The sequence below is a fragment of the Squalius cephalus genome, assembly GCF_949319135.1.
Source record: "Squalius cephalus genome assembly, chromosome: 11".
Lineage (NCBI taxonomy): Eukaryota > Metazoa > Chordata > Actinopteri > Cypriniformes > Leuciscidae > Squalius > Squalius cephalus.
Genome location: NC_137132.1, coordinates 30,871,907 through 31,016,085, shown reverse-complemented (window position 1 = coordinate 31,016,085; position 144,179 = coordinate 30,871,907). Strand labels below are relative to the sequence as shown.

The following is a 144,179-nucleotide window of genomic DNA, read 5'->3' as shown; positions in this document are numbered from 1 at the left end:
TTTAGTTCCGCTCAAAACAAATTATTTTAAAGTGAAGCTGAAACAGAAACCGTTTCAGTTATAATTTATAGTTTATATATAGTATATAGTATAGTACATAAATATTGTATATATAGTATAATGTATAAATATAATATAATAAATAGAAAGTTATAATTACCTGAAATATCGGTGGTTCCTAAAAAATTTCATTTCCACTTCCATGGCTTTAGAAAGAGGGATTTTGTTATTGATGTCACTCTGACCACGGCATCGCACAATAATGTAGCCCTTGCTGAGAGGAATGACTTTGCCTTGGACAATGTTCAAAACATCACTCTCTGCTCCTCTGTCAATAAGGTCTGGTTTTGTGAGAATTGCTATGCCATGAATTCAACAAAAAAAAGTTAAAAGTTAGGAAAAGCATGAATCATAATGCTACAGGTTGGTCTGAAGAAATATACGAAAAGTTGGCAAACCAAGAGTTCTGTATCCATCTGGGTCTACATCTTGTGCCATTCTCAGTGCTTCTGTTGTCGCTATGTCAACATTGCAGGGCACAACAACTAAAATGATGGTTTCACTTTTGTCAATGTATTTCAGAATCAAGTTTTTGATCTAAAAATAAAAGATAAAATGTCCTTTGGTTAAGAAGGTGATAATCTTTAAGTCACCATGAAACACCACAGGACCCATTATACTTCCATTGCCAATAAATACATAAGTAAATAAATAAATAAGTAAATAAATAAATAAATTCAACAACTTTGAATAATGTGTACAGATGCATTAATGTATATTATGAATGATGATAATGTATTAAAGTATTTTTCTCTCTCTCTGCTTGAGTTCATGTTGTCTAAGTTTCATCTGTTGGCTACAAATAGACTACTTAGGGCGTGAAAAACAAGTTGCGATGTATATTTTTTGCAGGTGCAGGTTGACAGCCTGTTTACACAAATGTTCATAATATTGACATACTTTCAAACAGCCATTTATATTTGTGTTTTAAGACTATTCACTCACCTGATCGCCAATATCATCAGGTTGACCATGTACAGGTACACGGGTTATACCAGGTAGATCGATCAGAGTGAGGTCACACACATCAGGAGATGAAATTTCCAAAGAGATGAGTTCATCACATATTCCAACTGTATTTCCAGCAAGCTTGTTTTGAGCTGTCAAATATACATACATAAGTTTGCAGCAGATTCAAACAAGACTAGTTTGGGATTTTCAAGTGGTACAGACCTTATTCAGAGCAGCGCCATGACAGGAATGAAAGTGAGGCTGTGAGGGATAGACTTGCCATGTTTCCAATGGCATCCGCTGTAAAAAAGCTGTATAAAGCTCTTAGATTACTTACAATTTTCCACAGCTTATATTGTCGGGAGTTTTTTGTCAACTGAAATTTCTTGGAAAGATGTGTTTCCAGTGTTTCATGAGTAGAATAATCCAAAAACACATTAAATAACAGTACAGCCCATTGAAGAGATGCATGTCTGTCCCTCACAGCCTCGCTTTCATTCCCGATAAAAATCAAAGATGGCGCTACTGTGAATATAGGTGAATTTGACCCTGGAAATCCATCACAGGACACCAGGGTTGTGCAGAATTCACAGCTGAATGGAGAAGCTCTTTTCAATTACAATTGACTTTCTGAATTTGAATTGAGGAAGCAAACATTCTGAGTTTTGCTCAACTGTGTTAAACACAGATGGAATATAGGCTAGTCCTTTTTCGAAGATGACATTCATCAGGGCATCATTACAACTGATGCTGGTTATGATCTGTAAGGGTTTCTGTTCATACTGACCTTCTCTGACAAGGTTATCCACCATTAATGGGTCATGAAAGGTCTCATTGTAACCACTGTAGGAAATGGTCCCTGACCACGGTCCTTTTTTTAACTTCCGTAATTTCAACTGAAGAGGACAGCGAGTGACTATACCTTAAAAAAAAAAAAAAAGAAAGCACAAAGTTTCTCAAGGATCTCAAGGTATGTGGGCCCCAAGTTTTCAAATCTCATTTATTTCCCCACATTGCAACAAAATGCTCCTCCCTCTTCTCCTTATATGATATTGAGTGCACTCACTGCACTACGCATATGTTATAATAGACGTTTCTCGGATGTGCCAATAATGCGGAAGATTAACAGAGGGGAAATTTTTAGTGAAGATTTACAGTGAAGATTTCGATTGTAGGACAAGTATGGCCAACTTTTATTATAATAATACATTTATTTTATATAGCTCCTTTAAAAGTTTTTTCGGCACTCTTCATACAAAACACAACGATAACCGGTGACGCAAATGCCAGAAGTATTCATACGGTATTCAAACGGAATGTCCAAAGATTTCGAATGCAAAGATACATCACAATATATACCAGTCTCCATTACCGTTTACTATCAGCGTAAATGTCTTCTCATCTCTTTCATTTTTGTTTGAATCAAATGTGTAAAATATATCATATTCCTATTATTGAAATCATGTCTAAATTATACTCTGCTACAGCGGGAAAGTTAAGAGATCATGGGACTAATCAGATAACATGCCATTCATGGTGAGAAGAAGAGCGTCTCGGTTACATATGGTGACCCTCGTTTCCTGAAGGAGGGAACAGAGATGTACGTTGTGACCGACGGATAGGAATCTCGCTAGACAGGCCAATCTACTTAGAGTGAAACTAAAACGAGCCAATGCACATTGGCGTGCAATCATTTGCATCAGCTGTTCAGCCACGCAGCGTGGGTATATAATGAGCAGTAGGTGCGATTGCACTTCAGTTTTTTGCTGAGGAGCCGAGCCGATGAGCTGGCTGCCCCGACGGGTCGCAGCAGATGTGGCGTCTCCGTTCCCTCCTTCAGGGAACGAGGGTTACCATATGTAATCGAGACGTTCCCTTATCAGTCGGTCACTCTCGACGTACGCCGTGACCAACGGATAGGAATCCCTACCAAAGCGCCACAGCTGCTTCACCCCATCCAGCGCCCTGAGCAAGCCTCTACACCTTCTTGCCTGGAAAGACGATAGGAGAGGAGCGTGCCCTTTCTATGGGAAGGAGAACGATGCGGAAGCCACATTCTTCCCCGAAGGAGTTATGTGGGGATATACATATGGACTAACCCAAAGGTGGCAACGCAGTGCTGAAGTACCAACTAGTCTCTCCCTATGGAGGATCCCTCTACCACTATACAGATATGGCATTGTCGGGAAAATTTGTTTCGCGTTCCTACCCCAAAGCAACAAAATAAAATAAAATTCTTTATCAAAATTTATAAGGAAAGACAAGTACTTTGTCTGTCCTTCGGATGAGACGTTAAACCGAGGACCTGACTCTCTGTGGTCATTAAAAAAATCCCAGGATGTCCTTCGAAAAGAGTAGGGGTGTAACCCCGGCATCCTGGCCAAATTTGCCCCTTGGCCCCTGTCCATCATGGCCTCCTAATCATCCCCATATACTGATTGGCTTCATCACTGTCTCCTCTCCACCAATAAGCTGGTGTGTGGTGGGCGTTCTGGCGCAATATGGCTGCCGTCGCATCATCCAAGTGGATGCTGCACATTGGTGGTGGTTGAGGAGATTCCCCCATCTATGTAAAGCGCTTTGAGGTCTCAGAAAAAGCGCTATATAAATGTAACGAATTATTATTAATTATTATGTTGTTGAAATATTTTGAATAGCCGCCAGGACGGCTCTGCCGATGCTCTCGGCTAACGCTGATTCGTTGGACATTTTGAACGACAGTAACGACAAAATGTTGCTGTTATTTTCAGCGTGAGATGCTTTACAAACGGTGCCCCATATATACATGCAGCATATATTCTTTGGCTTTGTGGGCATTATTTTCCGACTCCGGTTCGAACCGAACTCCCCTACTGAGAGTTTCTGACATTTTCATTGCGTGAGATTGTCCTGTCACTTGAGCATGCATGAGCTCTTGAAGCTCTGCTCTCTTCTTTAAAGAGGCCGGGAGCACCAGCTCATTTGCAATTAAAGGGACCAAAAAGTGTCCATTTTAACATGCTATAAAAATGATCTGTGGGGTATGTTGAGCTACAACTTCACATACACACTCTCGGGACATCAGATACTTATTTTACATCTTGTAAAAAGGGGCATAATAGGTCCCCTTTAATTATATTTAAAATAATAATTATGAATGTAATTTTCTCCAATCCTCCCAAGTGCCCTTTTTTTGGTTTGTGCCACTGTCCTGCATAATTTATATGCACGACCCTGATTAAAATTATAATTATGTATTTTAACAACACAGAAAGGTCAGAGGAAATAAAAAAAGTTAATTCAGTTTAACTGTTTTCAATACACATTGTAATGCTTCATTAAAAAAAAGAAAAACGGAAACTGTGCAAACTGACAGAAAATATGCAATTTTCATTGTTTCAAATAAACTGTTAGAAAATTTTAAAACCAACATAAAGCCTGTGTTTTGTCTCAGGCAGTTTTCAATAAAATCTTTAAAACATAATTGCTGTTGTCTCCTTTAAGTGAAATTGCTTGTTTAATTTTTTATGCTTGTTTTTATTTTTATATATAATTTTTATAAATAAAATAACATTTTAAATAAATGTAACAAATTACTATTATTATTAATATTAGGGTTAGGGTTATTAGGGTTAGGGTTAGGGTTAGGGCTTTAATATTGATATTTAATATGATCAATTTTAGGTAATATTAAAGCTCATTTAATAACTCATTTAATAGCTCATTTACTAACCCTAATATTAAAGCTCATTAATATTAAATTATATTTAATATTAATGAGCTTTAATATTATTAATATTAAAGCTCATTGGACACAACCATCAGCTACATTAACAAATGTAAATTAGTTTAATTTTAATAGATGGGGACATGGCAATAACATATTGCACCACTGCAATACATAATTCCAGTCATTCTCATTTAGTTGCAAGGAGCTGAAGTAATTTCAGAGTCTTACCACTTCCTCGAGGTAAAGCCACCCCAGAGAGAGCCTCCAAAACAGAACTCTTTCCAGAACTCTGATCTCCCACCACTGCAATGGATGGCAGATCTATATCCTTATCAATGGCAATCATCCTCAGAGAGTCAATCAACTCAATCAAAGGCTGAACAGACTCAATGAAATGACTGTGGAATGCTCCGGGAGCTTGTGAGTCTGAAAATGAGCTTTATAATAAAAACATCAAACAGAGATACTATTTAGATCTTGTTTAGATGATCAATTCGATTATTTAAATTGTTTTTTTCTGTGCTTTAATTTTTCAAACCAACAAATGCCACCACCACATCTGTTGTATTGTGTTTAACAGCATTCTGTGGTAGAAATGACTTGATGAAAATTACATTTTCATAAGACTAATTTTAAAGTTGTCACATTTTAATACAATTTATACACAAAATTACATATTTTCATGTTTAATTTGCAACAAAGAACAGTCAAATATAATGAAGCTGAATACTGTACCTCCCTTCATCTTGGGAATCATAGTCTTTAAATTTGTCTGGGTGATCCATAGTTTGTCTGAAAATGAATTAAGAATTCTAAGCTGAAATAATTAGAAAGAATGATTAGGTGTCTTCAATAAGCCAACATAACATGTCAAGTCTTGGCAAACGCCATGTTCAATGCAGTACTTTCACTTAACCCAAAAAGAAATGTAAAAGAAAGAAACTGTTGTCTCCTTACCTTACGCTTGCGTTGTGTGTAATAACAGTTTAACATCTGAAAGGTATATGAGGGTTGTGTTTCATACTGTTATTTATCAACAGAATGAACACCAATAAATCTAAAGTTGTAAGGAACTGGATATGACTCATGACTTGGCTGAATTGTCATAGATATTATCTGTAGACACAGACAGGTTCAATTAGAACTCATTAAAAGATAAATTCTTAGTTTCGTTTGCCCTTATCATGTTTATCAAGGCAGTTGCTATGGCTATCAATAAAACAGTAAAGATAATTTTCAGTTTTGTTTTGCTTTCTTTTGTAATTTTGGTAACACTTTAAAATACTGTTCCTTCATTAATGAATAACTACACAGGAACAAATGAGTAATGCACAATTTTTTATTTTTATTTTTATTTTACTTTATTTTTTTATTATAAAGATCTTGCACATTTGACAATATACATTGGAGGCAAACTTTTCTGACATTTATCTGCGAAAGACACACTTGCATAATAACTCAAAAACAGGAATAAAGTGTGACTTATGCTTATTAATTATGCACTTTTCCAAACATAACATTTGGTCTGAAAAAAAAAGATTAGTATTTTGTATTGCCTCACATACATGTTGACCTTTTTGTGATTGCATGTCGACAAAAACACAATTAAAAAATAAAACTAAAAAAACTATAGACAAATGGTATAAGTGGATAAAATCTCTTATAGTGCTTAATTTACACAAAACCACAAACAAACTACAACACAAACTACAGTTTGTTTCAATCCTCTCTCTCCTGTTGTCCACTCCCTTCCCAACCCTGTGTCGTCTGCCCTCGCTGCTCAGACCTCAGACAAGATCCAGTCTTAATGCTCTTATATACTCAATCCACTTAGACCATAGACCAATACATTTCTCCTTTTCTAATCTTAAGGTCATAGTGAGTCTCTCCATTATATAAATTTGGTATATAGTGTTGTACCATTCCTCAGTGCCCGGTAGGTCTGGTTGAAGCCATTTTCTTGTCAGGGCCTTCCTGGCTGACAATAACAGAATCGTAAACAGGTTCTTATCTGCAGTTGAAGTCAGATTCTGGGGGTTCCAGACCTAGGTACATGTGTAAGAAATCAAAAGGGATATTAGTTTGGAAAATATTCTCTAAGCATCTGTACCTCTTGCCAAAAGTGTACAGCCTTTGGGCAGGCCCAAAATATATGATAATAATAGCGTCGCTGACGCCACACAATCTCCAGCACCCTGTTCCTATGTTTTGGTGAGCTTTCTGAACAGGGGTAATAAAAAATCTCTATGTTTTTCCATACGAATTATCTCCAAGTCATTCTCATCTATTGCTGTGCCTATTTCCTTTTCCCATTTCTTTTTGACTTATTGCGTGTTTATTGGTTTGCTTTCTTGGAGACCTTGGTACAGCCTTGTTATGATTTTTGTAATGGTATTCACAATATAAGCTAACCGGAATATATTCAGAATGATGCCGTCCCTTCTGTCTGGGCTTCCCCTTGTAATTTCCTCATATCTATTTCTCATTTGCAGATACCGACAGAAGTCTTGATTTACCAGACCATGTTTCACCTTGAGAGTTTGAAAGTCTTTTAGTTGTCCATTATGTGTAAATGTAAAGTAAGAGGTGAGGCCTTTCTCTGCCCACTCATGGAATCTTTTATCATGTCTATTGGGTACAAATTCCGTGTCATAGGCACACCATCTTAACATCGCCACTGCCTTGGTTAGTTTATTATTTTTACAAACTTGATGCCAGATCTTAAAAGTTAGTTTTATCCACAGATTATCTTTATCTGTTAGGTGAGCGAGTAGTCTCTTATCTGCTACCATGGCTTGTATTGGAGGGCCATTAGTGGTAGCCTCCTCTATGTCTTTCCATCTTGCTGTAAAAGTTGGGTTGCATACTGTAGGCATACTAGGGGTCTTAACTGGGCAGCTTAATAATAATCTCTTAGACATGGCAGTGCCAGGCCTCCTTTATCTTTTGTGAGTTGTAACATGTTGTATTTTATCCTTGGGTTTTTCCCCTGCCATTTAAAGCGAGAAATTACTGTATCCCATTCAGCAAATTGTTGTTTAGTAACTTCAATAGGGAGGGTTTGTTGAAGGCACAAGAGGTGTGGCAAAACACTAATCTTTACTGATTCAAGTCTGTTTATTAGCCCTAGAGAAGGGATAAGACTCCATCTTGATAGATCAGACTTAATTTTTTTATTTAATGGCCCATAGTTAAGTTTGAATAGTGCTGTAGTGTCTCTACATAAAATTACCCCAAGATATTTAATCGAATTCTGGCCCCATTTAAGATTATATATTTTTTTGTAGTTCTCTAGGAGGTTCAAAGTTAAAGGTCAAAACCTGGGTTTTTTGAATATTTAATTTATGTCCTGAGAATAACCCAAATTCTCCAAGTGTGGACATCAGCCTCTGTAACGATTCCTTTGGCTGGCCTAAATAAATCAAGATATCATTGGCAAATAGAGATAGTTTTTGGTCCCCTCCTTGCATATTTATTCCTTTAATGAGATCATCTTGTCTTATATACTGGGCGAGTGGTTCTATAAACAGAGCAAATAAGGTTGGGGAGAGAGGGCACCCTTGTCTACAGGATCTTTTTAATGTAAATGGTTTTGACAAGCTGCCATTATTTTTATTCTAGCTGTTGGCATATTGTAAATTGATTGGGTCGCCTTGATAATGGTTTCATGAAAACCAAACTTAGTTAAAACTTGATAAATAAATGACCAACTGAAACTGTGAGTCAAAAGCTTTCTCTGCGTCCAATCCTATCAACATTGCTTCTTTGTTAAAGGAGTCATAACCTAGTCTTAATTTGGATACCTACTGCTGTATTATAGTCTTTCATGCCCTTCTAAAAAATAAAAGTGGAAAAATAAATAAAAACAGAGCTCCTAAAACCTTTATTTCTGAAGGCATTATTGTCTCGCGAGATCTGATGCGATGTTTTGGCTGTCGTGGACGTAGAGTCCATTCCCCGTTTTTACCTTGAAGCTAACGTTACATACTACAGGGATCTTCGCCGTGACGTCACGACGCGGTTAGGTGAGCTCTGGTTGGCAAAAGAAAAATAATGGCCGCTTGCTGCGCAGCGCAAACACAGAAGAAAAATGGTTGTATCGTGCTGTGTGATCGGCAGGATTGGGTACTGTACTGTGTGTATCATCTGTGTACATACCCTTATATATTAAGGGCAAATTCTTGTATTTTCATACATTTTTACGTATGTCAACCAATGTTATACAGGGCCTGAAGTTAACTTTTTTGACCACCAGCCACTGTGACTTTTTACCATACAGTTTTTTTTTTTTGGCCTCATAAAAGGTGAAAAGAGGAATTTCACAAACATTTGTTCTTTAACTTGTAAGAATACACATTTAAGTGCTGTCAAGTTATTAACGAGATCCATACAAGTAATAATAACTCTTACAGATAGACCTAGTGCAGCTCGTAACGTTATGTAAACAAATCAAACGCGGCTGTGTTGATGGATGGGCAGCTGTTAGTTACAGCGTTCAGGAACCGTTAAGCAGAACTAAATTAATATTGTTATTAGGCCTACTGGTAAAGTTACCGGGTAGGCTACCGGACATTTTCTCACCGGTTCCCAACTCCCAACATCTGTGCAACTGTCATTGTACTGTAGCCTATGTCAGCGTTGCATTATCTCATCTCACCAACAGTTTAATAACGTTACTTAACTCACACATTCAAACTCAGTCAGAGAAGGGCCTCATCTTTCTCTCCGATCACATATACGTTCCGAAACACTCAAACTGCGCTGCTTTCACAGATGCTTGTTTACTCCAGTAATGTGCCGCCACATTTTTAGCTGTAAATCCAACGAATTTGCTGACTTCGTTTAAATGTCAAAGAACAACAAAAAATTCTCACTCAGGTGATAAGGATCAGGCAGAGAACATGAACCCTGGTTATAAAAGCTTAATTATATCTCTTTTTAGCTTCTTCGGACAAAGAATTAACATTATGCTGACAAAACACAGGTAGACTGCTGCGACATGCGACATGTTTTGGTTCTTTCTGCCAACCAGTTCGCGCCCACGCCCATATCGTGACGTCACTTTTGACTCCGGCGAACATCCCTATAGCCGCATTAGTAGTTAGCTGCTGTTTGTTACACACAGTAGAGCAATAAAAACAGTCTTACCGTTTCAATTTCAGGCAAGTCCCGGATGGTTGGAATGGCACCTTTTTTCAAACGGAGCTTCGTGGCCAACTTCGCCTGATATTGGCCCAAATTTGTGAATGATTCCGGCGTAAAATGTTTAGCGCAGACACCGAACAATAAGCCAGTTGAAAGTGTTGCTGGGACAGCGTCATTAAAAATGAATTTTATCCACTGGTCCCTGATAGTTTGGTCCGTTTTTGGTATAGAAAACACATTCGCATGTTGTTTCTGGCAGTCAACCACAGAGCAACTCACGTGTGTGTCACCGGGTGAAAACCTGGCAAATCCAAAAAGATTCCTCATTGGTTCTAATTCTGGCTCTGTTGAGTGTTGGCCATAACGAGCGCCAGCTGAATCAAATCAGCTGTGCTTCATTGAAGCATGTGCTCAGGAAAAGGAGCATAAAAACGGAGTGTTTGAGCAGTGTGGGAGATGGGCAGGCAGCAGTGTGTGTTCTGACAGCGGCGGTGAAATAAAAAGGCTGAAGGTTTAATGTTGGATCGGAGTTCTACTGTGAGATTCCCCGAGGCATGCTCATTTGGTGAGTTTTCTGAAGAAACCACGAACAGCAACGCGATGAAGTAAGTGAGAAGATTATACAGAAGGAAAACAAAAAAGGAGAGTGACTGGCAGAAGTGAGAGAGGAAACCACTGCAGGAAAAGTTAAGTGCACTCTTCATTTGATTACCCGTTGAGAAGACCACATTTGAAGATTGACCATCACCAGTGTGCAACTAACCTTTGTTTGCGGGCAGTGTGTGCGATTTTGTTGACAGAACGAAGCGTAGTAACGGGGACAGCTGGGAGGATCGCTGATGTGTTCATGCCGATCTTCTGAAAACATTATTCCTCGAGTCATCCACCCTACAGAGAGAAGAGAAACGAGTCGATTAATCACTGTGGAGATGAAGTGAGTTTTTGCAGTGTCTGAAAGAGTGAAGTGTACACGTGTGAAGATTTACAAGAGTGATTTATGCACAAGTGTGGTGAGATCAAACGACTGCGATTCCTCTGAAACTTTGATGGATGAATATTGACTTATGACTGTGAAGATTTCTTCAAATTGATCTGTCTAAAGCTGTGTCCAGGTTCCCACTCGAGTGTACGGTGTGGAGGGAAAGAGCTCAACGCACCCCGAGTACCACACTCCACGAGCACTGTCTCTCACGTCCACGAAAGTCCAGTCTCACGAACTCTCCTAACGACGCCGCTCTGCTGCGCACGGAACGAGAGCAAAGGCGGGTAAATTACCACAGTCCTGTCTCACTTGTTATTACCTGAGCACCGTCACTGTCTGTCCCTCCGAAGAGGTGAGGAAGTTGCTGTCATTCGATCGGCTGTTCCACGAACACGTCCACAAGCCGAGTCTGAGCACCGTCACTCTCTGTCCCTCAGAAGAGGTGAGGAAGTTGCTGTCATTCGATCGGCTGTTCCACGAACACGTCCACAAGCCGAGTCTGAGCACCGTCACTGTCTGTCCCTCCGAAGAGAAGAGGTGAGGAAGCTGCTGTCATTCGATCGGCTGTTCTACGAACACGTCCACAAGCCGAGTCTGAGCACCGTCACTCTCTGTCCCTCAGAAGAGGTGAGGAAGTTGCTGTCATTCGATCGGCTGTTCTACGAACACGTCCACAAGCCGAGTCTGAGCACCGTCACTCTCTGTCCCTCAGAAGAGGTGAGGAAGCTGCTGTCATTCGATCGGCTGTTCCACGAACACGTCCACAAGCCGAGTCTGAGCACCGTCACTCTCTGTCCCTCAGAAGAGGTGAGGAAGTTGCTGTCATTCGATCGGCTGTTCTACGAACACGTCCACAAGCCGAGTCTGAGCACCGTCACTCTCTGTCCCTCAGAAGAGGTGAGGAAGCTGCTGTCATTCGATCGGCTGTTCCACGAACACGTCCACAAGCCGAGTCTGAGCACCGTCACTCTCTGTCCCTCAGAAGAGGTGAGGAAGTTGCTGTCATTCGATCGGCTGTTCCACGAACACGTCCACAAGCCGAGTCTGAGCACCGTCACTCTCTGTCCCTCAGAAGAGGTGAGGAAGTTGCTGTCATTCGATCGGCTGTTCTACGAACACGTCCACAAGCCGAGTCTGAGCACCGTCACTCTCTGTCCCTCAGAAGAGGTGAGGAAGCTGCTGTCATTCGATCGGCTGTTCCACGAACACGTCCACAAGCCGAGTCTGAGCACCGTCACTCTCTGTCCCTCAGAAGAGGTGAGGAAGTTGCTGTCATTCGATCGGCTGTTCCACGAACACGTCCACAAGCCGAGTCTGAGCACCGTCACTCTCTGTCCCTCAGAAGAGGTGAGGAAGTTGCTGTCATTCGATCGGCTGTTCCACGAACACGTCCACAAGCCGAGTCTGAGCACCGTCACTGTCTGTCCCTCCGAAGAGAAGAGGTGAGGAAGCTGCTGTCATTCGATCGGCTGTTCTACGAACACGTCCACAAGCCGAGTCTGAGCACCGTCACTCTCTGTCCCTCAGAAGAGGTGAGGAAGCTGCTGTCATTCGATCGGCTGTTCCATGAACACGTCCACAAGCCGAGTCTGAGCACCGTCACTGGCTGTCCCTCAGAAGAGAAGAGGTGAGGAAGCTGCTGTCATTCGATCGGCTGTTCCACGAACACGTCCACAAGCCGAGTCTGAGCACCGTCACTGTCTGTCCCTCCGAAGAGAAGAGGTGAGGAAGTTGCTGTCATTCGATCGGCTGTTCTACGAACACGTCCACAAGCCGAGTCTGAGCACCGTCACTCTCTGTCCCTCAGAAGAGGTGAGGAAGCTGCTGTCATTCGATCGGCTGTTCCATGAACACGTCCACAAGTCGAGTCTGAGCACCGTCACTGTCTGTCCCTCAGAAGAGTAGAGGTGAGGAAGCTGCTGTCATTCGATCGGCTGTTCTACGAACACGTCCACAAGCCGAGTCTGAGCACCGTCACTGTCTGTCCCTCAGAAGAGGTGAGGAAGCTGCTGTCATTCGATCGGCTGTTCCATGAACACGTCCACAAGCCGAGTCTGAGCACCGTCACTGGCTGTCCCTCCGAAGAGGTGAGGAAGTTGCTGTCATTCGATCGGCTGCCCTAAGAACATCTTCACGAGCCGAATACTTACCTGCTCTGTCTGTGGGGGAAAGCTGAAGGCGAGAAGAAGCCTCTGTCCGTCCTATAAGCACATTCTGACGAGTCGGAGAAACGAGAAGAAATTACTGTCTGTCCCACAAGCACTTTTCTGACGAGTCAAAAAGACGAGAAGAAGCCATTGTCCCACCTACGAGCCAGAGAGAAGAGGAATATCCTCTTCCCAAACCAGGTTCCAGCCCCGAACATTCGCAGCACTGTTTTTATTGTTTTAAATTAATAAAAAGAAAAACTTACCTTCCAAAGTCATTCTGTTGTCCGCCTCTGGTGTCTGCTCCTCCGGAGTGTGGTAATTGTCCCTCGGCCCTAACATCGGTTACATGTGCACTCGGTTTCTCCATCTTTCGCGACTGAACTGAATATGAGGGGGAGAGGGGAAGGGCGGGCTTCCTGCTGCGGTGTCCATATATGGTATATCCTGCCCCGTCTTGACGTCAAGACGGGGCTGAAATCAGAATCTCTCCCCCTTTGAGGGCCCAGTCACAGACTGCTCATAGCCTTGAAGATAGTTGTTCTCTAAACATCTTATAATATTTGGATGTGAAGCCGTCTGTGCCTGGGCTCTTATGAGCTTTTAGCCTACTTATTGCTGCGTTAATTTCGTTATCTGTAATTTCCTTTAATAGATTGCTGTTTTCTTGCAGTCACTTTTGGCAGGTTCACTGAGTCCAAGAATTTTTTCACCAGATTATCATTATCCAACTTTGGCTGGGAGTATAGGTCTTTATAATAAGTTTCAAGGCTCTGTTGTATTTCTTCCACCTCATGGTGTATTCGGATGTTTAATCTTGTAAACTGTGCTGTCAGCTACCCCCTACCTCATAATATCCTTGCTGTAAAAATAACAACTTTTTCTGAGTTTCTTCAGTATAAATTGTCAATTTCTTTTGTAATCTTTTTATTTCCAATTTCTTGTCTAAAGAGCTTTTGTGCTGCCTTTGTAACTCCTTAAGATTGGTCTGTAACTTTTCAAGTTTCTCTTTTCTTTCTTTTTTTTTTTTTTTTTTTTTTTTTTTAACAGGGCGGTGTAGGCAGTTACTTTCCCCCTTATTACTGCTTTATATGCATCCCACAAAATGGATGGAGTAATTGTTTCTTCTCCATTGTTGTTTTTTATTAAAATATAAAATCAATTTCAGTTCTTAGCTGTTCTTTAATTTGAGGTTTATTTAATATACTTGAATTGAGTCTCCAGATTGTTGATTTAGGTTTATTATTAGTGTAGATGGATAAATGTACAGGAGAGTGGTCCGATAAATCAATTGTGCCAATGTTGCATGTTTTAATTATGTGTCTGTCTTTACTAAAGGTAAAAAAGTAATCTATTCTAGAGTACGTGGAGTGGGGTGCAGAATAATGTGTGTAGTCTCGACCAGAGGGGTAGAAGTCTCTCCAGATATCCAATAATTCCAGTTTCGGTCATGATACATTTCGGGCATTTTTTTTCCTCACCTTCAGGAATGGAGTAGATCCTTATGTTATTTTGCCTCGAGCGTCCTTCTTGGTCAGTTAGTTGCGTCTCGAGTCTGGACTAAATTTTAAACAGCTCTGTCCTAATATCTTCCGCCGATTGCACTCGCTCGTCAGTGTCGAGTATACGGCTTTCCACATCCATGAGTCTTGCATTGGGAGTGTTTATTTCCCCTTTTATTCCCTGAATTTGTTGGGTATTATCTTTTCTAAAGTCTTTCATTTCCATGAGAATCGCTCCTAGGTCAATGTTGCAATGTTGTTAAAGATATCAAAATGAACGTAAAACAGTCAAGATCCAAATGATTTCAGTTGATCTCTAATTATATGATGAAACGAGTTCTAGTAGCTGTGCAGGTCTATTAACTTCAGTATGAAAACAGGCTTTGTCCATGTTAATGAAGTATATGGAAAACGTCATATACATACATCTAAACACAAGGCATAAATGCACAAGTAGGCCTACAAATAAATAGTTTTTACAGAGAAAAAAAAAAAGTTTTTGTCAATAGTTAGCTAAGAGTTTTTTTTTGCCCCCCATCTGGATATCACATGACCTTTGACCACAGTGGTTGTGTCTGCTGAAAGTAAAGCTCAAAAGCAGAAGTTCAGAGCAGTGCAATCCACTTGAAGAAACAACTTCTATTAATCTCACATCTACTTCAGCAGACTGAATATGTCTTACGGCAATATGAACATTCCCAGGAGAGATGGCATGGACAGAGAAGATGAAGAAGAGATGAATATCTATGCTAATGTGGATCCTATAAACGGTTCTGATGTCATGACAGAAACAGAGAACTCCCAAAGACCTCAACACACAGGTACAGAGATTAAATTCATTATAACACACACATTTGCGTAATACGAGCAATTAGCGTTGATCTTCATATCTGTGGTGTTCAGGAAGTGATACTGTGAGGAACAGAAGCTCCAGAGCAGCTCTGGTGTGTTTGGCTCTGCTGTGTGTTCTTCTGCTGACTGCGGTCATAGTGCTGTGTGTCCACATCAAGACAAAGATCTCCAACCTCACAGAAGAGAGAGATGAGCTACTTACCAGGAACATGCAATTGACAAAAGAGAGAGATGGATTATCATCAAGTAACCTTGACCTGATTAAACACAGAGACCAGTTAAATAAGGAGAAAAATGAACTGTCAAAAAGTCTCTGTGTAAAGGGTAAACAAAGTATATTAAAAACTAAACTTGGTTGTTTTTACAGGATTTTACAGGATACATTCAGAGCTGCCAACTCTCACGCATTCACCGTGAGACTCGCGCGATTGACACTTCTCACACGTTCTCATGCCACACATCTATTTTCTCACGCAGAGAAATATCACAAAGCAAAGACAATATTAACCAACTGCAGAACCGCAGAACCATACGTCATAGCAGTGTGAGAATGACAGCGCCAGCCTAACAGTCTGATGTCGGATGGGCGGGGTAAAAGCATCTAAGGGGTGGAGATGGGTAGGTTTAGGGGTGGGTTTAGGGATCAGGGGGTGGAGATGGGTAGGTTTAGGGGTGAGTTTAGGGGTCAGGGGGTGGAGATGGGTAGGTTTAGGTATGGTATATGTAAGGTGGATATGTATGGTATGCGGTTCCGGCATCAGACTGTTAGGCTGGCGCTGTCGTCCTCACACTACTATGACGTATGGTTCTGCGGTTCTGCAGTGAGACCTATCTCAGCAAAGAGGACATGGAGACCTAGACAGACAAGACAGAGCAGTTACTTATGATATATATATATATAAAAAAAAAAAAACTCAGCTCTCAGATTCTGTCAATTTTATTACGAAATTCAAACAATAAATACCGTTTTGGCGCTTGTAAATGTGACGTGACAGATACCTAGCGGCACGAGAACCAGTCATCTCTACTAGCTAATAGTAAATAAACACAAACACTGTTGAAAGATACAGTACAACTTACCGAAATGTATATTCCTCATACATAATATCGATCAATCAGTGTTTTTCATCCGCGGAAAGGGGTCAATAAAACAGCTGGAGAACAATTATGTCACATAACATTTAACTCAGGAAAGCCATTTAATGACCATAATATGGGCTATAGCCACTGATCATTAGATATAGATCAGTGGCTATAGCACGTTAGTTGGCTAGAAAAAAAAAAAGAGTTATAGAGAGTATTTTGCTAAATATGTGTACTATATTACATATTTATTATATTTTTGCTTGACATATTTTATTTTACTTTTACTAAAATTGTTATTGTAATAAAAAAACACATTATATTTAATTTGAGTTACTTTTAGTCTTAAATAATACTAGGCTACCATCTGATAGGGCTCTTTGTATGTTTACAGCATTAGGTGAGTTTTTTTTTTTTTTTCTTGCGAAAAATTAATGCCTATCTTGTGTACCTAATATTTATCCAAATGAGTCAATATTAAACCAAATCACAAGAATTTAATTTAATTGAAATCGTGAAATTTGTGTCAAGCAATAATAATAAAAAAACATAGCTTACCATAAATTGTACCATGTAAACATTGTAACTTTGTCACTAGAGCTAATAAAATTCAGGTTAGTTACTCAAATGTTTTGACAATCACAATACACTTATGACAATGACCCCCCTTATTTAAGTGAAACCGGTTAAAATGGTTGTGTTTACAGAAAGATGGATTTACTATGAATCCAGTCTTTACTTCATTTCCTCTGAGAACAAGAGCTGGACTGAGAGCAGAAGATACTGTACAGAGAGAGGAGCCGATCTGATCATCATAAACAACAGAGAAGAACAAGTGAGTAAACTCATTTTCTGACTGCATGACAGTTTATAGGACGAAAATTGTTAATTCTCTTTAAGATCTAAATGTGTTATTGTTTCACTTTCTCAGGGTTTTGTTAAGAAAATATCTGCTAATGTTAACGTCTGGACTGGTCTGACTGACAGTGATGTGGAGGGCACATGGAAATGGGTGGATGGCAGCACACTGACCTCTGGGTGAGACATCACTGAATTCAGCTGATTACTGTCTAATAAATGATTCTCACAGTCAGTATCATATCACACAGAAAGCAAATGCTGATCTTTAATTTCAGGCTCTGGGCGTCAGAAGAGCCAGATAGTCACGATGGAATTGATGAAGATTGTGCTCTAAATCATGAGCCAGGATTGGCTGATTTTCCATGTAATGATGTTTTTCAGTGGATCTGTGAGGATGCCATTTTAAAATAAGTCAATCCATAAACTGCAGGTTTAGGTTAAAAAAAACATAAAGGTGTTTCCTAGTTCAGTATGTCAGTCCATTCAACTGATGATGAAAGAAATGTGGAACATGGGTGTTTCTTCAACTTCATCCACTTTTTTTAATTGAAACTATTTTATTAAGTCTTTTTGTTATATGAAGGTCACATTAAAACATGGCAACTTTTTGAAATGCCCTTTAATGATCTTTAATGATGAAAATATGAACAAACATCAAAAATGTTATTACATCTTTTTAATCTGAGTGAAATACAATAAACAAAAAAAAGTTATTTAAATATTTACAATTTGAAACTTTATTGTATGCAAATATTTTTGTATTATTTTATTTAGTTTTTATTTATTTTTTTTGCATTAATTAAAACACCCCTCAGTTTCATAACTTCCCCCAGATGAACAATTTCAATGGCGTCATATCCGCGTTACCCTCGGTTTCCGCTCATACTGCGTGGAGTCCTGGACAAATGCGGAAGTTGTAGTTGTAGCATCTATCCATAGATCTATGGCGTCTATCAAGCAACAAACGTTAGCTTGTTTCGTGCACTCTCACGGAGGAGCGGAAGCATAAAGGGGGAGCGACGACAGTGAAGAGAGAGAGAGGACAGGCCTGAACTTGTGTTGTGTTTTGTTTTATTGTGACAGCAATAAAATTATTATTGTCGTCCGTGAGGGGCTGCTGTCTTTTACTTTCGTTTTGTATTTGTTTTATCTTTATCATTAAAATGTGTCATGAATGTTCGCCGGTTCCCGCCTCCTTCTTCCAATAACATCTGAACTTCGTTACATATAGCATGTGTTATACATAAAGATTAATCAGTATTTTGGCAAATGATGTGGGTATGTTCGAATGTACTTTTACAACAATTGTTTAGAACACGTAAAACTGCGCAGCGTTATCACAACAATGAATTCAACAAATACAGTAACATCTATGATAACCAATTTAGTATTAAACCTTACTTTTCTTGTGGTTAATTCATTTTAATGAAATAAAAGCATGTCATTGAACGCAACATTTATAAAAATAGAACTTTCCATGAACCTCATCCATGAACATGATTTTTCGATTCCCGTCTGACTGATTTACATCCACGGTGGAGTTGAAAACGACAGTTCCCATCATTCCGCGCTCCTTCACATCGTCATCAAGCTACGCCGTTGATGTTGTTTGGAATGTAGCGCCCTCTAGCAGCAGAAAATCTTGCATATTGTACCTTTAACTGATTAAAATAAATTATGTGATCTCTCATAAGATGAAGACATATCAGTATCTTAATGTACAGTAGCTTCTTTAGGTCTGTTCAACATGTAAATGCTTATTGTATCAACACAGTATAAAACGTTGTTGCTGAGTTGACTTCACTAAAGCTCACAAAATTATGTAGTTCATTTACACTTTTAGGCTGATAATATCAGTTGTAATAAGCCTTTCATTCTTTGAAAAATATAAAAAAAATGTTTTTGAAAAATAGAAAACAATGGAAATTACTTTCTTCCAACTTTTATTAATATGGAGAGAGAGAGAGAGAGAGAGAGAGAGAGAGAGAAATTAAAATAATTTATATTGTTATTGCTATTTCGCTTCTAGTTGCCATTTAAAGTCAGTCATGTGTCATGTGGTCTCAAATAAGGAAAGACAGCAAAAGTTGTTTTCATTGCAGAAATCTTTTCAGTAAAAAAAATATGTATTTGTACCTAAGTGCATTTTTGTGTTGTGTTGTCCATATATTTGATTAATAAAGACAAAGCATGTTTTCATAATGTAGTTGATAAACTATGACCTGGAATAATCTGGATTTGAATTCTGACTGTTGTATGTTCTGACAGAGAGTTTGAAATTTTTACTATATCTTAGTTCTCAGATATATGCATAAAATTCTGTTTATGAGTGAGTGTTAAGCCTGGGTTAATTAAGAGGAACATGTGACGGTTTCCCTGTTGTTCTGTGTTTTACTGTGTGCTGCATTGCTTGTACAGGGAGGTAACTTGGTGGGAATTTAAAATGGATTTAGCCTGATCGGCAGTAGATTCAATCTGGCTTGCTATTGTAAGGGTGGATTTCCTGCAGGGGTTCAGGCTGCAGGACTGCCTAATGACTAAAGAAACGTTATCAGCAAGATGGTAGAAAACTGTACATTTCTTGTCTATAACCACCCACTATTACTTTTACCAACGATGGAAATAAGCGCTTAATATTACGATAGCTTAATATGTGGGAGAGCGTTGCTGTAGAGCAGTGTTTCCCAACCGGGGTGCCGTCTGATGAGAGCAGGAGTGTCGTGTTTTTTTTGTTTTTTTTGTGTGTGAATAACAATTCGCGTGTGACGACGATGTGTGTGTAGTGCAAAATAATATGGACAGATTTGTTAAAAGAAAAGCTCCAGATGCTTCTGTACTGTCTACTTCCTCATGCAGCAGTCCAGAGCAGGCCGCTGAAAGCAGCAGTAAGAAGAAGAAAAGACAGTATATCGACAATTACTTGTCATATGGCTTTATCTTTATCGGAGATCCATCATGTCCTCTTCTTCTGTGTCTGGTATGTGGGGAAAAATTGTCGAATGAATCAATGGTTCCTAGCAAACTGAAACGGCATCTGACAAAAAATCACCCATCTCTAGTGAGCAAGGACGCAGAATATTTTATTCGACTGAAAATGCAACATGAAAAACAAGAGGGAATTATGATGAAGAGTACAAAAGTGTCTGAAAAAGCTTTAAACGCAAGCTATCTTGTGGCTGAAATAGTAGCTACATCGAAAAAAAACCACACAATCGCTGAGACTGTAATCTTACCAGCAAAGCCATTGTTAATACCATGCTAGGCCCACAAGCAGCGAAAGAAATATCAAAGGTTCCCCTGTCAAACAATACAATTAGCAGGCCAATAAATGACATGTCTTTAGACACTGAAAGTGTGGTTTTGGAAAAAATCAGATCAAGCGGCAAATTTTCCTTGCAGTCGACTGACATTAGTGGGCACGCACAGCTCCTGGCAAATGTTCGATTCGTTGATGGCGACAGCATTAGAGAAACTTTCTTATTTTGTAAATCAATGCCAGACAAAACAACGGGAGAAGAAATATATCGTGTGACAACAGAGTATTTGTGTACTGATGGGGACGCTTCCATGACGGGGAGTACGAAGGGCTTCATTAGCAGATCGCAAAACCCACATGTGAAAACCACTCACTGCTTTTTACATAGGGAGGCACTGGTAGCAAAGACGCTCCCGAAGGAACTCTCTGATGTACTGGACAGAGCAGTAGATATAGTTAATTTCATCAAGGCACACCCACTGAAGAGGCGTCTATTTTCGATTTTATGCGAGGAAATGGGAGCGGAACATCAGAGCTTGTTATTACATACGGCCGTTCGATGGCTATCACGCGGCAAGGTTTTGTCACGACTCTACGAACTGAGGGAAGATTTAAAAACGTTCCTCAATCAGGAGAATTCGGGATATGCAGAGTTAATTGCAGACATGGAATGGTGTTCAAAACTTGCATATCTCGCCGATGTTTTTAAGCATCTCAATGACCTGAACACACAAATGCAAGGCAAAGATGAAAATATTCTCACTTCTAACGGCAAATTGCTAGGCTTCAGGTCCAAAGTCGCCCTCTGGCGTTCTTTTGTTGAAAAGGGCCAACTTGATATGTTTCCCTTGTGCAATGCACACTCAAACAGCAAACTCCCTGGGCTTATCACCCAGCATCTGAAAGTCCTAGAGGAGAGATTCAATTTTTATTTTCCAGCTGAGACCTATGCTGAGTTTGACTGGGTCCTTGATCCTTGGAGTTCATCAGGACTGGAAAGTTCAAAAGGCATGCCACTGCAAGTACAAGAAGAATCGCTGACCTAAGAGAAGATCGCAGTTTAACCCCCTGAGGTCGACAATCGCGCCGGCGCGATAGGCTCGCTTTTTTTTTTAAATCAGTTCAAAAGAAATTAATTTTGCTCTGTTGACTTTGATATTACAAACAAGTTTCATACATCAATCGATTCTGTTAAATGTGTATTATTTTTGTGTATACTCACAATAAAAACAAAGTGTTGTGCTTTTTGCCAAATAAAGAAAAATAAACACAAAGCGAGTTCTGCCTTCTCTCTGTCAGTGAAGTCCATTCTGAAACGCGTCCGAAAATGAACAATAACTCAGCAAATACTCAGTCAAACAGGCATACAGACACACAGGCATGAAGCTTGAATTCTCTTCTTTTAAATGAAGTAATTTATATAAAAAACAAATATTCTCAGTTCATGTAATCTGTAAGAAAAGAGCGAGATGTCAGTCGTTCTCATCTCATCTAATTATTTTTTATGTGACCCCGCCCACGGAGAGCGCGCGCTATTCAAAAGCAAATGACTGAGGCAATCCACGCAAACCTGTGAACGCCCCCATATCAGCTCGAGAAAACACAAGTTTAATCAGATCATTGTAGCCTACTTGTTTACACCGTCTCGCAGCGCTGTGAGGAATAATAATAATGGAAAATGTACCTCAGAAGTGCGGGTATTTCGAGGAGCAAGGATCCGACTGAGCTGAGGAATACTGTAGTAAGTTTTCTGTGTGTGAATGAATGATGATGTTTTAGCAAACTGTATTGCTATACTGAGATGAGTAAAAATCGACTGAAAAATGTTGAAATAAAATGTAGGCTATTTGTATAAGCAACGTATTAAACTGCAAATTAACATTTATATGCCCTAATATTTCATAAAAACAATGTTACAGTCAGGCGAAATATGAAAGACAACATTTTGTTGACTAGATTTGGGTACAGTTTTTACTGTAGAATATACTGCCACGTCAAATAAGCTTTTGTTTAGCAATTTCTGCTCATATGTTATATATGAATAAAGTCATCAACTAAGATGTTAGCTGTTCCAATGTTGGCTATATTCAAACTAATGAATACATATGATAAAATGTAGGCCTATAATATTTTTTTTACAAAGAAAGAGTACACTTGAAATATTGTTGAAATTGTAATTATTGTTGTAATTGTAACCTTTTTAATAAAATAGCAAAACATATTTCCAAGATAGATGTAAGCAAAATCTTAAATGGTCAATATAAGTCTTCTTCTAAATATATCTTTTGTCCTTGCATTCATTCTTGGCTCAGTCAGTGTCACACCTGAATGAATGGCTCATTATGCAGAGTGGGTGGAACATTGTATTCTCAGGTGTAAACCACTCCTCGTTCACGCCCCCCTCGCATATTGGCTTTCCAAGCAAAACCTGTCTTACACAATGTAAATCAATGTATTGTTTTTTGTGAACGATAAAGCAAGACTATTTTCACATAATTTTGAAGCCAGAACTCGAAACGACAACATCCATTAGTCAAAAGTCTTGTGGACACATATTTAGTATGAGTTTTGTGGCCCAAGGGCCCCAAAAACACCATAGACCCCAGAGGGTTAAAAATGAAATTTCAAGACATGACTTTGGACAGTTTTTGGATAATGGTGGAGAAAGAATATCCAGCTGTTGCAAATAGTGCCATTGAAGTTCTGATGCCCTTTTCCACAACCTATTTCAATTCAATTCAATTCAAATTTATTTTAGTCTAGATGGAAATAGGGGTCCACACGCACCCCCCGGCTTTTTTTATGCCACCTGATTTTTTTAAATCTTTAAAGTGTCTATTTTCAGAATCTGCCAGGTACCAAGCTGAAATAATGTCCCAAAGGCTTCATTTTTAACCCTTTGCTGCACCCGACCGGAACCCGAAAAATCTAAAAATTATATAGAAAGTGGCATAACATTTAAAGTAAACAACATACAGAGACAAATGAACACATTTTACCATACAATTCTGACCCCAGAAATTTAATGGAATGGTTATTTTTGACATTTGAAAACATATTGACCCTATTTCTGGACAAAAATAGCAAAAAATGGCCAAAAATGTGTAGAGGATCAACTATATTTTCATTTTCTCAAGCGCATAGGGTGATTTTCTTTTCACAAACTGTTATTTCTTTATCATTCAAGTGTCTATTTTAAAATCAAATTGGGTACCAAGCTGAAATAATGTCCAAAGTGCTTTATTTTTAACCCTTTGCACCAAACCCGAAAAATCTAATGTGATATAAAGTGCCATAACTTCTGATGTAAACAACTCACATAGACAAATGGACACATTTTTCCATACAATTCTGACCCAGGGAAATTGTTATTTGTTATATTTTACAACATCTTGACCATCTATGGTCAAAAACAGCAAAAAAAAGCTAATTTGACACCATTTTTATTATACTAATAGCAGCCTGAAATGGGGTTTATTTTAACCTTATACTGCACCTATCCTGAACCTGAAGAAATTGAAAATAGCTTTACTTTTGAAGTAAACAAAACAAAGCAAATTAACTTAAAAAGTTTGGGAATGTTGGGGCTTTGCAGTTGGCAGTTGGTGGCCGTTGGTTGGTACCTGCAGATCGCCATCTCCCACTGCTCTCTCTTTTGGAACAATTTCAGTACGTATTTGAAACTATAATTAAGATATACCTTTGTAGTCATAACTAAGTCATAAGTCATTTTTCAACAAAATGATCATTTTTCATAATCACAGGCTTTCGGAAAGCGAGAAGCTATCATATCTACACAGTATCCAAGATATGAGACTCTGTGAAGCAGCCAGTTCACCATACCGCATGATGGATATTTGTGAACAGATTCCATTAACATTAGAGGACTTGCCTTTGGATACAATTGGCTATCACCAATACTGCTATAAAAGCTTTACAGGGAAAATAGATTGTTTACAAGTGCCAAAGGCTTCTACATCTGAAGAATCATCATTGAAAAAGGACTCTCTGCGCCATGTCAAATCTCTGTCAATTCAATCTGAAGGATAGCCTGGAAATCCAGACCTAAATCTAAAAGATTAATGGTCTGGTGTCGACTAATGAAAATCGCCCAGCTCGAGGGGCGGCACCAAGCGTGCATTTGAAAATCTCACTGCACGCAATTGGATAACACTACGACCAATCACAACAATAAACCCCAGCTTCCAGCGGAGCTAACTGGTAGATTATACTTTTACCGTATCCGGTCGGCAAAACAGCAAAAACTTCCTTCTTGCAAAGGAACGATTCGAGCGCCGTTTTCTGTTCCTCTTTTAGATAAAAAGCCAAGTCTAACTCGGTTATTGTAGCGGCCAAAGCCATTTCAAACAACTGGTATTTATTCACAGCCATCTTGCAATGTTTACTAATGACTTTACTAATGTCATCTGTTTAGCTCGCCTCTGGCCCGCCTATATCAGATAACCCGATGTGATTGGTGCAGCTCAGATCGAGGGGCATATTTAATGAGCATCATTACGCGACACCAGAGTAACTCGCTGAGCAAATTCAACTTGTGGTCTCGTGAGAACTCTGGATTACCAGGGTATCTGAAGGAGCTCCAAGAAGGTGTTCCTTCTTGTTTCCCAATCAGTGCATTTTCTGTGACAAAGCAAAATCCAAGTTCAAGGGCAAGACTGAAGAGCTTACAAAGTTTCAGAGTTGGAACCAGCCTGGAAAGTTATTGAACCTAGGGCACAGGAATTAAAGAAATAGGCTCTTTATCGCAAGGTGTAGGACAAGGACCTTTTTGCAATGGAAGCTAAGTATCATCTATCATGCAGAAACAACTTCAACACAGAGTACCAAACCCATGAGCGTGGAAGGGAGAGAGCAGAAAAGGCAGCAGACAACATTGACAGCTTGCAGGCCCAGAAGATAGCAGCACATAACAAGTCGTATTGTGTTAAAGGATTACATTCTTAGGAATGTGATTGAATGCAAAGAGGTTGTCCAGCTAAGACCCATGTGCAACTTGTACATGAAGACATTGGAAAATAACGGTCATTGGAATCGAGAACGGTCACTTCGTATTGCATAGCTAATACGCAGTGGGAAACTCCTTTCCTCGAGAATATTGAAGCTAATAATTTAAAACGCAGTGCAGCTGCACAGCGAACACAGCAGAGCGTCTAGCTCGCCCATTGGCTGTGCTGCGGCAACTGCACAACCTATGACTAAGCACCTCTGACGTGTTGGGCGCCAAGTCATCTGATTGGGTCGCACGTCAGAGCGCGCCTAAATGGGCGTGGCCTTAGTCTATAAAGGAAGCCCATTCTGGCGAAATAGCAGGTTTAAATCGACTGAAGTGACAAATCCCGACAGATTGTAATAGTGCGGCAGGCTACGCAATACTCGTTCCCTTACTCTCAGGGAACCGAGGTTATGTTAGTAACCGAGTACGTTCCCTTTCGAGAACAGTCACTTCGTATTACGTAGCTAATACGCAGTGGGGACGCAATGTAAAATGCCGCACTATTAGCAAGTGGCTGCATACAACTGGATCCTAGGGAAGCACCCCGAGGCTCACAGAAACAAGCCATAACAAACCCCAACATAGTGACAGTAACCAGTCGTGAGTCGGGTTTCATGAATAAGGGGCTGGAGTATAAGAGCCGGGCTCACTCCGAACATAAGTCCCAGGACAATTGTGCTAATGGACAGTAATAGGTAGACTAATAAGATCGGACCGTAGCTGGAGTACTGACGATGCAGCGGCCATGAGACCGAGAAGCCTCTGAAACTTCCTGAGTGGCATGCACGCACCTACCCTGAAGGACCCCTTATAGAGAGAGCGCACTCTGGTGTGAGCCGCGCTCTCATCATTGTAGAGTCGATAACTGTGCCCAGAAAGATTACGTTCTGACTGGGTAACAGTTTGCTCTTGGAAAAATTGACCCTGAGCCCCAGGCATTCCAAATAGCTGAGGAGCATAGATCTATCAGTCAATAATTCGGTCTTCGACTGACACATAATGAGCCAATTGTCGAGATAGTTCAGCACGCGCACTCCGTTGCCTCAGGGGAGAAAGTCCATGGCCTGTGATGGGGCGTTATCTGAATGTGAAAGTAAGCGTCTTTCAGATCCACCGTAAAAAAAAAAAATCCCCCGGGCGAACCTGCGCAAGGATTTGTTTGGTAGTTATCATTCTGAACAGTCATCTCATGAGAGCTTTGTTCAGATGTCTCAGATCTAGAATGGGGCGAGTGCCACCGTCCTTTTTTGGTACAAGGAAGTAACGGCTGTAAAAGCCTGACCGGCTCAGCGCGGGGGGGACTAATTATATCGCCCTTTTTTCTAGCAGATTTTGCACTTAGGTGAGAAGCACGTGAGCCACGCCGCTTCTCACCGAGGTCTCGATGACCGCCTGAAACCATGGGGGTCTGCGAGGGAATTGGAGCGAGTAACCTCGCTTTATAATGTACTAAACTCATTTCGACACTCCAGGGATGGCTTGTGAACCGCTCTGGATCTCCAGCCAACAGCAGCAGGCGGGCATAGATGGGCGGCAGCTGCTTCTTCGAGCGGAGGCAGCTTCTCATAACCTTTTTCTGCTGCGCCGTCAACAGAGGAGAGCGTGGCGGAAGTAAAAGCGCTCGTGCGTGCTGAGTACGACATATGCCATGATTTCGTGAGTTCGTCGTGGACCGCAGGCGAGCAGCGACAGAAGAGAAGCGGCTTCGAGGTGAGTTGAAGGCGCTGTCTACTGTATGCAAGGCTTGCTCTAGCTGTTATTGCTTGTTTCGACGGCGAAAGCTTCAGAGGAGGTCAGAGACGTGAAGAGTCGCTGAAGGGGATAAAATCTGCTATTTGGCTAGAATGGGCTTCCTTTCTAGACTAAGGCCACACCCATTTAGGCGCGCTCTGATGTGCGACCCAATCAGATGACTTGGCGCCCAACACGTCAGAGGCGCTTGGTCATAGGTTGTGCAGTTGCCGCAGCACAGCCAATGGGCGAGCTAGACGCTCTGCTGTGTACGCTGTGCAGCTGCACTGCGTTTTAAATTATTAACTTCAATATTCTCGAGGAAAGGAGAATATTATAATATGTTCTCGATTCCAATGACCGTTATTTTCCAATGTCTTCATGTACAAGTTGCACATGGGTCTTAGCTGGACAACATCTTTGCATTCAATCACATTTCTAAGAATGTAATCCTTTAACACAATACTACTTGTTATGTGCTGCTATCTTTTGGGCCTGCAGGCTGTCAATGTTGTCTGTTGCCTTTTCTGCTCTCTCCCTTCCACGCTCATGGGTTTGGTACTCTGTGTTGAAGTTGTTTCTGCATGATAGATGATACTTAGCTTCCATTGCAAAAAGGTCCTTGTCCTACACCTTGCGATAAAGAGCCTATTTCTTTAATTCCTGTGCCCTAGGTTCAATAACTTTCCAGGCTGGTTCCTTGTGTTTCCAACTCTGAAACTTTGTAAGCTCTTCAGTCTTGCCCTTGAACTTGGATTTTGCTTTGTCACAGAAAATGCACTGATTGGGAAACAAGAAGGAACACCTTCTTGGAGCTCCTTCAGATACCCTGGTAATCCAGAGTTCTCACGAGAGCACAAGTTGAATTTGCTCAGCGATTTACTCTGGTGTCGAGTAATGATGCTCATTAAATATGCCCCTCGATCTGAGCTGCACCAATCACATCGGGTTATCTGATATAGGCGGGCCAGAGGCGAGCTAAACAGATGACATTAGTAAAGTCATTAGTAAACATTGCAAGATGGCTATGGATGAATACCAGTTGTTTGAAATGGCTTTGGCCGCTACAATGAACGAGTTAGACTTGGCTTTTTATCTAAAAGAGGAACAGAAAACGGCGCTCGAATCGTTCCTTTGCAAGAAGGAAGTTTTTGCTGTTTTGCCGACCGGATATGGTAATAATCTACCAGTTAGCTCCGCTGGTAGCTGGGGTTTATTGTTGTGATTTGTAGTGTTATCCAATTGCGTGCAGTGAGATTTTCAAATGCACGCTTGGTGCCGCCCCTCGAGCTGGGCGATTTTCATTAGTCGACACCAGACCATTAATCTTTTAGATTTAGGTCTGGATTTCCAGGCTATCCTTCAGATTGAATTGACAGAGATTTGACATGGCGCAGAGAGTCCTTTTTCAATGATGATTCTCCAGATGTAGAAGCCTTTGGCACTTGTAAACAATCTATTTTCCCTGTAAAGCTTTTATAGCAGTATTGGTGATAGCCAATTGTATCCAAAGGCAAGTCCTCTAATGTTAATGGAATCTGTTCACAAATATCCATCATGCGGTATGGTGAACTGGCTGCTTCACAGAGTCTCATATCTCGGATACTGTGTAGATATGATAGCTTCTCGCTTTCCGAAAGCCTGTGATTATGGTAAAAACTGTTGAAAAATGACTTATGACTTAGTTATGACTACAAAGGTATATCTTAATTATAGTTTCAAATACGTACTGAAATTGTTCCAAAAGAGAGAGCAGTGGGAGATGGCGATCTGCAGGTACCAAACAAAGGCCACCAACTGCCAACTGCAAAGCACCAACATTCCCAAACTTTTTAAGTTAATTTGCTTTGTTTTGTTTACTTCAAAAGTAAAGCTATTTTCAATTTCTTCAGGTTCAGGATAGGAGCAGTAAAAGGTTAAAATAAACCCCATTTCAGGCTGCTATTAGTATAATAAAAATGGTGTCAAATTAGCTTTAGCATAGATGGTCAAGATATTGTAAAATATAACAAATAACAATTTCCCTGGGTCAGAATTGTATGGAAAAATGTGTCCATTTGTCTATGTGAGTTGTTTACATCAGAAGTTATGGCACTTTATATCACATTAGATTTTTCGGGTTTGGTGCAAAGGGTTAAAAATAAAGCATTTTGGACATTATAGCAGCTTGGTACCCAATTTAATTTTAAAATAGACACTTGAATGATAAAGAAATAACAGTTTGTGAAAAGAAAATCACCCTATGCGCTTGAGAAAATGAAAATATAGTTGATCCTCTACACATTTTTGGCCATTTTTTGCTATTTTTGTCAAAAATAACCATTCCATTAAATTCCTGGGGTCAGAATTGTATGGGAAAATGTGTTCATTTGTCTCTGTATGTTGTTTACTTCAAATGTTATGCCACTTTCTATATAATTTTTTGATTTTTCGGGTTCCGGTCGGGTGCAGCAAAGGGTTAAAAATGAAGCCTTTGGGACATTATTTCAGCTTGGTACCTGGCAGATTCTGAAAATAGACACTTTAAAGATTTTTAAAAATCAGGTGGCATAAAAAAAGAAAGCCGGGGGGTGCGTGTGGACCCCTATTTCCATCTAGACTATTTGTATAGCGCTTTTCACAATACAAATTGTTTCAAAGCAGCTTTACAGAAAGTGCATTTCAGAAATGTACATAGAAAAATACAGTTAGTTAATCATGTATTAATTTAGGGAATAACATATCGCCAGCAATGAGTCGTCTCTTCACAGGCGTCGAGTCGTCTCTTCACGGGTGTTGGGGCATCTGAAGTTTCCATGAGAGGCTGGATACAAACTGGAGCTGACGAACTGTATTTACCTCGGTACTAGTGTCCCGAGATAACAACAGAAAAGCAGATGGGAAATAATTAGCATAGCTGCTGTTCATAATATTAATGCATTCGATCTGATTCAACTGTAGTATAAAAGGCAAGTAAAGTATTATGTGAATGCTTGGCTAAAGAGATGCGTCTTTAAAGGTGGTATCAGTGATTTCAGGCCCAAAAATATTTTATCACATTCATCTAATCTTTCCTAACGATCCGCTAGCTGCCCGCCCCATAAGCATGCCGTCAAAAAACCGCGTCTCTGTAGGCAGCCTAGGCTCTGAGATCTGCACACAAAAACAAATGGTTTAGCCAAACACTCAAAACCAAAACAAATAGTGTTCCAACAAATCACCGACAGGGGGAGGGTATTGTGAGGTTTTGTGCTCGTGCACGGCTGCACGCGAAGTCAGAGCTGAAGAAAAAGCTGGCTCAAAACCTCACAACACCCTCCCCCTGTTGGTGATTGGTTGGAACACTATTTGTTTTGGTTTTGAGTGTTTGGCTAAACCATTTGTTTTTGTGTGCAGATCTCAGAGCCTAGGCTGCCTACAGAGACGCGGTTTTTTGACGGCATGCTTATGGGGCGGGCAGCTAGCGGATCGTTAGGAAAGATTAGATGAATGTGATAAAATATTTTTGGGCCTGAAATCACTGATACCACCTTTAATCTAGTTTTAAACTGGGACAGCGAGTCTGAGCCTCGAACAATATCAGGAAGACCATTCCAGAGTTTAGGAGCTAAATGTGAAAACGCCCTACCTCCTTTAGTGGACTTAGATATCCTAGGAATGACCAGAAGCCTCGAATTTAGTGATCTTAAAGAGCATGATGGATTGTAGGGAGATAGAAGTTCCGTTAAATACCCAGGAGCTAAACCATTTAGGGCTTTAGTAGCAATTTAGGATTTAGTAGTAATGCTTTGTAATTGATACGGAACTTAATAGGTAACCAGTGTAGAGATGATAGAATTGGTGTTATATGATCATATTTTCTTGACCTAGTAAGAACTCTAGCGGCTGCATTTTGGACTAACTGTAGCTTGTTTATTGAGGATGCAGGACAACCAGCTAATAAAGCATTACAGTAATCTAGTCTCGAGGTCATGAATGCATGAACTAACTTTTCTGCATCAAAAACAGATAGCATGTTACGTAGCTTAGCAATGTTTCTAAGGTGGAAAAAGGCTGTTCTTGTAACATATGAAATATGATTTTCGAAAGACAAGTTGCGGTCTAGTATAACACCCAGATCTTTTACTGTAGTGGATAAAGTAACAGGACATCCTTCTAAATTAAAGTTGTATTGTAAGAGGTTTTGTGGGCAGTTTTTTGGACCAATAAGTAATACCTCCGTTTTATCAATCTGAATTTAATAGCAGAAAATTACACGTCATCCAGTATTTTATATCTTTAACACACTGTCAATTTAGATATTTTAGTGTTTTCATCTGGTCGTGATGAAATATTTAATTGAGTGTCATCAACATAACAGTGGTAATTAATTCTTACCAAGTGGCAGCATATATATTGAGAATAGCAGAGGGCCTAACACAGATCCTTGCGGCACTCCATAGTTTAATGACGTTATCTTCGTTAAAACCAGCTTAATGCCTGTCCATGAACACCAGTGTAGTTTTGTAGTCGATTTAATAGTATTTTGTGATCTATAGTGTCGAACGCAGCGCTAAGATCGAGTAAAACTAGTACTGAGATACAGCCTTGGTCAGAAGCTAGAAGTAAATCATTTGTAATTTTAACGAGCGCAGTTTCTGTGCTATGATGCGGCCTGAATCCTGACTGAAATTTTTCATAGATATCATTTTCTTGCAAGAAAGAGCACAATTGAGCGGACACAACTTTTTCTAGTATTTTAGACATAAATGGAAGATTTGAAATGGGTCTGTAATTTGCTAGGTTATTATGATCTAATTGTGGTTTCTTAATGAGAGGTTTTATAACTGCAAACTTGAATATTCTTGGAACATGACCTAAAGATAAAGACGAGTTAATAATATTGAGAAGAGGCTCTTCCACTACAGGTAACACTTCTTTCAGTAGTTTAGTGGGTATTGGATCTAATAAACATGTTGTTGGTTTCGATGCAATGATAAGTTTATTTAGCTCTTCCTGTCCTATAGTTGTAAAGCGGTGTAATTGTTCTTGAGGGGCGATAATTGAGGCTGAATCATAAGACACCATTAAAGATTGTACATTTACAATTGTGTTTCTGATGCTTTCTATTTTCTCAGTGAAGAAATTCATAAAATCATTACTACTACACTGTAACGGGATATTTTGCTCAGGTGATGTCTGTTTATTTGTTAGTCTAGCCACGGTGTTAAATAAAAACCTTGGATTATTTTGGTTATTTTCTATTAGTTTGCGGAGGTGCTCAGCCCTGGCTGCTTTTTAAATTAGTTTGTTTACATTTACGCTCTAAATTACGAGTTTCTCTCGATAACATGTGTAGCACTGTTGTACCATGGTGCTTTAGTTTTCTCTCTAACCTTTTTTAATCTAATTGGTGCAACAATGTCTAATGTACTAGAGAAAATGGTGCTCATAGTGCTAGTCATTTCCTCTAGTTCATTTGTTTGTTTGGGTTCACTGAGCAGCTGAGATAGATCAGGTAAGCTATTTGAGAATCTATCTATAGTGGTTGGAAGGATTGTTCTGCCTGGTCAATAACGTGGCGCAACATGACAAATTTCAGCAGTACGTAGTATGCAAGTTACCATGTAATGATCAGTGACATCATCACTTTGCGGTATAATATCTATATCGGTTGGATTGGTTCCATGTGATATAATTAAATCTAGTGTATGATTAAGACGATGAGTGGGACCAGTGACGTTTTGCTTGACCCCAAAGGAGTTTAATAAATCTGTAAACGCAGCCCCTAACGCATCATTTGTGTTATCTACGTGCATGTTAAAATCTCCAAAAATTAATGCTTTATCGACATTGACCAATAGATCTGAGAGAAAGTCTGCAAACTCTTTTAGGAAATCATCATAGGGCCCTGGAGGTCTATATACAGTAGCCAAGGCTAGAGATAATATGGATTTCTTTCTTACATCTAAGAGCGTAATATTTAGCACAGGTACTTCAAACGAATTAAACCTGTGACCTGTTTTCTGAGTAACATTAAGAATATCTCTATAGATTGTTGCAACACCGCCGCCACGACCAATCGGACGGGGCTCATGCTTATAACAGTATCCTGGTGGAGTAGACTCATTAAGACCGAAATAATCATTTGGTTTAAGCCAGGTTTCAGTAAGGCATAGGGATGGGACCGTATGAAAATTTAATATCACGATTATAGTGACCAAAATTATCGCGATTATCAATATTATCACGGTTTTGTTAAAAAGAGATGAAAGTGTTCAAAAAGAGTTGATGCTCACACTGAAGACATTTCAACAAGTTTTATATTTGAAAATCAACAAACAACAAATAAAACAAGCAGCTCTATGCACTTTTTAAAGCATTTCCTTCCTTATAATGAGGGTCGTCAATAGCAACGCATTATAACACGCGCACATCCATTGTAACGGCCTCCTAGTGTTAAAGGGGTGATGAACTGAGAAATCAAAATTTCCTTGAGCTTTTGACATATAAGAGATCATCATACTATAATAATATCCTGTAAGTTTCAGAACTGAAAACTTCCTTGTTAGTCCAATAAAAGCTTTTATAGACATCAGGCTCAGCAAACGACTCGTTTTTCAAAGTGGGGAACTATGACGTCAAAGAGGATAAAACACCGCCTCCACAAAAGAAGATCAACGCCTACTTCAACACGGCCTGTTTAGCCCCGCCCACCAATTCGCCCAAACATGCTAAATAACATAGGACGACATGATGATTGCTAAACCGGATCGAGCTACTACAAGCAATAAACATGCTGTTTACTAAATATTGTGCAGTGCCTGTTTGTGGAAGAAGACAGTCTGCATAAGCTTCCTTCGGATTCCAGCATGGTTAAACTTTATTAAATCAATCAATCACAATTTCCCGACACGGATCTGCCAGCAACATGTAAGTAACCATGTGTATTCTAATGCCTGATCTGCGATCAGTGGTTTCTGTGTAATTATTCAAGTTCAGATATTTCTCTTAAAATCGTTCAATACTGTTTATGCATCAGTGACTAAACGATCAACTTAACATAATTTCTCGTAGTATTATGAAAAAATCTTCTTTAAACTGTTATTAAATTATATACAGAAAGCGATCAAAGAACGATCCCTTCCCATTCGCCCAAGCTGTCAATCAAACAGCACAGCGCGAGCCGCGAGAGCTTATCTGTACACTTACTAAACTCGTGATGAAATAATGACACTGTTACACTACACAACGAAGCTCTTACTGTGTATTCACATCGTGTTTACATTGTGATTTGGTGTAAGCATTTGTGAGAGTGCAAAAATTGCGTTGCAATGATAAGATCTTTATTCACGCGATCAACAGACTGTCTGTCATCTGCTCAGTGCTCATCATGCTGCAACCTTTCATGTGATGGAATAAATTTAAATATAATGCTTTAAACGATACTTTTCAGGATTTGTTAATCTCGATAGCTGTAATAGTAAAAACGTAGTAAAAGTTTTCGAGAGAGTCGTAATACTAGCTATTTCCAACGCATTCTCATCCCCAAATCGTCACTTTCAAACATTCTTCAATATCCGACGCACAAAGCACCCTTTAGCGTCCATATGAGCCGCTTCGGTTATGGGTAGGTTTAGGTCTGTGGTAGGGTTATGCGTCTCATATGGGCGCTAAAGGGTGCTTTGTGCGTCAGATATTGAAGAAATTTTGAAAGCGTCAGTATATGACGACTTGGGATGAGAACGGGCTGCTATTTCATATGCAAGCATGTCAGCCAATCACAGCAGTGGGCGTTTGGACTGCAGTCTCACAGCAGACACGCCCCTTAAAACTGAGCGTTCAAATCTGAAGCTGAAATCAGGCTTGGAAAAATGGCTTTTATTTATAAATTATGACAATTTTTGATGTAAAAATCATACTAACATTATAAGGGCACCACAGGAAACATTATAAAATAATAAAACAATCCAGTTCATGACCCCTTTAAGTAGTGTTCATGACATGAATGTTGATGTGCCTTTAAGATAACTTCTTCTATGGCGTACGTTATTGTATCCATGCTGTTTTTATGTGAGCGCGCACGCACAGTGAGAGTGAGATTGATCACGCAAAGAGGAAGATGACCGCTCTACTGCTGACCGTTGTTTTATTATAATGTGTTTACTTCCACTTTGATTTGTAGCGTGTTTTAGAGTGTTTTCTTTTCCCTTTTAACATTCGCTCTTCGACATGTATGTGAAGAGTGTGCTTAACTGAGAGAAAACATCTATAAAAGTCTCGTGGAACTACCAGTTCATTTGCACTGTCATGTATTCTTCATCTGGGCAGACTTCAAACTCTCTGACAGACGTTACAACATGTATCACAACGGACGTGCTCTCTCGTTTCATTCAAATGCAACTTGCCGTCTTGCGTCTCCGTTTTTAATTGTATCGAAAATTATATCAGAGTTGATTTATTGTTTACAGAGATTGATAATATTGTTGTGATCATTTTGTCTGAACGATTGTTTTGTACGCTGTACATAATGTATTTAAATAGGTAAGATTTAAAACATTAATCTCAATTCAATGTCCCCGTAATTATGTGGTAAAAAAAAATCGGTGTAATAAGTGTATAATGAATATAAATTATTATCCCTTAAATGTCACTCTTAAGTCTTGTTTGAACTTGTTCGTTCGTCTTTGGCTCAAAGCCACTTGCTGCGAACTTTTCTTTGCGGAAGCTTCACGTTTATTTCAAGTGATTGATATAAAATAGTAAAACTTAAAACAACATTTTATGCCCAATTATTTCCCAGATGTAGTTTTGGTATTGAGGTCAAAGTTAACTTGCCTTGCGTTCGCTATACAACAGTGGGTGATGGTCACACAAGACGACTCGGCAGATCTGAAGTTTCCCCCTATTGCAGCGACTTTTTCTTGTGCATGTTCTGCTGACAGGTAGACCATCCTTGATTAAGTTTCCCTCAGGACTTTTGTTAAAGCCAAAATATGACCACACCTCAGAACTGGTTCTTTTAAAAGGCTAAAAAAATCTCCCGAGCACGGTCACTGCCTTCCGCAATTCCTTATTGAATAAAAAAAAATAACGCTGCGCCTGCGTCAGACTGTTGCTGGCTGAACAGAATCTAAAATCGTGATAATCAAACACGGTTTTAATGATAATTAAATTTTAAACGATATTACTAACCGTCAGTACATTTTATCGTGGTTTATAGTGAAACCGGTAATCGTCCCATCCCTAGTAAGGCAAAGTAGCCTACATCGAAACTATTATCTGTGACCATTTCATTTACAATAACCGCCTTAGATGTGAGCGATCTAATGTTTAGAAGACCTAGCTTTAGAAATTGTTTTAGAAAACTAATATTGAGATTTTCTGGTTTAATCACAATTAGATTTTTCCTAGATCCTACAGTAGATTTAATATTTGACCATTTGAACGAGGAATAGACACAGTTTCTATATAATGTTCTACATTGGTACTTATATCAATTAAGTTGGGACAGCAAAGACTGTGATTTGGACTTTGACTTACTAGTCATATGGTGTGTAACGTCTTGGAGATGTTGTCGGACAGAAGAGCCGCTCCGATTCTGCTGGGTTGAAGGCCATCAGCACGGAAGAGCCTAGGTCGCTCCCAGAACAGATTCCAATTATTTACAAAGAGCAGTTTCTGTTCATTACACCATGACATTAGCCATTCATTTAGAGCAAATAATCTACTGAACTTTTCATGTCCTAGTCGGTACGTGGGAAGCGGTCCAGACACGATGATCGTTGTTTCAGGCGATGTGCTGCGTACAGTCTCGATCAGGCTCCTGTAGTCCTTCTTCAGAACCTCCGTCTGCCGCAGCCTGATGTCGTTCGTTCCCACGTGCAGCACAACAGCTCCGACGCGCTCGTCACCGTTTAGGATCTTGGGAACCTGCGCAGCTACATCGAGAAAATGAGCACCAGGAAAACAGTGAGTGCGAACCTTACCTTTACCTGAGGTAGCGTGGACATGCCGGACGATGGAACTGCCGATGATCACAGCGTCGCATTCCGTCTTGCATGGAGGGGAGAAGCGGTTCTGGGTGGAGATCTCGAAGGCCGGGAGGGGTGGAGAGGTCCTTGCTCTGGTCCTGGCTCGCGTCTTCCGCTGTGGAATCACCCAGGGTCCATGGTGTTGTGTCGGTGCCGGAGTGAATGAAACCAGGGATGATCGCATCCTGGGTGCTCGGGTCCTGTGCAGAGAAACACAAGGAGTAGACAAGGTCGGAGTCAAAAAATTACTAACCACTGACTTGTGAGCATCTGCGCATGATGTTTCAAGTGCTGATCGCGATCAAGCATCTCGGCTTGCCTCTCTAGTAGTTCTCGGATCTGCTTCTCCACGGACTCAAGCTCTAACTGCACCGAATGCAGCTCGTACGTGTCCTCACCTGCACTCAAAGGTAACGTTAGACACACATCCGATATATTCGCCATTATAGCAGATTGCTATTGAAAGGATTTAATGACAATATGTGACCCTGCCTGTGAAAACCCAGCTAAAGGGGGGAAACTTTTCTAAGGGTGCTATGACAGAAAAAAGGTTGGGAAACACTGCTATAGAGTGACAATATTGTATTGCAATTAGTAGCACTTCAAAGTCAATACCAAATTAAAACTAGTTAGCACATCATTTGCTATTGAAAGGATTTAATGACAATATGTGACCCTGCCTGTGAAAACCCAGCTAAAGTCATTTTTTTGTGATTCAATGTTTTCTACATAAAATCATCCTACACAATGTAAAGAACATTCTGTGAAAATATAACATTGATATCTTTAATATTGACTGAGTAAGGCCACGTCAAAGATTTGCTAAAATTCGGCCTCAGAAAATCATATTGCGACTTTAGCCGTGGTTTCACAGGCGGGGTCGCATATGGTTATGGTTACACTTAAAATAGTTACAAAATAGATGTATGAGATGATAAAAACTTATACCATTACTTGTACCCAGCATATATAAAATGTTACCTTAGAGGTAGGGAGAGAGAGAGAAAGAGTGTAGAGAGTAAGAGACAAAGAAAAGAGAAAAGAGAAAGAGCCAGCGCAAAGAAGAGCCAGATAATAACAAAGACAGAGCAACTGTTAAAATCTTCTTTTATCCCTTCCTTGACCATGTGACCGAAACCCAAATGTGAGACTTTCAAACTGACCAATCAGATAATTACAACTTCCCCCATCATACTAAAGGTGTGACGATTAGAAGACACCCATGCTGCATCTCAGTTTGCCTACTTATACTATGCCCTAAAAGTATGTACTCTTTTTGTGAAGAAAAAGTAGATCCTTTTGAGTGTGTAGTAAAAAAGTAGACAAGCTTTGGGACATACTATCGCGTCATACAATTACGTCTTTAACTGTTGCTCTCTGTTGCATTCTGTCACAGTAAACTGACCTGTCAATCATCTTGTCACAGTTAAAATTCTCCACATTTCATTTCATTTAATTTCTCCTCATATTAATGCATTATTAATGATGCATTTAAAAGCTAATGGCCAAACGGATCTTTATAAAAGTCCACATTGTTATGAAATTTTATCCTAATTTTCAAATATGAACTATAACACGGGTAACATTAAATAATTTTTTTTTTTTATCAGGTTAAACTTTGATAAGTCACTCAAACCTTTATTCTAAACCTCTCACCGTCGCGCATATCCACCATGTTTTGTAGTTTTTTAACACTTTTTACTCGTGTTTGTAGTTCCTGGGTTGTGGGCAATATTAGTTGTTTTAGTGAGCGTGGATCCACACTTCGAAAATCCACCAGAAACAGTAGATCATCCGGTGACTTCTGGCATACTCTTTTCAACATACTATGCATTGAAACACAATTATTTTAATCTCACATTCTGTTTAGGATGGATAGTATGGACATTGAGACGCAGGGCCAATGTCCAGATATCTTGGCCTACAGGTCTCGAGCCCTATCAGCACCTCTTTTTCTTTAGGAATTCCAAATGGTCCTTGGGGTAAGAAAGAGGGGACTTCAAATATCTTTGATTATTTTCAATCTTACACTATGGTAACAGCTCTGTTCAGTGTAAGATCAGTTTCTAGTTAAAGTCTCTCACATATTCATAGGGTAATCACATTCTCTACTCAGACCGCCAGTGTTGGGTGTAAGTAATTACTTAGCAATTAGTTACAGTAATTTAATTACTTTTCCCTCGAAAAAGTCAAATAAGGGATTACTCTTAATTTTTCTGTTATTTAATTACAGTTACTTCTGATGTAATTGAGCTAAATACTGTGTATAGACCAATCCGATCTCACGGCAATTCGTATGCACTTTATGATGTGGCTAAATCGTAAAACCTCACTCTTACAAGGTGGCTAATTTATACGAATTTGTACAATATTTATGAAATGCCATGAGATCGGACTTCCCATATTTATTTAGTGATCATTTTGATGTGATCTCTTTAGCCAAGCATTCACATAATACATCTCATAACCTTGCACTCCAGTTATGTTAGATCAAATGCACATGATTATATTTGCTTAATGTTATGAACAGCAGCTATGCTAATTATTTTCCATTTGCTTTTCTGTTTTATTTCAGAATGGCCATCACGCGGTGACCAGTTTGGATCCAGCCTCTTATGAAGACTTCAGATGCCCAACACCTCTGAAGAGATGACTCCAACTCCTGCAAGGATTTCAGATGATGCAAACTCTGAATCAACATGCACCAATGCTAAATTTCTATATATTGTTCACAATTTGAAATAATGACTTAAATGAGCTAATTGTTACTGCCTTAAATGAATGCTTTGTTAGCTAACTGTGTGATTTGCATATGTACTTGGACACAGTCACCTCTGATTACTGATCACTCTAAATTGTAATGTAGACACATGCATTTTCTGTTAAGCTGCTTTGAAACGATATGTCTTGTCACAGTTCGTTGCAGGAAGAAGCACGACGATGAAGAGGTAGAAGTGAGGCGGGAAAACAGCAAAGTCCAAACATAATATAATTGTGACAATTATATATAGTTATTGTATAGAATTAAGTATGGGTTAGAAATATCTGTCCATTCACAGGGCAGGGCAGACCACAAGTGATGGAGAACCAGTGAGTAGAAGAACATCAGGCTGTGTGGAGGACAAGAGCGAGACTAGAGCAAGAGCTGCTGGCAGTAAGCATTGATGATACAAGCCAAAGCAATCCAGTAATAACAAGAGTAAAGGAAGAAAAATAAATAAGGAGGAACATAAGGAACAGGTCGAAATCAATTAACTGAAAAAGGACATGACAAAGGATAAACTAAGAGGTGTAGTGAGAGGAATCAAGGAAGAAGGAAAATGGTCACATGGCAGACTAAAAAACAAAGCAGTTCTACTTTGGTTTTGTTGTTGTTGTTTTTACTGCACTATGCATAACATATGAAATCATAAAATTAACCATCCATCTTCAAATTCACTTGTCCAATGTAGGGGCCTGGAATGCTGGAGGCTGGAGGGAATCAACCTGGATGCATGGCCAGCCCTTCACAGGGAAGGGGCTAACACACACACACACACACACACACACACACACACACACACACACACACACACACACACACACACACACAGAGACACACAGAGAGAGAGAATAGGATTTATGTCTTTTATTTTTCTCCACCCTCTGATAAAGCAATTGCTCTGGCTGCCACTTTTGTAAAGTCAGACTTAATAAGTTACTATGTGTCAAGAATGAAGGTATTTGAAGGTAAAGAACTATTACACCTTATCAACCTTATCTGGCCAATATTAGCTGAATTGACCAAACCCATGTTAAGGAGGTCGACCAAAGTTCCCCCTCTAACCACTTCATTATTGTCACAAATCGTTTTATGCTGCAGTTTTACATTTGCACATACAGGCCAGAAGTTGGGGCGGAATCCACTTGTTATTGTGGTTGAGAGAAGAGTATGCAAGCGTGAATATATTTGGAATACATTAATTTAACTGTTTTAATAATAAAGATGATACAAAAGTTGTCCTTGTCTTTATGGACTGTTGTATCACAGGGTTGGTTGTGGAAAATTTACATGCATTAATGACACAACACACTTTAGATTAGCGATTAGACTTAGTGATCAATGAATTACAGTAGGCCACTTGATGATGATGACCATTTGATTTTATTTGATTCTGGGTTATTTCACAACAAATACATGTGTTTTAAACCCACTGTTACAACAGCCAATGAAAAATATAATAAAAATCCAAGGGTCAAGTGCCCAACTAAGGAACCACTACTTACAATAATGGTGATTAAATTAAACATTTTCAATAAAACATCAAAATGGTGAGAAAATCAAACAAAGGAACATATTCATATTCATTTATATATGAATGAAAACAAACTGAAAGTCCATGAGAGTGAAACTAAAGATGAATAAGTCCAGATAACTGTGACAGGTGTGGCTATCTTTATGGTCTACTGTTTGATCTACAGTAAAAATGTAGTAAAAATGATTTAAAAAAAACAAAAACAATGATAATTCTCATGTGATGCATTTATATGCATTGTTGTAGGATATTGTTAGTAAAACAATTAAATAAACTAAGTGAGAGTGTGAAAATTGAGTTTAAGAGTTTATTGTTTTTTTTTATTATAATTATGGATTTCATGTCAGTTTGGTTTGACAATGTAAGTCAATTTGACAACCTTAGACTACATTACAGTAGCCTACTGTACAATTTCCATTCAGCCAAGATTTGTAAAATGTATCTTATATTGTTTGTTATTTATTTAACTGATAGAATTACTAATCTGAAATAAGGTAAATGATAGTAATTATTAGGCAATTATAGTATATCTGGTAGCCAATTTCTGCATCCCTGATGCTAAATTTATGCATATCGCTTGTGTTTGATAAAAACGTCTCAGAGTCTGTTGCTTATCAGTTCTTGAGCTTGTGTGAGGCGTTCCAGTCGCTTCTTTAGATCAGCTCTCCTGCGTCCTCGCTCTGAGTCTTCACTCAACAGTCTGACCACATCTGCCCCGTTCCTCAATTCTAGCATCTGATGCCGCAATGTCTTAGCTGCATCCTTCAGCATGAAGAGAATTATCAGCATGGGCACATAGTCTGTAAGGCGTTGATAGACAATCTATATGGAGACAGGACATGGAAAAATAAAGATATTTAATCCACCTTTTGGGGTTGGCTTCCCTTTACAGTGATATATCTGGTGAATCTCTTGTGCCAAGGTACCTGCATTGTGTGGTTTGGTTGCACATACTGACTCAATTTAAAATTGTTATTAACTGATCATCGATCTGATCATAAAAATAAAAGTGTCTGGTAAAACCAAAATAGGGTTTTTACAGTGATTTCTTTTGAAGACTCTTTTTGGTTCCTCTAAGAACTTTTCAGTAAAAATATTTATGGCAATTGGTTGAAGACTCACTGAAGCATTGCATCACTGGTGCCTCATAAGCAACCACCTGCGTCATCAATACTCAGATTACTCTTCTTCAAGAAGATTTATTTGCCCATGGTAGTTGGTTTATATATTAGAATTCGTTGTGTTCATTGAGTGGATTATTCTCATTTTCTCAGGGTGAGCACAATACCATTTCAGAAAGGTGTGGCTCTGTGTACCTACTTCATTACAAGTGAGGATGCATATTGTCCTCGCACACTTAAGTGCGTTATGTTCTTGAGCTATCCGCATGCTCACTGAATGCTTAGCAACTCATCTCTGAGGTCCTGAAGCTACGCGTCTGGTCCACGTACCGTCGCAGTGCGCGGCCGGGACACAGCAAAGCCAGGGCTGGGTCTGCCTTCTCCATGGGCAGCGCTTGCAGGTTCACCATCTGGTCCCTGAAGGGAGTGGTGGTAAACTTGGGCATAAATCCGGGTCGAGGTCTCAGAGTAACCTGAGAATCATCTCGCCCGAACTCTAGGGCATGATTCATCAACTGAAAAAGCCTGCAGGTCCCCTACCCTCTTAATATGGAGGCGAGTGCAACCAGGAGCAACATCTTTAGAGACAAGATTTTCAAGTCTACTGATTGCAAGGGCTCAAATGGGTCATTCTGGAGTTTTCAGAGCACCAGAGACAAATCCCAAGTTCGGGGGTTTCGCCGTTCAGACGAACAGGTTCCACTTCAAGGTGTACACCTGTCTCATAGACGGTGCTTGCGCTGAAGTGATGTTCTTCATGTACCTTCAACCTCCTAGAGCCTCCGTGTCCTGTCAAGGGACCACACATGTAGTCTACAGAGATCTGGACGCGGATGCCACAGGGTGCCCCGTCTCTGAGAAAGTAGGTATTTCCTCAGAGGAATGCGCCAGGGAGGGGCTGTCGTGAGGAGCATCAGTTCTGGAAACCAGGTCCGAGTGGGCCAATACGGGTGGGCCAACCTCGTCCTCCCTGACTTTGCACAATGTCTTTGCTAGTAGGCTCACTGGGGGAAACACATACTTGCGTAGGCCCTGGGGCCAGCTGTGAGCCAGCGCATCTAAACCGACTGTCCCTCAGTCAGAGAGTAAAACAACTGGCAGTGGGATGTTTCTGGAGAGGCATACGAATTCAAGCAGTTCAACAATGACTGGACACGCTCCTCTGTGAGGTGTGCCGACTGTGAGACAGAGTCCAACTCCATACCGAGAAAAGAGATCCTCTGCACAGAGGCAAGTTTGATCTTTTCCCAGTGGACCCGAAAACCCGACCGGCTGAGGTGACTGAGCACCATGTCCCTATGTTCGCACAACTGATCCAGAGTCTGTGCTAGAATAAGCCAGTCATCGAGATAGTTGAGAATGCGAACACGGTGTTCTCTCAGGGGAACAAGGGCCTCCGCCTCCACCTCCGCCTGCGCGGCACGACACTTACCTGGTTCCATCGTTGGGCAGAGGGTGTGTGAGAAGGCCTAGAGACATCCTCGAGCCATCCACTTCTGCCCGCTGGCGACAGAGGAGGATGAGAGTGGTGTGGTTTTACGTGAGCCACTGCTCTCCATGCCCTCTTGGGACCCAGACATAGAGGAAATTGCTTCTTTGACAATTTGGGTACCGCTGGTTTTGAGGCCAGCAGCGGAAAAGAAAGAAATTGAAACCAATAATTTACCACACGGTCCTCCTCTGGGGGAGGGAGAGAAGCTTGTCTCTTCATCTCCCGAAAGGCAACTTCCTCCAACTCCAGGTTGCCCATCTCAGGGCCGCTTCACCTTACGCTTGCCGCTTGGCTTAGCAGGCGCCTGGATGGGCTGGGCACAACGCAGCTTAGGTGAAGGCTGCTGCTGCTGCGTGGGAGCGGGGGTGCTGCTGCAGTCGTAGGGGGGTGACCTCAGCGACGAACAGGCGATGCAACATGTTTTATGGCCTCCGTCTGCTTCTGTGCGGCCGAGTACCGCTGGGCGCAGCTCTCGACCACGTCACTGAAGAAGCCGTCATGGGAGACAGGGGAATTTAGGAACCGTGTCTTGTCGGCATAATGCATGTAGGAGCCATAAGGCTATTAATAATGTTACTCAATGTCATGGCTGTATGTAACTATTTTTCTGTACTTTTTCTGTATTCCTTGTGGTAAAGGGAAAGAATGGAATTCAGAATTCCTGAAGGTAGCCATCTTAAACAGGAAGTGATGTGGCAAGGGGCACGGGGGAAGGGAGAGAGTTTTTTTACCTACATTACACCACACTGCTTGTTTTGGAAGTAGTTTTGTCTTTAAGTTTTCACCTTTTTGTTACAATAAAGTTCAAGTCTTGCTAAAACAGGCGTAGTGTCAAAGATGCTTTCCCTCACGTAAGTGGCTAAAGAAGGAAAGGAAGCCACTACAATGCATGTCAGCCAGGCACAGCCAAAAGTGGCGTTCCTGGACCACCAGCGTGGAGTTACTACTAGGTAAGCCATTCATAGATGTAGACCAGTGCCAGATGGGTTGATTCTTTGCAACTTTGCTTTGTGAAACTAGTGGCGTTGATAGTACACACTTCAACTTTAAAGCCCCTTTGTATATTACACTTTTATTAATGACGATGCATTTACTGTCACTGTCAATAAATAAATACATTTCATAGTATGTGTTGCGACCCACCTCATAATACAGAACCAGTTTGTCTGGAACTAGATTTCTTGAATCCAATAACGCACAGCCTTTAGAATTGAAAATTGTGTCATCATCATCATAGAGGTTTTCGTCACTAGAGTCCATCCCAGTGTCCTTAGGGATGTCAGAGTCATCAAGTTTCTGTTGTAATACCTTGTCCTGAGTGAAGACCAGTTGTTCCATATCAATGAACTCCTTGATTCTTTTCTCCACTTTGGCCTCTTGTTTTGACTGAATGTCATTAATCATTTTCTGAGGAGTACATCATAATACATTGCCTTTACTACTACTACTATTACTACTGCTGCTGCTGCTGCTATTAATAATAATAATAAATTGTACTTACAGATACAATGTATCTCAATGGAGGGTACTGGTCAAAAGATAAATAACATATCTCTCTGAACACATCCTGAACAATCTCTGAAAATAAAATTTTAGTTTATGACAAGAAGGAAAATTGTAAATTGTTAATTACTATAAAAATGTTGAACATTGAAGCTACTTCAGAGTTACTCTGAAGTGCATTGAAAAATTGTTTATTGCTAATAATATCTGTTACACGGAGGTTGCAGCAGAGATGAAACAGGATCTAAGTGCAGCAACTTTATTCACAAAACAGAATCACAGGAACATGAACGGAACAACCAACTTAATGCAATGTAGAACTGACAAAGAACTGAAATAAACAGAAGGCTTAAACAGACAGGAAATATAGGAACTAGCGAAACTAATTAACAAGACACACCTGAACGGAAACTCAAATCAAAACAGTAACCATGGAAACAAACAGGCAGGGGGTGGAGAAAGACAGAACTGAACTAATTGATAGATTAACCAAACACGGACAAGAACAGGGGCCCGTTCTTCGTACGTTGCTTATTACATCCGAGATCAAATGACACATCCAAGATGATATCATCGTGCGAATCATGATCTGGCTAACTTGGTTCTTCGAACACACTTGCCGGATACGATTAGTATCGCTGGATTGAGTTATCTGAGATAATTGCGCGTTCATGCGCTGGTTAAAAGGGGATATGTATCGATAGTAGAAACATTGATCAGCAACGCTGCTATTGGCTGCTCAGCGTGGCCAAAGAGCGCGCTCAGTTTTTCTCCTCAGCAGAGCAAGAACTAATAGTCGAAGTTTATTCGGAATTTTAATGTTTAATTTAAACGCCAGGGAACACCTCAAAGTCTGCAAAAGCCAGGAGAGAGGGCTGGCAAAAAGTAGCAGACAATTTAAATCCGTTAGAACTTAGAAGTGGCCATTTTAGATGTTTTTATCACTTAATAGCCTATATTTTTGTATTTTAATAATTGCATAATTACTTTGTGCATTGTAATGTCAGTCACCATACTAGAACCTGGGAACAAATAAAAGTGAAGAACAAAAATATTCTACATAATGGTCATTTTTAGTTATATTATAGTCTCTTTTATAAAAGGCACTGTTAAATAAATGGTGTTCTGTTTATAAAAGCAACCAAGAAAAAGGCTGAGAAAAAATTAGAAAAGATCTTAGTAGCCTACACTGTAAAATAATTTTTGCTGCATTAAATTAAGGCCGTATAGTCATTTCAACTGTTAAATCTTGAGTAATGATGAATTGCTTTGACTTGTGAAAGTGAAAACTGATAAACTTATGTTAATGTACACATATTTTGCCATGAGTTATTGATCACATTTTTCCCCAGTTCATTGTAATGACATTGTGTTTTCCTCTTTTGTGCACTTTTACATAATACACACTTATCTGTTCCCAAGAAAGTGGTGGCTGAAATATGTGCAGTAAGTGGACATTTTCTAACTTTACAAAGGAAAGAAAGTATAAGACTTTGTAATGTCCATTTGTTTCCATTGCACTGGACAGTGAATAAACCCTCTCAGATAACTGTCATATGGAGGAACTAGCCTACCTGCAAGTGCATAAATAACTTTACTTAATTTATACTTGTATGCTTTACGGCTGCAATATAAGTTGCAGGATTCCACATCTACAGAAAGGCCCACAGAAGAGTCTGCACAGACAGAGGAGACATAGGCCTACAGGTGGGCAGTGTATAGCCAACTTCTCCTTTTTATTTGTTGCATGAGGCATGTGTCTAATATCTCTTGTTGCAGGCACCTGACCACTGGCTTTTCTTTACAAAGAACAATTGAAATAAAACTCAAGGAACTAAGCATATTTGTCTTTTATTAAACATTTAATGAAAAGTGTTTTTTTTTTTTTTTTTTGGCAATGTTGTGTAATATGGCACATACAGCAATGTCACAGGCCCTGTCAGGTGTGCAACCCTCAGACTTTTCAGACACTGAAATCTTCCCTTTAGTTAGCCAAAGTTCATATCATTGTGTGCCCTTGTCCTGGCTAGAGCTGCATTAAACCTGGTTTGGGTCAGGGAATGGGGTCATAAAACACCTGTCTGCAGTCAGGAACATGTCATAATCACCTATGAAAAAATGCAGTTCTGTTAGGATCAGCATAAGTGTATGTAATACAGTGAGCTTGATATTTAATTGTGGAACTTTTCTTACCACTTTCAAATAATGTGCATAAATGTGAATCTCTGAAAAATCTTAAGTCATGCACAGATCCTGGCCATTTTGCTTTCACATTTGTGATATGGAAGATTTTAGTCAACTGCCTTTTTTTATTTGATATAATATTACTAATCTGGAATATTAAGAATCACAATAGTAACTGGGCTGCACATTTACATTGTGAATCCCCTTTCTGTTCACATAATCGCCTTCATTGAGGCCTTGATGGCAGTCTATGGTCAAGCCTATAGTCTATGGTACCAATCACGTTAGTGAAGCCTGAGTGACATCTGTAATCGGCATGGTCATGATTGTATGATCTTCATAAAAAATTATGATAGCCTAAAAAAATAAATAAAAAAAAACTGCTTTACAACATTGGGTCTTAAGTGGCTTGGAAATGCCACAAAAAACAAACAAACCTAAAACTGTTTTTTTTAAACATAAAAGCGTCAAAAAACGACAATCTCACGAATCACGAGAAAAAATATATATCTCAGAAAGAAAGACAAGTGCACTATCGCGCTGCGCTTGACTTCCCGTATCAGCTCCGCTTATGAAGCCGGGATCTAATCCTGTTAACATGAAATAAGCCTGCTCCCGAGCAGGTTTAAGTTTGCGCACATGTTGCTATGACAGCAAGTCCAGGATGAGCGTTGAAGAACCAAACAATCCAGGATCATGCCAAATCGCCAACAATCAAATCCAGCTAAGTGAGTTAGCGACGTACGAAGAACGGACCCCAGAAATCTAAACAAACCGACATTGTGACAATCTGACTACACTGTATATTTATAAAATATACACTAACCTCGTACATGCTTCAGTGTTTCCATAGCTGGCTCTTGAAGGGCTGCCACATGGTCTTTGATGACACATTCAAATTCACAGAACTCACTGAATGTAAGCAATTCTCTGCCACGATGCATCTCATTATACTTTTCTATCATTTCATTCACTCTTGCTGTGACTACATTTTTAATAACAAAAAGGAAAGGTTAAGGGATTTGGTACAGTCCTGCAAAAGGCACATGGTTTGAACATCTTCACTCACATGATACTTCAGTGCCTCTTAGGTAGATGTCCCATTTCTTGAACACAGGACGTAGAAGTGCATTGATGTTTTTGTCTTTTAAATGTCCTGTTCTACTCAGTTCATTTATTTGATCGCTGAACTCCATTATTATCTATATAGGAAGAGAAAAAAAAAAATCATAATTTATGCGATAGATATATAGGCCTAGGTAAGATGCTAAGATGGATATATATTGTGCTTTATTCTCAGAGCTCTTACATCACTGAGAAAAGGTCCCATCAGCTCTTCTTCAACGGGTGGACCCTGCTCGTAGTTTTTAAGCTCCCTTTGAACGCTGAGTAGTTTAGTCTGAATCTGCTCAGTTAAGTAGGGTAGCGACTTCTGTGTCCATAAACACATATAATTGTATATATTAGCTGGCTAATTTAAAATAGTATTTAATCCTATTAAATTAATAAACTGTGACCACTTATGACAAACTAAAAATCACCAGCTTTTATGTTCTGATGAAGATTATTGTACAGTATATTATTTAAAGAAAGAAAGAAAGAAAGAAAGAGCCTAGGAGCATAAAAATAAAGTGCTTGCCTTGATATGATCAACCAGTTCTTTGGTTAGGTTGTCTGCCAAGCATCGAGTAGATGCTTTACCATCATTCAATAGAGAGCTGTCAATAAAAAAAGGTTATTATTATTATTATTATTATTATTATATAAAAGTTAGAATTACCTGAAATATCTGTGGTTCCTAAAAAATGTTTTTTCCATTTCCATGGCTTTAGAAAGAGGGATTTTGTTATTGATGTCACTCTGACCACGGCATCGCACAATAATGTAGCCCTTGCTGAGAGGAATGACTTTGCCTTGGACAATGTTCAAAACATCACTCTCTGCTCCTCTGTCAATAAGGTCTGGTTTTGTGAGAATTGCTATGCCATGAATTCAACAAAAAAAAGTTAAAAGTTAGGAAAAGCATGAATCATAATGCTACAGGTTGGTCTGAAGAAATAAACTAGAAATACGAAAAGTTGGCAAACCAAGAGTTCTGTATCCATCTGGGTCTACATCTTGTGCCATTCTCAGTGCTTCTGTTGTCGCTATGTCAACATTGCAGGGCACAACCACTAAAATGATGGTTTCACTTTTGGCAGTATATTTCAGTATCAAGTTTTTGATCTAAAAATGAAAGATAAAATGTCCTTTGGTTAAAAATATGAGAATCTTTAAGCCACCATGAAACACCACAGCACCCATTATACTTATGCAATATAGAATACACCATTGCAAATAAATAAGTAAATAAAACATAAATGAATAATAATGAACATAGATGCATTAATGTGTATTATGAATGATGAAAATGTATTAAGAAAGTATTTTTCTCTCTCTCTTCTTGAGTTCACGGTGACATCTGTCAGCTACAAACAGACTTAGTGCATCAAAAAAAAGTGTTGATTAAATCCACTGATTTGAAGTGCAGGTTGACAGCTTAAATGCCTGTTTACACAAATGTTTATATATTAACATGATTTTAAACAGCCATTTAGATTTTTGTTTTAACTATTCACTCACCTGATCGCCAATATCATCAGGTTGACCATGTACAGGTACACGGGTTATACCAGGTAGATCAATCAGAGTGAGGTCACACACATCAGGAGATGAAATTTCCAAAGAGATGAGTTCATCACATATTCCAACTGTATTTCCAGCAAGCTTGTTTTGAGCTGTCAAATATACATGCATAAGTTTGCAGCAGATTCAAACAAGACTAGTTTGGGATTTTCAAGTGGAATATTTCAAGTCAAATTCCAATTGACTTTCTGAATTTGAATTGAGGAAGCAAACATTCTGAGTTTTGCTCAACTGTGTTAAACACAGATGCAATATAAGCTAGTGCTTTTTCGAAGATGACATTCGTCAGGGCATCATTACAACTGATGCTGGTTATGATCTGTAAGGGTTTCTGTTCATACTGACCTTCTCTGACAAAGTTATCCACCATTAATGGGTCATGAAAGGTTTCGTTGTGACCACGGTAGGAAATGGTCCCTGACCACGGTCCTTTTTTTAACTTCCGTAATTTCAACTCAAGAGGACAGCGAGTGACAATACCTTAAAAAAATATATAAGCACAATGTTTCTCAAGGATCTCAAGGTATGTTGGTCCCTAGTTTTCAAATCTAATTTATTTCGTCACATTGCATCAAGATCATCTCCTCCTTCTTCTACTTATATGATATTGAGTACACTCATTGCATCGTGCCGCAAGAATAGATGTTTCTCGGATGTGTCATTAATGTGAAGATTTGAACAACAGTGTCACGATCATCAGCTTAAGTGCCCTTGATAGCCACCAGAGGGCACTCCAAACCTGACTATTGCCACACCATCTCAGACTATTACCCATAACCCACTACACAGACTATTAGGCTTGTTTGAGATGCGCTTTGCCTTGCCTGAAATGTATGCGAGAGTAGGCGGCTGCAGTGAGAGGAGGAGTGAAAAAAGCGCAGGCAAGCCGGACAAATCTCTCTTCTCGTAGTGGATCTGACACCTGCGAGATCAAAGATGAATATCGCGGGATTCACGCTCGTGCACAGTGCTTTTATATGAAAATAAATAAAATGAACAAGACACCCAAAGTACTTGTTATTTAATTCCATTCCAAATACATGTTTATCAATATTTTTTTCTTTAATACAGACGTGTTTTTATTTATTTATTTATTTTTCATAAAAATTAAATTGCATAACCCAAAGACATCGCACTGTCAGATAGTTTGGGAATATTCACACATAACATATACACATAAAACCTGATATTAAAATCAAACATTTTAAAAGAGAACAATACATCACAGTTGTTTAAACCAATGAGCATTAAGCTGTGTCGTCAGCAAGTCGTTTCCCATCGTGCTTTTGATCAGCGCAGTCGGTGGAGAGCAAACGCGCGCGACTGCAGAATCCGACAGGTGTGCCTTGCGCTCGCGAGAGATTTTTGACATACGTCAGCATGACATCAGATCAAGGCGGACCGCACTCGGACACATTTCTAACCGGCATGCATCTCGCGCTGATCACCGGTGATCGGTTCTGCGCAGATTTTGCTCATCTCAAACAAGCCTATTGTCACACCATCCAGAGACAATTTATATAAGAGACATGCCACTTCCTCAATCCTCAATACAACTATATAAGGAAAACCCGTAACGGCAAAGATGGCGGTTGTATGCACATGTCCCGCCCCTCCCGCTGGAAAGCCAATCATCTGCTTTTAACAGTCAGCAGCTGACCAATAAGGAGCGAATGTACAGTGAGGTGACATAACTGCCATTCAACCTGTGCTTTCGCGCTGTGGCTGGCGCTGAGCCAAAGACGGACGCGCTCAGCGCTTGTCATAGGCTATATCACAACTGTTCAGTGTTTTTAACCACATAATGTTTATTTTAGGTTTCAGATATTTAAATATAATTGTTTAAGTGCTTGGCACAACACCGGCATTCTGGATAGAGACGTAAATGAAGTTGGTGTCGTGAACGTGAACCCTTGCGCATGCGTAGTAAAAGTATAACCTGTGGGGGAAAAGGCGTTTTAAACCTTATTTTGGGGCAAAGTCATCAAACTTTTTCAGCGATTTTTATCATATTTTACTGCTGTTTCTATATATGCAGTTTTTATGTCCCGGTGACCAGTGAAAGTGCAGTTCTGACTCTCTGCCCATTCATTTAGATAGGAGCCTGGTCTTGTTAGTCCGAAATAGCTGCCCGGAGGCGTTGCCAAGATGGCGGCCGAGTGGCATGACTTGCCTAAAAGGACTTTGCACCATCTCAGACTACATTACCCATAACCCACTACACGGACTATTGCCACACCATCTCAGACTACATTACCCATAACCCACTACCCGGACTAATCAACCATTATTGTTAACAGCTGTCTCTCATTAGCTTATTACCACAGCCTATATAAGCCTGTATCTCAGTCATTCATTGTGAAGTATTGCCTAGCATCTCTGAGCATTCTCCCTGGTTTTATGTGTCTTGGTTCTGTGATTTTTGCCTGTGTCCCTTGCCTTTTTTTGGGGGGGGGGACTGCCTTCCTGTGCTTGACCCTTTGCCTGTTACGATTCTAGATTACTCAATAGAAGCTGCATTTGGAGGTGGTTTGAAAAGTGTTTCCAATCATATTTTTACAGATGAGTATCAGTCAGGACACTCTGGCAGCTCGAATTGGATTTCAAATTATTTTACATCACTCTTGCTACAACTAGTGGTGGGTAGATCAAGGCTTCGTGAAAAAAATGAAACCGTTGAAGCAAATGTGCCATATTGTGTCGAGGCTTCGAAACAATCCTACACCCGTCTCAACGGTGACACCTAGTGGTCACTTGCAGGTGTTGATCTGAAACAACCTTGACAACGAGTCATTACTTTTTGTGTTTTTTTATTATTGTATTTTTCTAATATGTGAAGCTTGTAACCTGTAGGCTCCTCACTGTGCATAATGTTATTTTGGTCATGAAAAATGAATATTAATAAAAGAAATCAAGCCACAATGTCTAAATTTTTTATAGATTTTTATTCAAAAATATTAATTTCTCTGCTGTGGAAGGACTTAGCCTACTTCTTTTTTTACAGATAATTTCTCCAGCCTTTGAAAAAATCCTCTCACAAGGGACACTTGTTGCTGGTGTAGCAGATGGGGTATTTCCCTCCATTATTCCCCCTGGTGGAGAATGGGAATAATTTCCCCATAGACTCAGCTGTGTCAGATTCCGTCTGGGTAACGGCGTGCTTCCAGCTCGGAGCCGTGTAAGCGCATCTGTAATCAGCAGGATACACGGACCCAAACTACGCTGCTGTTTTTATCTCTCTTGTAAATTTGCTGTGTTTTGTCTATTTATTTTTATGGAATCTGTAATTTTAAGTGGGTTCTGTGGGTTCTCTCTGGGACATCTGAAGGGGGGTATTTGGCCCACCTCCATTTAGGGTGTAGTGTTAAACACACTTGAGTGTGGATTTGTTTCATTGCCTTTGTAGTGTGGGACATTAGCGTGTGGGTGTAGTGAGTGATTTCTTACAAGGTGGGTCAGAGATTCTTTCTCCTGTTAATGTCTTCGATTAACCCCCAGTCTTTATTTATTTTCTCTGTTTTTCTTTATTTTATTTTTTTATTTTTTTTATTTTTTTAAATGCCTTTTTTTTGTATTAACATAATTAAGAGATAAATGTTTGGAAGGTATTTATTAGTGAATGTGGTGTTTTTTCAATGTGAGAAGATTTTATGTAATAACTTTTTTTTTTTTTAATTGTCAGAACCGTCTCAGTCCTCTTTGGGAAGAACGAACCTGTGTTGTCTGAGCATATCCTTGGGTGAAAGTCCCGAGGTGGCGTAGTTGGCTACATTGAACATCTTATTAGAGTTTATTTAATGTGAACTTCCTTGCTGTCTAGCTTTGCTCTTGTCCCCCACTCTGCCACACTGGCATGCAAAGATATTTTTTAGCAAGGACATACAAATAATTATATTTCAAACAATGCATACCTTGCTTAGATGGCCCAGCAGTGTCAGTAGCAGGCCTAGGTACAGGGGGAATGCTACCATCCTCTGCACCCTGCAAAATGGCGCATCATGGATGATGTATTGTTGCAGTAGGCTAGCTGCCGATCACAATACATACATCTCACTTTATTTGGGGTTTCCAAATGGAAATGCTCCCACACCACAGATGTACGACATCTCTTCTGTGGAGCCTCCATTTTTATTTATCTATCTCTTTATCTATGTATCTATATATGTATCTATCTATTAATCTATCTGTCTATATATATTTCTCTCTATGCATCTATTAATTTGTCACTATATGTATACTCTGTCTGTCTCTAGCCTATCAGTCAATGTGTAAATTTCAATATAACTAAACAAATCTACACTATAAATGTCACTATATCACCAAAAATCTGCGCTTCGGGATCTCGAAAAGCTTCGGAACGTCAGTTTCGCGTCAGCCATCCCTAGTTACAACCATAGACTGTACAAAAATATGGACGTAGTGTCCTTGACGTCACCCGTAGGTTTCTGAAGACCGTTTTTGAAGCCTAAAGTGGGCGTGGCCGACCGTCGCCATCTTGGCAACTCCCGAATTTATTTATTTTTACAGTCAGACAATGAACTGAGGTAACGTGACGGCTAACAGACAGCAGACAAACGGCTAATGATGACTAATGACCACAGCAGTGGGAATCCACCTGTCACTCTTAATTATGCAGAAATTTTAAGGCTTAATATAATTTAAACGGATGAGTTATAAAAAAATTCACCCCCCTCACAGTTGTCATGAAGGGAAAAATAAGCTATATAGACCAAAGACACTTTTTGCACCAGGCTGTTAACATGTTTTTTTTTCTGCTGTAAAATGGGCATTTTAACATGGGGGAGATACAGATTTGACTCACTTCTGCACCCAGCCTCAAGCGGCCAGTCGATGAATTGCCGTTGAATTCACTTCCGTGTTGGTTTTAAGAGAGAGACAGGGAGGTTGCCGCTTGGTTACAACACACAACGATATTGTCAAAACCAGTGATTGAAATGCCGGACGTATTCAAATGGTATGTCCAAAGATTTCGGTCATGACTACAGCACGGAACATCACAATATATACCAGTCGCCTCATCAAAAATAACTCAGAGATTAATTTTAAACTCCAAGACATAGCCATCAACAGACAAGGCCAGCATTATGAAGCTGATGATGAGTGCCATGACTTCAGTCTTAGAACTATTTCAGTAAAGACAATTGTTAGACATCCATATATTTTTTCTCATATATACAATGGTAAGAAACATCCACATAGAACGGGTTTTCAATGAATATAAATCTGTTTGTCATCAGCATACAAGTGATCTCAATAGTGGACCAAGTGGGAAAATATACATGAAAACAAAACAAAAACAAAGTACTTTCAGAGTCTTACCACTTCCTCGAGGTAAAGCCACCCCAGAGAGAGCCTCCAACACAGAACTCTTTCCAGAACTCTGATCTCCCACCACTGCAATGGATGGCAGATCTATATCCTTATCAAGAGCGATCATCCTCAAAGAGTCAATCAACTCAATCAAAGGCTGAACAGACTCAATGAAATTACTGTGGAATGCTCCATGAGTTTGTGAGTCTGAAAATGAGCTTTATAATAAAAACATTGGGAGAGAGAAAGAAAAATGTTATCTACTTAGTGGACAGACATCACAAGAGACATCATAAGAGACATTTATTTTTTCGAACCAACATGTCATAAAAAAGAGTGATGAAAATGACATTTTAAATATATTAGTAAAAATATTGAGACTTTTAACTTTCTAGGGCTAATTTCAAAGCTAGCATTTTTTATATTCTAAATACACACAATAACATTATACTCTCATGCTTAATTTGCATAATTAGACAATTACACAATAACATTTTCATATAAAAATATTTTAATTTTCATATCAGAATGTATTTATAATTATTGTTTCTTATTGCATTTAAAGCTTATTTCTTCACTAACACTGTACTATTGATGGTATTGTCAGGACTCGGGTTTGATCTTCCTTCTGTTTTCTTCCTTCTTTGTGTTTGTTTCTGTCTTTTCTACGTACATTTGCACACAGCTGTTTGTGTTTCACAATCTGCCCTGTTGTGTTGTGGTACCCTGTTCCTCTCCTGCATTCACTGGTGTCTGACTTTTTTACACAATGAATATTTGAATAGTTTATTTTTTATTTTACTCATTGTTTAGATTATCATAATGTTGATCATGCATACATTCATTATATATATATATATATATATATATATATATATATATATATATATATATATATATATATATATATATATATATACAGTGCTATGCATAAGTTTAGACACCCATGCTAAAGTTGACTAAAAAGAGGAATAAAAAATCATCTTTTGGAAATTGAACTTAATGCCTTAATTTAAAAAATGAGGAAAAATCCAACCTTTAAGGACACCAACTTTCTTTGTGAATGAATAATGTATGGTAAATAAATAAATGTTCTTCCTTAAAATACAGGGTGCATAAGTTTGGACACCTCTATGTTAAATTCCCATAGAGGCAGGCAGATTTTTATTTTTAAAGGCCAGTTACTTCATGGATCCAGGATACTATGCATCCTGATAAAGTTCCCTTGGCCTCTGGAATTAAAATAGCCCCACATCATCACATAGCCTTCACCATACCTAGAGATTGGCATGGTTTTATTTCAGTTAGCCTAATAGCTTTGCATTGAGAGATGATCTTATGGAAAGTACTCCATGCCAATCTCTAGGTATGGTGAAGGCTATGTGATGATGTGGGGCTATTTTAATTCCAGAGGCCAAGGGAACTTTATCAGGATGCATAGTATCCTGGATCCATGAAGTAACTGGCCTTTAAAAATAAAAATCTGCCTGCCTCTATGGGAATTTAACATAGGGGTGTCCAAACTTATGCACCCTGTATTTTAAGGAAGAATATTTATTTATTTACCATACATTATTCATTCACAAAGAAAATTGGTGTCCTTAAAGGTTGGATTTTTCCTCATTTTTTAAATTAAGGCATTAAGTTCAATTTCCAAAAGAAGATTTTTTATTCCTCTTTTTAGTCAACTTTAGCATGGGTGTCTAAACTTATGCATAGCACTGTATATATATGCATAGCACTGTATATATATATATATATATATATATATATATATATATATATATATATATATATATATATTTCAATAAAGATTGAAAGTCTAGGTCTGGCAATAGGGTAGAACAATAAAATATATTAATAACATACATTTTTAGTAATCAAACTGTCAAACACCTGAAGCATACCTCTCTTCTCTTTGAGATTTGTAATCTGTAAATGTGTCCTGATCATCCATAATTTGTCTGCAAATGAATTAAGAAATTCTAAACAGAGATGTGTTTTGTTAACAACATATTTAGCATTAACAAAAAGACACATTTAAGATAAAATGTAGTACTTTACTATGTGCAGTACTATTCAAGTGAAAGTTCAAAAGAAAATGTTGTCTACCTTATGGTCCTGTTCAATGTTGTTCAAAAGTTCAGAATCCCATAGGTTTATATAAGCCATCTTTCACACTATTTTCAACATTAATTAACAGAATGTACACCAATAAAAGTCAAGTTTATTGTTTGTGATCAACTGATTATGAGATGACTCAGGTTGAATTACCCATCATTTCTGGAAGCACAATGACAGATGCAGTCAGAACTGATTCATATTATACATTCTTAATTGTATAACAAATCTGTTTTTTTCTTTTCTTTTCTCAAGTCATTTCTCTCAATTAATATTATCAAGTCAATTTTTACTTGTCTTGCTTCCTTTTAGTAATTTTCAGGTTACAGCTGTGATACTGTGTGTGCTGTTATCCTCGATTGCCTTGGTTTTCCATCGTGTTTGGTGCTCATCTACTGCTGTGTTTGTGGAATGCAGCATTCCATTTCTATCCTTGTTCTCTCTGTTATTGATCCATCATTACTCACCTGTTCTGTTGTGCTTTAATAAACATTCCAGACTCTGGTTCATGCCATACCTCTGTGTAGTGTGCTTCTCTGACAATGAGTCTTCTGGCAACTGTAGGAACTTACTCTAATGACAAAAATACTCTTTTGCCTAATAACTCTTTAATACCTTTTAAAAGATTTTACAATACAATACAATATTTATTTATAAAGCACATTTAAAAACAACCCAGGCCGACCAAAGTGAATAAAACTAAGAAACTAGAAAAATAAAACTTCCAAAATTAAAGAGCACACAACAAGAGTAAAAAAAATAATCAAACCTATGGTCAAGAAAGCCAGAGAGTAGTTATGTCAAAGCAATAACTAAATCAGCATACTATCATCTGAAAAATATTGCAAGAATTAGATGCTTTGTTTCCAGACAAGACTTAGAGAAACTTGTGCATGCTTTCATCACCAGCAGGGTGGATTATTGTAATGGACTCCTCACTGGCCTTCCCAAAAAGACCATAAGACAGTTGCAGCTCATACAGAACGCTGCCGCCAGGATTCTGAGCAGAACCAGGAAATATGAACATATCACACCAGTCCTCAGGTCTTTACACTGGCTCCCAGTTAGATTTAGGATTGATTTTAAAGTATTATTACTGGTATATAAATCATTCAATGGCCTAGGACCTCAATATATTGAAGATATGCTCACTGAATATAAACCCAACAGATCACTCAGATCACTAGGATCATATCAGCTAGAGATACCAAGGGTTCACTCTAAGCATGGCGAGTCTGCTTTTAGCTATTATGACAGCCGCAACTGGAACCAGCTTCCAGAGGAGATCAGATGTGCTCCTACTGTAGTCACATTCAAATCCAGACTCAAAACACTTCTGTTTAGCTATGCATTTACTGAATGAGCACTGTGCCACTGTTCATCTGACTGTTTGTACTGTACTGTATTTTATTTTTTATTTTTCTAAACTGTTTTAATTATTCTTTTTATTTATTATTTTAATTTCTTCTATGTAAAGCACTTTGAATTGCCATTGTGTATGAAATGTGCTATATAAATAAACTTGCCTTGCCTTGCCTTGGTATTGATTCTATGGGTATTGTCATCAGCGTGACTGGTGTCTGAGGCATGTGTAAACAAAAGCCAATAATCATTATGTAATGGAGTTACACGTCATCAGCTTTTTTGTCTTCAGGACTGCTTGTTTATATGCGTGTGTAAGACAAGAGTCTGTTGGAGTATTGGACTCTTGAGGGAGCTGGGTGCACTCATTATGTTGCATTTGAGGTAAGAAGCTCTGATCTTGCTTGATTTTCTCCTGAGGGATAAAAATCTAGAGTTTGCACTGAGTGTGTTCGGCTCTTGACTCCTTTTATGCTTCCGAAGCTCCACACGATCTATCACTTCACAGATTTCGGCACCACTAAACACAAAATGAAAGTAAAAGCGGCAGCCCCTCACGACCCGGTCCTCTCTCGTCTTTCACTGTCGTCGCTCCTCATTTTGTGCTTCTGAAGCTCCTCCGTGAGATACGAGACCGGTACAGCGCACAGGTGATGCTCATTATCAATCGCCACCGGCCTCGCGCTGTTCTCTCAAGGCTCTCGGCCCCAGCCTGCTTACCTCAAACCATTTTATGGATCACTATTGACATATACGAGTGATTAGAATTATATGGTATGATTTGTGTTTGTGCCACTGTTACATGTATGGTAATATCAAGTTTAATGTTCACCTCCATTATAGAACATGCACGAGTGTGATTCCCGAATCTGATCACCACTGTTTTGCCAACAGGTACAGAACATATGTGTGGCGAGGGGGGCGTGGTTTTGCTGAGTCTGTAGCGGGAGAGAGAGGACGGAACAGAGCGGAGCGTAAGTAGGTCAAGTGCAGATGATGAACACCTGTGTCTGATTTCAGTAATTGGCGTGGAGAGACCGGATATAAGCCGGAGTGGGACAGAGAGAGAGAGAGAGAGACGAGCTGGGACCTCGTGTGTGCTGAACTGAACCTTATCACACTGGTGGCGAAACCCGGGAAGGAAGAAGATCGCCGCCGCCATGCAGTCCTCGCCAGGTACGCCATTTGCGGACATCATCCAGTCGCTCGCCGGTCTTCACCAAGAGCAACACCAACACCTGCTGGCGATCAAGGAGGAGCAAGACAAACGGTTCGAGGCGCTCCTCCGATCCCAGCATGAAGACCGCGAGCTGTTCCGGAGCTGGGTAGACCGGGAGGTTCGGGCCATCCCCTCATCTAAAGACAGTCCATCCCCTCTGCCTCTCAACAAGATGGGTCCTCAGGATGAACCAGAGGCATTTCTGGACTTATTTGAGAAATCGGCAGAGGATCGGGGATGGCCCACCGAGGACTGGCCAATGCGGCTTATCCCTCTGCTGTCTGGGGAAGCGCAGATAGCCGCACACCAACTGCCAGTCCAAAATCTCCTGGTCTACCAGGACCTCAAGCGTGCCATACTCCAGCGGGTCGGTCGGACCCCAGAACAACATCGACAGCGGTTCAGGACCCTAACCCTGGAAGAGTCCGGCCGACCCTTCGTGATGGCACAGCAGCTCCGGGACTCCTGCCGCAAATGGTTGATGGCCGACAAAAGCGACGTCGAGGATGTGATCGATCGTGTGGTACTGGAGCAGTTCGTGGCCAGGCTGCCTAGGAAGACTGCACAGTGGGTCCAGTGCCACCGCCCGACGTCGCTGAACCAGGCCATCCAGCTGGCGGAGGACCAGATGGTGGCGTGCCCAGGGGTCGGCGAACCCCTACCATCTGCATCTCTCTCTCTCTCTCTCTCTCCCCCTTCTCACTCTCTCTCCAAACCTGTCCCACTTCCCAGGTCACACGGAGGGCTCCCACCGAAGCCAGCGCCAAGATGGAGAACGGGCTATTCGGCAGAGCCAACAGATGCGCCCAGGGCTCCTCCCAGGGGAGGGAGCTCGACCACTGGATTCTTCACACCGCAAAGTCCAACGCCGCTCTCTCCACGCCAATCGCTTGACCCGCTTCCTGCCGCCAGGGTGGCGGTAAAGTCTGGGCCAGCCTGCTGGCGCTGCGGGGACCCAGGACATTTCATTGACCGGTGTCCAGTGATGGAGGTGGGGACATTGATCCGGGTCCCTGACGCGCCACAGGCTGCCCTCGATCAAGCTGGCCTATACCAAATACCAGTGAGTATCAAGGGGGGTACATATCAGGCTTTGGTGGATTCAGGATGTAACCAATCCTCCATTCATCAAAGCCTGATTCAATCTAGAGCATTGGATAATAGCCGCATGGTTAAGGTTCGGTGTGTGCACGGGGAAGTGGTGAAGTATCCTATTTTGCCTGTGGATATTCAATTTAGGGGAGAAAAGCATAGAATAGAGGTGGCAGTTAATCCGCACCTCCGGCATCCGATAATTTTGGGTACTAATTGGCCCTCATTTAATAAATTATTGGGGTATTTATGTGCGGATGCCTCTTGGGGGAAAAGAGATGAGAGTAGAACAGCGGTTGCACAGTTGGGAGAGGCTGAGCCAGAACCTCTGGAGCCTGTTTCTGGGGAACAGAGTGCTCTGGAGCGAAACATCCTCACATCCTCAGCATGATGATTTTCCCCTGGAACAGTCCCAGGATGAAACGCTGAAAAATGCATTTGATCAGGTTCGTTCTATTGACGGTCAGCTTCTTCATCCTGATCAACCGCTCTCCTATTCTTATTTTTCAATTTTAAAAGATAAGTTGTATCGGGTGACCCAAGACGCCCAGACAAAACAAGATACAACCCAGTTATTGATACCTAAAAGCCGTCGGGAAATGCTTTTCCAGGCGGCTCATTGTAATCCATTTAGGACAGACAAACGGCTACACTAAACCGTCTCATGGCCCGGTTCTTTTGGCCAGGCATTCACGAGAATGTGCGCAGGTGGTGCGCGTCCTGTCGTGAATGTCAGTTGGTGAGTCCACCGGCCACCCCAAAAGCACCATTGTGCCCCCTACCATTAATGCAGGTCCCCTTCGAACGAATTGGTATAGACCTCATGGTCCATTAGAACGGTCAGCGTGGGGACACCGCTTTGCATTGGTCCTGGTGGACTATGCAACACGGTATCCTGAAGCAGTGCTGCTCCGTACTATTTCTGCTAAGAGCGTGGCGAGCACACTGTTTCAACTAATCTCCCGGGTGGGAATTCCGAAAGAAATTCTCACCGATCAGGGCACGGCGTTTATGTCACGTACTATTCGCGAGCTTTATGAATTATTGGGCATTAAATCGATTCGAACCAGCGTCTATCACCCTCAAACGGACGGGTTGGTCGAACGGTTTAACCGCACGTTAAAATCCATGATTCGTAAGTTCGTACATGAAGACGCCAAAAATTGAGATAAGTGGTTAGAACCCCTCTTGTTCGCTGTACGGGAGGTCCCGCAAGCCTCCACGGGGTTTTCCCCCTTCGAGCTTCTCTATGGACGTCAGCCCCGTGGGGTGTTGGACGTCCTTAGAGAGACTTGGGAGGACGTACCTTCTAATAGCAAAAATGAAATTCAATATGTCATGGACCTGAGAACAAAACTCCACACTTTGGGGCGGCTATCAATGGAGAATTTGTTACAGGCACAGGACAAACAAAGTCGGTTGTACAACAGGGGGTCTAGACTACGTCAATTTACACCAGGAGATAAAGTGGGGAGGAGGATCTCGGTCCAGAAGTGAGTTCAAAATCTCAATCTCTCGCTCTGGCCCCTGGAGGAGACCACCTCTCACCCTCGCAGCTCACTGATATAAAATCAATACAAGCAGATTTTGCTGATGTGTTTTCACCCCTGCCTGGTCGAACGAATCTCATTCAGCACCATGTTGAGACTGAGCCGGGCGTGGTTGTTCGCAGCCGGCCGTATAGATTACCAGAACACAAGAAAAAAGTGGTTCAAAGTGAATTAGAAGCAATGCTAGAAATGGGAGTGATAGAAGAATCCAACAGTGACTGGGCAAGCCCGATAGTTTTAGTTCCCAAAACGGACGGCTCAGTACGGTTCTGTGTGGATTACAGAAAGGTGAATGCTGTGTCAAAATTCGACGCATATCCAATGCCTAGGGTTGATGAATTGCTTGATCGACTAGGTACTGCTCGTTTTTATTCGACACTGGACTTAACCAAGGGTTATTGGCAGATCCCCTTGTCTCCCATGACCAAAGAAAAAACAGCTTTCACAATGCCGTTCGGATTACACCAATTTGTTACTCTTCCGTTCGGATTGTTCGGGGCTCCAGCAACCTTTCAGCGTCTGATGGACAGAATTATCCGGCCGCATGCTGCATATGCCGCTGCATACCTGGATGATATCATCATCTATAGTGGTGATTGGCAGCGACATATGCAGCATTTGCGAGCTGTACTGAAGACGCTGAGAAGGGCTGGGCTCACGGCCAATCCGAAGAAGTGTGCAATTGGGCGGGTGGAAGTAAGATATCTGGGCTTTCACTTGGGTCATGGACAGGTGCGTCCACAAATTGACAAGACGGCAGCAGTTGCGACTTGTCCAAGACCCAAGACCAAAAAGGAGGTTAGACAGTTCCTGGGGCTGGCGGGTTATTACAGAAGGTTTGTACCTAATTTTTCGGACACCGCCAGCCCGCTGACTGATTTAACTAAAAAGGAGGCACCAGATATGGTTCAGTGGACGGAGCAGTGTCAGCAGGCTTTCACCCAGATAAAGGCTGCTCTGTGTGGCGGTCCGCTCTTACATGCTCCGAACTTTTCTCTCCCCTTTATTCTACAGACAGACGCGTCGGACAGGGGGTTGGGCGCCGTCCTGTCCCAGGAGGTGGAGGGTGAAGAGCGGCCGGTGCTGTACATCAGTCGCAAGCTCTCTAAGAGAGAGACTATGTACAGCACCATAGAAAAAGAGTGTTTGGCCATCAGATGGGCCGTTCTCACCCTCCGCTATTACCTCCTGGGACGGGAGTTCACCCTCTGTTCGGACCACGCTCCCCTGCAGTGGCTCCACCGCATGAAAGATACCAACGCGCGGATCACCCGTTGGTATCTAGCTTTACAACCCTTTAAATTTCAGGTGATCCACAGGCCGGGTGTACAGATGGCTGTAGCCGACTTCCTCTCCAGGAGGAGGGGGGGGGGGAGGCTGCAGACCGGATGGCTCTCTGGCCTGAGTCGGGCGGTGGGGGTATGTGGCGAGGGGGGCGTGGTTTTGCTGAGTCTGTAGCGGGAGAGAGAGGATGGAACAGAGCGGAGCGTAAGTAGGTCAAGTGCAGATGATGAACACCTGTGTCTGATTTCAGTAATTGGCGTGGAGAGACCAGATATAAGCCGGAGTGGGACAGAGAGAGAGAGAGAGAGACGAGCTGGGACTTCGTGTGTGCTGAACTGAACCTTATCACAAAATGTTTCAAATGTGTTGTTTTTTAACTGTTTATTATGTAGTTTACATGTATGTAAAAGGAAGTAATCATTTAGATTGGTTGCCAACAGAATACAAATCTATCCTAAAGTGCATATTGGTGTCCATCGTGAGTTATACACAACACATCGCAGAGACACCCGTTACACAAGTATATTATTTCTTTTGATATTTAGTGGCATTTTAAGCTTATCTGTCCCTTTTAAGGTGATTTCATTCTTTGCTGGCTCTCAAAGGTTAACTGTTTGTAAGTTTTGCCATTCTTTGATCTTCTCTCTCTTCTTTCTTTACTTTTCGTTATTCTTTATATGATTTGTTTGTTTAGTTGTATGTATCCATTGTATCATTTATTCAAATTCATATCCACGCTTGATTGTCTCTGTTGCTGCTCACAGATCAAGTCACTTTAACGTTTGGTATTGCTACATGCGTTTTGTACTGTTTAGTGCTATATAGAATAAGAAAGTTAGTCTTCTTGGCCAGAAGAATAACCTTCCTTAAAGAGTTGATAGAAGGTCGTACTGTCGGTTTGGTGGACGAACAGATCAGTCGATTTAAAATTAATTCTGCTAAAACTGATTCTGGAAGCTGATCTATATATTAACTATAACACACACACACACACACACACACACACACACACACACATATACTGTATATAGATCATAATGTGTTATTTCCCTTTTGAGCTAATTTACTAATTTAAGTCATAAATTTGGTTCCAGGGAATACATGAACTGATGAACAAATAAATGCAATGTCAGTTAATTGGATAACATCTGTGTTAAATACATAAATGTTCTTGCGTGGCCTCAGCTTCGGACATCATCAGTTTTGTGAACTATAGTTCAGTGGCATAGACTACTGTCAGGCTGTTGTGGAAACTGACTTTCTTAGTTGCATTTTAACAAATTATATTGTCCTAAATGTCATGAAATATGCTAAAACACACTTTTCCAGACTGCCCTAGTTTAGTAGTATGACTAATAAAGTCATACTGTCATACTGTCAATAAAGTCATTTTTCAGTTTGGTTTCACTTTATTTTTTATTTTTTATATCACCATGTATATTATCATGTGATATCATTATATTATAAATGTCTTATGATTCTGTAATTAACCCTATAAAGCCTGACATATGAAATACGGTAACACAATTCATTTTTAAAGGAACAGTATAATGAACCTTTAGACAGTTTTCATATGCGTTGAGTATCATATTTGATACATCAGGCTTTTATGGCTCATATAGTACAGTGAGAATGAAGCTCAGGAGGAAAAAACAGAGGGTCAAACAGGGATGCTGGAGATTATCAGTGCCTCAGGCTGTAAGCAGTGCGAAATGGATGGATGGACCCTGGGTCCAAAACACAATGAAACTTAATATATTTATGACACAGGGTTTGGAACCGTTTCTTATTGGATAACATCTGCATCCATACCATCTATTCTGACACTTTTCCCACATGCTTGTGCGTGTATCCAGAAAGTTGTTTATTTTTTTTTATTAATATTATACTGAACGTTGCAGCTAAATTGTCCCTACACTTTGACACAATTTTTATTGTTTTAAATCGTATTAATCTTATCTTTTATAAATATTATGTCACGTTTTTTACCCATCAAAAATAAGACACTCAGATTAAAAAAACAAAAACAAAACAAGCAGTTTGAAAACAATAAATCTTTATTAGCATATCTAATATGTAACCATTATTACATTAGATTTGTGCAACAGAAACATAATGTAACTAGTAGACCATTTCAGATATGGAAAATTAAATAACTTTTAAAATAGAGCCTTTGAATGTCTATATATAACAATCCCTATCATTTTGATTCTACGGTTCATACTGTAAGTGCAAGATTCAAAGAAGGAAGCTAAATAAGAAACATAATATACAATTATGATATACAAAAAACATAAATATGCACTACATTCTAAGTAGACATACTCTTCCAACAGAATAGAGGTAATACAGCAATCAAAGATGGTTCAAAAGATATTTTGCATCAGCTTCCACATCAGGTTTGGTATGATTATAATGGTAATAACACTTGAGTTAAGCTCAGCATTCACATTGTGCCTGCAATGTTTAGTGAATGATGATCTGAATGGGGACATACAGCTCGGAGGTCACTAAACATCTGCAAAATGGACATTTAATACAAAGAACCCAGATAATAAATAGCATTCTTCATTTTTGTCACATTTTCACACTTGCATTAACTTAGCAATTACATAATTTTTTGATTGTCCCGTAACCAGAAAGCATGGAATCTGTGAATAGATGTCAACAAAGAATGTAACATTAATCAATGACAATGAGCCTTTACTGTGAGTAAAACTTGTTTGGATGATAAACGGCACATGGAAGTGTGTGAGATCCTCTGATTACTTACATGACCTTCGAACCTATAATTCAGGAAAATCAAAGGCATTTAGAACAGTAAACTTGAACTTGTAAACCTTTCATAAAATACATTTCTGAAAGTAAGAGAAGCATTTTAGGGTTTGCCAACATTAGGGTTGATAACTTAGTGAAGAAGTCCAACAATTTACTTTGCAAACATTTAAAAATATAATGCAGTGAACAAAGAGAAGCCAAAAGATGCCAAAATTCATATTTGCATATGATGATGGTTTATCAGATGTACTGTGCTTAATTACTAAAGTCATAGGGATATATTGAACAGGTTTTTTTTTTTTTTTTTTTTTTAACATGCTGTATGGAGCCTTAAAGGTGATGTATGTAATTTGTTCAATATTAAAATAAATTCCTTTCCCAGATTATTTTTTTTAAACACTCAGAAATGTCAGCATGAATGAAAACATCACACTACCTAAGGCTGTATACTTTTATGACAGTTGCTTTTACAACATTTGTGATGGGGGTGGGACTATCCATTTGTCTGACCAAAGATAGAAGAAGGAGTGTTCAAGAAATCTTCTTGAAAACAGTCATTACTTTTGCAGTTCTGTTTGATGACAACAGTGGCACAGAATTTACATGCTATTAGGATTTGATGCATTTTTCCCTTTTTCATTCTAATGAGATCCAGTCATCTTGAGCCTTTAGTTCTCTTTTGGATTGGTTTTATTTGTTCCTCCTCTGATAGGATTGTAACCCAGTTACAACCTACACAAGCTTCTAAGTTATCATTCTTCTACTAGAGCAATAGGCAGCCATTACCAACAGAACAAGAGCTTTTTAATAGTAGAAGGAATGCCAGGTAGACCAGAAATAAATGATTGTCTTTTATATCCAATCATTGCACAGGAAAAAAGAAAAAGAAAAAAGGGCACCCTTGTGAAAAGAAAAGTGCAGTTCAGCATTCTTTTGAAAGGAGTAGACCTGCTTAAGTCGAAACTGAATGTTTACGGACACCTAATTGCATGTTAATTCCAATTAAATTAAAATTATTTATTAGCTTAAACGTGATTAGCTGAACTTAAGAGTTTTGTGATCCACTTAAATAGGACTTAAGTACATTTTTATATGTAATTTCATAATTATTTCTATTTCGTCTTTGAAATCTGGTTAATGTGCACTGCCAGATGTACAGTACTGGCAAACATTTATGGTAAACAAAAACATACTTTTAGGGCATTTCTTTTGAAACTTGTATGCGGTATTAATAAATATATTTGTCATTATCACACATTTGTAATGAAGAAGTTGCAATTTAGTGCATTTAAAATATATTAACTTTAAAAGTAATATCAAATATCACACTACAGTTAAAATTACAATCAAGTGCTTTACATGTGACTTAATGGCCTATATAAGTGGAAACATGAAAACAAGTGTAGTTCTGTAAAGCACGACAAAAGATGATTAAAACATGATTTACAATGTACACTTTAATATGAAATTATTACAAAGTGCCCCTTTTAAACGTACTTAAGTTTTGCAGCAGTCATGAAAGTGCGCTCTTATTAACTACACTTAAGTGGCTTTTATTTCATCAATATTATATTATCAGCAAATACAGTTTTTTAAAAAATAAATGTACTTTTAAGATTTGAAGTACACTACGTGTGCACATTCAATAAAATTAAGCACACTTCTTTTTTCACAAGGGCAAGAGAAAAGATTCCAGCTTTCCAGTATGATCACACACATTCGCCCATTACTTTTTCAGTCAACTGCTGAATGTCTGCTCCTGTGACTTTTCTTCAGTGCGGCCATGTTTCTTTGTCTATCTGGCAGATGTTTGGTTGAGTCCCAAAAACTGTTGCGTTCTAAGCGCTTTGTTTTCTTATAAAAGCACGCAAAAGCTGGACATTTACAGTACATGCTGTGACTTCAGGTTCAGCCCAGGTTTCTGTCCAGTGTAGGCAAACATGCCGATGGTTCTTTCTGAGGGAACAAACCCTCTCTGTTTCGGCTTTTTCAGCCAACAAGAAAGTCTCGATTGTACTCTCTCCGTCACGTCTTACACGAGTCTATCTCTCAGCACTGATCTTGTATCGGAGGATAAAGTAGGCGATGAGACGAAACGACACAAAGAAGATGCCCAGCACGATAAAGTCCAAGTAGAGCTTTGCATCCTCAACATCCAGCTCCTTCAAAATGGCTTCTGACTTCTGGAAGTGGCATGTCTCGTCTTTGTCGCAGTGCAGGTCCTCACGGTCAAGCCCGTATATGGACAGAATGACTCCTTCAAAACCATATCTGAAAGTCAGAGGATAACTGATTTAGAAAAGGACCACTTAAGATATCCAATGTTTTTGGTATACAATTTTGTTTTATTATACAGCTCAATGGAATACTTGTTTCTGATTGGTCAAATGCAGCATTCTGTTGTCAAATAGTTTGTGGTTAGTTTTGACCACTACACTAAGTCTACTACATTGTGCCTATATAGTTGCAAGTCTTTCATATCTCTTTGTACTTGCATAATACAATCATTTCAACTTGAATTGATATATCATGATAATTTATTTACTTATTGGTAATAAGTAGTAATAGTGAATAATCCTAATCTAAATCTCAATCAAACAATCACTATGATTAACCTCTTTATGATAAGTGTACTTCATCTTACATACTGTACTTAAAGACAACATGGCATTATATTTGTAGCACATTTGATCTTTGTCATGAGATGTAAAACATAATATTGAGCAGGAAATAATGTTATATATGTGAAGGAGTAAAACACACTTGTGAAAAAAGAAGTGTGCTTAATTGTATTGAATGTGCACTTGTAGTGTACTTCAAATCTTATATTCAAAACTATTACTTGTAGATTATATGATATTAATTAAATACAATGGACATAATGAAATAAAGTGAGTCCACTTTAATGACTGTTTCTTAACACACTTAAGCACACTTTTGTGTAAAATAAAAATAATTACTTTAAAGTAGCCTACATTTTAAACATTATGTTTTAGTAATATTTTGTCATGCTTTAAAGAAGTACACTTATTTTGATGTGTTGATTGAAATACTAAAGCATATGTAAAGTACTTGATTGTAATTTTAACTGTAGTTAACATTTAACTTATTTGATATTACATTTAAAGTTAATATATTTATATATAGTAAAAATGCAACTACTATCATTACAAATGTGCAATAACAAATTTATATGTCATGTTTAAATATATACAGTATCATACAAGTTTCATGTAGTTGTATGTAGTTAAAACATGTAGTTTTCAAAGAGTATATTATGTTTTACTATAAATGCTTGCCAATACATTCAGCACTTTAACATTTCAAAATTAACACAATTATGAAATAACATATAAAGATGTACTTAAGTCCTACTTAGGTGGGTCAAAAAGCACTCTTAAGTTCAGTTAATATAAAGTCTACATCTCTTTCACAAGGGCACATACAACTCTGTGAAACTGTGATATTGCTGGTTAATCATTTTGTCTTTAGGTATAAATAATTAAAGTAAGAATTTCTGTTCATGTACCTAATTTCAAATAATGCAGATGAATGATCTGGCACACAAAATCTATCATATCTTAATATTGAACTGAGCATTTCCTGAGGTTCCCTTACCTGACATAGGAAATGTATGACATCCATTGGAGGTATTTTGGGATGGTGTCAAAACTGACAAAGAAGCCTGAAAATAGTAGCACGGGGATGGCTGTCACAGGACCAACAAAAGTTGCTACCTGTGAAGGAAACACAATACTGCATCAGACAAAAGTGTACATTTTCTGTAAATGGCTTTGAAAATTGATTGATTGATTGATTGATAGATAATGAGGCAAATTATTTTCATAAAATCAAGTATATGACAGAACATTACAGGACGAGGCAAAAGTAGAGGCATCTACTTGTAATGACGTGGATGCTGCTCCTATCAGTAGTCCCAACGACTGTGCAACTAATGACGTGAGCGTCCCTAAAGCCAGGAAAAGAATGAAACGGACTGCATCTGAAGGTTGAGATGTCATCCAGTACACTATACTGCAGTACGCCACTGGGAACACAACCTGTGAGGCAGAAAGGAAGTATTTTGAAGAATCTCCTTTCAAAGAGAAAACTAACAATTTGACTTTTTGTTCATAAGTCAATGCCAATCATGGAGTGACTGAAACCTTTTTTCATGCTCAAACAGCAATATTACACACTTGTAAAATGTAAAAAAAAAAGCATAATAGGATCCAAAAAAAACAACAACAAAAAAACATTTTTGTCATCCCAAATGTTCAAGATCTTTTTTTTTCTAACTGAAGAATATTTCTTGTAGAAACGCTAGAGAATATTTCTGATGGGGAAACGCAAAGCCCACTTATGTAATGTTGCAGCAGGATTTGTCTATATTGTGCAAATAGTGGTTTGACCTGAAAAGCAAATCCTCTTGAAGCTCCAATAACAAGTTTATGCCATAACCATCTTAGTGATTCCCCTTATTGTTCCATTTTTATCCTGTTATGTGTATGTACTCTGAAGATATCCCTTTCTAAACCTTATTCTTATCCACTATGTGAATCATCCCAAAAGAGCAAGCTACTTTTCAAGAGAAAACCTCATGTTTTATTTGTTCCATGTTACCTGAAACGGGACGTCCGCCATTGTTTTGGCCAAGTAGTACGCCTTTAGACTGTACCAGTAATTTAGATGTTCTCTCAAAAAGACGCCCATCTCAAGTGGAACTACAATAACAGTCAGAAAGAACAGATTAGCTTACGTAGAATGTAAATATCAAGTTAATGATCATGTTTTTTCACATACAAGAATAGTGTTACAAAGTAAAGTAAAAGTGCATCAAAGTCTTTCTTGTATGAAGAATATAATGGACCTTTTTACACAAATTTCACAGACTCACAGGTGAGAACGGTGGGCATCAAAGCTGCGAACATGAGGAACAACATGGAGAAGAACAGGAAGCCAGAGTTGCTAAGGACTTTCTTGGCCTCATTGCCAATGCCCAGGTATAACAGACCAATGAGGATTCCAATCCCAAGATGAGATATTATGCGCAAGTGAGTCAACACCTGAACAGAGAAGAATCATTTTCAAATCAAGCTTTTGTTCATTCTGATTGTACATGTACAATTCAATGGTTTATGAATTGCAATACTGAACTGGAAAATAATTTGAATTTAGGGAGCAAACAGGATACATGTATTTTAAATCTAATTTAAATGTTATTAAGTAGAATTAAAATATAATGACATTCTGATGAATTTCAGGTTCTTAATGATAACCGATCAATATGAAATTCCTATGTAATCATGCACACAATATGAGGTATTTCCAAAAGCAATGGTGATTTGTGTTCCATTTATATATATTTCATTACATTTGCAAGCCCAACCATTGAGTTTAAAAAACTATCATTTAAAAATGTAAAACAACGGTTGGGTTTGTCCATATTTTACCCAAACATGGGTTGAAACTACCCAGCATTTTTTAGAGTGTAATAATAATAATAATAATAATAATAATAATAATAATAATAATAATAATAATAGAAAACACTTTATTTCCCAGACTGACACAATTTGGACAATTTCAGCAGTTGTTAAACTGTTAAAAATCTTTGAATTGCAATTCAGTATATTCCAGTGAAAAGTAATCCATGACCTTGCTACTATTATTGAAACGTAATTGGGTTTAAACGTAGTTTTTATTCACATCATTATATGATAATGATGTTTAAAGCATGTTCTGATTTTGCTGAGTTAGATGCGTTCCTGGGATAATATATTTTGTTGATCATGGAACAAAATTCCTGTCCAAAAATGTAGTCCTAAACAAAATCCACTCCCCTAAACCTAACCCTACCCATAAGTTCTCCATGTTTAAACAGCTGATGCTCTTTATGACATATTAGGCTGTGCTGTGTATGTGTCACTAAACGTCCCCACTAGGTGGCGGTGCAGCTTACCGAGTCTCTCAGGATGCTAAGAAAAGTTCTTTTGAAAAGGATGCAAAACTGCGTCAAGCAGCTGGCAGAAAAACTATGGCAACCCTCCGACGATGAAGAGTCCTAAAGAAAATAGGATAAATTATTACATCTCTTGTGTGCTAAATTATTTGAGCCAAAAATACAGAGATGCATATCTCTCATATGACGTCACACCCACTGCATCATGTTACATAAAGGCTTCACATGTTTCTATACATACCTCATCAGATGGTCTGTGCCACAGGAAGGGGTTATGGACCCCATTACCATTCATTTCACTTCTGTAGTCTTTCTCACACTTCCATTCCTGAACAGCCTTCACCAGCCGAGCCGTCTGGTCACCATATTCACCAGAGGCCACCTCCATTACTGGAGAAACGAAGAAAATACTCTCAGACTCTGTTGAGCTGCAACATGTATTGAGAATGCAGGTGCGTTTTCATTCTCTGGATTATGCTCAGTATATTATTTATTCATGTATAGATGGCGTCCAAAAATAACATTTTGCATCTGTCTGGAAAACGTAAAAAAAAAAAAAAAAAAAAAAAAAACTGTAACAGAAATGAAAATATATAATAAAATGCATCCTTGCTGAATATAAGTATTTACTTCTATATTTTTTTTTTCAGGATTCTTTGATGAATAGAAATTTCAAAATAACAGCATTTATTTCTTTATTTTATATATATGAAGAGTTCAGATGCAAAAGCCTCTAAGTGCCTTCTGAAATTTTCTTCTAAAATGATAATTTTTATCAAGCTTGTATATTTAAATTCAGTAATTTCACTTAAATAGTACTGAAAATTACCTATTATTTGTCATTTTTGTGAAATTACTGAACTTAAATATACAAGCTTGATAAAAATTATCATTTTAGAAGAAAATTTCAGATGGCACTTAGAGGCTTTTGCATCTGAACTCTTCATATATATATATATATATATATATATATATATATATATATATATATATATATATATATATATATACAGTATATATATATATATATATATATATAATAAATGCTGTTCTTTTGAAATTTCTATTCGTCAAAGAATCCTGAAAAAATGTATCACAGTTTCTATGAAAACATTAAGCAGCATTAATAATAAGAAATGTTTCTTGAGCAGCAAATCATCATATTAGAATGATTTCTGAAGGATCATGTGACACTGAAGATTGAAGTAATGATGCTAAAAATTCAGCTTTAAATCACAGGAATAAATTCTTTCAAATTGTAATAATACTTCACTATATAAGCCTTGGTAAGCAGGAGACTTCATGAAAAACATAAAAAAAAGCATACCAACCCCAACATTTTGAATGTCTTTATTACCTGAATAATTAAATAATTCATTAAAATTGTTTCTGACGGTAAATTTTCACTTAAAGCTACACTGTGTAACTTTTTTAGTTGATTCTTAGCAAAAAACACTTAGTTCTTTCAAAAATATATGTGCTCATTAATGTATATTTACTTCTTTCAAGTAATAAAGTATTCTCTTAAGTTTATAATCTGCCATTGAAAGTACATACGGGTGTGGGGTTCGAATGCCGGTCGCCATGTGATTTCCATCTTGAAACTACATTAGCCAAAGAGGGGCATACCTGTAAATTCAAGCTTCGCATTTTGCGTTTTTCACTCAGGTACACCGTGACGAATGCCAGGGGGAGATTACTCGCGAGCTCGCGAGTGCCGGCAGATTTGAAAGATAGTGTGGTGTGTGTGTGTGTGTGTGTGCGTGCGTGCGTACTCACATTTGAAAGAGAGAATTAAAACGTCAACGCGACAGACAAATCAGCAAGACCATAGTCAATATTGGAGTAACTTTTCCCAGATGGAAAGAGCTCATGAGGAGAAAAGATTTTAAAACGGACGCCGAGGTTGCCTGCTTTCTTCTCGACAGGTAATTCAGCCTGTTGTAATTCATTTGTGTAAATTCAAAGTTTTATAGTTGCTTGTCTAACCATAGCATGGTTGTGCATAATGCCAGAACGACCTCTAGTATAACTTCATCCTCGCGTCAATGGGGAAAAAGTATTGTTTACCTTGTAACATAAATCTGTGCTGCGACAGATCACAGGTAATGAATAGTTTTAAAGGCGCAATTTTTTAAGCTATATAAAAAAAAGGACACTGTAAATTTTAGTTATTTTTAATTGCTTTTACTTTGTACACATTGTAACGTTAGCCTAATCTGATTATGCTGGGATAGCCGATTCCAAGGGTGACGTTTACCTCCTGACATCTGTCCTGTAGTTTTATTCATTTTAGACGTATTGTTTATTATTGTCATGGACGAAGTCGATAACTGGAAGCCATGTTAATCTTGGAATAATACGGCCACCGTAGGAGTGAAAACGCCCTCGGAATTGAGAGGAACAGAAACTAATATTCACTGGGTAGTCATATACAATTTCACCGCTAGATGGGGGTAAAAATCACACAGTGTAGCTTTAAGTAAAAGTAGAAATTAGTAGATGCGCAATGTCAGATGTGATTCACTCGTGTAACTTCTGAAAGCAAGGGTCCAGCAATTCCCGAAAAAAGTTGATTTATTTATTTGTTTGTTCATTAGGACCTCTGTATACTGAGACTGTCATGTTCTTACCGAAGTCTGCAGGGTTGTGATAGGTGGGACAGTTGAGTCCCAGTTCTCTGAGATGCGGGATTAAGCTTAACACTCTTCCTCTGTAAATACACTGGCCTTGACTGAGGACATACAGCTGGAGAAACAAACACACCAAGAATGAGGTGCAACAGCCAGGCAGTGTTTAGCATAACAGAATGCATTAAAAACCTCAAAAACACAAATCAGAGTAATAAAATGGTGATCACCTTATCAAAGAGCTCAAAGACTTTAGCGCTGGGCTGGTGGATTGTGCATATGACTGTCCGTCCACCCCGAGCGAGAGCCTTCATCAGCGAGACCACCTGGAAGCAGGAGGAGCTGTCCAGTCCACTGAAGAGAGAAAACAACAGTCAGAACCTTCTTGTGGTGCGGCAGTGGCACATATTTCCAAGCTGTGGTGCTCCGATGCAGACAAGGTTCAAGTCTGTACCGATTATTATGTACCGATTCCCTTTCCTCCTCTTTCTTTTTTCTAAGAAATTCCTGTTAAAATATATATATATAAGATGTTTTTTAGCGTGCTCATGCATTACAATTTCTGTTTTATCTATACTGTCTATAACATATTTCCTTTGTGTGTCACTGCCATTTTACTATGAAGAAAATGAGAGGATGCGCATGAATTAATAAAGATCTGTTGGCTCAAAATGTGGTTATCGGCAGTTATACCTCTAATATCATGCGCCGTGATAAAAAAATCCTCAAAATGTAGCTTTTGTCAGGGCAGTATATGCTTTCTCATATCAAAGCCTTATGTCCGCTTTAAAGGAATAGTTCACTGAAAAAGAAAAATTCTGTCATCATTTACATAATTTAAGTTGTATCTTCTTTTGTGTTCAACAGAAGAAAGAAATACATTCAGGTTTGAAACAACTTGATGGTGAGTAAATGAAAATTTTTTATTTTTAAGTGAACTATTCCTTTAAAGCATCCTCTGTGACGGCCGAGAAACCACGCAATGGTTTAACGTAAACCGTAAAATGGGCTGATGATGCAATATGGCTGTGTGCATTGTCCTATTTGCCAAGTTTAAGGGTCCAGCATACCTCTAATATCACAGCCTTATGTCCGCTTTAACCCTGTCACGTTTTCATGGACTTTTAGTTTGTTTTCATGGACTTTCAGGTTGTTTTCACCTTCATCACTGTCTTCAACTGTTTAGTTAATTATCAATATCATCATTAGTTCAGTGTCTGCACCTGTCTAGTATAATCAGTTCATTTGTAATCATCGTCATCACCTGTTCTGTTCTCATCATCTGTGTATTTTAGTTCTCCCTTCTCACTCTTCAGTTGTTGGTCAATGTTTGTGTTAGCACTCTGTTTGTGCACTTGCACACAGTTCCGTGTATTCTTCAGTTTAAATAAATATTGAGTGTTTTGGATCTCTGCCTGGAGCCTCATCTTCTTCTACCCTGAGACGTTACAAACCCATCCTCTGTGGCGGTCGTGAAATGGGCGCCATACGGCTGTGTGCTGATAAAAATCTAAAATTTGTATTTTCGTTACAGCAGTTTGTCTAGTACACGGATGAGTCCAGCTACTTATTAGTTTGTCTTTTTTTTTTTTAAGCGTAAGCCTCCCTTCATATCTAAAGGCCTTAATGCATGTGGCTCTGCTCGCAATAAGCGCTGTTAAATCTGAAATCTGTGGTTTAATTTTGAGCAAAAAGACTCATTTTGAGGGTGTAGAACGCACATGATGAAGATGATGATTTTAATGAAGTAGCAAACTTAGGGGAATCACAAACACGTTCAACACAAACAAGTAATCACAAACCATAGTAACTAATGAGAACTGATACAGACATGACAGAAACTGAACTAAACTAAACATAACTGTGACGATAGACAGTATACATGTGGAAAGTTCCTCGTGCGCACAAAATAGTTTCTAGTGAGCACACAAAAGTTTCGCATGAGCACCGAAAGTCTGTATATGTTTTTATTTTTGCAAATTAAGTACCTTTAGGGGCTCCGTATTAAATCAAAAAAAAAAAAAAAAAAAAAAAAAAACTTCATTTAACCCTAACTATTTTCAGCTAGATGCCAAGGCAACATTTCTCATTTTCATTTAGTTTAACTTTATTTTCTAAAATAACTACAACTGAAAATAACGACAACAACAACAAATAATAACAAAAACTACATATACCTATTTAACTAATAAGAATGACAAAGACACAAGAAAATTACTAAAACTTTTAACTAAAATCAAAATGAAAACAGAAGATTTTAAAACTAATTAAAAACTACAATAATATCTAAATGATTCTAAAATAACACTGATATTACTTATTTTTGTATATACTATATTATAATTTAGCAATACTTCTGCAGTATATAACAATATGTCCTTGCAATATCACTTAAGTGCTCATGTCAGTGGGCTAGACAAGGTTAAAGAGGTGAGATTAAATCATAATCTTGACCTCGCTCTATCCATATTAGACACTGGATAAAGTGGAAGATTAAGTGTCCATTTTAAAGGACAGGATAATACTTTAGTAGCTGTCAATTTAGCAGTGCATTCAAATAATATCATAGCACATGCTACACACAATTTGCTGATTGGATATTTATCTAATGCACAGGGAAATATTATTCATTTGAGCCATTAAAGTGTCCACTTAACCAAACACAACTCTGTAACATCACATTAATGATAATGGTCCTGCTCTTATGCAACCTATAGAAGCTGATGCCACATGTTTTGATTTCCATGAAGGAGAATCTGTTTGTCCTTGATAAGCATGGCAATCGTATAAATGCGATTTACAAAGTATTGTTTTAAGCCGAATTGATTCTCTGGAGAGCGCAAACTAAAGTCATTTCGGCTTAAAACAATACTTTGCAAATCGCATTTATTTACTCTCCCGGGGTTTTACCCTCTAAGAACAAAAACGACTCTCTGATTCTCTGGAGAGCGCAAACTAAAGTCAGAGAGTCGTTTTTGTTCGTAGAGGGTAAAACCCCGGGAGAGGAATGAAAGCTTAATAGAGTCCGTAGAGACCAGGTCTCAACTGTCCAACAATATCCCATCTGGGCAAAGCCTGTAAGTGAATATGCAATGAAATTGCATTCGCACATTACAAGGACAGAACAGAGAAGCCTCAAATGGGTAACAGCTTTTCAACAAGAGATATATTTGTCTCAGGAACGTCATTTAGTGGAGTCGATTTGATGGTTCGCTTCATGGCCATGCATTATATATCACTGTAAACATGTTTTTTAATTTTTAATTTTATTTTAGTGGTAAAAGACTGTTAACGGTAAGTTGCCTTATTATATACAGTGGAAAAACTGTAATGGATCCAATGGGACATTTCATGATATTTTACTGTAAAATACTGTTAAATGTGCAGATTTCGGAAGTAAAAACAATCAATCCTCTTAGAATTTACAGTGAAAAAGCATAAACTGACATTCTCACAATTCCCTGTGTGACACTTTACATTTGATGGTATTTAATTTAAATAGTTATTTTCCTGATAGTTTTTGTTATAATTTATGTAATGTTACATCTTATTTTGTTAAATGAATGTTTCTTGTATTATTTTAGTGTCATGTGTGTTACCATGATGGTGTTTTGTGTTTGTGTGCATTACACTTCTATCTAAATGTATGTATTTATTTCAGCTTGTTCATCATGTGTCTCTTTTACCACCATTATTATTATGGTGGTTATCAGTATATTATACATGTAAACAATGATTTTATTACTTTAGATGGAATAGTAACATTATATCAGTTAAATATGCAGTAAGAGATTTCTGAGAAAAGCGGTTGAGAGTGGATCGGACAGAGCACCACAACACACTTGTAGCCAATCAGCAGTTAGGGGCGTGTCCACTCATGATGGGGGAGGGGAGAGAGTGAGCAAGAGAGACTGTAGAAAGAGAGATGGCTGAGAGACATTACAATAGAGAAAAGGTCAGAGGAATACCACTGGAAAAAAAGGGGTTAAGATCAGCTTTAGAACCCGCATTAATATTAGAAAAGCTTTCCAGCGCTGGAGAGACCTAAACGGCAAGGCCTTAAAAAATGCAGAGGTTGTGTTGTTTCTGCTCCAGACGTGAGTAACATTGGTTTTGCTGTTTCACAGAACCAAGATATGCTGTTGTTGTAATGTTAGCTATAGTAACAGGACAGTTTGGAGTGTCATTGCATTATTTTGAAGCATTATTTTGATTCACTTCAGCTATGGTAAAGAGTCATCCACTCTTGCATTGCATGTGCATGCATTTTAGGGGTGGAGCAATGAAGGGAGGGGTGTGTTTGTTTCAGCTGGTATCAAATATCAACAGTCTTTCTAAGAAATCGCCTACTGCACCTTTAATGAATATATAGATTTTTTAATGCAAATTTAAGGTCAGGTGCATAAAACCTAAAATGTTCCTGCTGTTCTTTTTACGGCAACCACAACTGCTTTTTTTTATTTGTTGTTATTCTATTTTTTTTGTTACAGTGTAATGTGTGCACATGGAGGGGGCTCACCTGGTGGGCTCATCAAAAAACATGACGGGCGGGTTGTTGACGAGCTCCAGGGCGATGGCCAAACGCTTCCTCTGGCCTCCGGACAGATTGGATGTGCGCGTCTTGGCACATTCTAACAAGCCGAGTGCAGTCAGGATTTCCCGTACCTAGAACGACAGCATGTCATGTGGAATAAGGACAGGAATAAGGACATACATATCTACACTACAGGTGAAAAGTTTGTGGTCTGTAAGAATTGTAAATGTGTTTTTTTTTTGGGGTTAAGCCTGCTCCCCAAGGTTTGCATTTATTTGATCAAAGTACAGTAAAACTGTTATACTGTGAATTATTAGTATTTAAAATAGCTTTTTTTTGTGTGTGTGTGTATTTTAAGTATAATTTATTCCTGTAATGTAAAGCTGAATTGTCAGCATCATTACTCCAGTCTTCAGTGTCACATTATCCTTCAGAAATCATTATAATATGCTGATTTGCTGCTCAAGAAACATTTCTTATCATTATCAAAGTTGAATGTTAAACAATAGTGCTGCTTATTATTTTTGTGCAAAATGTGATACTTTTTTTATGCTACTTTGATGAATAGAAGGATAAATGAAACAGAATTCTAGTGTGACAATGTATTAGTCTTTACTGCCACTTTTGCTCAATTTAATGCATCCTTGCTGAATAAAAGTATTAATTTCTTTCAAAAAAAAAAAAAAAAAAAAAAAGTACAACATTTTGAACGGTAGTGTACATGTTAACTGTGAGTTCACCAATTAGGACATATTCCTGGAACAGCATCCGTGTCGTTCATGCAACAACATTATTATAAGCCAATCAAGTCATGTTTAAGGCACCCATGGCTGACCTTTAGCATAAAGATTAGGCTGTACGTACATAACCGGGTGAGAAACTTCACACGCCTCTCGCTTACCATTTCACGTTTGCCTTCATCCTTTTCCTGGAGTTTGAGATTAGCTGATACCTGAGCAGGGAGAGTGAGTGGTTTAGATCATGATGAGCATTAGCCGATTCAACTACAGCTAACAGGGATTTGCATTAACTTAACAACACAACAACTGCAATTACATGAGACATATTCCTGTGAAACTAGCTGTGACAGCTAATTACATGTTTGTTTGTTTGATTTAGTTTGTGTACGTTACATTTACCATGAGGTAATGTTATGCTATTGCAATTAAAAATGTTATTTTCTTAACTAAATATTAACAAATATGTTACATTCAAACAACAAAGGTTACATTCAATACATGGTGTAAAACTAATTTTATGTATTACTTGGAGTAATTTGGGTTACACTTTATTGTAAGGTGTCATTGTTACAGTGTAATTATACATGTAAGTACTGAGTAATATGTACTTACTATAGGGTTAGGGTAGGATTAGGATTTGGTTGAGGGTTAGTTGCATGTAATTAATCATAATTTACTGTTATTACTATGGTAAGTACATGTAACATGTAACAAGGACATTATAAAATAAAGGGTCCCACTTTATATTAAGTGGCGTTAAGTACTATGTACTTACATAAAAAAATAAGTACAATGTACTTATTGTGTTCATGTTGTATTGTAAAACACTTTTGCTGCTATTGAGGTGTGATACGGGTAAGGTTAGGGACAGGTGTGGTGGATTGGGTAGGTTTAAGGTGTAAGGGAAGGGTCAACTGTGTAATTACAAATGTAATTACATAAATGAATTACAGCTGTAATTACATGCAGGAATTTTTAAAATGTAAGTACAATGTAAAAACATGTAGTTACACAATAAGTACATTGTATCAAATGATTAATTTCAATGTAAGTACATGTAAGTACATAGTACTTAAAGCCACTTAATATAAAGTGGGACCAAATAAAGTGTTACCGTAATTTGTACTTTACTTGAGCACTACTTAAAGTAAATACTTGTGCAAGGGGAAACAATATTTACTCTTCATAATTTCATCTACCCTGGCGAAAAAGAAGTGTGCCGTACTCAATGTGCACTTATAGTGTACTTCAAATCTTAAAATGATATATTCTTAAATGTACAGAAATACCATTGAAATAAAATGTATGTTAAAGTGTACTTCTTTTTCACAAGGGCAGACCTTCAGAGCAGACATTAGTTTACTTGTCATCATGTCTGACAATTAATGTAAATTTTACAGGACATCTTTTCAGTTCAGCGTAATATCCGGTGTCAGAGCCATAGACAGTCATGACAAATTGCATTGTTTGATTAATTCATTTTCCTGAATAACTCTGAAAATGCTTATAGTTAGAATTGTATATGTATAAATAAATGTGGAAACTTAGCTATAGATACTTGAGACTTTTAATTGAATGGGGATTACAGCATGTGCTAATGCAGCTCAATGAGATGATCTCAGCAGACACGTACCATCATGGCCTCCTGTACGGTGAGGTGTGGCAGTAACATGTCGTCCTGCATGATGTAGCAGGACACTTTCCTAAAAGATCGCAGATCTCTGGGATGCCCATTTATCAAGATCTCCCCCTTCATGCCTGTTTCCCTGTGTGATAAAGCACATCTTCACATATACTGTCTTTTGTAACGTCAACACATTTATAACCACCATTTCCTGAATCCGGATAAATGATCATGGTCTCCCCCACATGTCAAGTAATTGCTGTATTCATTCAGCATCAACACTGAGACATACTTCTTCAGGCATTCTTCATTTGTCAATTGCTTTGCATAAAAGTATCCGCAAAAAGAATACATTTAAATAAATAATGAACAGCTTCCAGTGGAAGATACAAAAAAAGAACCAAAATGTATAATGATTGTGCTGGACGTATCAACACTTTCATGGCAATTCGTAACAATTTTAGGTTCTGGCGAATTGGTGGCGAAATCGTATAAATACGTGTTCGTACAATCTGCTTATGCCCCACTAAGGGTTGGGTTTTGCACTCTTAGAAAAAAAGACTCCCCCTGAAATCAAAATGTAAATTTTTTAGCTTTTAGTATGAATATGTTAGCCTTAGGGTTATGAATAAGCTGGTGTGTTCCAAAACAATGACAAAATTCACATTTAGGAGATTCAAAACTTACAGTCTCTCACTTCCGCTAAAATGGATCACGGATTTTTATGACATCACATCTTCTGTCCAATCAAATGCTCTATAGAATCTAAAGCTCCGCCCCCTATGCTATAAATACCACCTGGTCAAAGCGACCGTTGACACGTCACGGAGCAATATGGGTTGAAGATGTGTGTTCGGTTGCTCAAACGCTCAAGTTTTATTCCGTTTTGTATGTTGGTTAAGAATGAAACGGCTAGAATTTATTCACAGCTCTACTGTTGAATCCAACGTATCATCAGCGCTCGGATTCGCTTCCATGGTGCTGTCAAGTACGACTTGCAGTCAGTGAGGTAAACTAAACGCTATTGGCTATGTGAAAAGGGGGAGGAGCCATTTAATATGTCCCGCCTTAGCTTCCTGTTTCAGTGGACATTACGTTAACGCATAATACAAAGCTGCGCGTTCCAAGGCACTTCAGTGCTTTAAAGAACCCTTTATGCCAAAAAGGTTCTACATGAGAAGAAATGTCTTAAATTATTGACAATACTGTCATGTTTAACTGGTTACCAATTTGCCTAAATGTAAAATAGTTAGTGTTGGATGCTTCATGTGGTCATACTAACCTATAACCCGCTAAAATGTTCATTAACGTAGACTTCCCAGCTCCCGATGGTCCCATGATGGCCACCAAAGCTCCGCTGGTAAAGTTCCCAGAGATCCCTTTCAGAAGAGTCTTGTAACCTGAAACAGGGTGGAACAGAGAAAGAGCCGTGTGAGAAACCTTCCACAGTCCGGACAATAAGCACAATGAACAACCTGAGCTGTTCCTCCCAATCATGAAATGAACCTGCCAAAATCCCATTCAAATTCTCCTGCTTACATAATGGTCAGTTTGTGATTGCAGGTGAAAAGGGTTATTTGTTTGTTCACTGTCGAGTTTCTGAAAATTTCCAGGTGAATGAACATATTTGCTGGTGTGAGTATCTATGGATAAACCCTGTTCTTACCTCAATCTGACCTGTTCCTTTCAGTGTACCTTTTTGTCTATAACTTTAAAAGAAAAATGGGTTGATGCTATAACCTTTCAACAATACCTATTCATTTTCTTTTGTCAAGGTGTATAATGCATTCTTCACCGTATTACGCTGCTTTGTGTGCAGATTTGTAAGCAACATTTCTCTGTGGGTTTTTGACTCATATACACTAGCCCCAAAGAGTATTTGAACGTTTACTTACTTAAAATGTATGAATTGTATTATTAGTAATGAAATGTAATCATTAGACAACAAGATGGACATTTGTCACATTTTATCAACTTTGTAATACAAGACTTTTTAACACAAATTAAAGTCATAAAATCATTCATGAAATGAAATGTGCTAACATATTCAAAAGAAATTTGATAACCTGATATCTAAAATAATGAAAATACAGGTTTGGATGTTTGAAACAAGCATGCAAAATGATAGAGAACAAGCATGTTTAACTGTGCTTTTGATTGGAAATCTTAAAGTTACTGAGATAAAGCAAAGTCCATTTTCAGGCAAGTCAGTTCACTCGCCAGACATCTTCATTCATGTAAGAATAAAAAGGAAAGATGTTGAAATCTTCTACTATGAAAAAAATTAAATAAAAACTACTGCTACTACATTTTAGTTTGAATTGTATAGCATTGTTTGTATATTTTTGGTCCATCCGACGCATATGCAAAGTGTAGAGCAAACTAGTGCAATTTATGTTTTATAAACTGAAAAATCTCTATTCATGAAACGTTTGCTTGAAATGTGGGATTGTGATATCTTTCATAGCATTATGTTATCTAATGCACTGACATTTGTACATTTTAAGTAAATAGTTTTTGGGACGATTATAAACCCTTGTGAAAAGAAGTGCGCTAGTAGTGTGCTTTAAATGTTGAAAATATATACTTTTTTTAAAACAACTGTAACTGCAGATAGTGTTTTGTGACAATGAAATAAAATGGCACTTAAGTGTAGGCCTACTTAAGAGTACAATTTCATGTTTTTTTAAACGCACTTAAGTTCAGTTTTAAAAAGTGCACTTTGTAATATTATCAAATTTTACTTTAAAGTAGTCAATAATTGTAGCCCTTAAAACTTATTTTGATCACAAAAAATGACACATTTAAACGTTTTTTTTTTTTTTCTGTGAACTTTGTTTCATGCCTTAAAATGGCTTGCATGTCTTTGGTTGCATGTCACTGCAGTTTTAAAGAGAACATTCTCAGCAATGGTGTTGACTTGTGAATTTGCACATGGTTTGTCTTAAGGCATATTAAAAACACTTAGCCAAATAAACAACATTAAAAGCTTCATTTTCACCACAGGGGGGCTTTAAAGTACATTTGAAATGTTTTACTAATCTTGTATCATGATTAAAAGAAGTACACTTATTTTGATGTGTTGACTAACATACTAAAGCGCATGTAAAGTGCTTGATTATAATTTTAACTGTAGAGTTATTCAATGTTACATTTTAATTTAATATATTTGAATTGTAACTTTTTCACAAATGTGTAATATTTGCAAATGACATTTAAGTTTCAATAGAAATGAAATTAAAATATATTTCAGTTTACCATAAATACTTGTCAGTATGACATAGAGCACTTTACTCATATTTCAAATACAATAGAGGTTTATTAACAATAGAAGTTTAGGTAACACTTTATTTTAGTGTCCTTGTTACATATATTACATGTATTTATCATAGTAATACCAATATAATTACATGCATCTAACCCTCAACCAAATCCTAATCCTACCCTAACCCTATAGTAAGTACATGTAGTCGATTAATATTACTCAGTACTTAAATGTATAATTACATTGTAACAATGACACCTTAAAATAAAGTGTAACCTAACTTTATTAAATTACACATAAAGATGCACTTACGTCTGACTCTAAAGTACAGCTAATTGCATTTAAAATAATTTTAAACTACAATACATTTTGCAATTAACATGCAATTAAGTGTGCGAATTAACTACATCCAGTTCACACTAAATGATACCTCCTGTTTTTTGTACTGAAAAGAGGACATCTACAGGTTGACCGATTGTAACCTGTTATTTATCCAGTATCTGAGGCTGAGATGCTAATCCAGTTGATTGCAGTGGCTGCCAGCTTAATTGGATTGTGCTTACAATCCGTCAGAGCAATACACAAATACCTCTGACCTTCTCTGTCCTCTTTTAGCGCAGGATCCCAGGGCTTCTCCCTCTGATCGTGCACTATAGTAACCCCACCAACATAGAGAGGTGCATCACACTATTTCTGAAATGGAAAGGCATGGTCTCTTGATGAAGCCAGCTGGTTAGCAGATAAAGGCAGGATGATTTTGCTTAGTGCACCTGATGTGCTGCATGTCAACAGAGGAGAGAGCTTTCCCTGGCCACGAGGGACAAGGGTTACTTTGAGTCACGATCAAGTGTGCAGGACGAAGAAATCGAAACAGAAATACTGGGAGGTATTGCTATATGATAACATCACTTCATTTGCACCACTACTTTAATTCTTCAAGTGTGACGTCATTTCGAACAAAATCAGGCCAAAACCAAGTTCTTCGGAGTTTGAAACAGCTTGCCAAAGTGAACTTTCCAGAAAATATTCAAATCGCTTGGCAAACACAAATTCCCATGACCTGTGGGGTTAGATGTAAGTTGACCGGTAGTCAAATGAAGTGCCGACAAACATTCACATCCTACTTAACCAAATCATTTAGAGCGTCAGCAATGCACTTAACAATCATGTTCATTTTGCATAGAGACTTCCATGATTATGAACCACAGTGAATAAAGTCGAGTCATTATGATTTCAGCCGCATCATTTTCATCCCCCCACAATTATCTAATGTATGACCGCTCTATGACTTAAACTTTCAGCTTTATATGACTTTGTCTTTTTCACCTTATTTTTAACAAAAGAGCAGGAACAGACATTTTTAACTTGCGCAAAGCTTCTTTCTTGCATACCAGTTATTTCAGCTGAACAAGAACAGTCAGTTGTGCTGCTTAATGTTGCAAACTGGTATTTGTCATCATTTTATTTTAATTTATCATACTCATAAACACACTGGTTTTTAGCACACTTAGTTTAACCATTAAGTGTACCTTTGCGGCAAATAAATCGGACTAATTGCATTTTCACAGGAAATAGTTTACTTATGCGATGAAGAATAAGGTGGACAGACTAAAACAAAACGGTTTATTCATTTTATGACTATATAAAAAACAGCAAAAAGCAAAAAGCAAAAACAAACTATAGAACCAGATCATACTGGCTACACAAACAAACAAGTACCACCGTATTATTATGATTTTTTATGGTTTACAGCGGTATACCTTAGTAGAGTCATGGTATCAGATTTAAATTCTATGGTATTTTGAAAAGTACTATGGTACTGAAATGTACATATCATGGTATTTATATACATGGCACTTCCAAGAATACCATGACACATGGTACTTGCCCAAAATACCATTGTAGCACCAGAAAACCATGTCCAAAAAACATACCATGCTAATGTTTGTAAGTGTTTAGACATTTACCATGTACAATCGCCATGTTGTTATAAAACATGCGCCGTGCTGAGTACTTGTGAGTTCTTGGCGACAATTTACCATACAGTTATTTAGACATAACTCCTTATCTATTTGTTACAGTGCCGGTTCAGTGCCTCCTTATCTATTAGTTACAGCCAAGTGAAAGATGTTTTGGTTGGGGCTGGGTGGGAAAGAGCTTGATAAGTGCTTGTTACTGTGCTATTGCCTATACATCAGCTGACTTATTGCAATACTAATAAAAGTATTTTAAAAAGCAATTTAAAACAACACTGATTCCCTTCCAGAGTAACAGACAGCTATTTTGGCCTTTTTTGACCTATGAAGGGAGATCTCATTGGGTAATTGAGTCAAAGGTATTAGGCCTCCTTGGCAAACACCTCACTTTCTCTAAAGCAGGTTTGCCTATGCAGCTCTTTCAGCGTTTTACAGCATGAGGGTCAAATCATCAGCCGAGGTAAAAATACCAAAGGAGGAGGAGAGACGAGACAGAGCTCAGTTGGGTCTTTTACATGCTTCAGTAGGCTAGGCATTGATGTTATTTTCTGTGACATTTTCACCCCTACCGGAGGTTACTCAAGGCTGTGCGAGGTTCTTTAAATCCTATTAAAAGCTCGACCCAAACAAACATTGTGAAAAAGTTATTTTAAAGCATGGTACACAGCATAAAGTACACAGAATATGAGTTTCAAGCAACAGCATTCTTATATGCTCATTGCAAGTAATCAAATTGATACAGAAAGCACCCATACACAGTTTTTAAACAAATGCTAATGACCCAGTTTACATGCATACCAGTTAAACAGCCCATATACAAAGAGAAGAGAGCATGCACTTTGCAAACTTAATTTTATGATTAATTTAACTTATTTTTCACCAGGGACACTGGGTTTTGAGTAATGATGAATAACCTTTTCTTTGTGCCAACCAGATGCCCTTCAAATAGCTATAAAGTTGTGGTCATGTGACCTTGACAGATGAGTTGTCACAACTTTTCAGGTCACATAAACAACACCTGAAACAGGCTGATAACTGCAGATCACACTATTAAATATGTATGACACTTTCACTGGCAATGAATCCATAATGTTCAAATTATACCAATGTTTCCAAGGAGGCCCAATATTTGGAAAAAGGTGGGTCTTAGAAATCTGATGGCAACATCAAGATTCAGCTATCAAGATGTCTACTTCCAGGGTCATGCATCTAAGCATATACATGTTACAGAATACTTTATTTTGCAGAACAGGTACAATAAAGTAAATAATAAATGAGCTCAGTGTCCTCCAGTGCTATATTATCAATACAACGTATATGGGAAAATGTAGCTGATAATGATCGATATTAATATATCCTTCAGTTCTTTCTCATAAATACAGTCAGCGACACTGATCTATAAACTTATAGTTGCATGTTTTGTTTAAAACATTCAAATAAATATTCAAATAACATTTAGAACATTTCATGATAAAGTGCCATTTTTATTTTCATTTGAGATGTTAGTGCATAGATCCTGGGATGTGTTTGTGTTATAATACGTGATGAAGACAGGGCAGTCAGGAATAATCCACTAATGCAGCACAGAAACACGTATGTTGTTTGTGCGTTTCAAGTAAAAACCTTTTTCAGTGATTGAATATGGAGTTGACAACTCATGAGAAATGAAAGTGAACAATCTACATCTCAGATATTCTGCCAAGTTATACCTCTCTTCCACAAGCATCTCTCATTAGCAGCCTCATCTTCACACGTGCACAGCCGATGGTTTGCTCCTGCTCCACAGCTCAAAGTGGAGGTTACTGGAGTTTATTGACCGATAGTAACCAGCTGTGAGAGCGGAGCTGGGCTGCTGCTCTCTCTTTCCTCTCAGTATGGATTACAAAGATTTGTTAGACAGCTCAAAGGCCCGGTTTCAATGGCAATCAATTGATAATAAACAGCACATCACTCTCTATTGCTTTTCAGTAAAAATTAAAATAAAAAACCTAGAAGCTGTTGATACCGTGTCAGATGGACTTGCTTTTAGTCAGCATGAAATCAAAACCGTCCCTATACTGTATGTAACTTCCTATACATGTTTAAGGTGCATGATTCATCGGTGCACAATTATTCCACAGAAACGAAAGACGAAAGTACTATGTTCAAACAGTATACTGCTAATACTATTATTTCTGCAGTACGCAGCATATACTGTGTGAATTTGCTGCATTGGATACTAAAATGAGCAACTAAATTTGCCATAATGTGCAGTACATTAGGGCTGCAACAACTATAATCGATAAAAATCGATTATTATCGATAATGAAAATAACTGATCATGAATTTGACTCGGAAACCATCAGCCAGTCACATCGCTTATAGCACTCCTAGTGAATAGCCAATTTCTGTGGACACAGAGTGAGCTTCTGCGGGAAAGGAACATGATCCAAGTTGTCCGAAACATGAGAATACTTTATATTTATAAGCGCTTTAAACAAATGCATTTAATCATGCATGTTATTTATATTTAAATGAAAATAGTAATTTATAATGTATGCAATTAGTTGAACTTTTGACCCACTTAAGTACGACATAAGTACATCTTTAAAATATGGTTAAAGTGTACTGCCAAATATACTGACAAGCATTTATTTAAACATTTGATGGACATAATTGCATGAAAATAATAATAATATGGAAGTCAATGGGGTTCATCAACTGTTTGGTTAACCAAATTCTACAAAATATCTTTTGTGTTCAGCGGAAGAAAGAAAACAGGTCATGCAGGTTTGGAACAAAATGATGACAGAATTTTCTTTTTTTGGGTGAACTATCCCTTTAAACTTTCAATTTGCAGTGATGCCCTTAAAGCAGTTGCAATCGTCATCATATAAAAAAAAGCTTATATTTGATATGCAGAATTATGTTTCAGTGCACAAATTATATTATCATATTGAATGAATTCATTTTTGTCAACCAAGTTAGCAGCATCAACTGAAATACCAGCTGCAGATGCCAGAGGATCTGTTCATCCTGAGGCTCTGAAAGCTGCGATCTGGCACAAAACACCAGGATTATATCGGCCCTGTCCACATCTGCTCCATACCTCCACTCAGTGACATCATGGTACTATCCCTGACCATTTCATGACCAGATCCTTTTAACCGTGCCCGGCTGTTTGCCAGTTCAATCCATTTGCTGCCTGCATGTGTCTGATGTTGAGTGCATGAGTCAGGGCTGTGTGTTGAGCATTCTGTTGTTTTTGGAGAAAGCCAAAAAAAAGCAGGTGCTATCTAAGAGGATCCAACCAAAGACATTGAGTGAAGTCACCAGCACGATGAGCCAGTTGGCTATGGGACTAGGACTTGTGTATATTTTATGGCAAGGCTGTTGGAAGAAGCGACACTGGAGTGTGGCATTGAAGTTTCATTGAAACTTGCTTCTACTTCAGGCAAATGTTTCCACATTTCCAAGAGGGTCCTCACACCATCGGTGCTCGGGCCCTAATTATTCACAATACATTACAATTTGAATAAACAAGTTCAAACTGACTTCATTATAAAAAAAAAAAAAAAAAAAAAAATTATGTCATTATTAACCTCATATCATACATAACCTTTAGACTATATTGTTTTGTAATAATATTTCCACCCAGAAATAGGTCATTTACAGTGGCCACCATAAAATTGCCATATGACAGTATACTGTAAAAAATAATACACTATATCTACTCAATAAAATTGTGGCAACAGATTACAAGCAATATTATTAATTAAATTCAACAAGACTTAAGAATTGAGTTAGAATTAATCAAATTTGATCCTTACAAATTAACCATTCAAAATGAGTAACTGCAATTAGCACACAAAACAAATTTAAGTAAAATTTAAACAAAAATATTGGTTTCCTTGGACAAAACCCCCCACTATGCTAATAAATACTACTTAATAGAATTAAATTGGTTTTATTATTTTTAATGAGTGGATTAATTAAAATAATTTAATCAAATCAGGTTCAAATTTCAAGTATGAATAACAGACGAATTGACGAAGATGAATCACAAACTCTTTTATTATTGCCAACAACAGTCACAGAAATGGCATCTGTTAGTACTCTGAGTGAATATTCACTACTCTTTATCAACAGAACTAACTGTATTTCTTTTCCCAATGACCTTTTAAGGCATTTTAATTCACACAGGTTGAAAACAGTTTCAAAACAGCTTGTGAAAAGTTTCACAAATTGTTCAAAATACACAACGGAGTTGCGTTGTTTAAAATAAATTAGATATAAAAAACAAGGTTTCCACATTTTCTGAAAACAAAAGAAACGAATGTCTTAACAGATTACACTAATAACAATCTCGTATTAAAACAGCAGTGTAAACTCTGTGCGACTGGAGACTGTTCACTCTCAATTCAGTGCATACGATAGATCAAACCAAAGAGGACGAAGCAAGCCTTGTGGGAAGAACGGCAAGGCCTGCAAAAACTCTTAGGGCAAGGTGTCCGTTCACACAGGATGTGTGAACAGTTCAAGTTTGCAGAACAACTTTTTTGGTGTTTCTCTCTTTCTAGGCACAAAATGTTCAAAATAATTGCTCAAATGTAAGGTATTTGTTAGGCAACATGGAACCACAGAACAGATTATACTAAAGACAATCTTATTTTAAGACAGCAGTTTAGACCTGAGTGACTGGACTCTGTTTGACAGCGTTGAAGCATCCAGCTCCAAGAGAAGTTTCTGAAAAACCTCAAAGGTATACTTCAGATGCCTGGGATAATGGAGATTCAGTGCATAGGTCAAACCAAGGAGGACACAGCAAGCCCTAGTCCATATCATGACAAAATAGCAAATTTTTTGGATGAACAATTCCTTTAAGCAGAAGGTCAGATGTTTTAAGTTGACTGGAACTTCTCAGAGCAAATGTGTAAATTACCCTGCCTAAGCATTGGAAAAAACACACTATTGGTACAAATATTAATTAAATTTTTAGTGGTTTTCGAACTGGGGTCCAGGGACCTTTCAGAGGGAAGGAAAGATTTCAGAAATGAAGTGTTTACCAAATTCTAAATTATTGTTTTATTTTTGCTTTCTAAAGACTGTTCAGAAATCATGAGATTTATTTAGAATTTTGATAAATTATTATTTACTTTATGGCAGTGGCTATAAGTGTCAATGCTGAAACATGCCTAGATGTTTTGGCTACAATAAGCCACACTAACAGCTTGCACTAGCGCAAACCCTCTTTTGGCGTTAAAAAACTATGGTCAGGATTTACTAAAGACAAATTAGCGCTGAAAAGCCGTGGACACTTATTTTTGCTGACCTTATTGCATATGCATTTGTAGGACTTTCCCTTTCAGACACAGAATTTATGGGAGTAGAGTATTTAAATGAATCACGCAAGGTGGATGTTCAAGGTGTGCTTGTCAATTTACTGCTGTTTGCGCCATTATTTACCGCCTATAAAAAGCGTGTCTTAAACCAAACGCTAACTGGTAGATTACATTGGTCATTACGGAAATGATCCGGCTGTGTCTCTGTTCTTTAAAGTTCACTATAGATCACACACTGTACTTTCCACTCCCATCGGCTCTGTTTTGGAATTGTGCTCTTGCTAATTTGCCCTGTTTAGTAAATCTGGCCCTAAGGCTGCATTTACATCACATGGTTCAAGTGACCCAATTCCAATTTTTTCCTCCCATGTGGCACAGATTGGATGTGACCCATGAATGTGTAAGCAGGAAAAAAGCACATGGATTCCGATGTTCTCAGAGCGGTTTCAGGCCTCATTCATATGTGGAAATACATTAAAATGATACATGCATTTGTGTCTGCATGTAAGAGGACAGATCAGATATTTCCCTGTCAATGCGAGTCGTACGTCATTGAAAAAGCAACGGAGGCGAATGACATCAAGTCAGGTGGACACCAACCACGATCACATGACTCTTTCCAATGGCGCAATGAAGGACGAAGCATCAATCCAATGTTTTGCTGACCTTTAGAGATGGTGCGGAAAGCAAAACTTGTATTATCATTTCATCTGCGTCAATTGCAAATAATGGGTCACTTTTAAAAAGAAGCTGGTCATCAAAAAAAGTCAGATATAGTCAACAAATCAGAATTGGGCATCAAGACCTGCAATGTAAATATGGCCTAAGTGCAAATAAAGTTAAATCCATTTTACACTAAGTGTAAATAGCGATAGATGCTACTTACATTATTGTTAGAATATCAGTATTTTCTTTGCACTAAGTGTAAATAGCTGTTAGACACTATAAATAAATAGCGGAAGACACTATATTTGCACCTCAGTGTATTGCAGTATATTATAGAACATTATTCAATGAAAACAACTTATACAGTTTATATGATTATGGCCCGGTTTCACAGACAGGGCTTAGACTAAGCCAGGATTAGACCATAGATCAATTAGGACATTTAAGTAATTTTTATAAACATGCTTAGAAAAAAACATTACCGATGTGCATCTTAAAACTAAAAAGGCACTGATATATTTTTAAGATCAGTCAGTGCAAGTTTATTTCAGTGGAAACAGCTCAGACTTACATTTTAGTCTAGGACTAGTCTTAAGCCCTGTCTGTGAAACCAGGGGTATATGTATTAAAAATAATAAATAGATGCTGCCATATTGGGACATTACTTGTCCTTGTCCTTAAAGGTAGCCTTCCCCTACACCTAACACTACCCGATAAACACTTTACTCCCACTGTTTGACGCTTTTTTCAACTTTTCAATATTATCTTAATTTTTATTTAAAATAAACGCCTCTCTGAGCTGGTATCCGATTGGAAAAGGAAGAATGAGCTCAGAAAAAGGCGGATTCGGACTCTGGTTGGTCGTGTCAAAAGCTAACGCCATCCGCCTTACTAGCCACACCACGATCCTGTTATCAGCGTGATCTCTTTTGCAATTTTGTAATAGTGGGAGGAGTTAGTGTAAATAGCCTCTGGCAACAAGGTGGGATTTTTGGACTTGCTGTGTATACTTTTATTTTATCATTTTAATATTTTATTTGATATTAAATCAAATACAAGACAGCATTGCAGTCACTCGTCTCGCTATATCAGATGCAATTAGATATATAAGATCACTTTAAGTAGTGGTAGTTAAAGTAGAGAAAGCATAGCACTGGCAATGTTATGAACAGTATGATATGCAAGCAAAATATTGCTCTGAGAAAGATTTGTGACAGAAAAAACACCTTTATATGTGCAAACAGCATTAGGGCCAATGGTTAAGCTATTCATTCTTCTTAGCAGAAGGACTGAGTAACACTGAGCAGCAAATGAGCACATCCAAAAATACTTCTGAGCTATAGGGGAAATATGTGAAAAATACAACCTGACAAGTGACAAAAACAAAAAAAGTAGTAAAAAAACAGATTGTAGGATGAAAAAAGCCCATCTCTTGAGCTGAACTCTGCCATCTGTTCTGGCTTGGGTCACCGTGATTTTGCGGAGTTATATGCGTTCCTGGGTCAACATATTTTGTTGATCGTGGAACAAAATTCCTGTCAGAAAATATAGTCCTAACCATATCCCTAACCCTAAATCTAACCCTACTCATAAATTATCCCTAAAACCAGAGGGAAATGATAGGTGAATAACATTGATGTAGAATCATCTAACCCTGGTTGCAAGCCTAAACTTGACATAAACTGTAAACTTGTTCCTCAAATCTGATTGGTTGATTGGAATGTTGTTCCAGGATCAACAAAGATGTTGATCCAGGAACATGTTGTACTTGGTGAAATCACGTTCAGGGGTTTCTGCCAGTGCCAAAACTGCTGCTAATGAACATTTGCTGTATCCAAGACATTTAAAATCAAATTACAATCCAGATGGTGAGCCTAATGAAGACATCACTGTCCATCAAAAACAAAAACAAACCCTGATCCTTTAAGGTGAACGTAAAAAACAAAAAAAGAGCAAAGCCAAGGCAAAGCAGACAGCTGGGCTGTTATGTCAACCGTAGTGCTTAATTAATGAATTCACTTCAGAGGATAACATCCTCAGACATTCTCAGGATAACATCCACCAAAAAGGACATTTTTGAAAAAAAAAAAACCAAAGCCTAAAACCACTCTTGGCTAATCTATTCAACATCCTACACTCTCCATATCACCAGACAATTTATTTGTATCTGTATCCGAAACAAATCATTCCCCTTGAAATCAATCCAATTCCCAGAATATTTACAATAGAAACCAACAAATCCCCTTGCAGTAAATTCAATTAAAACATACAGCAAGATTAGTTATTAGTGCAGACATGGACTTTTTCATTAAAATTAGTTTGTAGTATGCTTTTAAAACACATATTATAGACATACATTTACTGTGTGTGCATGTCAAACAACTATTAACTTTCACTGTCCTACGAAAGATGGATTTAAATACAGTATGTTGCAGATTTTTTATTTAATAGTGCACAAAAACATATATGTGAGTCCCTATGGTTGTGAAAAAAAAGTTCACCTTAGCATACTTTTAAAAAGAGCACCTATCATGGAAATAACATACTTTAAAAGAACTGAATGTGATGTTTTCAGACACTTAATTGCCCGTTAGTTGTAATTAAATGGAAATGTGTTATAGTTTAAATTGATAGTAAATGTACAGTGCTATGCATAAGTTTAGACACCCATGCTAAAGTTGACTAAAAAGAGGAATAAAAAATCATCTTTTGGAAACTGAACTTAATGCCTTAATTTAAAAAATTAGGAAAAATTCAACCTTTAAGGACACCAATTTTCTTTGTGAATGAATAATGTATCGTAAATAAATAAATGTTCTTCCTTAAAATACAGGGTGCATAAGTCTGGACACCCCTATGTTAAATTCCTATAAGTCATTAAGTTCAATTTCCAAAAGATGATTTTTTATTCCTCTTTTTAGTCAACTTTAGCATGGGTGTCTAAACTTATGCATAGCACTGTAATTAGCTGAATAGTGAACTTAATATTGCTTTTGGTAAATGAAAATATACTGTATCATCATTTATTTTGAGACTTGTATGTCATGTGTCACATTTGTAATGATGAAGTTGCAATTGAGTAAATTCATATTTACTAAAATGTATTACGTGAAATGTACAACGCAGTACTTTACATTTACTTATATTTACTTTTGTGCTTTAGTTATTTAACACAATAAAGTGTATGGTAAAGCACAACCTTACCTTTAAATGACATATAAAGTGCTTCGAGGCTTGAAGGTCAAACATTACCTTTTTTCCTCCACCATGGTCCTTCAGGAACCGAGTACGAGAGATCTTTGAATTCGATGTTGACTGCGGGTCTGCGGGGGAGATATGAAAATCGCTGGGCCTCGGTCAGATTGTTCTCAACTTTTTTCAGGTGTCCGTGCAACAGTGGTGTTTGCTGACTGCCGACAGGCTTGGATATCATTTCATCAATGGACACACACACGGTTCTAGGGTCTAGCATGAGATCCGGAGGTCCATTGGTGTTCTGAGGGTGGAAAGAGAGAACGCTTATGTAATACACTGCAGCGTTGAGAGAAAAAAGGCCTGAGGATTTTGCTCTTAGGACTCAAAATCTCTGCTGACAAATGTTCGATGTTCAGAAGTCAGAAGTTCAGAAGTTAACACTCACACAAACACGCACACGTTGGGTTTCCATGTTTTATGGGGACATATGGTTTGTATACTGTACAAACTGTACATTATCTCCCATTACACTAACCCTACCCCTAAATCTACCTATCACACAAAACCTTCTGCATTTTTACATTTTCAAAAAAAACATTGCTCAGTATGATTTTTAAGCTTGTTTCCTCATGGGACCAAAAAAAAAATCAAGGTCAAAATTGACTAGTATTACTATACTTGTGGTCCCCATAACATAGGGAATACCAGGAACACACGCACACGCACACACCCTAAATTTGTTGCTCTATAGCAAAATACCAATACAAAGTAGCAATTTCTCTTGTAAACAATGATATATCCACGGTATATTTCAAAGTAAGTACATCGGAGTACCATGGTATATATCGAAGGACCATGTTATTGCTCTCTAATGCCATCACTGTACTATTGACAGTATTTATTTATTTTTTGTATTAAGAAGAATAAGCAATAAGCATCAACACCACATATAACATATATAGTAGAAAATAAAAGTTCATCAGAAATGCACGCGAAATATACAGAGAGACAACCTAATCTCTCTCTCTCTCTCACCACAAGGCAGATGAGGTTACTATCGGACACAGCTTATTCTAAGCTCAGAGAGAGAGAAAAAACAGTGATGGCTAAATGTGAGTTTAATGCAGTAATGTGTTTCTCCATATTAAAACTGTATTATGTAATATAAAAGGATATTAAAAAATCATCATCATCACATCTGAAATTTAAAAAAATTATCAAATTAGTGCTGGCACTACGTTTTTATATTTATATATAACATTTTATATTACATATTTAGCAACTGATCATGCATTAGAAATATCTTTGCAACAGCAATGCTATGCAGTCTGTGACACCAGGACAGTCATGTGAAGAACTGACAGACCTGTGCAGTCAGTGAGGGTTACTCTGGTTCACTCGGAATATACACATCAATCAAGCAGGTTTTAAACATAGGCTACAGTTTATTTTACGCAGCTAAATGTGTTAAGTATTAAATGGTTAATAAAAAAATGTATACATTTATATATATATATATATATATATATATATATATATATATATATATATATATATATATATACATACACACACACACACGCCCACACATATATCCTAACGTTACATGCATAGCCTACATATAGATAGATAGATATCACTGAGATAAAACAATCTTACCATTATGATGGAGTTGGTCACTGCAGTATTGTTGACTGAAAAGGCTGCCATAAGACATGCCATTCCTTTAAAATGTGCAGCGTCTAAATCCGATTCTGGCCAATGCAGTGAGATCTTGCATTTGTTTGGTCCCCAGCAGCTCCTCCGAGTGTTCCTCCTCGCGATGTTATTGTTTACAAGAGCAGTACCTGCGCGCGGTGTACAGATGGTGACGTCACCATAGCCGTGCGGGCAGGACACACACACAGGACACACACGGGACGCGTTTTTGCGATGAAAGGGAACACGCGACACGGGGAAAAATCGGAGAGGTCTCGAGGTGCGTTTTAAAAAGCGAAACTGTTTTCAATAAACGTCGTCGAGACGCAAACGGACGCTAGATAGAACGTAATATACATACATACGTATACATATACATATATATATATATATATATATATATATATATATATATATATATATATATATATATATATATATGTATGTATGTATGTATGTATGTATGTGTGTGTATATATATATATATATATATATATATATATAGAGGCTATGTATGTATGTATGTATATATATATATATATATATATATATATATATATATATATATATATATATATACACACACATACATACATACATACATATATATATATATATATATATATCAATTCAAGCCCATAGACAGAAGTTCAATACAGCCTATGCCTTAAAGCCTATGTTAAACTTTTCATTCTACCAATGCAGAATGCACTAAGAACAGGCTCAAGGCACATGTACACCCTCTGGTGGCTTCTCACTGAAAAGTACAAAAATTGCATATTATTATATATTATAGTTAGTAAGCTATAGGCCTATAGTAGCACCCTCTGGTGGCTTCTCACTGAAAACGAGAGAGAAGTGAACAGACATCATATTTTTATGCCAATTCATTGTATGTAAAAAAAAAGAAGGCTGTTCAGTTGGGTATGGTTCTTTACCCAACAGTTGTGAAACCAGTGTGTGAGTGGGTGTGAATGGGTTGTGTGTAGAGAGAAAGGTTCCTGGTCACAAGGTCCTGCATGTGAGCTGCTATTGCCGGTCCTGAATAGTAGATTTTTGCTGACAACGTTTCTGGCCGTACACAGTTGCATAACTACCTGTTTTTCCAACTACCTGTTTTCCAATGAGTTTCCAATGCAGAGACATACACATAATGAGTGTTAAATGAGGTCATTCAACATAACTATAAACTATTTTTAAATTAACAATAATATTTCTATCAGCATTGATTCTGAACAGGTCTTAGTGTATTATGCAGCCCAGGCCAGTATAGGCCTAGTTGGCGATGTCACTTGCAAAGATTTAAGGAACACTCTTTATGCGTTTTGGCCGTTCATTTACACGACAACAGCATTTTTGGGGCCTGAAAACACAGACTTTTGAAAACTGGTTTCAAAGTAAAAAAAATTTTTTTTCATTTTTTTTTTTTAAACGATACTGTTATCATCTCCGATATTATTTTTATACAAAAAAAAAAAAAATAATACAAAAAATTGAACATTGAAAATTTTGGAAAATGGTGATGTCATGCACATGCATATTACATGTTCAGTCCACAGGCACGTAGTGTTTCTTTACAAAGTGACATCACCAAGTACTGGCCTGGCAGCAGAATACAGTGTTTTAGACATTTCCGCAGATCCTCGTGAACGGGGATCGTTTTGACAACATTGTTGTCTGTATGCAAAAAAAAAAAAAAAAAAAAAAAAAAAGGGAAAAAGTTTCTGTTTTTAGTACATGGTTGTCATGTAAACGTACTCTGAGTTGAAAACTGTCATGTAAACCATAGATATATGCCAACGTGCCTGGAGCGGTCAAATGTGGCAGATATCTATGGTGTAAACGCCCCCTTAGTGTACAGTAAAGGGAAAATGACCCATAACTTATGCAAAACTATGCAAAATGTATAAGTAGGTAGAGAGAAAGAATGAAAGACATTTCGAGTTGCAATGTAAAACATTAATAAACAAAATAAAATAATGTATTAACCATTATACAAAATTATACAGAGCCATAAAAAAAAAAAAAATTTAACTTTAGCAAATCTTGCATATATCCTTAAAATCCTATAAATGTTATACCTGTAACTTATATAATATTTAAATTGAAATATGTATCATATTTTGGTTACACTTTATTTTAAGGTGTCCTGTTATAATTATACATTTAAGTACTAAATTATATTAATTAAATACATGTACTTGGTTTGCTTTGGATTAGTTGGATTATGCATAATTTATAGTTATTACTGTGGTAACTACATGTAACGTGTAACAAGGACCCTGCAAAATAAAGTGTTACCAATATTTCCTGAAACAATTTTACCTACACAACAGAGTAAAACAACTCAGTCTCAGTGGCCAGAAGTGATGTCTGGAGGAGTTGTTCGTTTTTAATGACCCTATAAGTTTGATGAAACCATCAAAATATGAAGAAACTATTTTATAATTCTTTAAATATTTTAAATATGAGGGAAGAACCAAACACCGAACTTGGTCAAGGTATTTATCAGACAAAAATTTTTGACAAAAAAACAAACTACAGGTTTTATGTTACTATGCAAAAAAATAGTTGTAGTTGTTGGCGAAAAAATTATTTTGTGCAAAAAAATCACATGGTGATTACAACAAAATCAGTTATTAATATTTTGTTGGGTTTTTTTTGTTGGTTTTTTTGCATGTGTTCTTTTTTTTTTTTTTTTTTTTTTTTTTGTATGACAGCCTGGCCAAAAAAATATGTCGGCACAATTTGTCATGTTTCATATCACAAATAAAACAATTGACTAATATGCTGACATGCATGCTTTAACAACTTTGTAATAATATTTGCGACATCACTTTTGGCCACTACTGTAGCACTGAAAGAAAAGACCCGCAGATTCAATGCAACATTACATCATTAAATTCCAATGCATTATATAACATGCCTATTATACTTTAAGGGCACATTTTTCAATTTTTTTCAAATGTTAAACATTTCAACAATACCAATAGACCCTTAAGGATCAGATTATAATAAAACAATCAAATCAGTCCTTATAATTGATCCAAATATATTCATTCCTTTCTTTGCATGCTGGGCATAACAATTTATGAAACTGTAGACAAGCTCTTCACTATGGCTAAATTAATTTTTGAAATGTTGCTGAGATTAGAAAGAAAATAAATAAATAAAGACATAATCTCACAACTGATGCAGATAAAGGAATGAAAACTGTTATTGACTAGACTAGTCCCTCCCCTCGAACCGGGCTGCTGTGCAATATAAATGTGAGTGGTCAGCCGGAGAGACGGAGATGCTACAACATGAGGGCACTGGGACTGATTATAATAACTCTGCTGCTGCTGTCAGCGAGTGAAGGTACTTTTACATTTCAATATGCAATAGCTACAACATAACAACAGGTCTGGATCTGTAGGTATTATTGCTAGTATTAACAATGCTGATGTGCACTGACAGATTAATAGCATTATTTACTAATTGCTGACAACAATTATGACTGTTGGACAAGTATGAATTGTGCATGATGATTATTGTTTATGTACTAAGCGATCTTCTCCCAACAGCCAATGACACAGAGGTGCAGAAATGGACCTGTGGATATCGAGGACTGTGCAGGAAGCACTGCTATGCGCAGGAGTACATGATTGGTTATCATGGTTGTCCCCGGAGATACAGGTACTGAAATGTTCTGCATATATTATTATTATTTATTTTATTTTATTTTTTTATAGTTTTTGTAGATGTGAATTACAAATATATATATATATATATATATATATATATATATATATATATATATATATATATATATATATATATATTCGCAAATATTCACTTACAATGGAAGTCTATGGGACAATATACTGTATACTTGCCCCATAGACTTCCATTGTAAATGCCAACACAATCTCACGGCAATTCGTAACTATTTTACGTTTTGGCGAATTGATGGCTGAAGGCCTGTTCACACCAAGGATGGTAACTATAACGGATAATCAGTGCTGGTCATTAATATTTGTAAAAATATATTGTATATTTACTTGAATTATCCCCTGAGATTTTAAGTTAATAAGTTTGGTCAATAATAAAATTAAGTCAATAATAATAATGGATAATACAATTAAGTTTGTTCTCTTTGTATGAATGTGATAAACGAATTAGGTCAAAAGTAATCTAAAAGTAATCAAAAAGTAGTTAGATTACATTACTTTAAATATGTCATGTAGGCCTAATGAATTACGTTACTAACTACATTTTTTGTCATGTAATTTGGAATAAGTAACCGACTACAATTTGTAAGTAATCTACTTAGCATTGAGATAATGATAAAGATAGTTCTGAAACCCCTTCTAAATGTAAAAGAATAGCAGAAATTCACACCACAACTATAACGGGACAGAGAAATGAAATCGTTGGAATCATTTTCTGATCTATTTTTTTCCAGCTGATGAACGAAAAAAACATTGACAGCCAATCAGAATCCATCCTGCTTTAAAGAGCTCCAGCAATTAAAGCAGCAGTCAACAAAACCTGCAGCATGCTCTTGTATCGTTCGTTGGTGTGGACACTAATTTTGCTTAATAGTTATCTTAATAGTTAACGTTCTTTGTGTGAACGGGCCTTACTTTGTATGAATTCGTCCAATCTTATTCATGCATTTTCATATGATCTGCTTATGCCCCAGTAAAGGTTGGTTTTTGGGTTGGGTTAAGGCTTTTTTTTTTCTAATTATTGTATGAATTCATACGAAATCGCCACCTTGAAACTCAGATATGTTTTCCCGTCAGATTAGGTTGGTAAGTGCATACCTGTCAATGCATTTTTTATCTGGTGGTTTTATTTTATTTTAACTAGTAACCTGAAATATTTCTGTCAAAAAAAAAAAAAAAAAAAAAAGTAACAAATAGATATTCTAACCAAACATTTGTATTCTCAATTTCTAGGTGCTGTGCTTTGCGCTTTTAACCTTTCTGAAGAAGCTCCTGTTTACCAAGACTGGATGCAGAACCTCTTCTTTCACAGAATATAAGAAATGCTGTGTTGATTTACGAATGATAGCATAAAGGTGCGGTCATATAGGCGAAGTTTCGTGTGCAATATTGCTAATAGCGTAGAGATGTATGAAGCACAGCTTGCACAGAAATAACATTCAAACCTTTCTGTTGGTCAGCAAATTTGTATGACCAACTTGAACACAAGCGAAATCTGCGTGGGGGAAATTAACGTAAAACTCACGATCGCGCCGATTCTTTTACTGGAATCCGCGCGGTTCTTATTGGACTTCGCCCGCGAAAGTTCACCGAGCAAACAGTAAATGTGACCGCACCTCAAGAACGATTTATGCTGCAAAATGTAACCAAACAGCTTGCATTATTCTCTCACATTATCACTGAGACCATCACATGAAATAAGACTGAGCAAGAAAGCAGCAGATTTACACCTAAAAATATATATCCACATTTTGTTTGTCAAAAGGATCAGCCAATATGTAGGCTACTCAAAAATCTACATTTAGATGGCCCCTTTGTTTATTATTTGACTGGTCCCTTTATACATGCAGTATATTTGTTTGTTATTTGCTCTAACTGGATTAGTGGAGTGAAAGCAGCTCAGCTTTGGTATCTGCAATATGACCAGCACTGAGCAACAAGAGTTCACTGACCCACATATCTCATAACAAGGCAACAATCCCTTCAATACATCGAGGGCAAATGCAAGTTTGATGTCCTTTAACAGTTCGGTCATGAAGCAGCTGGATTGCTGGATACTTTGTGTTGTACTTAATGGTGTTTCAACTGAATAAAATCAATCTTTAAAAAACAACAACATAGGTCTATATACAGTTTCTTCAGAATGTCATGTGTTCAATTGAAGATGTATATTTTTGACAGTTTCACACTTATATGGCTGAGGTATAATAACATGTATTTATTATACATGAGGCAGGTCAACCCCTTGTGTTATGTAATGACACACTTTTAAAAAGAAAGGTACTTTATCGTGGAAAAACGTTTCTGTAGATTATTAAAATGCTCTTCACTCTTCACCATAAACAACGGTTCTTTTAAGATCTGTTCACTGAAAGTTTATACAATGGAACGAAAATGGTTCTACAGCATCACTGCAAAAAATCTCTTTTTGGAACCTTTATTTTTAAGAGTGAATGCAAAAATTCCATGACTTACGCTTCACGAAACCAAACTGTTTTCCTGATGATTTGATTTAAAAAAGGGATTTGTTTTATGTAAATGTGTCAGACTTAAACTGTCCACAGATTTAAAATGTCCACAGTTCAAAAGGAGGAGTGTTATCTACTACAATGCATTGTTTGCATTGTTTTCATGAGTTGGTAGAGGCACGTGCATGAACACTTTATTGGATGGGGCCAAATGTGAGTCATTCCATCAATGTGCATATGCAAGTTGGCACAATGGGACAAACCCCCACAGATCTGTTTACACAGGCTCTGCCATCACAATAATGTCTAGGCCACAGACTCGCTTTGAAAGGATAAAAGTGTTATTTGTGGCATCTCATTCAATAGTTGACCTGCGGTTTTGCATATGACTTAACATGCAAACCTCACACAGTTGATTTTAAAGATGCAATGCATTAGCAACAGATATTTTCTCCAGTAGTGACATACATCACAATAAAAAAGGGTTATTGAAAAAATAAAATAAAAAAAAGGACTGGATAATAGATTGTTGACTGGGAGAAAAGAAATATATTTAAGAGAACTAAATGATTGGAGAAGTCCATTTCATGTCAACTCAACGATTTGTTTGGTTGGTTTGATTTTGCTTTTTGGTGAAAGAAATACATAAAGAAGAAAGCCAAAATATTAAATACCATGAATGAATATTTACTGTGAAATCCATTATTTTGTAGAGGAGGCCATAATGACAAATTTGACAAATTACAGGAGGGCGAAATAACTAGAAAAGTGGCAGCATCATTTTTATTTTTGGTTTATTAGTCAAATCTATTGACTTTTTCCGTTACATTATGCGTCAATAATGAGAGTTCAAAAATGGGAAAAAGCACTGTTTCCCCTTCAAGTTTGCATATCTGGAACTCAAGAAGTATTAAAGATATCCTTATATCATTTTAGATTTTGGTTCTTACCAAAAATGTTTGGGCATCTTCATTTTTAAGACCCTATATCCCACAATTTAAGGCCCACAATCCCAAATATATGGGAATTTCAGTGTGGCCCGGCCCCACTATTTATGTTTGTCTTTCTTAAATATAAAATCTTAGCTGGGAAAGTTTCTGAAATTTGGTTGCTTTGACACAAAATGACCATATTTTGAAGTGAATGAATCCAATATTATGGTTTCTATGGAAAACTTATCTGGCACATGCTAGTATTAACTGGAATTCAGAGTTATGTAAAACACAACATTATGTAACAAATCATCCTGCACACACATCTGAACGTAGTTTTAGGTGAGAAGATACAGGTGGTTATGAAAATTCAAGAAACTGAAGAACTTTTTTTGTTGGAATATTTACTATATTTTACTACAGTGGATATTTAAAATCTCAAAAATAAAAATAGTAATCTAATTTGTATACTGGCTTAAACTGAATGTTGCACCAGTTTTCACATTCATTTATAATTGGAACATTATCGTCACGTAAATGATCGTCCTTTGCAGAAAGGCTTGATCAGAATATAAACCCTAATTAGAAAATGAGCAAATGTGGTCAATCACAAAAGCATCAAACAAATTTGGCAAATGTTCCTGAAATAATGACAGCAAAACACAAATGTAAAAATGCCTTACTTTATTTTGTATTTATTTTTATATTTTTGTTGTTTGAGAATAACAGGCACATACAATATGGGTAGCTAAAGCTGAATATCATTAGACAAAAACCGTTGAGAAGTCCCCGTGGATTTCAGCAGGCCTAATATTTCACAATATGGAGAAACAAACTGCAACCAGATGTACGGTTCAAAACTTTTCAAAATAAATTAAGATAATCTATATGAAAATGGCTGTTGACAGAAAACCAGGAAATTCAGGTCCATTCACTCCTGAGTGTGAAAAACAGGTCAAGACTGATCCAATGCTCACAAAAAAAGGGAACGTAAAACGGTTATCCCTGGTTCAAGCATAAATGGCCAAACACAAAAGTATCAAAGCGGTAGGGGGACAACACGACAGATGGACATAGTTCATTTCTTTGCTTTCCGTTGTCCTTTAAAGCCCAAACAGATATAATTCAGAACAGGAAAAAAAAAATATGCAGATTAAACAGACATTTAATAAGGCTCTATATATACACTGGTGCTCAGATGTACAAAAATCTGCTTGTTTCAGACACTCAACGCTTCACAAGGCGTCGTGAAATGTGGGAGCACTAATGTAGATCACCTCTGATCCAAAAACACTCCTGAAGGAAGGAGGGACTCGTTTTGTTTTATGAAAATGTAAGTATTCTTCTAACATTTAAACCCTAATGTGAACAGCTTCTGATTACCAAAAAAAAATTCATGTGAACTTTCTTTAAAGTGAGTGTTTAAATACATCGATATTGAAGAACACTGTTTTTCTTAGCTATGCATATGGTAGAAATGCCTGGCTTTCTTTTTTGAATTTTTTTATAAAGAGCACTAAACTGAGACACCGGTTATAAATTGAACTTGCATTTAAAAAACAAAAACAAAACATGGCTCACATAAAAGAAAATTGGACAATTTTAGCAATAAGAAAACACTGTGCTGACCTTATGTAATGTTAGAGCTGAGAGCTAAACTGTGATAACACACACTAGCCTGAATAACATCTGTGTTTTGTCCCACTACAGCCACCGTTACTGAGTGCGCTGGGTCGCTGAAGGCCTGCGTCGCCAGTTTCGACTAACCGTTACTTTGTCTTCTTCTCTGTGGCCAATGTGTCATGAAGCTTTGAGACATATTTTTCAAATTGGTCCATCACCAGCGTCCCGTTCTCGTCGAAGAACACCCCGACCGACTTTGTAAACTCCGTCTCCCTGAACAGCTTGGTTTTGCCGTCAGTGAAGGACACTCTTAACGTATACTGGTCATCAAACCTAATGGACACAAGCCATTTAGTAATATAGTAAACCACAGTATCAAACGTTTTTCCTGAGGAATGGCATTGCTAATAGGGTGGAGCTTCAATAGCAGATAGCAGTCCGATCAGAGAAAACATGAAGTGGGCAGGTGTAAACAAGCCCTAAAACAGTGCTTCTCAAACCTGTCCTGGTGACCCCCGACCACTGCACATTTTGTATGTCTCCCTCATCAAGCAAACCTGATTCAACTCTTAAGCAAGACTTGAATTTGGTGATAAACGCAAGACTATCTTGAAAAAGTGCAGTGGAAGGGGGTTCTCAGGACATGTTAGAGAAGCACTGGACTAAAAGATTGCTTTTTGGAATTTAACAATCTATATTGGTTTATCAAAATGAAGAGAAAAATTTAGATATTCAAGAAATCTACCTTTCAACCCAGCACTAGTTGCTAGGGTTGCAAAGGGGCGGAAAATTTCCGGTAAATTTCCATGGGAAGTTAAGCTGGGGAATTTTGGACATATTCCATGTTAGAATATTATTAGAATATATATATATTATGTCTCCAAACATCGGATAGTGCACGTGGAATTTTTCTGTAAAATAAGACAAGAGCTTGTAAGAATACTAATGCAATGCAAGAGCTTGTAAGAAAATGAATGCAATGGCATGAACAGATATATAAATAGTAAGGCTAGCTAAACAACTGGAATGATCTTCAAAACATATTGCAAGAGGCAGAGAAAAACAGCCACATGAGGTAGCTAGCATCTGCCTTATGTGGTAAATAAGGTTATGCTAGCTTATTTAGCATCTACCTTATTAGCTTGCTATCTACTAGATGAATACATTTGTATGTGATATTTGCAACTTAAACATTTAATAAATATATTTCCCCATAATATCGTCAAAACTTACTTCACTTTGTTTAGTCCACAGGCTCAAATGTGTGCCTTGGGCTTCTGTACATGTGATGGAGGCATGCACAGTGCCGGTAGGGGGTGTGGTCTCAATAGCCATGCAGTAAGCAGTGTGCTATGTGCATGTGATTGAGGAATGGCATGGATATTCAAGTGTATTTGAATGGCATCTGTTTGTTTTAGTCAAGATTATGCTAAAATATACTTTCCTCAACTATATTTAAGTTCCCTATGAAGAGCCAAACTTCAACTTTGAAAATTCCCAGTTTATTCCCGTTTATTCCCAAAAATTCCTGTTAATTCCCTTAAATTCCCATGGAAAGTTTCCATCTTTGAAAATTCCCAGAATTTTGCAACCCTACTAGTTGCTAGGGTGTTCTGCACTGCACCAATGTTTAACAGTTAAGACCCCGATATACTTGAAACGAAATCCAAGAATGAACTGGTGTGACGTAATTGACCAAAATCAGGCCAAAACTAATTTGTTTGGAGCAAACAAACTTAGTTTTGGCCTGATTTTGTTCGAAATTACATCACACCAGTTCATTCTTGGATTTCGCTCCAAAATCTTGGAAAAGTTCGCTCCGGCAGGCAAACGCCTTCAAACTATCATTGGTCCGTGGCGATGACATAATAGTTGGGCGTGTCTCAGAGGCTCCGCCTTCTTTGACATGGAAATCTTCTCCGGTTTATTTCTTCTGTTTAGTCCATCAAGGTCAGACGAGTAAAAACATGAGCTTGTAATTCTAAATGAAAATAATTATCTAATTATCTAATTATTTTTCGTGTTTAATACTGTAAATCTGTGCTACATAAATAAACGTGACTTGACTGCTGAATTGCAGAAACATCCATATCGCTATGATCTGATGCTTTCTCACCTCTGTCATTTTTGTTGCGTGTATATTTTGGGAAAGAACACAGAACATTAGGGGTGTAACAATATATCGTGTCACAGTATATAGAAATACAAAAATGCAACAATATGTATCGTGAATAGTTCACCCAAAATAAAAATTACTATGTGAGAAAAAATTTAAGTTTTCAGAGTTTTAGTGTCAGTACTACATTAAAATATTATATATAATGTTGAATATAATGTATAATAATGCAATAGGGGAATATCTGTGTAAAAAAGTGGCCTACATTATTTTAAATGTATCTAGTCAGTGACAGAGAAACATATTCGTCTAAAATAACATTGTATTTTCAACTTCAGAATCATGAATATTTTTATTCTGGTGTCTCTATTGTCCTGTGCTTTGGGTCTCCAGCACCAAGTCCAAGAATATTCATTTATACACACAATGTAATATCAAATTTATCCATTTAATAAACAGTAAAAAATTTTGTTAACCTTTAATCATATGTCTTGGAGTATCGCAATAATATCGTATCGTGAGTTCAGTATTGTGATATGTATCGAGTCGTGACATGAGGGTATCGTTACACCCCTACAGAACATATTTAAATATTCATCTAAAAGCCTCTCTCAGCAGTGTGGGCCGCGTCTCTATATCGCTGGTCATGTATTTCAAACTTCTTTTAAAGAACGTATATCGGGGTCTTTATGGTAAGGGTTTGTTTGATCACCACTAATAAATATAAGAACAAAAAAAAAAACTCACCTTTTTAGGCTAGAGGACAGCTGCCAATTGTGATCTGGGTCCATTCCAGCTGGGTCCTTCTGCAAGGCCACAAGGAAGATGTTCCTCTCTTTGTAAGAAGTGTACAGGGTCAAAATCCCCATCATTATGAAGTATGTGTTGATCTGTTAAGGACAAGAACTGAAGCAGGGCCCAATTTACATTCATTTACATTGAGCAAACTCGAAACACATTAGAGACGCAATGATTTGTGCTGGAGGTTTGACAATGAAGGATATGAAACAACACAACACGCCAGTACAGGCTTGGACTCTGGGAACGGGTGGAGGTAATCCCAAATTAAAGCTACAATGGCGAAAAGGCAGGAGATCGTGCAAATGAACAGACGTCCATCCACTAAGTTGAAGTTCTCAATGTAGCCATATTTTTCAATCAGAACCTATGGGGGGGGGGGGGGGGGGGGGGTGAAGAAAGAAGAGTAGATTATTAAAAAGATGGACATAACCAGTATAAAAACAAAGTATGCAAATAAATCACTCAAGAAACCACATAAATAGATTTACACACACAATCAGTCAAATGTTTGGAACAATTATGATTTTTTTTTTAATGAAAGAAGTCTCTTCTGCTCACCAAGGCTGCATTTATTTGATTTGAAATACAGTGAAAAGTATTAATATTGTGAAATAGTATTTAATAGTATAAATAGTATACCATTTAAAATAATCATCTATAACAAAGTTAATATATTGTTAAATGTAATTTATTCAGTGTCATATGATCCTCCAGAAATCATTCTGATATGATTTGCTGCTCAGTTATTATTGATACTATTATCAATTTAAAAACAGTTTTGCTGCTTAATATATATTTTTGGGAGAAAACGTTATACATTTTTTTCAGGATTTTTTGATGAATAGAAAGTTCTAAAGAACAGCATTTATTTTTTTGTAACATTTATGGTCACTTCCGATCAAATTAATGCGTCTCAGCTGAATAAAAGTATTAATTAGAAAATAGTTTCTTGAGCACCAAATCAGCATATTAGAAAGATTTCACAATATTATTTTTTTTTGATCAAATAAATACAGGCTTGATGAGCATAATAAACTTCTTTCAAAAACATTTAAAAAAAGTAATGTTCCCAAGCTTTTGACCAGTAGTATATGTGCAATATGTAAAATGAAATGAATTATATATAACAGACCTTCTTAGCTGCATCATCTAGAGAGTTCTTCACAGCTGCACCATCCCATTTGTCGATCTTCACTGGCTTTTCATCAATCCTCCACTGAAACACATGCAATATGATTTTAGCAAGCCACACTGTCAAGCCAAATAGATTATTTAATATTTTCATATGTGCAAGATAGGTATGCAAACTAAACATAGTACAGTTACTGCACACCCTTTAAGCTAAATGAATATGTCTGCGCTGCTACTGAATTGACAGCTTAAAGAAATGTTTTTATAAGATTATATTGTATTAAATTAGTAGTTTGAATTGAATGTGATGAAATGCAATTACAAAATGCATCTATTAGACTACATCGTTCAATTGCATTGCATTCACTGGCCGGACTCTGTAACATATGGTTGCTACTAGTGTAGCATGAATCTCTTCATAAATCCCTCAAAAAGCCTCAAGTTATTGATCTAAATCAGCCCACAGCTACTGAATCATCATCTGGCATAACTGAACAGAAAGTCATCACTTTGCAAACTTTGTGTATTTGTGCAAATTAAATCCGCATCACTACTTTCAGCAACAAATGACAAAGTAAATAATCAAAAACATTTTTAAATGATGTATTTTAAAAAAAGGCCTACAGGTATTTGGGGGATTTCTGATTTTATTTAACTTGCATGTTAGTATTTAGGCAGTTTTGCCTTATATATTATATGGAGATTTGTATAGTAAAGCTTGTGCATTTGTATCCAGTTTGCTTTATTTAAAATATTATAAACCAGCTTCTGACAAAGCGTCTGAAAATCACCAATTTGAAATACTACGTTTCAGATCACAATCAAAAAGAAAATCACAGTAAAATTGTTTCGTCCGTTTTGACCGAAACGGAAAGCAAATGAAAGCATACTAACGTCAACGTTCCCTCCAGACTGGAAATAAAGTGACACGCTGAAGGCGAAGGAAATGATGAGCATAACACAATATTGTGTGCAACATAGTGCAATGCTGTGTAATCTCCTGTATCTAGACATTTAAACGGCATTCGACAGTTTTCAATACACATGATACATTTTTTTACATTAGTCGCGTGCATTCATTTATACAAGTTTACATTTTATACTCGTTACACGCAAACGAGCGCCATGGTCGCATCAACATCCACGTCCGAATAACGAGTGCGAAAGATGAAATATGTACAAAATAATAAACTACGTTGTGCCCTCAAGACTCATAAAATCTCATAAAAGGCGATATACAATAAAGGTTTCTTACTTTTTCCAGTAGACCATTCTTTCCGTTCCTCGCCGCCATCTTTTCTTCCTGTTCATTTGTTCTGACCTGGGTGAGTGTGATTGGCTAAAATCACTTAAAAATCGTCCAATCGAAATGGGTCTGAAACAGGGAAACAGCTGCTGTGACGTCTGACGTCAGAGGAGGCGGGGCCACAGTGGCTAGATGCGGTGACGTTCATCCCCATGCACTGAAAACCGTACAAATAAAAATGTGAATTCTCATGTTTGAAAATAAAAAGCTGTGCCCTTTATTGAAAGGGAGACCACAACACACAAGGTGATCAGGTAAACTAAACTAAACTGATTTTCCCGCCCTAACATGACAGCCGCAAATCCTGACGTCAGTCACCGACTCTCTAAGCGCCGCCCACTTTGGAACTTCATGATCTATTCCTGTACGTGTACTTGCACACGTTTGCAGTCATAGGATGATTACAGGCAGCAACCTTTCAAATAAATATCTCAGTAAATAAGCCTCATTTTTATTTCTGCTTTTCTTCTTGAACCCCAGAGCATGTGTCCCACACGATTCAGGGTTTCCACACAATGATGTAGGCTATATCTGTATGATCTACCCCAGGGTTCCTCAAACTCGGTCCTGGAGGGCTTAGCTCCAACACTGATCAAACACACCTGAGCAAGCTAATCAATGTCTTCAGGATCACTAGAAACTCACAGCTAGGTGTGTTTGATCAGGGTTGGAGCTACCTAGGTAGCTAGCTATCTACCCCATTCAGGACCTTTATTAGCAGATAGCTTTTTGCAGAGGTATGTTTACCATGTTATGAAATAAAGGCAAATACCTCTAGTTCATATTTAGCTTTTATCTCCTTTTATTAATTGGATAAGATAAAGAAAAGAAAAAAAGAAAAATACGGGAGGACTGGCAAATGTATCAATTGATTTTGTTGTTGTTGATAATGAACACCCTCAGAAGAATAGACTACATTCTGTCTTTAGGAAACAGACAATGCATATATGCTTAAAGGTGCAGTAAGCGATTTCTCAAAAATGTTGTTGATATTTGAAATCGCTAAAAACAAACACACCCCATCTTGATAGCTCCGCCCCCAAATTAACAAACACGTTATGCAACACAGGCACTAAAGAGTGTATACTCCCCTTACTGATGATTGGCTACAAGTGTGTTTTGCCGCTCAGTCGATCCACTTTCAACAGCATTTCTCAGAAATCGCTTAATACACCTTTAAGATTAAATACTTTTAAAAATGAAAAAAGGAAAAAACTTGCTTGCAAATTCTGAATGAATGCTACATTATTTAATTCCTGCTCCTAGTGTTTTGTTGACAGAAACCGGAAAAATCATGTATAAAGGCAATGTTTAAAAAGATGACATTGTTACAAAGTACTGTTCAAATAAATATAATGTGTTCTTTAGATCTCCACAGTATTCATACATATGCCACATTCTCTTTCAAATCCAGCAACACCTTTCAACAATGGAAGACAATCCGAATCCTTCGGAAGCCAGTCAGAGACAATCCCTAATAACATCTTTGCATCAGTATCAATATCAATATAGGCAAGTCATATTTTCAAAATAGTACAGTAATGCATAAAAATCTAATTATCTTCTCCAACAGTACAGCTGGCAACCTACAGTATTGTATAGAACTTAAATAAAGGAAAACAAAAAGGAAAGACTGCGTGATTGCAGAAATCAGGCATGTTGGCACATTACAAAGAAGTGTACAGGATAGAAATAATCTGTCTGTAATAAAAATGAGTTCAGGGTAAAAAGTAGGCAACAGTAAATGTATGTGCATATAGATGTGGTCCAACTGAATGTGTCGTTTTACAGCAAAAGTAACATGATTAAAGCTTTCTTGGCAGACACAAGTCACAAAATAGATCTCTCTAAGTAAACAAAGCCTAACAGATAAAGTTGTGAAATGAAAGTAGCCCTTAAGAGTGGTGTCTCGCAGTTAAGCGACGATCAAGCTAAAAGTGAAACATGTAGAAACTCCCCCAAAAAATACAATGACAGAAACCAATGTCTTACATACAAACCACATATTTGTTTTGCCAGTTGCCGAATCAAGTAAGCATGCATGATTTTCCGTTGTGGCGTTATATGCACAGCTTTTGCAGAAGTATCCAAATGCAGTTACTTTATATCCTCTTAATCAGATTTATTATATTTTATTTAGATTACAGTTTGGAGAGTGTCAAAACACTAGAGAAAAAAAAAAAAACTAAAAGAAAAGAAAAGCTAGGATTAGTTTAAATAATAAAAGTCAAAATAAAACGATCAGATTTCTTTAGAAATCTTAATGGTCAACATTGTCACACAATGCCTTTTAGCATTTTAACATCCCAAACTATTGTATAGCTATTTTACTTAATGGTTAAAAAAAAAAAAAAAATTTGCACAGTTAGGCCCGAAACATACTCTACACAAACATATGAACGCAATCGCTTTCTAAAGTCTTTCTTTTTGATTTCAGATGATGAAATGTGTAACAAACAAGTGTTGCATTCTCAGCACTGCCACAAGGGGTGCTATAGCAGGCATTAGCATAAACCGTAATCTCTGATCAGTTTTCTCTGGTGAACCACTTACCACCTACTTTGAGGTTTATTTTCCTCATTTAGTAAATATAACAATGCAAACTCCTTAACTAAACATATAACTTAACTTTCATATAAGGAGATATATTCATATAACTTTCATATAAGGAGATACCAACCTCCGCAGCTCTACCATTAGAGAGAGCATTAAGTTGTTGAATTGCTGTTGGAGTTTTACGACTAAGTCAATCACTGTCTGTGGATACCATATAAATAAAATTGTCCATGACTTCTGTAAATAAGCTCTTTTTGTTTTTTTATTGTAAACTCCAAAAATAGTTTGTGTAACAGAGTGTTACGCTTTTCTTTAGTACCCTTAGATGTTTGTCTTAAAGCGGTTCATAGCTAGCTAACTAAAAATAATACATCCTGATTAATGGCACAAACATTTGAAGGCAACTCTATGGCTGCCTTGACTACTAAGGTTTGTTTCCTTCCCAGTACCGAAGAATGCAGTAAACAGATTACGCACAAACAAGACTGCGCTCTTGCAAACCGTTGACCAAGCATTTGCGTCTATGCGTTTGTGTAGAGTAGTTTTCTGACCTAAGGCTACAATTTTACTCTTTCCCACCCAAATCATTCACAAAAAAAATATATATATATATTCGTACGAGTTGTTTGATAGATTGATACATCAAGAGAAAACTTCCCAGGCAACTGGGCAAATTTCAAAGAAAAAGGCTTATGCTACACCTTTGTACAAAACACCTTCTGTTTTAACAAATGTCCTATGATAACTTTAAAACATGCAAACAAACTTCTTGAGGAGCTATTGTGATTGTGATGAGCACAACGAGATTGTAAGGAGTACTATTGTCTCTGGCTTGAAGTACTGAAAAGCCTTTTAAAAGAGTTCTTATATATAGTTCTGTATGCATTTTCCGTCCCCCAAACAACATATACCTAGTTTCCTCTTTTTGAGTAGTAGAAGCCAGTTAAACAGTAACAGAGCTGGAAACAAAACACTGCAGCTTTGAATCCCCATGAATGGGAAAAGATGCCGAGAGCCCAATCTTGTCCTGCAACCATTGCCCTTGAGCAAAGGCACTTAACCCCAGGTTGCTCTAGGTGGACTCGGATGAAACACTTTGGATGAAACACATCTGTTAAATGGCGAAAAGTCGAAAAAGTAAAAACCTTATCTTGCAATACTCATCCAGATGTTAGCAAGCCTCTATATAGTGCCTAAGCAAAGAAAACGTTTGCGACTGTTATGAATAACTACGATAAAACACTACTATAACCGCAAGTCCCTTTAACAGCTATAGTTCAAGTGTTCATTTCTTTTGGAGATTCTTCCTGATCTGCGTGTATTGTGTCCTACCATCCCATCTTTCGCAGCCCAGGACCTGAGTTCGTATTTGTTACGACTTGTTTTGTGCCTGTCCACTTTTTGGCATTCTCTGTCAAACTGTCTTTGTAGCTTCAGTGCCAGTTCTCTGTCCACCTTTTCCTGATTCATTCGCCGGACAATAGGATCATCAAGCCTGTCGCAGGCATTGCAGCTATCGGTCCGGGATATTTTTGCCTGGAGGTTCTCTTCCAAGTGTTTGGTTTTGTGGCTTCTCTTTTTGCCCCTTCTTGAGGTAGGTCTGTTAAGTACACAGCTCCTGGTGCTAGGCTCGCTTATAAAGTTCTCAGGGTCTACAGTTCCCTGATTACAATGTCCAGCGAGTTTATCCAACATCGGTGCACAGGTTTCTGTGGGTTCACAGAGTGCTTCACATCTGCTACGCCTTTTTGGGGATGAAGTATCTGCAATAGTTTGAGTTGTCGACCTGACACGAGTGCTAACTGGCTGTGTATCTTCCTCTTTGTTACACTGATCAAATATAAGCCGTCGTTTATTACAGACTACAAGTTTATCCTTCTGATCCTTAGACCCTTTGGCACTTGACTCACAAACGCACTGATGATCCTTCAAGCCGTCCGAGGCCACAGCACAGCTGCAGAGTCGGCTGTCCCGTTCTTCTACGGGACTCAGTTTATGGCTAAGATCCTCGGCGATCGGACTTGTGACTGTACCTTTTGAGGTCACCTTGATGCTCTGACGATCAACTTCAATCTGCTTCCACTTCTGCAAGATGGTGGGGCTGGCCTCGTAGCTTGTGGACTTCTGCAGAGTGCGTGTCAAGTTCCTAGGGGTCGACTTCACGATCGTAGGCTCCAAAAGTCGCCCGTCGGGCAACCTTTTGGGTGGCGTGCACGGCGAGCAGACGATAGGCTTGAAATGGTTGAGTTCTTCCGATATGCTATCATTGCTCTCGGGGCTAATGGACCTCTCTGGTTTCGTTTGAAGCACAACAGAAACAGAAGAGGTGTGGATGCCCCGCCAGTGGTGTCTCTTATCTAGGCTCAGTACCGGCGCTGAAAAAGACAGACTGTTCTCCGAGGAGAGAAGGATTCCAGCGTTGTAACTATGAGTGATGCTTGCCTAGAGCGGGGAAAGTGGGAGAGTAGTATCACTGACAATAAAAATGACTGATTCACTGGAAAATGTGCCTTTTGTCAAGACTATCACTGCTATTTCCTTCTCCAGGGGTGTCCAACTGTGCTTCTGAAGGGCCAAAGTCTGGCAGAGATTAGCTCCTACCTGCCCTAAAACACTCTTCTGGAAGTTTCTAGTCATTTAGAAGACATTGATTAGCTGGTTCAGGTTTCTTTAATTAGAATTAAAGCTAAACTTCAGGAGCAGAATTGGACACCCCTGTCCTACTATATAGGTGCTGTGGCCTAGTGGGCAGAGATTGGGTGATTATATGCTGCGTTCACACCATGTTGTAAATACCATAATTATGAGATGACAACCCGGGACGTTCTACTTGGAGATGTTCAAATTAGAGGTCTTCTCGGACCCTAAAATCTGTACCCGACTCGAATCACTTTTTACACAAACACGACATGCATAAATGATTTTTTTTTTTTTTTAAGAAAAAACCGACCCGTGACAGACCCGATTAAAGCAGACCCGAGTCCGACCCTACCCAAAGGCATTTACTTTTTAACCCGACTGGACCCGAACACAAACAGTGTCCTGCTGACTGATTTGGCCACTGCTCCATTACTTCCATTACTATTATTTCTTAAATTATTTAATATTATTGCCTGCCCGATGGATACAAGTTATCCCTTGAGTTCGGCTTTCAATTGTGACCAGTGAATTTGGATTTGCTAGTGTTGTCTGCAACGTTAATTACCTCATCTACGGTGCACACAAAAAAGAAAACCCCTGCATGAACACGCAGCATAATGAAGCGAATGGCTTTTCCTGATGGATCTCATGGATTTCTGAGAGTGAGGTTACAAACATTTAACTTTTCTAGTGCGTTTCTCAAAAATGCACTTGACATGAACGCGCAAGTTCGCGCTGAAGTGCTGAAATGTCAATCACTCATCACTGTAACCTCATTACGTCCTATTACTTTTGAAGTAATGCTATTTATCTGACCATAAGATGATTAAAGCTTATTTTGATTCATGCTAACGACACTCGTTGAAAGAGTAGGCAAAAATGTGGAGCAATGATTCGCAGAAGCAACTGTGCGTATAGTCCATTGCACACAGAAGCGTGGATTCAGAGAGAAATTAGAAAGTGAGATAACGTTGTCATAGAATTGACAATTTGTTAAATGTTCAACATAGTTTAAAAGAATTTGAGTCTTATCACGTCCATTCGGAAAAAGCACATCTATTTTAAATTACCCGAGACCACTAATACCAAACCTGACCCATGTCCAAGGCACTCGACAAAGTTCTGGACCCGAACCACCTTGGATCTCGGGTCGGACCTCAGTTTTTCGGATCCAAGTGGACCCGCGAAGACCTCTTTTTCACGTCCTCGGAATCAGAATTATGCATTTCTACAGCAACAATATCAACGACAAAATGAATCTGGAGCGGTGACGTGGTACAAGTCAGAACATGCTCTCACAAAATTCAGAGTTTAAAGCTGCCGTCGGCAACATTTTTTTGATCATATTCAGTGAAATCGACACTATAATCCGACAGAACAACATAAATAAGGTGGTTTTAGAAAAAAAACCCGAGCTTCTAACTCCACCTGGAGCGTGTTATTTGTTTTGGGAAAAATCCACCGCTCCCGGATCATCGGGTCCAATCAGCGCAGGGGGGTGTGAGATCTGACTGTCAATCACAGGTCGTGCACACGCCACAGATCCCCCCCTCCCCTCTCGCGCACGTTACAATATCACATGCACACGACACACCTGAAGTTCGCCTGAAGATTGTACGAAGCGTGATGGCGGAGATAAAATCTACTAACAAGCTTCCAATTCCTCGGTTATTGCTATCTATGGGTAGATTAGCCAGGGCAGCCTACCTCCGAGTCCATGGTGTTGATCGATGCTGAAGAGACGGACGCGTTCACAGAAAATCGGGTACACACGCACTGACGAGCACGACCGCGATGGGAGGTGCTCGCTGGTAGTGGGGGAGGAACATGAGAGTTGTAAACATTCAAAATTTTGGCTAAGTCGACCCAATCTGCCAGACTTGCCGACTGCAGCTTTAACAAGATGTAATTACAAGTTCTACGAGGATGTGAACTCTTTTTACAAGTCGAAATCTTGCAATAACGGTAATTCCAACATGGCGTGAACACACCTATACACTAAAAAAAGCTGTGGATTTGAGATATAGGAATGCACAAGATTCATTTGAAGGTGTGGAAAAAAGTCAGTTGTTAAACCAAAAGGCAATATATTGAGATTTCTAAAAGCACAAATGGACCTACAAGAAAATCTCAAGTAAGTGCATTGCAGAAGATGTTTTCTGGTTTCAGCCCAGTAAGACTGGTTCGATCCCCAAAGAAAAAAAGCACTTGAGCCAAAAGCATACTTCCTGTGTCCGCGGTCCACTGTGGAAAATGAAGTATACCTGAGGCTTTAAACTTAGGTTTCTCTAGGACTGAGTTCTTCAAATCCACTGTGCTTTTTTTTCAAACTTGCCTGCTTTTAATTTTCTAGTAATCCTGAAGACCTTGATTAGCTTGTTCATGTGCGTTTAATTAGGATTGGACCTAAACTGCTTTGGATAAATGTGTCTTCTTACTAAAATAAAATATTTTTTCAGCACTCTGAAGTGAAATTGAGAGCCAAATATATTTATAGGAACAGGACTGGTGTTTTATCTAACAATAAATTAGACTGATGATTACACATTCAGGCAATAACTGAACTATTATACCTTGTCAGGAACAGCATGATGTGTGTGAACTCTGCTTTTTCCCCTGCCATCCTCAGAATCCGTACAGCTCCTGCTCCTCTGAACGGCACTGCTATGAAGACAACTGTAATGCAGCACAATGATGTTTATCTCCATGTAACACCTCAAAATTAGATATTTATTGAGGGAAGGATCACAATTAAGTCACACTATTTAAGCTTTCCTCTAAACTGTAGATATTCTGCTATAATCAAAGGCATATATATATAAGTTTAAACAACATAATTTGCTTGACACTTTTGGCCACCACATAATTTGTATAACTCTGTTTTATTTTTATAGTTTTGGTGACTGTTTTTAAAAAAATTGGAAAATGGTCATAATAAGGAATAATTTTTGTATGTTAATGTTTTGCAGGTCCCCCGTTCTAGATACAATGACACACTTTATAATTCTACCACTAATAATACATACTAAGCACATTTCAAATATAAAGTAAATATGTAAAGTGCAATACCCTCTATTGAAAGCAGGGGAGCATTTTGTTTTTCGTACAAATGCTGAAACGTGTCTGGTCCTCTTTCCCACTGGCTCTTCATTCTCAGAGTCTGACACTCCACAGAACTAAAGAGTGAGACGGATGAGCAAATATAATTAAGCAGTAGCAAAATAGATAATAATAGAAATATGCCAAATTGTGAAGTATATGAATTAACTGTATGTGTGCATGTTTGTTTAAAGTAGGAAACAACGGAGACGAGTTTTGAACATACAGGATATTGACAATGTTTGAGCATCCCACACTCTTCTTTTCTATGGATTTTTTTCTTTCTCTCTTCAGTTTCTTCACTGCATCCACCCTGAAAAATAACCCTGTGCTTTATATATTATATATATATATATATATATATATATATATATATATATATGTGCAACTTTATTTTATGCTATAAGGAGAACAAGCAAAACAGGCTTATTAGAAATCAGAAGTGCTTTGCATTTTACCAAATGCCAAATAAGTACAGGCCATCATTTAAATTCCTTATGAAAGATGTTTGTGAACTTTTCCACTTTGTTGGAACAATAGTAATTTAATCAAATGTTAATACTGGGGTATTTATAAGGAACTACATGTTAATTAAAAAAAATAGCATGGTATATGTCCAAGAACATTGTAATACTATAATTTTTATTTGTAAATGTAAGCAAAAAATAATGTCAATGAGAAATGAAGAAAATGGCAATGAAGAGTGCAAACAATTGACTCGGTAGTGTCATGCCTCTGTAACTTACCTTCATCTTTTGTTTCTCGTACTCTTGACGCATTTCTCCAGGCTTATGAATTGGCACAGGAGCACGAAAGATTTCTAAGAGATGAAAACATAAACATATAAGAAATCACAAAAAAAGAAGACAATATGGCCAATTGGCACAAATTCAAACTCACTAATGACACCAAACCATGACAAACACATTTGATGCTCTCTAGAATCTCAGTTCAGTCACTAGCTCCGCCCACTGGACACACACACATGCCTGGACAAGTTACCACTCACTTTTACATTCAATCAACTTTACAAACAGCCAGGTTAGGAATAGGCTACCACACTAAAATGTCTTGTAAGTCATAGCGACAAATTAAATTTGAATAAACATTTTTTTTGTTATTATAAAACTAATTCTTAAATTAGTTTCAATACTTTCTAAAGTCTAAAGTCACGTTCTGATGGTCATAAACTTGTTTTCTGTGTATTATTAGAGGTCTGAAAACATGCCATATTTTTTCGTTAATTTGACCAGTTGTCATTTTATGCAAATAAATGCTCTAAATGACAATATTTTTAATTGGAATAAAAAAAAAAAAAGTAGTTTGTAGAATAAGTAAAAAAAAAAAAAAAAAAAATTGTACTCAAACTGATACATATAAATAATAAATTCAGAGAAACTGCTAATTATACATTATGGTGTCTTATTCTTTTCCTAGAGCTGTCTGTATAATATATATATATATATATATATTTTATGTGTTTGATCAAATTTGCCACTAAAATCATCTTTAGTTGTGTTTTTTTCCAAGTTAAAAACGCAACGCGACTATGAATTTGTAGACACACAGACCAAACGTTAAAAACAGCGCAGACAGTCCTGTGTGAAGTGTGTGTGTGTGTGTGAACGCCCCCCAACAAAACACTGCTGTTTTTCTTCCAGATTACAGTTCCCCGTTTAAAAGTCATTTATGTTTCATATTCTCCGCGTTGGATAATAGAAACACTCGATAATACAAATCTATCTTGTTATCATTGAGTTATTTGGTGAAACGGTCATCTGAGCTGATATCACTGAAGGTGTAAAACTGTCTGCCATGTCATTCGGCGATTTCTCCAAGCGTAAACAATGATTTCAAACTCATGCTTATGTAATATTCTTCGAGTCACACTGACTGACCCCCGTCCGCGATCTCCCCGTCCCTCTGCTCCATCCTCCGCTTGCATCTCTCCGGGTGACTGAGGCGGACCAGCTCCCACAGCTCGGCGTTGACCAGGCTCTTCTCCCGGGACTGTGTGCGGGCCCAGCTGGACACCCGCAGCCGGCACAGCGGACAGCACAGGCTGATCAGCTTCACCGTCCGCTGGAAGCAGTGCAGGCACACCGAGTGTCCGCAGGGCATCGTCACCGGCTCCAGGAGTATCTCCGAGCACACCGGACACCGGGCCTCCTCCAGAGACAGCGGAGCGGCGTGAGCGCCAGGCCTGGTTTTGCCTCTCTGTCCCAGTCCAGTGGATTTGGCGGACCCCACCGCCGCCATCTTCGTTGGTATGAGCCTGAGTCTGGGTTTGAAAACAAGCCCCGCCCTCTCGTGACGTCACGTGCAGCGGTGGAACCTTTTTTTTTAATTTTTTTTATTTATTTTTTTTACAGTCTGACTGGAAAAAAATAATATATTTTTTTTATTATTATTTTATACACTAGGTATCGGGGCACTTAACTTAATTTAAAAAAATATATATATATTAAATTATATAGTATGTATAGTAATACTGTATAGAATACAGTAATATAGTAGCTATTTTCAATGTGTTTGAAAGTAGTCTCGTCAAGCCTGCATTTATTTGATCAAAAATACAGGGAAAAACTGTAATATTGTGAAATAGTAGTACAATTTAAAATAATCGTTTCCTGTTTTAATCTGTTACAATATGATGCAAAGCTGAATTTTCAGCATCATTACTCCAGTCTTCAGTGTCACGCTTGTGTCATTTTTTTCACGATTCTTTGATGAATAAAAAGTTTTAAAAGAACAGCATTTATTTCAAATCGAAATATTGTGTAACAATATACACTACCATTCAAAAGTTTGGGGTCAGTATTTTTTTGTTGTTGTTGTTGTTGTTGTTTTTAAAGACATATAATACTTTTATTCAACAAGGATGTGTTAAAATTATATATATATATATATATATATATATATATATATATATATATATATATATATATATATATAAACTGATAGTAAATATTTATATTGTTAGAAGAGATTTCTATTTGGAATAAGTTTAACCTTTTATTCATCAATAAATTCTGAAAAAAGTATCACAGGTTCCAAAAAAGCATTAAGCAGCACAACTGTTTTCAACATAATCAGAAATGTTTCTTGAGGATCAAATCATAATAAATTACATTTTAAAGTATATTAAAATAGAAAACCATTATATTAATTTGTAATAATATTTCACAATATTTATTTTTTTTCCCCCTGTATTTTTTACACTGCTTCGTATTTTCTAGATGTGAAGTTTCGTTTAGTCGGTAGCGCACCAAACCAGTAGATGGCAGTAATGCATCAGGCTTCCGCCTTCTCCGCCCTCTGGAGCTGAAGTAGAATAAGTCCGTACTGGCAGCACTGCAGCGCGTACAGTAAGACTGACTGTCCTTTAACACAACTTGTGTTCTTACTGTACACACTCATTGAGCACAGATGGAAATCTCTGCTTTATGAACGTACAACATATGTGTGTTACAACAACATACAGGTTATGTTGGAACTTGCTGTTATCATCTTTGTATTCGTTGCATCTTCTTTTAAAACTGGTGTGAAATGAGGACATTACAGTTAGTGATGGATTTCTCCGAAAATCTATCAGATTAATTGCAGATTAATCATCAGTTAATTGATTCGTCGGGTAACGGTTATAACAAGGATGGATAGTTGATAAATAGCATACATTAAATGTAAAAAAAATCAAATAAAATATAGCCTATGTGTGTGTGTGTGTGTGTTTGCTTTATGAACAAATTAAGTTATGAACAAAATGTGGAATTAACTGTGACCTTGTTTTCCATCTGTGTAGTTGATGCTTCAAAAGCTCATTTGAAAACACAATGTCAGTCGGTAAGGCTGCTGTCAAGGTTCTGCATTTAGGGAGGATTTCCTACGGTAGTGCCTTGAAGATACAGCAGCTGCACATAAAGCAACATCTGGAGTCGTCTAGCATCAGCCCAAACACTTTATTACTGTGTGAACATGAGCCTGTGTACACCATCGGCATCAGACAGGCTCCTTACCCTCCCGAGGAGGAGCGGAGACTCAAAGAGCTGGGCGCAGACTTCTTCCGCACCAACCGAGGAGGTCTAATAACTTTCCATGGACCTGGTCAGTTAGTGTGTTATCCCGTCCTCAACCTGGGCTGCTTTAAGAAGAGTGTGAGATGGTACGTGTGTGAACTGGAAAGGACTGTGATCAAGATGTGCAGTAAATTTGGGATCAACGCCTCCACTTCTCCAGATACAGGTGTCTGGGTGGGCAACAACAAAATCTGTGCAATTGGTAAGTAACTTATTCCACAGTGGGTCGACCCGGCAGCATAGGGAGGACTAACAGCATATTAGGCTGCTGCTAAAAATGTTTGATCAAATTTGCCTGTTGTTTAAATCTTTTTTTAGGTTTTTGAAAGAAGTTTAACTGAGGCTGCATTGATTTGATTAAAAATACAGTAAAATAGTAATGGATTGGAATAATATTACAATATAAATAAACGTTGAAATATTTTTTAATATTTTTTTTTTATCCTTCAGAAATCACTCTAATACGCTTATTTGGATCTCACAAAAACATTTCTTATCAGTGTTGAAAGTTGTGCTGCTTAAAGGTGAACTCCGGTCAATTTTAACATTGAGCTCATTTTTTTGTACATTTGGAGTGCTGTCAATACAGAGAACAACGACAAAAATCGGTGTTGCCTACACCGAGTTATTCTATTTTTAAAATTTGCACCCTGTTGACTTCAATGGGGCAAGTTTTAAACCTGATTTTAGCCTCTTAACATCCTTGATGTGTCATTACAAGTGCACAGAAAATGTGAGTGATTCCTTCTGAGTGAACACGAGTGAGTCTGACTGCAGTAGATGTTAGAGATATGTATAAAAATGATGTTATTTAAGCCAGCACAAATACCTGTGTTTACATCCTGTTTTTCGGTTGAAGTCCAAAGTAGTCGATTGCAGAGTTCACGCGCGTGATCATAGGTATTAAACCTATGCGTGTGAACTCTGCAATCGACTACTTTGGACTTCAACCGAAAAACAGGATGTAAACAAAGGTATTTGCGCTGGCTTAAATAACATCATTTTTATACATTTCTTTCACATCTACTGCAGTCAGACTCACTCGTGTTCACTCAGAAGGAATCACTCACATTTTCTGTGCACTTGTAATGACACATCAAGGATGTTAAGAGGCTAAAAGCAGGTTTAAAACTTGCCCCATTGAAGTCAACAGGGTACAAATTTTAAAAATAGAATAACTCGGTGTAGGCAACACCGATTTTTGTCGTTGTTCTCTGTATTGACAGCACTCCAAATGTACAAAAAAATGAGCTCAATGTTAAAATTGACCGGAGTTCTCCTTTAATATTTGTGGAAACCATGATATGTTTTTTTTTTTTTTTTCAGAATTTTTTTTTATATATATTTTTAAAAAATAGATTGTTTGGAACAATGTAAAAGTCTTTACAGTCTCTTTTGATCAATTTAATGCATGTTTGCAAAGTATGGAAGCTTGTTTTCGCCACAGAATAAAACATTTTAAAAGATAATTGCAACTTTTTATCTCACAGTTGCATGTTTAGGGCCTATATCTCACAATTCTGACTTTATAACACACAATTGTGAGTTTATATCTTGCAATTGTGACTATATCACCCAATTCTGACTTTATAACTCGCAATTGCAATTTTGAGATTAAAAAGTCAGAATTGTGGGGTCAAAATTCGCATTTACCTTTTTAAATTTTTTATTCTGTGGCGGAAACAAGCTTCCATAGCAACGTTTTAATTTATTTAAAAATAAAAATAATATCTTAATTGACCCCAAACGTTTTCACCAGTAGTGTATAGAATATTCCCAAAAGCATTTTCATTGTCACAATTTGTTTACATTTGATTGGTCACCTAAAAAAAAGTGCATTTTATTTTATCATATAATTTCTTTGCATAAAATGTTTCAACAATACATTTCCAGCTTTAATGGAGAAAAAAAATCAGGACCCCACTGTACATTTTGTACAAATACAGTTCAGAAGATTGTCTTGTTTTGCAGGTATCCATTGTGGAAGATACATCACCTCTCATGGTTTGGCTCTTAACTGCAACACAGACATGAGTTGGTTTGACAACATTGTGCCATGTGGGATTGTGGGAAAAGGTGTGACCTCACTGAGCCGAGAGCTGGGACGGGATATCTCGACTGAAGAGGCCATACCAAAACTGCTGGAGGCCTTTACTGAACAATTTAACTGCACTTTAACATATAATGGCAGCTTCAGTTGAAACACTTCTTAATTGTAAACATTAGTCTTTTTTAATCAACAAATGTTTAAATCTGTCTGCTTGTAATGTTATTAAAAAGAATTGCATTTTTTGCATTGTCAATTTACTTTCCCATAAAAATATTTTGGTGGTACCATGGTACATTGATGGTTTCAGATGGTAATACCGAATGCTTGCTATATTAATGTACCATGCTATTACTACATGGTACCCCAAGGTGCTTCAACGAATATCAATGTGCACTTATTGTCAAAAAAATGTTGTTCATGGTCGACCAAACCAGATTTTCTTCATGGGTTTTTTATTTAGGAAACAGTGCTTGACCCAGTAGAGTGACCAATATGAACAAAGACCAGGAGTTGCAGTTCACATTTCCAAAGGCAGAAGTGAGCAATAGATCAATGAATTTTAGGATCCAACCTTGATCCAACTTAAAATGCAGAAACACTCTGCATATACTAAGATTTTGATTGGTCATGAGTAGATAATTGTAGAAAATTTCCAGGATTGTGTTCCACAAAGTAAATGTTGTTATTTAAATAAAATAATTGATTACCCTTCGATACACTATATTCTTGATTTATAAGCAAAACATGTTGTCCGCATGTCAATTTAGGAGGGCTGGATAGCCACAACATTAAAACCACCAGCCTAATATCATGTAGGTCCCAAAACAGCTCTGATCGAACGAGGCATGGACTCCACAAGACCTCTGAACGTGTCCTGTGGTTTCAGGCACCAAGACAAGTTGCGAGATGAGAATTGCAAGGCCTCCAGGATCAGATGGTTCAGCACATCCCTCAGATGCTCAGATCGAGATCTGGGGAATTTGGAGGCCAAAGCAAAACCTTACATTTTTTGTCATTTTCCTCAAACCATGCCCGGGTTTTTTTTTTTTTTTTTGCGGGGTGGCATGGTGCATTATCCTGCTGAATTGCATCAGGGAACACCATTGATATGTAGAGGTGTCCGTGGTCTGCAACAATCTTCATGTAAGCTGTGGCATAAACAATGTATGTCAAAGTAACATCCACATGAAAGCCAGTACTCAAGGTTTTCCGGCAGAAACATTATCCAGAGAATAAAACTGCCTGGCATGCCTTGTTCCCTCAGTGCTTCCTGCTGCCATCTCTTCCCCAGGTAAATGATCCACATACACTCGGCCATCCAATAGATCTAAAAGAAAACGTGATTCACCTGACCAGGCAACCTTCTTTCATTTCTCCATGGTCTAGCTCTGATGCTCACACACTCATTATAGGCGCTTTCGGCGGTGGACAGGGGTCATCATGGACTCTGACCAGTCTACGGCTATGATGAACGTGATTTCACCAAGTGCAACATCTCTGATCCTGGAACAACATTCCAATCAACCAATCAGATTTAAGGGACAAGTTTGCAGTTTATGTCAAGTTTAAGCTTACAACCAGGGTTAGGTGCTTCTACATCAGTGTTATTCACCTACTGTATCATTTCCCTCTGATTTTAAGGATAAGTTATGGGTAGGGCTAGGTTTAGGCGTAGGGATATTGTGAGGACTACATTTTCGGTCAGAACTGTTGTTCCAGGATCCAAAAAATGTGTTGACCCAGGAACAGGTCTTACTTGGCAAAATCACGGTGACTCTTCGGCTACACAGACAGATACTCAGCAAACTGTGATTCACTGTGTGTTCTGATACTTTTCTATCATGAGCAGCATTACGTTTTTCAGCAATTTCAGCTACAGCAGCTCTACTGTGTGATCAGACCATGACGGTCTAGCCTTCACTTCCCACGTGTGTTTTGATCGATCGGATCAGAAGTAGACAAGGGAGACACATTTCTGTTTACACCTGGTGTTTTTAGTCTCTTTTGTCCACTTTCAACCACATCTGTCATGATTTGTTTGAGGGGAGCTTTTTCTATGGGCTTTTTTCAGATTTTTCGATCTAATAAGCTCACACAATATACATATGAACGGGACTAGACGCGATGGAGGCCAGCATCTTTCGTTTATGCTCTGATAGCCTCAAGACCACGTTGAATGAAGTGAGTGCATGTTAGAAATCAGGAATGGTGAGAGAACATTGTGCTTAGTATGATTTTCGTCTTCAAACCAAACTTGGGTCTTCAGCCAACAAAGTTTAAATCCTGTCTGGCTAGAGCACTTCCCATAATGTTTACGCGTCAGTCAGTAACATGTTATAGGTTCTTCATGGAACCATAAATGCCTATAAAGAATTTTTTTAAACCTCATATGAGATTTATGACTCCCATGAAGGCCTGAAGATGTCACCAGAGGGCATCCTCATAAAAAAGTGCCTTAATGAGAATGTCTGAAGTCGGGTGAAACAGCTTCACGCATGATTCTTTCAGTCCGTCAACTTCCAAATTCACAAGTTCCATTTTTTTTTCTCTGTCCAACTTTTACTTTGTGTGAAAACAGTGGCAAATTTTACGAGCTGTAATTATGTTTTTGGAGCAGCTCTCTGTAAAGACTCCATTTTTGTAAACATGATTTATATTCTGTCAGGCTTGTGGAAATGGCAGGCCTGTGGTGGACCAGCAGTGATTTATAGATGTTTTTTTTTTTTCCTCTGATCATTGCAGTGGCACTGAGTGGACGGCTATCAAAAGGACGGGCGCTAGATTCAATTACACGTCCTCTACAGAGGGTGTGTGTCCTTGGGGACAAAATCTTGTGATTACATTTTTTAACTGCTGAAATGTCACCTTTTGAAGCAGAGACTGATTATTATACAGGATGGTATCTGTCTCTGCTTTTGATCGCTACCAAAAGAAAGTACTGTTCATATTGTTAAGGTTTCATATCTATAATTTCATGACAAGAAACAGCCTTTTAGGTTTTGGCCTAGGGCATGAAGTAATAAAGGAACAGTTCACCCCAAAATTAAAATTATGTCATCATTTATTCACCTTCATGAGCAAAACCAGTTTGCTGACATATTTTTTTCTGTGGCACTTGAAAGGAGAGTTTTTGAAGAATCTCTTCAGCTCTTTTCCAGTCAATAACAGTTGTGAACCTTCAACAATGACAAAAAAGCACGCTAAAAGTATAGTCCACACTTGTGTTTTATTCCAAAACATCTTTGATGTCTAGCTTGCTTCATATATGCCATATTTAATTTAAGAGCCATGGTGAAATTTCCCAATTAATAATGAGCTTGAGTATCGGTCTGTTCCTCACGCAAAGCTTTAGTATGGATTCATAAGAGTTGTAATGCAGCACATATAGACTACTTTTGTATTGCTTTTTGGAGGTTGACAGATGTTGTTGCTTTGAACTAAAAACCTTTCGTAGTGTAATTATTTATTTATTTTTTTAATTTTTTGTAGAGCAAAGAGCTGTGTGAAGATTCCCTAAAAATATAACATTTTTGAGTGAGCTGTTCTTTTAAATGAAAGGTATTTACAAACTTCAACCAATAGATGGCAGTGCTTTGATGCGTATCTGGTTTTGAAAAGGATAGATTAGCAAATGACAGTTCTGTAGGATTTGTAGTGTTGTAATGTGGAACCAAAAGCCTGTACCATATATATGGATGCTTTGCTTTGGAATTAACCTTTTGTGACTGGATTCACTGATTTTCATGTTTATCTATCAAGTGACGAAATCATACTGGAAAAAAGGTAACAGTGACTATATCTGTATGAAGTATGAACATTGTGTGCATTTGTATGCCAAGACATGGAAAGGAAAGAATGATGCCATAGGAGAAAGCTGTTTTCATTAACTTCTCTAACCCCTTCCTGTCTGGTAGATTTTCTGTGTTCTGTTTTATTGATTGTGGCCACTTGATCATTACCTAGCCAGGACAGTTATGTAGGCTAAATGAAGTATGTGGAATCAGACCAAGCAATAAATTGATTGTCACCCCAGGAATGTGCATAAAAAGAAACCCTCTATTGATTCACTCCGTCACAACAATAAAGACTGGGGGGGGGGGATGACGTTATCAAGCTGACCAGCTGGAATATGTTTTTATTGGACAATAAGGATGAGAGTTTGACATTAAAAACAGAACACAGCCTGATACAAAAGAAGTTTGTAAGAGGAGAGCTGCACTTATAGGCAACCCTAATATAGCCTGTCCTCTGGATTTCGAATGGTCCTCTAGACTCTAGAGGATTCCAACACAGCAGTCAGTTTTAATGCAGTAACAAACACGAACACTGCTATCCTTTGCAATGTGTGATGGTAATGCCATCCCCTCTGCTCAATGCTCTCATTGACGGCTAGTTATATCGAGACAAGCACTGTGATTGGATCAGGAAGCACCAGCACTAGGATGTCCTTTTCCTCCTGGAGAGAGCGCTAAAGAAAGCTTAAGCGAGAGGTAGTCAAAGACCATGTTCTGTCACCCCAGCTCTCTAGGTCAGACCATCTGGATGGCAATTTTCAATGACTTGCTGTAATGAAAGAAAAACTTCATAATACATTTTATTATTTTTCCCTTTTTGAAGATTTCTTTTAAGTGCAAGCTCACCATATTGCACATCTTTCGGAATATTTCAAAGCCCTTTCATACTTTTACTAAAGCTGCAGTTCCATTCAAAGTCAAATATTCCTACCTGATTCCACTGCCTGACACTCAAGATGGCGTTTAAGGAAGCACAACGGAAAATGTTAGCATTCAATTATCAACAAAGGAAGAGTATTGCTGCGTTGCTTGCTGAGAATCGTATGGTTCATAATTACCATAAATCAACACCTGGACGTTCTTCTCAGGGCTTACTCAGGGAGTATGTTTTTCATTTATTTTCAGATTATTCTTGCATTAAGACATTAACAATAATCAATTGGAATTATTGAAACAGAAATATAACTATATTTTACGTCTGAAGCTGCTGCCATCAATCTCTCAGAAAAGTCTCTACAATGATTTTTACAAGTCGGAATCTCGTAATTACAGTAATTCCGACATGGTGTGAATGCATAGGAACCTTGACTCACCAATGCATTTTACTTGTTATAAAGCGAGTGTTTATCATCTGCACACCCATGTCTTGGTAAAATTATTCCTAAATTGGAAGTTTTTCCAAGTAGGAAGTTGGGAAATACAACAGTCTGGCCCAGTGTTGCCACCATGTGAACCAACTAATTAGTGCATTAGTGCAAAGTTCATGGACCCTTTCGATTTTTCAAATTAGTGCAATTAAAAAAATGAGCTGTGCGCTGCTGTGCTGACGACATTTATGTGCAATGTATGCATACCCTAGTGAATACTAGCCCAAAGTATTCTCTGATTTTTACACGTACACTAGGATATATAGCGAGATGCAAATGTCGTAATCAACATACAGTAGTTGTACTTTTCTCACATGTGCCTTGATTTTTATTTTTATTTTTCTTGCACTTAATAGTGGGTCCACAAGGTGGCAACACTAGATCGGCCTGTTATTTAACAGTCCAAAATGAAAGATAATTCAGATTTTAAAAGACTTTTTTTACACATCAGAATCTCGCAATTACTTTAATTCCAACATGGCATGAACACATGGAAACCTTGACTCACTAATGCATTTTACTTGTCAAAAATAGAATGTTTATCATGTGTGACGTCACACACGTCTTGGTAAGAATTTCCAAGTTTGAACTTAAAATGCCATTCTGTTGCATTTTTAGCAAGTTAGAAATCCTGATTTTCCTAGTTGAATGTTATGCAGCACAAGCTCTCTTGTACTGATCACTCACTGTAATAGTGGAAGTAGCTGTGAGCCTTATAGCTGGTGTATGTGTGAAAACTCTCTTCAAATCAGCCATCATGAAGCAGGAGGATGTGAAAATGATGCCACGACCGGTGCTCCAGGCATATGCCGTAGTGTGGAAACACACAGTGTGGTAATCCTTGCTCTACTCTTGGTTCTTGAGCAGCAGGGGTTGATGCCCGGAGGGAAGAAGTTAGTGTCAAGAGAGTTTAATGATAAAGCTGGAAAGTGGTGCTTGTCATCGATCTTTACACATTGAGAACAATGGGTATGCTAAAATAGACTCTAGCTAGCCCACTTACAGTCAGAACCCAGACTCTGTAGCAGGCGAACACAGCATAAACGTGACTTTGCAAAGTATGACATGTTCCTGGATCAACATCATTAGCTGAGAATTCCTAGTACTGTCCCATAACATAAAGTACAATTAAAATGCACTAGCATCAAATGACTACTTTCAAACAGGTTTCCCAAACATTCTCCTCTCTACTTTTAGTTTTCCAACATCTAAACTCGAAGGAAAGGTTTTGAAAACCCCTAACTTCAGTCCTAAACCCAAAGTATAAGTTAAGTTTAGCATAGGCGTACAGCCGCCATATACAATAGTCCATTTCATAGCGTGGTTGATTCATTCTCACTAGAAAGATTAATCTTTATCCAGTGTCTGCACTATTTCTCTCCAGAAGTTATGTTTGCTGAATCCGAAATGGTGTTCCATTTAGTTTCAAGCTTACTTTGTGGTTGTTAAAACTGAATGGTCTATAGTATAAATGTGTGAATGAAATTCAGACAAACTACATCAGCCATTTTGTCACAGTCATGTGACCTATGGAAACTTCACTTAGTTAAGCATCCATTGTATGCACACTTCAGAATCTTGGCAAAGTTGGTCTATTGTTTTTCGAATACTGTGTATTCGGACAAACTACTCTGTTGGCATAAAGTTTTTTGCATATATAGCAGGAAAGCATTAGCCTGGTTAAAACCAGACCATTCTCAGTAGTAACTGAGTTATGGTCTGGCAAAGCTCCGTAGACAAATCATTTCCAAAGGGGCGTCACCAACGGACGTCGCACAAATGCCTCTGGGCGCAATTGGATAGACCTAAAACCAATCAGAGCGATCGTCATCGTATAAAGCCATATGCTGTGTCCCAATTCGCCTAAGTTACACTACGCCATAAAAGTATGCACTCTTTTTGTGAAGAAAAGGTATTTACTTTTGAATGCATAGCAAAAAAGTAGGCAAGCTTTGGGACATACTACTTCGTCATCTTTATCGGACGGATCTGTCGCGTGCATCCCGTCATGTAAACTGCCCTGTCAATCATCGTGTCACAGTTAAAATCCTCTATTAAATCTAATTTAATTTCCTACCGCTTCGGAGAGAAATGTAGTAGCACGTTCATCTGCCAGTGGGTCTTTCATGGAGACTGTCCTCATGTGTTTGCAATTTGAATATAATAATGCATTTAAAAGTTGGACGGACGTCGCTCAAATGCCTCTGGGCGCAATTGGATAGACCTAAAACCAATCAGAGCGATCGTCACTGAGTAAACCAGATTTGTTTTTGTTTCGTTTCTTTTTTCAACTGTACAAAAGCCTGGCCTAGTGTTGCCACCTTGGGGAGCACATAATTAGTGCATACACAGTATGCAGGGCTAGAAGTTCAGGATGCATGAGTACTATGGTGACAACATTTGCGCACACTGTTCAAATTCCCTAGTGTATACCCCAAAGTATACTCTTATTTTTATTTACACTAGGGTATATAACGCAATGCAAATGTCATCATCAGCATAGTACAGTTTTCTCACACATGCACATTGATTTGTTTTTTTCTAATTAGTTGGTCACAAGGTGACAACACTAGACTTGCCTGTTGTTTCACAGTTGAAAAAGAAACGAAAGTTATGAAACAACAACAAGAAATTATTAGAGACAATAGATGCCTGCGTTGACAAGTGACAAGTACGAGGCGGTTAAGAAATACACGCAAATCAAGTTTAAAAGAGTCCAAAGACATTTTTATTGTTCATAACTTTTCAGAAATAGCGCAGGCAGTTTGCATACACTTTCAAATGACGTATACTTTAATAAGGCTGTGCAAAGCAAAGTATACTTTGGTATTAAGCCTTTCCATAAAACCTGAATGTTGTTCCAGGACCTACAAGGATGTTGATCCAGGAACACACTACTTGGTGAAATCACAGTCGCTTGAAGGGACTCCTCCTTTCAAAGAAATTACTTTGATTTGATGTGGTTTGTAGCAAATGAATGGTGAAAAATGAGGCTAGTCACAAACAAGGTTTGTGCCACTTACAGCATAGAGACAGAGGAATAAAAATAGTGGTTGAACCGTTGAAGGAGGGATGTATTTTTCCAAACCACTGTGGTTATGCAGCAGTGTGTGCAACATGCTGTTAGAACAGGAGTGCTACTACTATTTTGGGCTGTTGAGCTGTCACTGGTTAGTTTGACAGGAAAGCTGTAGGGGAGGGTGGATGAGGGAGTGAGGGAGAGAGGGCAAATGTGAAAGTGAGCAGCACTTTGAAAATGAGCTTTACGAGGTGTCATACATTGAAATGGACGAAGAGAATTTTCAATTGGATTAGAAAGCCCACATGTGGGAATGTGCTTGTACTCACATACTCGCTCCTGGAGGCCCATTAGCCACAGCCGAGGAGTTGTTATTGATCTGTGCACCTCCAGACTCCTTGTTGTCTGAATACAACATTGCAGTGAATTATTGGCATCGTACGCCATTAATTCTCTTATGTTTCACAATGAATCAAACATGCTGTCCTTATGGTCAATTACACCCTCATCTGCATTACGGTTTACTCAGGAAATAAATTGTACATAAAGAAATAAATAAAAGCCTAAAGCCATTGGGAACATGTTCACTGAGCGATGGTACATTTATGAAGGATAAACAAGCCTTTGATTAATGTCTGAAATACAATCTGAGTTAAAGGTTAAGTGTCTAATTGTTAAATGTTAATACGTTAATATGTCACACAATTATGATGTTGAATCGTTCTTGCTGAAGAAGGTAAAGACTGTGATTCTGAGCCAATGAGGCCTATGTTAAGACTGTCAGTCCAAATCCGATTATTGTGCATTTCTGATTGGAATCCGATCATATTTAGCAAGTCTGAAAGGACAAAAAATCACGTGAAATGGAAACCTTTTTCAGGCTAGGTTCACAGTCCAAAATCAGATTATTTGTGTATCTGATTGGAATGACTGGTTGACTGTCCACACTGTGTATCACAAATGTTTAGATCCGATTTGTGTGTCCCGTGGCCACTCTTTCATTTTCCGGAATATCTGCATTGGTTTCTATGGCAATGACGTTGTGATGGTATATACAACAGCAACAACAACCACAACATGGAGGGGTTTGCATTACAGATGTTGTCTTATTTACAACATGACAATGTGTAGCCACAAACGTAGAAGGCTTATATGTGTGGCTTTATTCCATGCTGTCGTCTTCATCAGTTTTAAAACATGTCTCCGTTATATTTCCATTTCCTGCTCGTCTGGCACTTTGCAACAACACAACTTTGTTTCTGCGGAGACTGCATGAAATGAAGCCGTGCATACCAGCTGCCTCATAAGACGCAGCATTTGTCGTCTTTGGCTTTTGGTTTGCTTAGTTGGGGACATTTAATATTTAACAATATTATTGACACCATTATATGAGAACTGAACTGAGCTGGACGATGACATCACAGTTTTCTCCAGAGCGGCTATATATATAAATTAACTAAATTAATAACTTTTACAACAAAAATGAACCATCACTGAACTTACTTAAGCTTGACTATTACGCTATTTTCTTCTAGAAACAAACTTTGTTGCATTATTTTACTGTTATCACTGTAAAGGAGTCCGAAATTCTTCGCACGTTAAAAAAATAAATACAACCTCACGTTATGTCAAAAAATGATGTCTTGCACACTACCTCCGAAACTTTCGTCCATCATAAAAGAATCATACATTTTGTGGGATTGGGTTAGATTTTCTGCATTTTTTCGCATCCGTAGCAAGCATTTTGAGAGGTGTTTTGACAGTTCAGAGCCACCGTATTGACGAATATGAAAAATGTCGGACTCAATGTGCAAGGACCTTAAAGCTGCTTTGAAACTATCTGTATTGTAAAAAGCGCTATATAAATAAAGGTGACGACGCAGTAGTCCAAAGCGTCCTACATATTGTCATGTAAAACAACATCTGCATTGCAAACCCCTCCATGATGCTGTTGTTGTTTTTGGCGTATACCTACCAACTCAACATCATTGCCATAGAAACCAATTCCAAATATTCCGGAAAAATAAAAAGCACCACGGGACACACAAATCGGATGTGAATAGTTGTGATACACAGTGTGGACAGTCAACAATTTAGATCAGATTCCAATCAGATACACAAATAATAGAATTTGGACTGACAGTGTGAGCGTAGGCCTACACCTCAATGGCAGAAGCTTGGCTGGTGCAAGGCTATTCTGAAGTAGGTGATTTAAATTCAGCCGTCTTTGCTTGTGGGTCGTCAATTCTGGACACATCAAAGGACACGGTTGTAAATATCATGTGACTAATCACACTGGAGCTGCTCCATTGACCTTGAAATTTGTGGCAAATTTTAGGTTGATTCAAAGGAAATGGAATATCTGAACTGGACTGAGAGCTATTTTGGATTTTAAAGTGGTGCATTGGCCTGTATTGCACATGGACACACGCATTCACAGAAAACACCAAGGTTTAAATCCAAATTTATCCAAATTAGTTCCAAAGATTTTCTCCTAAAAACAACACAGAAAACACAAATATTCTGCAGATTACAATGGTTACATCTCTGAGATTGCAGTCATAAGTTTATAGTGCCAATGGTTTAAGGTATTTTAGGCCACAGCATGGTTTCAGAGCAAGCTTTTTCTTTCTTTCTTTTTTTTTTTTTTTCTTTTTTTTTTTTGCTGTAGCTTGCCATTAATTCTCCTCTTGATGTTAATTTCACTGCCTGAAACCTTATTTGCTTTTACCAGGGGATTTTGCTTGATTTTATTTGGCACACCAAATGATTGCATTACGCATACCTTAATACTATGGTGATCATAACAGCGTCAGCTATATTAATGCTAAATGAACACAGAATGTATTAACTGAGCATACAATCTTTTTTAATAAGCATTTAATCATCTTTTTGTTTTAATTTATTTTCCTTGCCTTTCCTTTTCTTTTCTTAAAATGAAATCATATTAAAATGTCAATGCTGCTCTTTTTCAGAAAATGAAACTGAATGCTGATCGCTTTGTCAAGTCCAGTTAGCAATTTTATTTAGTTGATTTAAAAAAAAACTAATAGATGATTAGGTAAACAAGAACTGTTCAACTAAACTAACATGTTGATTGCGGTCAATGATGTGGTGCTAATTTTTTTGCCCTGTCTTTTAATTTATTCAAAAGTACATTAGAATGCAAGTCATCCATACAGTGACTTTAATAAACCCCTTCTATGATGAATTAAATTAAAATTTATATTTTTAGATGGCGTAAAAAAAATTAAGTTTGATACTGTCCTGATACCATTATAAAGAAAACTATTCTTGTATTGGAAGAATACTGTCACGTTTATGTTCAGTTTGTTTGTTTTCAGTCATTGCCTTCTTCCCACCTGCCTGAGTTCGTCATTTGTTTCTATGGTTACTGATTTGATTTCTCATTCTGTTCAGCTGTTCCCTTTGCTAATCCCCTGTATTTAAGAGGCTGTTTACACAACACCGTTTTCAACTAAAAACGTAAAACTTGTTATGCGTTTTGGCCGTTCGTTTACATGACAACGGTGTTTTGGGTGCCTGAAAACGCAATGTTTTGAAAACGGGTGTCAAAGTGGTCTCTGTGTAAACAACAAAAACTGAATATCTGTAGACGACGACGCCATGCACATGCGTATTACTTGTTCAGTCTAGTGTTTCATCGCCATCTAATGGCCTGGCAGCAGAATACAGGGTTTTTTATTCGTTTACCAGGATTCCGTGATAATGGAGATCGTTTTTCACGTTGACCCGATTGGTTACAAGGTACTTTGTGACGTCAGAAACACCAGTGATTTCAAACCGCGTTTTTGAGACTGTCTTTGGTTCTTTGTAAATTAGCCTCGCCTCCACTCACTCACACCAGCTCAGAGATCCACTTGTTGACGATCACACGTTGATCTGATTGGTTACAAGGTAGTTTGTGACGTCAGCGATTTCAAACCGCGTTTTTGAGACTGTCTTTGGTTCACTGCAGTTTTAAGGAGAAAATACTCAGCAATGGTGTCGACTTATAAAGTTGCACATGGTTTGTCTTAAGCATATTAAAAACACCAGACATAACATAAACAACATTAAAAGCTGGATTTTAACCACAGGGGGACTTTAATCTTTTATACTGCCAAAACAGAGATTGCATTCAATAAGTTACAACATAAAACCAAGAAGTATTTAAAGATTTATTTTAATCCTTCATTGTCTTTCAAGGACAGTGCACAATAAGACTTTCCACATTTATCTGCAGTCTGTAGAGGCGTCCCTCTGGTCTGATACACCCACTCAAAGGAAGTGCTATTTCTGCTGGGTTTTATTTCACATGTTCAGGTGAACGCAGTGCCACAGCAGAACCCTTTCCCGCCATGGAGTTGTGTATTTCAGTGTGTCAGTACAAAAGCAACCAACCATGGGATTGGGGGTTCTGGTCGGGCTAGATCCTGTAATTGGACTGGTGCATATAGGCCCATCACTGATGGTCAGGGTCGAACGGCCTGTCAATCAAAGTGGTTGGCCTGTGGTGTTAGTATTCAAGCACAGTGCTTGTGGGTGAGTGGAAAGGAGAAAAGGGGGCAGGACTTGGACTGCAATGGCAAGGATGGAAGACACATCAGCATGCAGTGTGAAATGTAGGTTTAAATGAGGCAAAGTGGAGGATGACAAGTTCTGATGAGAAATAACTCTCCCGAGCTGCTGCTTTTGTCAGATGAAACGAAATGCAATGTTCTCTAACCTACAAAACATTTTCAGCCTTCATAAACAACACTACAATCGCCCATATTGATTAGATGTACCAATGCTGGAAAGTGTCACGCGGAGAGAGACTCATATAAAACCCCTAACCCTGTCAAATTAAAACGAGATATGACTCTCCAGCGAGGGTGCAAAAGTGCAGCAGAATGAACGGGTTTCTGCAGAGAGCATCTTGCCCCTCTTTTTTGTCTTTGAATCAGGAAGAGCTTATTCTTTCTTGAGGGCGATCGATTACCAATCCTGTCTTAAATAGACATTAACTGGGTGGGAGAAAGCTTGGTCTGCCGCTTTTGCCCTCTGAGAATTCAGGGTGCACAAGAACTCATGAAGAATAATTTCTCCCATTAAGAGTTTCCCGGGGCTCTCATGGTCACAAAAGCAGACTTTTGACTATCAGCATGATGTCTGGTCCACTTCGCATCAGAACCACTCAATTAGACAGGAAGAGTCACCTGAATTAGTAGATTCCGGTCAAGAGGAGCACCTCAACCGATGAGGGCTGGGCAGCGACTCTAGTTTTCATGTTGGGTTTGTCATGTTTTATAGGGACTTTCCATAGAAAAGATGATTTTATACTGTACAAATTGTATGTTCTATCCCATAAACCTACCACCCTAAGTGATGTATTTTAACAACGTGATCTCATGAGTATTTGTATGTATTTTTTTCTACCACACTTACATTTACATAGTTTTGCATAGACAAAAACATACAGTATTGATAGGTAAAGGATTTGCAAACATTCCTCTGGGTGTGTAAACTGGCCTCTGAGTGAGTTAACGTAGTGTAACAACGCAGCACTTCTGGGTTGTACGTCAGCACGTAGGCTCACTATTGGCTGACACTGGTCATGTGTGTGATGCGTGTGACATACAACCCCAGAAGCGTTGCGCTGTTACACTACGTGAACTCACATCAGAGGTCCACACAGAAGAAAATAAATAGTTGAATAAAGGCGTTATTTTTGTTTGTTTTTCCGCACAAAAAGTATTCTCTTCACTTGATAAACTTATGGTTGAGCCACTGTAGTCGCTTGGACTATTTTAAACATTGTCTTTACTAACTTTCTAGGCCGGCAAGTTTCGATCCCATAGAAGCCTATGAAGGAGTGAGCCAGCTCTCAGATTTCATCAAAAATATCTTAATTTGTGTTCCGAAGATGAACGAAAGTCTTACGGATTTGGAACAACATGAGGGTGAGTAATTACTGACAGAATTTTCATTTTTGGGTGAACTAACCCTTTAAGGAAAACTTAATACTAATGCAATTAATGTCCAATTAAGTTTGGTTTAAAGCACTTAATTAATTTTCCGATTTTCCTTGACCTAATCTAAACTGAGAACTATTTATGGTTAATAAGTTGTTAACAAAGCATAAAATCATTATCTAACACTTTACATATGAGTTAATTAAACAATAATAATTTTGTTAATTACAGCGACAATGAATGAACTAATTTATGTATTATAAATTTAGACTATTAATGTATTAACACTGTTGATACAGTTTATAACACAATGGTAAACATGCCTCTGTCCCAACTTTTTTGGATTCTGTTTATTTTTTATTTATAAGTTTATTTGTATAGGGACAGTACAAAAAAACATGATCCCAGTCAAAACTGGAAAGTATGTATTGCACATAGAGAGTATAGCAAAAGCTAATTTGCATCTCAGGTCCCTAGAAAGGCTTTTCTAAACAAAATAAAAAATAAAAACAAAAAAACAAAACTACTACTCATAGAATAAAACTACCACAATATGTCACTTATAGACATTCAAATACCTACCTAAATTATACATATTAAAATGGAGCTATCGACTCTAGCATTAAAAAATAACGTTTTCATTACATTATACTTTTACATACAAAAATTACTACATTTAAATATGCGTACAGTTCTGGTTTATTTTAAACCACCGCTTTAGCCGTTGCAGCCATCAAAATCAAAATTTGTTTAAATTTACAAAATACATTTATGTTGGTCCGTGAAAACATTGCAAATCGTTTCTTTGTACTTTTGTCAGTTAAAAAAAGTTTCAAAAGAATTAACAAATCACAGATTGTGTTTTTTATTTCACTTTACAAAATGTCCCAACTTTTCTGGAAATGGGGCTTGTACATGTTTTATTTGCAAACAGTTCACTGTAACTCGAAGAAACAACCAAAGGGATAACAATGAACTAAATTAAACACAGGTCTGGGGAAATAAAAAAAAACATGGTAACAGAGAAAAACAGGAAATTAATACAGAAACAACAGGACAAAATAATATCAAAATAAGAGTTAATGGGAACAGAACACATGTGACAGCTTGTTAGTAAATTAGGCAACCATGAATGCTAGTTAGTCGATTCGGCAATTCACGTTAATCAGATTTCAAAGACAATAGAATTGTGAAATTACATATAGGCACGGTTTCACGGTTTCTTAGATATGTAGGCCTTAGGTCAATTAGGACATTTATTTATTTTTTATTTTTTATTTTTTTTTAAATGTGCATTAGAATAAAAACATTACTGGGGTGCATCTTGACACAAAACAATGGCACTGACATTTAAAGGGGTGGTATAATGCCCCTTTTTACAATATGTATAATAAGTCTCTGTTGTCCCCAGAGTGTGTATATGCAACGCATTCTCATCCTAGTGTAGCGGATAGGACGTAGGCAGTGGGAATTGTGCCTTGATTGAACCAGGTGGTGGTCATTTGGCGCTGCACCTTTAAATCCAGCAAGCTGGTGGTCTCTCTCATTAGTGTTTTGCTACAGACTCTTGGTTCCTTGGACTCTTGGTTGGTTGTACGAGTTGAGCGTGATCTGGTGTTTGTGCGGTTATTCAGTGCCGTGGTTACATCTAGCTTCCTGTCTTCACGAGCCCTCACTGGCTATGAATGGTGTTTGCGCGTTTCAACAAAATGTAAGTTCTCTGCTTTTACTCGTGAGCAGCGTTCAGTTTTTTTTCTTTAGGCACTGGCCGTAATGAATTCTCATTGATTTGTGTTCTGTTTATATTAGTTACGGGTTTAGAGTGTGACCACTACAAAGTCTGCTGAGTGCTGTTTGTTGTGCTGAGAATGTAAGTTCACTGGCTTCCTTTCTCCCTCACGTGTGTACATTTTCATCACGGAACGCTTGTTCATATGTATGTAGTCATGTTGACTCGCTATGTCTGTATTATAGTTTGGCCTGGGAATGTACGAGTAAAAACCAGACGGAATAAAACGATCGCTACAATATTACAACTAAACAAGCTCTTGGCTTGACGCTGCGGTCTGCATTCATACAGGTTGGTAAAGTAGGCTACTTTAGCACCTTGCCCTGTTCCGACTGCTTGTATTTTGAAGACCTTTTATGGTTTAAGTAATTTTCAGCCCATTGATGCACAGGCTACAAACTAAGCATAGCTTTGATTTGACCTGTATAATTACTTGTATGGTATTGTAACTTTTCTTTGCAGGAGGACCGTCACATGCCATCTTGGCCACTGTTTTTCCTGTGCCTTGTTTTTAGTATTCAGTTGTGAGTGTGAGTGTGGGTGTGGGTGTGGGAGGGAGGCCCACCGTGTTGCCCATCAGTCTCTCCCTTGTGCGTGTTGGTGTATGTTTTATGTTTGTGTATGTGTATGTAATGTTTGTGTTTTAGGCCATTGGGTTGGTGCAATATCTTGGGGGGTAACAACTCTGTTGTGTGGCCACCGATTTGCTGAGTGTAAATTACTGTTGTTTTTGTTTTTTTGTGCATGTGACTTGTGATGTGCCCTATTTATTCTGTGTTTGTTTAAGTTTTGCTGAATTTTTATAGTGTTATTCATTCAAACACCTTGA

At 38.0% G+C, this 144,179-nt stretch overlaps 6 protein-coding genes across 7 annotated transcripts in view; 1 reads left to right on the top strand and 5 right to left on the bottom strand.

Moving 5' to 3' along the window:
* The window catches only part of LOC307167854 (interferon-induced GTP-binding protein Mx-like), a gene marked incomplete at its 5' end in the record, with an annotated part of 12,597 nt that extends 7,120 nt beyond the window's left edge, over positions 1–5,477 (bottom strand). Inside the window, 5 exons of the mRNA XM_079887158.1 lie at positions 161–359; positions 459–597; positions 1,006–1,160; positions 4,949–5,146; positions 5,456–5,477. Coding sequence (XP_079743284.1) covers positions 161–359; positions 459–597; positions 1,006–1,160; positions 4,949–5,146; positions 5,456–5,477 — 713 coding nt within the window. The remainder of the gene's footprint in view (positions 1–160; positions 360–458; positions 598–1,005; positions 1,161–4,948; positions 5,147–5,455) is intronic.
* A 36,659-nt stretch (positions 5,478–42,136) lies between these two features.
* LOC307167230 (interferon-induced GTP-binding protein Mx-like) lies at positions 42,137–57,853 on the bottom strand (the record flags this gene model as incomplete). Its single annotated transcript, XM_079886219.1, has 13 exons — positions 42,137–42,402; positions 45,337–45,600; positions 45,695–45,771; positions 48,707–48,865; positions 48,950–49,082; positions 49,190–49,312; positions 49,520–49,598; positions 49,661–49,859; positions 49,968–50,106; positions 50,503–50,657; positions 50,911–51,045; positions 55,906–56,075; positions 57,804–57,853. 13 exons carry the CDS (start codon positions 57,851–57,853, stop codon positions 42,178–42,180), a joined length of 1,908 nt encoding a protein of 635 aa, XP_079742345.1. The 3' UTR covers positions 42,137–42,177.
* Positions 57,854–66,566: 8,713 nt separating this feature from the next.
* Positions 66,567–99,231, bottom strand: abcg1 (ATP-binding cassette, sub-family G (WHITE), member 1). Its single transcript, XM_079885857.1, has 15 exons — positions 98,875–99,231; positions 97,273–97,516; positions 84,075–84,192; positions 82,802–82,934; positions 81,330–81,380; positions 80,414–80,559; positions 76,125–76,248; positions 75,898–76,012; positions 73,506–73,654; positions 73,265–73,366; positions 72,200–72,368; positions 71,926–72,026; positions 71,205–71,363; positions 70,921–71,039; positions 66,567–69,573 (listed from the first exon to the last, which is right to left on the bottom strand). The coding sequence occupies exons 1-15, from the start codon at positions 98,935–98,937 to the stop codon at positions 69,345–69,347; spliced, it is 2,022 nt and encodes a 673-aa protein (XP_079741983.1). The 5' UTR covers positions 98,938–99,231; the 3' UTR covers positions 66,567–69,344.
* Positions 99,232–106,695: 7,464 nt separating this feature from the next.
* On the bottom strand, positions 106,696–113,155 carry spcs2 (signal peptidase complex subunit 2). Of its 2 annotated transcripts, none has more exons than XM_079885894.1 (5): positions 112,953–113,155; positions 111,699–111,782; positions 110,770–110,930; positions 110,513–110,647; positions 106,696–107,982 (listed from the first exon to the last, which is right to left on the bottom strand). In XM_079885894.1, exons 1-5 carry the CDS (start codon positions 112,989–112,991, stop codon positions 107,796–107,798), a joined length of 606 nt encoding a protein of 201 aa, XP_079742020.1. In that variant the 5' UTR covers positions 112,992–113,155; the 3' UTR covers positions 106,696–107,795. The 2 variants fall into 2 exon arrangements, with proteins under 2 accessions (XP_079742020.1, XP_079742019.1); XM_079885893.1 differs by having other exon boundaries at positions 110,513–110,655; positions 110,778–110,930; positions 112,953–113,048.
* A 634-nt stretch (positions 113,156–113,789) lies between these two features.
* On the bottom strand, positions 113,790–123,557 carry rnf169 (ring finger protein 169; the record flags this gene model as incomplete). The annotated part of the gene is made up of 6 exons (XM_079885859.1): positions 113,790–118,001; positions 120,773–120,875; positions 121,269–121,375; positions 121,525–121,611; positions 122,045–122,118; positions 123,197–123,557. 6 exons carry the CDS (start codon positions 123,555–123,557, stop codon positions 116,823–116,825), a joined length of 1,911 nt encoding a protein of 636 aa, XP_079741985.1. The 3' UTR covers positions 113,790–116,822.
* Positions 122,887–128,137, top strand: lipt2 (lipoyl(octanoyl) transferase 2). Its single transcript, XM_079885891.1, has 4 exons — positions 122,887–123,565; positions 124,538–124,666; positions 125,101–125,576; positions 127,346–128,137. Exons 3-4 carry the CDS (start codon positions 125,132–125,134, stop codon positions 127,573–127,575), a joined length of 675 nt encoding a protein of 224 aa, XP_079742017.1. The 5' UTR covers positions 122,887–123,565; positions 124,538–124,666; positions 125,101–125,131; the 3' UTR covers positions 127,576–128,137.
* The last annotated feature ends 16,042 nt before the right edge of the window (positions 128,138–144,179 follow it).

Excerpts from the sequence above, each read along its gene's own strand:
- abcg1 (XM_079885857.1), bottom strand. The coding sequence starts at position 98,937 with ATGGCATGTCTTATGGCAGCCTTTTCAGTCAACAATACTGCAGTGACC. Across the intron at positions 81,381-82,801 it reads CCGTACAGGAGGCCATGATG|GTATCAGCTAATCTCAAACT; the intron begins GTACGTGTCTGC and ends CTCCCTGCTCAG. Across the intron at positions 69,574-70,920 it reads TCATACATTTCCTATGTCAG|ATATGGTTTTGAAGGAGTCA; the intron begins GTAAGGGAACCT and ends TCTGACTTTCAG.
- spcs2 (XM_079885894.1), bottom strand. The coding sequence starts at position 112,991 with ATGGCGGCGAGGAACGGAAAGAATGGTCTACTGGAAAAA. Across the intron at positions 111,783-112,952 it reads AGAATGGTCTACTGGAAAAA|TGGAGGATTGATGAAAAGCC; the intron begins GTAAGAAACCTT and ends CATGTGTTTCAG. Across the intron at positions 110,931-111,698 it reads TAGATGATGCAGCTAAGAAG|GTTCTGATTGAAAAATATGG; the intron begins GTCTGTTATATA and ends CCCCCCCCATAG.
- lipt2 (XM_079885891.1), top strand. The coding sequence starts at position 125,132 with ATGTCAGTCGGTAAGGCTGCTGTCAAGGTTCTGCATTTAGGGAGGATT. Across the intron at positions 125,577-127,345 it reads CAACAAAATCTGTGCAATTG|GTATCCATTGTGGAAGATAC; the intron begins GTAAGTAACTTA and ends CTTGTTTTGCAG.